Source organism: Loxodonta africana, chromosome 20 (genome assembly GCF_030014295.1).
Source record: "Loxodonta africana isolate mLoxAfr1 chromosome 20, mLoxAfr1.hap2, whole genome shotgun sequence".
Classification (NCBI taxonomy): domain Eukaryota; kingdom Metazoa; phylum Chordata; class Mammalia; order Proboscidea; family Elephantidae; genus Loxodonta; species Loxodonta africana.
Window position 1 is genome coordinate 15,291,724 of NC_087361.1, and position 144,179 is coordinate 15,435,902.

Here is a 144,179-nt window from a genome sequence, read left to right on the forward strand (position 1 = left end):
TCAAACCTTCAGAGGCTTAAAGCCCCAACATATTATGGAGTCCATTTCCAATATGTAATCCTGTATAAAAATAATAGTAGTCCATAATGTAAGAGGAAGGAAAATCAACAAGATCCTAATTTTTTCCTATGACTTCTTCTATAGTTTAAACAAAAAATAATCGCATTCAAATTCTTCAAAAGCAATTTGGAGCTTCTGTTTTTCTGTTCATCTAATAATGTACTTAATATACCTTTTGGATCATCAGTTCTAATTGAGTACCTACTATGTGCCAGACACTGTATTTTATGCTGAATTACAAAATAGAGTGATTTAACAGAGAATGAGTAGTGAACTATTTACTTAATTAGGTTGTCAGAAAAGTTTCCTAGGGTGGGGATGGGGTTTAAGTTGAGGCCTGAATGATAAGCTGGGGCTTTTAAGTTGAGGCCCCAGCTGTACAAAGATCAACCCAAAAAAAAAAAAAAATCCCATTGCCGTTGAGTTGACTCCAACTCATAGTGACCTAATTGGACAGAGTAGAACTGCCTCAGGGTTTCAAGGAGCACCTGGTGGATTTGAACTGCTGACCTTGTGGTTAGCAGCCATAGCTCTTAATCACTACACCACGAGGGTTTCCTGCAAAGAGCAAGGGAAAGAGCAATATAGAAAGAACTCCAGAAGAAACAGGATCCTGGACATCAAGAAGCGACTCCCCTGCCCCAGTCAGGGAGATAGACCTGTAGAGATCTAATTTTAACAAATGCAGTGTGGTTCCTGCTGTACTAGCTGTTAAGAACAGAGCATTCTGAGAGCCTAGCAGGGCAGGGTGATTAACCAGAGCTAAGTGAGAACTGTGGAAGGGCTGTGCCAAGCAGAGTATGGAAAGATGTAGAGTAGCACTGTGAAGGCCTAAACCCTGGCTTCACCAGAGATGTCTGTTAAGACAGATTGCTGGGCTGCACTCCATATTCACTGAATCAGGAACTCTGAGTTGGCTGCCTGGGGGGCTGTGTTTGTAACAAGCACCTTTGTCGATTCTGATGTGAGACATTTTGGAACACTCTGGTTTAGAGAGTAGATTGAAGGCAGAAAGAAGACTTGGGCACACACCTAAGTGCTTCTCAACTTCATTTTATCTGTGAAATGGAGATTATAATACCATCTCCCTCACTGGGTAACTAAGAGGATTAAACAGGGCACTGGGCCCACTGTAGGCAGAGCTGATACCAGAGAACTCGCTGAATGTCTACGAAAGAGGCAATTAAACTCCTCAAAGAAAACTGGAGATTTACTCTCAGGAAAGGCCAAACCTGAAGGAATCTTGGGCTTGGATATAAGCCTAGAACCGCTCCTAGCCCCAGAGAAACCCTAGTGCTGAGTCAGCTCTCTCCCTGAGGGTGTGTTTGTGAAGTCTTATCTCATGGGACTATTAGAAAAACATAGCTTTGATCATAATTGAGTAAAGAACTGACCAAGTTGTCCCCGAGCTCACTGAACATGTCTTCGGAGCTTGCCTTTTAAAGGAAATGACTATGGCAATGTTACAGCTGTGGGAAACAAGCAAGGGAGACTGGAAAAGCAGCATCCAAAGTTGGGGAGGAAGCCAGTTTCCACTAGGGCAAAAGGACAGCGAACAGCTGCAAAGTTGTCAAATGTTTGTAGGAAGGAAACAGCTGGCATTGCCTCACTGTTGTTTTTCTTTTCTATTTTTACTTCCTCCTTTAAAATTCAAATTGATTTAAAGGATTTTCCCTCTCTGTACCCAAGGCTAACCCTTGACCAATTCTAAGAGCTGCCTCCAGAGAGAATGTCATCTTGTTGAGAGAGGGAAGTTCTGGGGAATTTGGGGAGTTAGTTGGGCAGGCTTTGGCAGTGTGACCCTAAGAGGTGGGTCAGGACTGGGAAATGATGAATTGACTGAAACCTCTGCTACAGTCTACACAGCCTGAGAACGGCCACTTGCAGCTGACAGCTGAGCCCTTTCCACATGGTTGGCAGTCTGACAAGCCTTGAGGAAAGAAGGGAGTGATGTCCTCCCCTTAACTATAAAATGGCTTACCTTATTCTAAACTAACTACCCACAAACCAACAAGCGACCAAACAAAACCACTTACTTTAGGATTAGCACCAAAAAAGTTATTTTCAGAAAGTGGTCAAGGTTATTTGCAGATTTGTAAAAAAAAAAAAAAAAAAGGCCTGTCCGTCTAGCCTCCAATTCATTCCCAATGTAGAAGAAATGCTGAAAATTCCTTTTTGTACTGATTTCTTTTCAGCTCTACTTCTTCATAGAGATAGTTCTGGTAAAGAATTAGTTTCCCGGTATTGTAGTGAGAAGGAGAATGGGTCTCAGATTTTGTACTTTGTGATATGAGGGATGGTAGCAGGATGATGTTAAAGAAGTGTTCATTCAGTCATGCAGAGACAGTGAGCGGTGAGAGGAAGACCACGAGCTTTGGGGCCAGCCAGGCCTAGGCCCAAATTTCTTTGGGGCTCTGTACTAGCTAGGCCCTTGAGCAAGACGTCTTCCCCATTAGAATTTTCTTGTCTGTTACGTGCCAGGCACTGTGCACTGTCTGGTAGCCTCCAATAAATGGTCATTCCCTTGTCCTTGAGACTTAACCTGGGGCCAGTTATCCAGTCATCTAACTTATTGGAGGCCCAGATAGTTCTTTGTATTGTTAAAGTAACCCCAAAAAAACCCAGTTGTTAAAGTAAGTAATGTTTATTAACAACTGAAGCTTTCTAACCAAAGTCAGGAGTGTGAGGCCCTTGCAGACCTCACACTCCTGACTCCCAAGCAAATGACCACGCTGGAGAGTGTCTGATCCTATAAAAGAAGCATGAATACACTTCTCTATAAGTGCAGGAGAGAGAAAGGTGGTTTGTTGGAGAGGGGGTTGTAGAAGGTTTCTGAGGTCAAGGTACATTTGAAGTGAGTCTTATTCACCAGATAGACAAGATTGGCTGGAAGTAGGAATGGGAGAAAAACGAAGAAAAGAGCATGGTGGTGTGCCCTGCAGGGTCATAAGATGAAATGGTAAACAGCTTTATGTGGCCCATGGGAATGGAGGAAGAGTCAATGAAAGGAGAGGAAGGAAGAATATAGGATTCCGATAATATGAAGAACCGTGGGTAACATGTAGGGAATTTGGAAGTTCTTCCTTGTCAATGTGGTGTCTTTAAAGAGCTTAATAAGGGTAGAAATGGCTCACTCTGATTTATATTTTAAAAGGTACAGTTATGAGGGCCTCAACTAAGGTAGTAGAGCATAAAATGACGACATGTCTGCAGATTTGAGATATATTTAGAAAGTAAACTCTACGTGGCTTGGTGAACAGTGAGATGTGAGAAGTCAGTGGGTTAGGAAAAATTCAAGATAACTCTTGAGCTTGTAGCATCAATCCCTGGGTAGCATATGATGTTGTTTTGCTTATCTGTTGCTGCATAACAACCCACCCCAAAACTTCTTAGTAGCTTAATATAGCAACCACTTTCTTTGCCCATGATTCTAACGGTTGGCTGGGGATTAGCTGGGTGGTTCTTCCGGCAGTCACAAGACAGGCCTCGGCTGGTTTGGGGGCCCCGCCAAACCATGTGGTTATAATTAGATAGTAAATGGGGCTGGAACATTATATATAGATTCGTTTACATAATGCTGCCTTGGCAGCATCAGCTGGAAGTCTGGGACTTCTCTCTCTTTACGTGTGTCTCTCCATGTAGTTCTCTTGTGGTGGCTAGATCACAAAAGCAAGTATTCCAAAAAGACAAAGCTGTGATATGTAAGTGCTTATTAAGATTCTGCTTGCATCATGCTTGCTAAAGCCCAATTGGCTAAGCCCAGAATCAGTGTAGAAGGGGAACTTACAAGGGTGTAACTGCTGAGAAGCATGGTTCATTCAAAGTAAGAGTTTACCTCAAAGACTATAAGACAGGGGATAGAAGGAGAGAAATGGCTTTGGAAGGAAGAGATCATTACATCAGTGTCTGGTATGTTTGCATGTCCCAAATGGCTTTGGGATATTTAGATGGACTTATCTATTAGGATTCCCTGAGTGGCACATATGGTTAAGCACTTAGCTACTAACTGAAAGGCTGGCAGTTCAAATCCACCCAAAGGTGGCTCGAAAGAAAGACCCAGTGATCTATTTCCAAAAGGTCACAACCATTGAAAACTATGAAGCATTAGGTCTCTTCGAAAAGGCTTGGGGTGGCCATGAGTTGGAATTGACTCAACAGCAACTGATTTGGGCTTTTTTTGTGTGGCAGGGAGGCTCTTAGGCAGTTAGAAATTTGAGTCTAGAATTGGGATTAGAGGGCAGAGATACAAGATAACAGGACTTGATCATTACAGCCACAGGAGTAGAGGAGATGACCCAGAGACAGTGAATAGAGAAAGGAAGGATGAGGCTCAAAGGTAGGAGGAAAGAGAGAGAGAAGGCAAACGAAGTTCAGCAAGAACATTGCTGTGTAAAGGAAGTCAAAGCGAGAGAAGTGAGCTCCATGAAACAGGAAAAGGGATGGGCAGTACTCTAAAGTGCTGTGGAAAGATTGTGGGCGATACAGCCAGAGAAGAAGCCATAGATCAGTTAGTAGGACGTAAGAGTAGAGAGAAGGACCAAGTTGTTGAGAGGTTGGTAAGTGTCAGGTGGTCCACCAGACTCTATATAGGATCAGTCATGATACACGCAAGCAGCCCTGGTGGCGCATTGGGCACTTGACTGTTAACTGGAAGGTTGGTGGTTCAAACCCACCAGGTGCTGTGTGGGGGAGGGATGTGGCAGTCTGCTTTCATAAAGATCTCAGCCTTGGAAACCCTATGGGGCAGTTTTACTCTGTCAGCTAGGGTTGCTGTAAGTTGGAATCAACTTGAAAGCAATGGGTATGATACATGTACGGTTCGTTGTAGGGGTGGGGAGGAGAGAAGTTTAACTTGGTGGGTAAGCAGGGTAGCCAAGAACATTAATTCTAGACCATATCACCTGTTGGGAATAGGAGTTCTTATGACATCCTGCCAGTCTTGTCTCAGGACCCAGACCGGCGGCTACTCCGATCCCAGGACATCTGCCTAAAGTCATACTCTACAGCGATTCACAGTCATGTGTCATAGCTCAGAATCTAGCGACAGATAAGTTATTTTGCAAACACTTCTATTTAATGCCTGTTGGAGAGACATTCTCTAGAAGGAGATACAAGAAATTGATAAAAGTGGTTGCTCTAGGGAGGGGAAGTGTGTGACAAGGGGACGAGAGTGGGAGGGAGATCTATTTTCACTGTATTAATTTTTGGTACTGTATGAACTTTTTAAAAAACTGTGCACGTTTGTCAGTTTTTTTTTTCTTTCTTAGATTAAGAAAACAAAATAACTGCTTGCACAGTCACAGGCAGCCAGCCACCAGTATTCTATTCATAGGGAAGCAGAGCAGAGGCCTGCGAAGTCTTCTTTGCTTGGTCTTCCTTTTAATCCACTTCCTGCCAAAGACTTCACTGCTGGTAGAAGCCATTGTCAACACAGACCATGAGCTTGCAGGTCACAGACTTCTCTGAGAAGAAAGTTCTGTATGCCCTCTTGAGAAGAGTGTTCAAATACGTTGTTTCAGACACATTTTCTTATGTGTTGGACTCCCTGAAGCCCATCTTTGGTGTCCAGGTTATGAAATTTCCTCTGGCTGACGCCCAATTGTTAGACTGGCAAGACCAGATCATTTCAGAAACCTTGCAGCTGGTTCAGAGTAGAGGCAATGTGTTTCTCTTGGATTACAGACAAGAAGCTGCGGACCAGAATATATCAGGCTAGAAAAAAAACTTTTTGGTAAATAAAGTTTGAATTCTAGAAAGCAGCAAGGACTTTGTACGTTAGACTAAGCAGACACTGACTTGGTCTCTTGGAACCTTAAAGTCGAAATCATGGCTCAATTCCTAATGATTGTACAGGAATTTACAGCAAGTATTTCTGGACGCTAATCTGATCCTGGCTTGGATTTTAGGCTCCATGTTTTCCCTTGTCTCCAACTTCTTCATCTACTTGTTTTTAAATTTTGCATAATAAGAAATGGAATGGGAAATAATCAAGGTACATTAATATGAAAGAATAATCCTTTTTAATTATTTATTTCAAATGCGTATCTGTTTTCATTCACATTTGGTAATCTTTTGTTCCCCGTCACCTATTTTTATAATCTCTTGCATGTATTTAATAGTAGCAAGCACTGTCCCACACTCTTTATGTATATCATCTGATTTAATCCTCACAACAGACCTATATATTCCCATTTTGTAAATGGAGAAACTAGGGTTCTGAGAAATAAAGCCTCCTTTCAGAGTTTGCCAAGATTACACAGCAAGAAAGTGTTGAACCCAGGATATGAACCCAGTGTGCCCCCAACGCCCACCTGATCCTGTCTTCCTTTCTATGGGCACAGTAAATATTAGGACATGCAATTATGTCAAACACGTGTCAACTCTCTTTTGCATTTAAGGAAGCTGAGATTTAGAGAAAATGAGTTACCTGAGATCACGTAGCAGGTTAGAGTCTTTTGACTTTAAGTCGAAATGTTCTACAGTCTAAGAAATCTGAAAACCATAGCGACGTGAAAAGGAGAATATAATTTCTTTGCTCTTTATGTTAGACATTAAGTGGATGATATAAATAGGAAGACTTTTAGGTTTCCTTAAACAAAAATATAAACAAATTGCTTTTTTGTTAACTCTTTAGATCCAAAACATTTGACAAAAATTCATTCTTTTTCTTGTATTGTGTTTTAGCTTAAAGTTTGTAGTGCAAATTACTTTTTCATTCAAAAAATTTATACACAAATTGCTCTGTGACATTAGTTGTAATCCCCACAAAAATTCATTTTTTAATAAATGCGTACTTTCATACCTGAACACGCAGAAACTGGCATCTTAGCAAAATACTTCTATCCCACTCCCACGTCTTTGTTAAAGAATCAAGACATACAGAGCTTAATTAGAAGAGTTTTATAATTGTGCTACAGTTGGATTTTGTGATTTGCTTTCATTTGTAAAGTCGGCGTTTCAGTTATAATCATTTTAATAAAATCTGGGTCTGTGCTCAACATCTGAAGCCGTATCCACCTGGGTAGTGTCTGGCATTGAATTTCCGGAGTCTTTATTAAGACTATTTCACATATTCAAGCCATCTAACCTTCCTCTGATGAGCAGGGGTTAAATTCAACACCAATTTTGGCCTCAGCAATAATAACAGACAAAAACCCCCTCTCTATTAATACACACACATTAACTCATTCATTTAGTCACTTTTTACTGGTATAATTATAACGTCTGGTTCTCTAGTGAGGGTTCTTTCAAGTCCTAGCAGAGAGCCCATACCAGCGTTACATGTAACAGAGTGTTTGAATGAACAGAAATTCTGATGTGTTTAACTGCTCTTTCAAAAAGATATTTATTTACAATGATAATTATTTTAGGATTCCTGTAAATAAAAAAATAGGCTATAAAATAGATTTGCTTTATAATTTTTGCTTGGGTGTATATATCAATTTCCTTTTAACTCTTTGGGTATTTTTGCAGCAGGGTAGTTAGTGCCTTTTAGAACTGGTGGGCTTTCCTTTCAAGAGAGTTCTCAGGCTCAGATGCCACAGATGTATGGGAACAGGGCTACACTGTAAGTGTACTGTGATCTTTAGGTAAACGGAAACAGTCGGATGTATCCCTTTCATTGGTTTAGTAAGAGTTTTTTTGGTAGGATCTTTTTTGAAATTATGGAATATTTCAAATTAACAAAAATATCTAATGAATACCTATGTACCCACCACCCAGTTTAATAAAACTGTATCTCTTTGCCATATCTGCTTCAGATTCTTTTTTTTTTTTTTTTTTAAAGAAATAACAGTGATAGCTACAAATCATTCTACGACTGGCTTTGTCCATTTAACATTACGTTTGAGATTTGTCCATGATGAAATACACAGGTCTCATTCATTAATTTTAACTTGAGTATTTCATTATATAAATAACCACAATGTCCTTATTCATTTTCTAGTTAAAGGGTATGAGTTTGTTTCCAAGTTTTTACTATTACGGATCGTGAGCCATGAACATTCTGGTCCATATCACCTTGTGCTCATTTCTCTAGGCAAAGCCTAGGGTGGAACTGACGGATCTGGGGTTATGTACATCTTCAGGCCTTTTCTTTTTTGAAGAATGGGAAGTCGGCTGATATTTTCAGCTAGTTACCATTTTGAAAATCCCAAAATTTATTGAAATAGTCTAAGTATATTTGAACACCCTTGCTGTTTTATTTTTTTATGCAGTGCAACTACGAGTAAAATTAAGAATGCATTTTGAAGGCTTTCATTTTGCCAGCCATTCATAGGATGAATCAGACATAAATGGCTTCAACTCACTCTGCCTTATTGCTTTTAATTTCACTTTCATATTTAATTAGTTTAAAACAGTTCACAGATTTTAGTAAAATAAGGATATAAAAGGTGGCAAACAGTTTTATGTTCTGAAGAATATGAAATAGAAGAGGCTCCAAAGATGAAGGAAGTGTCTGAGACAAAGAAGAATAAACCCCTTCAACAAGAGAAGGTGCCAGAGCACCAAGCTCAGAAAAAAACAGGAGAGGACAGTGAAGGCAGCTTTTTGGGCATGTCCACCAGCTCCAACTGACCACTTACAAGCTCCCGATGGAGACCACTTGGGTCATAGTTGGTATCTCAGATACTTAGTGCTGCTGTAACAGAAATACCACAAGTGGGAGGCTTTAAAGAACTGAAATTTATTTTCTAATATTTCAGGAGGATAGGAGTCTAAACTCAAGGTGTGGCTCTAAGGGGAGGATGTTAGTATTCCTGGACATTTCTTGGCATGTGTTCTCTCCCTGTGTGTGTCTCTGAGTCTGTTCTGCTCTTTGTGTGTGTGTTTTAGGTGAAAGTTTACAGCACAAATTAGTTTCTTATTCAAAAATTTATACACAAATTGTTTTGTGACATTGGTTGCAATCCCTGCAATGTGTCAGCATTCTCCCCTTTCCCTTTACACCCTGGGTTCCCCCTGTCCATTGGTCCAGGTTTCCTGTCTTTTCCTGCCTTCTCGTCTTTGCTTTTGGGCAGATGTTGCCATCTGGTCTTGTATACTTGATTGAGCAGTGTAGTGGTTAAGTGCTACGACTGCTAACCAAGAGGTCGGCAGTTTGAATATGCCAGGCGCTCCTTGGGAACTCTATGGGGCAGTTCTACCCTGTCCTATAGGGTCGCTATGAGTCGGAATCAACTTGACAGCAGTGGGTTTGGCTTTTTTTTTGTTGCCATTTGGTCTTGTATACTTGATAGAACTAAGAAGCACATTCCTCACCTTTGTTATTGCTTATTTTATAGGCTTTGGACTTCAGGTGTGGCTTCACCCTGAATTAGCAGGGTGTCTGGGGGGCCATAGTCTTGGGGTTCCTCCATTCTCTGCAGACCAGTAAGTCTGGTCTTTTTTTGTGGATTTTAATTTTGTTCTACATTTTTCTCCTGCTCTGTGGGGAACCCTCTATTAAGATCCCTGTCAGAGCAGTCGTTGGTGGTAGCCGGGCATCATCTAATTGTTCTGGGCTCAGGCTGGTGGAAGCTGTGGTTCATGTTGTCCATTAGTGCTTTGGATTAATATCTTCCTTGTGTCTTTGGTTTTCTAGATTATCCTTTGCTACGAACGTGATGGGAACAATAGATGTATTTTAGATGGCCCCTTGCAAACTTTTAAGACCCTAGGTGCTACTCACCAAAGTAGGATGTAGGACGTTTTCGTCATGAAATATGTTATGCCAATTGACCTTGATGTCCCCTAAGACCACGGTCCCCAGCTCTCAGCCCCAGTAACTCAGTAACTCAGGATGTTTGGATGTGTCTGGGAAGCTTCTACGGCTTTGCCTTCGTCAAGTTTTACTGACTTACCCTCAATTGTGTGTTGTCTTTCCCTTCACCAAAGTTAACGCTTGTCTACCATCTAATTAGTGATTTCCCCTCCCACCTCTTCCCTCTCTCATAACCACCAAAGATTGTTTTTTTCTGTGTGTAAACCATCTTTTGAGCTTTTATAATAGTGGTCTCACACAATATCTGTCCTTTTGTGATCGACTTATCTCACTTAGCATAGTGCCCTCCAGATTCGTCCCTGTTGTGAGTTGTTTTGTGGATTCATCATTGTGCTTTATTGTTGCATATTCCATTGTGTGTATGTACTGCAATTTGTTTATTCATTCTTCTGTTGACTGGCACTTAGGTTGTTTCCACGTTTTTGCAATTGTGAATAATGCTGCATTGAACTGTAGGATATATTCCCAGGAGTGTGATTGCTGGATCATATGATATTTCTATTTCTAGGTTTTTAAAGAGGTGCTATATTGTTTTCCACAGTGGTTGTACCATTTTACATTTCTACCAGCAGTGCATAAGAGTTCCAATCTCCCCGCAACTTCTCCAACATTTGTTATTTTCTATTTTGTTTTTTTATTAATGCAAGTAGTATCAGGGTGAGATGGTATCTCATTGTAGTTTTAATTTGCATTTTTCTAATGGCTAATGATTCCAAGCATTTTCCCATGTAGCTGTTAGCTGCCTGTCTTAGGCTGGGTTCTCTAGAGAAGCAAAATCAGTAAAGCATATAAATATGTATATAAATAAATAAAAGAGAGATTTATATCAAGGGAATGGCTCACGCGGTTGTAGAGGCTGGGAGGCTCCAAATCCACGGGTCAGACTGGAGGCTTCTCCTGACTCAGGTAGCTGCAGGGACTGGCGAACCCAAGGATTGGCAGCTCAGACAGCAGACCTATAGCTCACAGGCTGTGGGGACTGACAAATCCCAAGATTGGCAGGCAAGATGGCAGGTAAGCTGCTAGCTCAAGTCCCAGGAACTGGAGGCCAGAAGAACAGGAACCAGTTGCAAGATTCAGAGTGAGCAAAAGCCCAGGAGCCTTGCCAGAAAATCCATCTACAATTGATGCAGGCCACACCCGATGGAAATTTACTTTCAACTGATTGGCTACTCACAGCAGACCCCTTAATGGAGGCGATCACACTATATTAAATCTTATCATGGATGTGATTACTTCATTATAGGCCTGCCAAACTACATCATAACTGCCAAGGTACTGAGAATTATGATCTTTGGTGAAGTGCCTGTTCATATCCTTTGCCCATTTTTTAATTGGGTTATTTGTCTTTTTGTTATTGGGGTCTTGAAGTATTTCATAGATTTTAGAGATTAGATCCTTACTGGCTATCTCATAGCCAATTTTTTTCCCCAGTCTGTAGGTTCTCTTGTTACTTTTTTGGTGAAGTCTTTTGAAGAGCATAAATATTTAATTTTAACGTGTTCCCAGTTATCTAGTTTATCTTCAGGTGTTTTTCTACCATTAGTTGTGGTTTGTATTGTATTTATGCCATGCATTAGGGCTCCTAACCATGTCCCTATCTTTTCTTCCATGATCTTCAGCGTTTTAGATTTTATATATAGGTCTTTGATCCATTTTGAGTTAGTTTTTGTGTGTGGTGTGAGGTATGGGTCCTGTTTCATTTTTTTAAAGATGGACATCCAGTTTTCCCAGCACCATTTGTTAAAAAGACTGTCTTTCCCCCCCATTTAATGGACTTTGGTTCTTTGTCAATAGTGAGCTGAACACAGGCGTATGGATTTATATCTGGGTTCTTGATTACATCCCATTGGTCTATGTCTCTGTCTTGTACCAGTACCAGGCTGTTTTGACTACTATATACCATATAGTAGATTTCAAGATCAGGTAGTGTGATGCCTTCTACTTTTTTTTTTCATCAATAATGCTTTGCTTATCTGGGCCTCTTTGCTTTCCATATAAACTTGGTGATTACTTTTTCCATCTTGTTATGGAATGCTGTTGGTATTTGGATCAAAATTACTTTATATCTCTATATCAGTTTGGGTGGAATTGACACTTTTGTAATGTGAGTCTTCTTATCCATGAACATGGTATGTGTTTTCCATTTAAGTAGGTCTCTCTCGGTTTCTTGCAGTAGTGTTTTGTAGTTTTTTTTGTATAGGTCTTTTATGTCCCTGGTTAGATTTATTCCTAACTATTTTGTCTTTTTCAGGAATATTATAGATGGTATTGTTTTCCTGATTTCCTTTTCGAAGTTCTCTTTGTATATAGGAATCCAACTGCTTTTTGTAACGTCTATCTTGTATCCTACTTCTTTGCTGAATCTTTCTATTAGTTTCAGTAGTCTTCCAGTGGAATCTTTGGGGTTCTGTATGTATAGGATCATATCACCTGCAAATGGGGATAGTTTTACTTCTTCCTTTCCAATTTGGATGCCCTTTATTTCTTCTTCTTGACTTACTCTAGACAGGACTTCCAGACAATGGTAAATAGGAGTGGTGATAAAGGGCATACTTGTTTTGTTCCTGTCCTCAGGGGAATGCTTTCAGTGTCTCTTCATTGCGAATGATGCTGGCTGTTGGTTTTGTATAGGTGCCCTCTATTATGTTGAGAAATTTCCCTTATATTTCTATTTTATTGACAGTTTTTTTTTTTTTAAATCAGGAATGGGTGTTGGACTTTACCACATGTCTTTTCTGCATCAATTGAGATGATCATGTGATTCATTTCTTTTGTTCTGTTTACATGGTGGATTACATTGATTGATTTTCTAATGTTGAATCATCCTTGCATATCTCTTATGAATTGCACTTGGTAGTGGTGTATTTTTTTTTTATATCATGCTGAATTATTTTGCCTAGAATTTTGCTGAGAATTTTTGCATCTATAATGGTCTGTAATTTTCCTTTCTGTAGTGTCTTTGCTTGGCTTAGGTATCAGGGTTATTCTGGCTTCATAGAATGAATTCAGGAATATTCCTTCCTTTTCTATGCTCTGAAATAGTTTGAGTAGTACTGGTGTGAGCTTTTCTCTGAATGTTTGGTAGAATTCTCCAGTGATGCCATCTGGGACAGAGCTTTTTTTTGTTTTGTTTTTTTGTACCTCTTCAATCTCTCTCTCTCTCTCTTTTTTGCCATGGGTCTGTTCAGATTTTCTACCTCAGTTTGTGTTAGTTTAGGTAGGTAGTGTTTTTCTGGAAATTTGCCCATTTCCTCTAGGTTTTCAAATTCATTGGAGTACAATTTTTCATAGTTTTCTGTTATGACCCTTTTTATTTCAGTTGGGTCTGCTATAAGATCCCCTGTCTCATTTCTTATTTGGGTTATTTGACTCCTCTCCTGTTTTCCTTTTGTCAGTTTGGCCAGTGGTTTGTGGATTTTGTTGGTCTTTTTAAAGGACCAGCTTTTGGTCTTGGTGATTCTTTCTGTTGTTTTTCTGTTCTCTAGTTCATTTATTTCTGCTCTAATTTTTATTATTTCCTTTCTTCTGATGGCTGTGGGCTTCTTTTGTTGTTCTCTTTCTAACTGTTAGAGTTGTAGCACTAACATTTTGATTTTGGCCTATTCTTTTTTGATATGTTTGTTTATGACTATAAATTGACCTCTGAGCATTACTTTCGCTCTGTCCCAAAGGTTTGGTATAATGTGTTTTAATTCTCATTTGATTATAGGAATTTTTTTTATTGCCTCTTTGCTATTTTTCTGTTACCCAGTTGTTTTTAAGAAAGGTGTTATTCAGTTTCCTTGCTCTTCCTGTTATTGGTTTCTACTTTTACAATGTGATCAGAGAGAATGCTTTGTATAATATTCATGTTTTGGATATTATTTTGGGTTGCTTTGTGGCCTAAAATGTGGTTGTTTTAGTCATCTAGTGCTGCCATAACAGAAAATAACCACACGTGGATGGCTTTAACAAAGAGAAATTTATTTTCTCACAGTCTAGTAAGTTACAAGTCCAAATTCAGGGCATTAGCTCCAGAAGAAGGCTTTTTCTAACTGTTGGCTCTGGAGAAAGGTCCTTGTCCTTGATCTTCCCTTGGTCACGGAGCTTTTTTGGGGGGCAGGCACCCTGTGTCCAAAGGATTCGCTGTGCCCCTGGTGCTGCTTTCTTGGTGGTATGAGGTCACCAACTCTCTGCTTGCTTCCCTTTCCTTTTAACTCCTGAGAGATAAAAGGTGGTGCAGGCCACACCCCAGGGAAACCCCCTTTACCTTGGATCAGGGAGGTGACGGAGTAAGGGTGGTGTTTTAGTCCCACCCTAATTGTCTCAACATAAAACTACAATCACATAATGGAGGACAATCACACAATACTGGGAATCATGGCCTAACCAGGTTGATACACACATTTTTGTGGGGACATAATTCAATCCATGAAAATGGTCTGTTCTGGAGAATGCTGCATGTGCACTGTAAAAGAATGTATACTTTTCTGCTCTTGGGTGGAGTGTTCTATGTATGTCTATAAAGTCAACTTGTTTCTTCTATATTTTTGTTGAGTTTCTTTATAAATGTTCTATCCTTTACCAAGAGTGGCATGCTGAAGTCTCCTACTCTTATTGTAGAACTATTTATTTCTCTTTTCAGTGGTGTTAGAATTTATGTATTTTGGAACCCTGTCATTGGGTGTGTAGATGTTTACCAGCGTTATGTCTTCTTGGTGGATTGTCACTTTAATCATTATATAATGTCCTTCCTAGTATTTTATGGTCAGTTTTGCCTTAAAGTCTATTTTATCTGAGATTAGTATCACCACTTCTGCCCTTTTTTGGTTACCATTTGCCTGATATATATATATATATATATATATTTTTTTTTTTCATCCTTTGGTTTTTAATATATTTATTTCTTTGTGTCTAAGGTGTGTCTCTTGAGGACAGCATATTGATTTTTTTTTTTTTTTCCATTTCACCACTCTCTGTCTCTTTATGGGTGCATTTAAGCCACTTACATTCAGTGCGATTATCAATAGGTATGAGTTTATTGCTGTCATATTATTGTGCTTTTTTTTTTTTTTTTTTTTTTTTTTGTGATGCTAACATTTTCTTTGTTCCTCTTAGTTTCCTTCCTGTGCTGAGTTCCTTTTGTTTACAGATTTCGTTTTCTTTTCTTTTGTTATTATATTTTGTGTTACTGAATGTTTATGTTTTTCTTCTGTTGAGTAGGTTTGTTAACTTACTTTGTGGTTACTTGGAAATTTACCCTTATCTCCCTGAGTTTGATTTGAACCAGTCTTTTATTACTGGATATCACCTTAACTTCCTCTCTATTTGAAAGTTCTATACTTACACTGTTTAGGCTCCCTTTTATTGTTTTGAAGTTGTCGTCATTTATAGACTAATGTCTCTATGCCCCTATTTTATGTCTTTTAGCTTTGTTTTATTATTAAGAGTTCTTTACCTAGGTTGGTATCTGGCTGATGCTGTCCTGTGTCCTGGACTCTGGTTGTTGTTTGCTGTTGTTGGTTCTCTAACCGAAGGACTCCTTTTAGTAGTACTTATAAGTTTGGTTTAGTTTGTGCAAATTCCCTTAATTTCTTTTTATTTGGAAATGTCCTACTTTTGCCATATTTGAGAGAGAATTTTGTAGGATGTATTATTCTTGGTTGGCAGTTTTTTTCTTTCAAGGTTTATATATGTCCTCCCTTTGCTTTCTTGCCTGGATGGCTTCTGCCAAGTAATCAGACCTTAACATTATTTTTTCCCCTTTGTAAGTAACTTTTCCTTTTTCTCGAGTTGCTCTCAGGATTCTTTCTTTGTCTTTGGTGTTGGTAAATGTGATTATGAATTGTCTTGGAGACTTTCATTTGGAGTCTACACTATTTGGGGTTCATTGATCTTCTTGGATGGTCAGCTCTTCTTATGATATTTGGGAAGTTTTCTGCCAGCAAATCTTGAACACTCTTCTCTGTGTTTTTGGTTTTGTTCACTGTTCTGGAACTCTGATCACAGGCAAATGTTTGCTCTTGACTGTGTCCCACATAATTCTTAGGTTTTCTTCATTATTTTCTCTGATTTTTCCTCAAACAAAGTGATGTCCATGGATTTGTCTTCAATCCCCCTGATTCTGTCTTCCATTGTTTCAAAATTGTTCCTAAGACCTTCTGTTGAGCCGTCCATTTCTGAAATTTTGTTGCTTATCTTTTGAATTTCTAGTTGCTGTTATTGTATAATTTCTAATTATTTATTTTGACATTTTTTCCTGTATTACTTTCCTCAATTTTTTTACTGCTTTATTTCCTCAATTTTTCTACTGCTTTGTCTGTGTTTTCCTTGACTGTCTCTATTTTTTTTCTTTGGCTTTGTCTGCATTTTCCTTGATCTCTTTCCTAGTCCCTTGGAAATTCCTTAATGTTAGTCTTTTGAATTCTGGGTCAGGTAGTTCCACTACTTCTTCTTTTAGCAGAAGATCATCTGATTCTTTATTTTGGCCACTTACTAGAGCATTCTTGTTCTTCATTTTTATGTTTTGATATTGTCTGCTGTCTCCAAGACATTATGGTATTATTTTCTTTAATTTTTGATTGCATGTTCATTTGTTTCATCCTGCTCTTTTGTTTTGTTTTGGTAAGTAAGGCCAGGCAGGCCAGGCGTGCTTTGTTGCTTGCTGTCTGTCTTTGGGCATGATAGCTTTCACTGCCTTGTCCAAGCAGGCAGGGCAGCAGCAGGCTGTGTGATCTGACTTTGCTATACACTGGTTTGGTGAGGTGGCTGAGGGCATACTGGGTGGGTGCTACTGGCCTCGTGATGTTGGCCCAGCAGTGTGGAAGCAATCACAGCCCTTTGCCAGACAGGCAGATGTGTTTAACAGGGAGTGGTACAGGCTCACTTCCCACCATTCAGTAGCTGGTCAAGTGGCGAGAGGGTTGGACAATGCAGGCTTGTAGCAGCAGTAGGCCTGAGCCCAGGAATGCTTTAGCTGCCATGGCATGCCATGGGTCTGAGTGAAGGGAGGGTGATGTATGAGGCTAGGTGGCAGGGTGGGGAGGGGAAGAAAAGGGAAGGAAGAGAAAAAATAAGAAAAAGGAAAAATGGCATCCAGTGTTGGTGGGCTAGTGAGGGCAGGGTGGACCCAGTTACCTGTGGGAAGGGAGGGGAGGTGACATCCTGGGCTAGGTAGGAGGGAGAAAGAAAAGAAATGAAAAATGAAAGGAAAAAATATTGCCATGTAGCAGGTTTGTGGGTGGGGACTGGGCAAACCTGGGGTAGTGGCAGGCTGCTGTGCCAGTAGATCTCTAGTTGCAGCGGTATAGTGGGGTCCAGCGGGAAGGCAGAGAGATGGTGTACAGGGCTAGGTGGAAGCAAGAAAAAAAAGAGAGAAAGAGAGAAAAAGTAATTAAAAAAAAATTTAAAAACTGGCTACAGAATGAGGGCCGGTGAATGTGGGAAGGGCAGAGCCAAAAGCTGGTTGGAGGGAGGGGAGTTGGCTTATGGGGATAGGTGAGACGGAGAAAGAAAATAAAGAGAAAAAATGGCAACTCAGTGGGAGTCGGTGAGTCGGGCAGGACAGGGTTGTCTTTGGATGGTGGCAGACTGGTGGCTCTGTAGCCATGGTGGTATGGGAAAGTGCAGAGGAAGGGGTGGCAGTGGCATATGGGGCTAAGTGGGAGGGAAAAAGAAAAGGAAGAATGTGAAAAGAAAAGAAAAAATAATGAAATAAAAAATAAACAAATAAGAACTATGAATCCATGGGGGCCACTGGGTAGGGGCATGGCGAACCCCAGCACCAGTTGAAAAGAAGAGGAGGTGACATACAGAGCTAGGTGTGAGGGAGAATGGAAAGAAATAAAAGAAAGGAAAAAGATGGTGGTGTGGTAGAAGTTGGTGGGTGGGATGGGGCAGACCCAGGGCAGCTGTGGGCTGGTGGCCCTCTAGCCAAGGTGTTACAGCATGCTGAAAGTGGTGTATGGAGCTAGATGGAAGGGAGAAAGAAAAGGAAGAAGGGGAAAAATGGCATGGTAGAAGCCAGCAGATGGGTGCAAAGTGGACCTGGGGTTGTGGCAGGCTGGTAATTCTCTAGTAGAACGACATGCCGTAGTCAGTTGTAAAGGGGTGGAGGTGGTGTATAGAGCGGAGGGATGAGGGGTGGGAAAGTGTGTTTCTTTGGTTACCAGGTGCTCTGTCTTCTGTGGGTAGCTTCTTAAATTTGCTTTCCCATACTCCCCGTCCAGGGTCAATGCTGGCTGTGTTCCAAAATGGCGACACTATACCATGTTAGTTGCCAGGGAACCTGCATTCTGTATCTCTCCTCGTTTTCTGTTATCTGTCAGTTTCTTCTTCCATTCAGTGTTTGATCCAGTTCTTTAACCCCTCATTTGATGCTTAGGGTTCCAGGATTGATGTTTGTATCTGTTTTACTCAGTTTTTCATGTCTTTGCTGCAGAGGGTTGGCATGATGCATCTGTCTAAGGTGCCAGGTTGGCTCCATTCTCTTTTTATAACTCATAAGTGATTAGGTTTAGGACCCAGTCTACACTGATATGGTCTCATTAACATAACAAAAATCCATATTTCCAAACAGGATACATCTACAGGCACAGGGGCCAATACTTCAATACGTATTTTTGTGAACACCATTTATTCCATAACAGCCATTTAAAAAAAGCCTAAGTTAAGTCCAATAAATTGACTCATGTTTTTCTCAAAGAGGGCTGAACCCTCTTTCTTTCTTCCCTCTCCCTCCCACCTGCTGCCCAAAGCCTCCACAGAAGGCAGGGCCATGCCAGCCAGGTCAACTCCATTTGCTGAGCACACAAAAAGAATGCAGCTCTGTACAGACATCATCATCCTTTTTGGCATGTGAGAGAGTAACAGTGTAATTAATCACGTATTTTATGCACTGAAAGCAGAAACACAGGAAAAGAAAGTTGGTGGAAAGGGTGAGATGACCCACAGAAGAAATCTAACTATTAATGCCAACCAATCTGGGATACGCTTTTTGTGACATTTTGTTTGTTTGACAAATACTTATCGAGTGTTCAACATGTGCCAGGCACCCAATATTTAATCTCTGCTGATAGGGTTGCTATAGGGTTGCTGTGAGGCGGAATTGACTTTATGGCAACAGGTTTGGTCTTTTTTGGAACGACAGCTCTAAAATAATGATTTAATTTTTCTTTCTGAAAAATAACACTTTAAAGAGCACTGAATTAAGTGTCCAGTACTGTAATTTGCTTGCCCTGTTTCGTTCATACCCCACAGTTATTTTAATAATATTAACTCACCAGCATTTATTCTGTAGATATGATTGCCAGGTACTGTGGTAAGTAATCCTTGGAGGCACCAAGCTCTATAAATCTGGTCCATCTCTTAGGGAGCTTACAATATAGATGGGCAAGTATATGATTTATACTGAGGAAAAGCATCCCCATAACAAAGATGTAAATGAATAGTAAGTGATTTTAGCCCTGAGTATCACCAGGACAGAAGTCCCTGGGTGGTACAAATGGCTAAGCACTAGGCTACTGACTGAAAGGTTGGTGGTTGAAATCCACCTAGAGTCATTTTGGAAGAAAGGCCTGATGATATACTTCTCTACTTCTGAAAGATCACAGTCACTGAGAACTGTGTGGAGCACAGTCATACTTGGACACATATGGACTCGCCATGAGTCAGAATCGACTCAATGGCAATTGGTTTACTACAAGGACAGAAGTATCTCTTTGGCCTGAGGGGTATATGCAGAAACTTTGAAGAAGGGTGTTTTAATAGAGAGGGAGAAATATGTAGGCTAAGACTCTGAATTGGGAGAAGATAGTGTTGGGTGTAGGGAGAATATATACCCTGTTTGACTAGAGAGAATCTTTTGTAGACATCCAGGTAGTCTTTTCCTTAACTTCTGACATGTAAATCACTTCTTCCTTTTTCTCCATGAAGTCTACCTGCTGCTAAGGTCAGCTGTTCAAAGGCCTTTTTAAAGCCCCCAGGATTTACACTTACTGCTGCCTTGGCCTAAATCGTTCTTATTTTGCCTCTCTACCTAGTGGGTTATTTACTCCTATTTGTTATTTACTACTTATCTTTCAAGGCTCATCCAATATTTTACCTATTCTGAGATACTTTCTTCAAGGTGAATGAGTCCCTGACCTGCTATGTTCCCATGGCACAATAGTCACCTTTAACAGAGAATTATATTTTTGTACCCTCGATGTGTCATCTTCATCTTTGCACCCCAGTTTCCTCAAGAGTCTTGGCATAAAGGAATATTTTGGTTGTAGAGTGAATAAATTGGCTGGTTCTAACCTTCATAAGGTGAACTTCACTTTCCTAGCTGCTGACTCAATTCCAATTGACAGTGTCTTTTACAGATTCTGAGTGAACTGGGATACTCCCCATTATCCTGACTTTAGAAAACCTTGGAGAAAGGTATTATTATTTTTTAGGTCAAGTGTTTTATTCTAGACCTAGGCAGCTGATAAAAGAATACACCATACACCACCTGTTTCCTGCTTTTCGCTTATGTTATTTTAGGATTCTATTTATATGCTACACATTACCACATTAGATGCTTGAAAAGCTGTTTTTCAGCATCGCTCTATATGGTGATTTAAGGACAGACAGGAAGGCTGCAGCCTCAGCCCCTCTCCCCCATGCACTTTTCTGATGTGTGATGGTCTATTATTAATGATGTGTGCCTTTAGGTGAGGATTTCTCAATCTTGGTATTATTGACCTTTTGGGCAGGATAATTCTTTCCTGAGGGGGTCTGTTCTGTGCACTGTAGGATGTTTAGCAGCATCCTTGGACTCCACCAACTAGAATCCATTAGCACCCCACTTTTCAGTTGTGACAACCCAAAGTATCTCCTGACCCTGCCAAATGTCCCCTGGAAGATAAAATCAAAATTATCCCCACTTGAGAACTACTGCTTTAAATCAAGAACTTCTCCTTTATAAACACACACACACACACACACACACACATACACACACACGGCCTTCAGTACTCACTTAAAAAAATCTATCCCTCATGTTCTTTGAGGTGGGAAGCTGCCAGATAGCCACTGGGCAGAGCTAAGCCACCACTTTCCCGCCATCGCGCCCCCAGAGGGCCTGCGCCCACCCCATGATGATGGCATCATTATAGGAGCTGTCCACCAATCCTGATGGACCATGCCCCTGAACATGCCCTGAAGAAGAGCCCACCTACTTTGTTTCCTCCCCACATATAAATCCCTGTGCCTGCTGATCAGGGGACCATCTTGGCAATGCAGCTACCAGGGAGCTGTTTTGCTTGGCCAACCAAATAAAGTTTTTCTTCCTTCTCTTTCAATCCACTAGTGCCTCAGTGTCATGCTGACTGAGACCTGGAGGTCCTGTAACATATCTTGGAGAGCCAGCCGGGAGCTCTGCTCAGTGTTCAGGGTGCACCAGTCCCAGCCCTAGGAGGACCTCAGCAGCTGGCAACCGAACCACTTGTTCCGTCTGGGCCCCTCTGGGCGGACGTGCTCCGAACCCAATGGCCACTCCAGAAAGCAAGGGAAGAAATTTGCAATAATCAGGTAAGCACTGTTTCTGGTGGATTTGAATCCTGGCAGGTCCATAAGGTTGTCAGTGGTAGATAGGACTAGACCCTTGCCATCTGGTGGGCATCCCTCTGGGTTGAGGGGAAGTCTTTCTGGTGGGTGCCCCTCTAGGTCGAGGGAACATCCTTCTGTCTGAGTGTATCTGGAACCGGTGGCCTTTGTCTGTCTCTTTGTCTTCCTGCAAGTGTATAGGATTAAGAAAGTGTGTAATATTAAAAGCATTACGAATGTTCACCCTTAGGGTGTATTTTAAAGAATTGGGATAAATTCGGCTATGATCGTATGAAAAAGAAGAAATTAATTTTCTTATGTAATACTGCCTGGCCCCAGTGTTGTCTAGGGGACCAAGAAAGTGGTCACTGAACAGGTCACTGGACTGCAACACCATCCTTCAGCTAGATTTATATTGCACAAGAATTGGTAAGTGGGATAAAAAACATTAAGTGGAAGCCTTCGTGTCATTGTATAACGATGAGGAAACTCAGATGGTATGCAAAATCTGTGTACAAAAGGAAAGGAAAAAGCCCACCACGGATGGTCCTTTCGACCCCCTGGAAACACCACAGCTTCCTTCACTTCATCCTTCTTTTTCTGCTCCTGCCCCAGCTGCTGTGGTGTGCCCCAGCTGCTGTGGTGTGCCCCAGCAGGACATGGCTCTCCTTCCAGACCTGTGCTGGGTCGGGGAAGGGCAGCCAGGGGAAGGGAGAGTGGGCTGGTGGGAACTGCCCCCTCTCCTCCACTGTCCTTTCCCAGAGCCTGGGGGAGGGTGGAGAACCCAACAGGAAAGTAGAGCCCTCCAATTGTCCTGGAGATTTTCCCTTGTTGCCACCCCATATGAGAGGGGGCACCCTATCAGGGGAGAAATACTGCCCAGGGTGCTGCGGAGCCAGGACAGAGCCAACAGGGAGGGCCAGCCTCTGGCCAGTATTCCCTCCACCAAACTCCAGCAGCAGATGGGGGCCTGGTTCAAGTTCATGTTCCCTTTAGTACAGCAGACCTGATTAACTGGAAGAATTCCACCCAGGGTATTCCAAGAACCCGATAAAAATGTATGAACTGTTTACTACCATCTTTAACTCTTTTGATCCCACATGGGCAGACTGTCAATCTCTCTTAAAAAACACCCCTCTCCTCGAAGGAGAGGCTAATTGTCCTAGACAGGGCCTGAGAGGAAGCCCAGAGATGACATGATGCTCAGCTGACCGGAGATGCAGTTGATGACGCCTTCCCTCTTCAAGACCCCAGCTAGGATCACAGTTGCCCAGCAGAGTATGATTCGCTCACCTGTTATCAGGGCTGTCTCTTAGTGAGCCTTAACAATGGAATACCTAAGCTTTTAGGTAGGAGTAAGGAATATGAGATTAAACAGCATAAAGATGAGGATCCTTCAGCTTTCCTCGAAAGGATTTGTAGAATCTTTAGACAATACACTGCTCAGGAACCAGAGGACCCAGCAAACGTTCGGATGGTCAATAATCTTTTTGTGCATGAGCATCAGGGTGTAACTGCAGGGTCCTCACTCAAAATCTGGGCCCCTGGAGGCAACCAGTAGCTTACTTCTCTAAGACTATGGACCCAGTCACCCGTGGGTGGCCAGCATGCCTTAAAGCAGTAGCTGCCACTGTACAGATCCTGAAGGCAGCCAAGAAGCTAAACTTGGGCCAAACTATTTGAGTTCGTGCCCCTCATTCGGTACTCACTATACTGGAACAGAGGAGGAGTCATTGGCTATCCCAGAGTCAAATAACTCAATACCAGGCTTTTTTGATAATCCCAACGTGCTGCCCCAATCTGCTGTTGCTCTAAATCTGGCCACCCTTCTCCCCCACTCTGCCCCTGGGATACCCCATCCACCATGACTGTGTCCAAATGATGGACCTGGTCTATGCCAGCTGCCCAGACCTACAAGATCAACCTCTAGCAGATGCGGACTTAGAGAGCTTCACAGACAGGAGTAGCTTCATAGAGGGTGGCCAACGGAGGGTGGGCTATGTAGTTGTCAGCCACATTGAGGTCCTTGAAGTGAACGCTCTCCCCAATGGAACCTTGGCCCAAAAGCCGACCTGGTTGCGATGATCCAGACTTTGCAGCTGGTCAAGTCCAAGTGAGTGACCATTTACACAGACTTGAAGTACATATTTTCAGTTTTACATGTGCACGGGGCTTTATGAAAGGAGAGGGACTTTTGAATTCTGCTGGTAAAGAAGTCAAACACGGCCAACAGATTTTACAACTTCTTGAAAAAAAAAAATTTTTTTTTTTTTTTTTTTTTGAGGTGGTGTCACTTCCCACCTCTGTGGCTGTGGTACAATGAAAGGGATATCAGTAGGGAGATACAGAAGTGGCCCAGGGCAACCAAAGGGCTGACTTAGAGGCCAAGCAGGAGGCAAGAACAATGACCCTAGTGGTAGTTTCTGCCCCCTTTCCACACCCTACCTTGCCACAAGCCATGGAAAACCCCTGTTAACAGTGATAAAGACCTTTCTGTGGCTGATCAGTGGCAGCTCTAGAAAAAGGATAAGTGTTTCTGCACAAGGGATACAAGGCTATTCATTCCACAACCCAGGATCCCCAACATCCTTTTAAAGCACCTACATGAAGCCATCTACTACAGGAGGGAAATGATGTATGACTGGGTAAAGAGACACTTTGTTGGCCAGAATTTGCAGGCTATTATTACCAGAGACGTTACTAGACAATGTATCACCTGTCAGAAAAACAACTCCAAGACCTTCTAGGCAGCGCCAGAGGGGACCCAGTGCCAAGGATATGTTCTGGGAGAAGATTGGCAGATAGACTTCACTGAGATACCCTGGGTTCCAGGTGATTACAGGTATCTGCTGGTGTTTGTAGACATCTTTTCCAATTGGATTGAAGCATTCCTCTGCAGAACTGAAAAGGCCACAGAAGTTGTCAAAAGACTGCTGGAAGACATCATCCCCAGGTTTGGCCTGCCAGAAAGCATCAAGAATGACGATGGAACACACTTTACTGCTCAGGTTTTACAATTCGTAGCCCAACAGCTGGGGATTAAGTGGTGTCTTCACAGTATGTGGAGACCCCAATCAGATAGAAAAGTAGAAAGAATGAACCAGACTGAAAAAACCCATCTGACCAAACTTTGCCAGCAGACTGAAGTTACTTGGGTGAAGGCCTTTTCCTTGGCTCTGTTCAGGATTAGGGTTGCACTCTGAACCAAATTTAAGGTAAGCCTCTCTGAGCTTATGTAGAGGAGTCCCAGCGGCCATAACTTTTGGGAGGACTTAAATACTTTGGATCCTGAAGACACTTTTGAGGCTGAGAACATGCATGAGCAAGGCCAGGTAGCTATTAAACAATATTTGTATTCTGTGGCGGGGGTGCTTGACTCTTTTCACAGGTACGTGACATGGCAGATTCTTCCACAACCCCAGATCCCTCTCCACGTTTCGAAGCCTGGCGGTTGGATATATGTCAAGACCTAAAATGCTACAGACCTGGCAGAAAAGTGAAAGGGACCTTTTGAGGTGTTGATGTCAACCCCCAATGCAGTCAAGATCACCAGAAAGCGAGCGTGGATCCACCACTCTTGCATCAAACCAGCCCCTACTCCCGATATCAACCAACAAACCCTGCAAAAAAGTAAGAACTGGCAAGACAGTGATAATTGGGAGAGGTTGCCTTTAGAGGGTTTAAAGTCGTTGTTTAAGAAGAAACAGGCAACATAGACAATTGTGTCAGTTGATTGTCATCGGCTGGTGGCCGTGCGAGTCGTTTTAGCCTTGTTGGTCTTTATTTCCTGGTTTTGTATGACCTGGTGCTTGTTTCTGGCTGGGCTCAATGACTGACTGTCAACAACCAAGGCCCAGCGTCATAGGATCTCTGCAATACATTAAAGGCTGCAATTGCAAGCTTAACATGGTTTCTTCCCCTTCTATGGCCCCATGATCATGGTTGTCCTGCTGCTTGTATTTGGGCCTTGTTTGCTTAACCTTTTAATAAAGTTTATGTCTTTCACACTCCAAAAGTTCCATTTGCAGATGATGTTACAACAGGGATATTGCCCCGTCTCTCCTGAACTGGTTATAGCCAGAGCCCAGTTCTATGCCAGTGCCCCTAGCTGGCATGAAATAGATACAGAAGAAAGTCCCTGTCTGGCCCAGGATTTTGGCCTTATATGGGATCCAAATCCAGAAAATAAAAGGGGGAGTGAGGCGGGAAACTGCCAGATGGCAGCTGGGCAGAGCTAAGCCACCATTTCCCCTCCATCAGGGCACCAGTGCGACTGCGCCAACCCCATGACGTCAACATCATTACAGTAGCTGTCCACCAATCCTGATGGACCACGCCCCTGAACACGCCCTGAAGAACAGCACACCCCTATTCTGTTTCCTCTCCATATATAAACCCCTGTGACTACTGATCTAGGAGCTATCTTGGCAACACAGGTCCCGGTGGGCTTCTTTGCTTGGCCAACCAAATAAAGTTTTTCTTTTTTCGCTTTCAGCGGACTCATGCCTCAGTGTTGCACCCAGCGAGACCTGGAGGTCTAGTAACATCTTGGTCCTCTAGAAGGCGGAAGAGAGACAGAAAACTGAGTTTTTTTAATTGGATTCCCCGGAGCCACTAGTGGGTATATAAAAGATATGACAGAGACCGTAAGTACTTGTATTTCAACATAGTAAAGGTAGTATCTCTATGGGATTGTTGAAGGGGAAATGCCATTGTAGCTTCTTTATTCTCAGCAACCCTTCTCAAGAAAAATGAGAGTTTACCATTATTAGTTACTAACAGCTTAGGGTAACTAACCATCTCATTTTGAGACTGAAGGAATTCCTAGGTTATGAAAATTTCATTGTTAAAATTGGGAAAGTCCTGGGCAAACTGGGATGAGTTGTTCACTCTAAACTTAGTGTATAACCCTTTTAACCCCTGATTCATGTGGTCCAGTCTCTGTACGGAGTCTCATTCAAAGAAGCCCAGATCATATATTCATTAGTAGTAAAAATCAAATAACTTTCTAATTTTTGTGCTTTTAAAAATGTATTAAAGTGGATTCCTTACCCCACCAGCAACAACTCTTTTACTTTTTCCCTTCTTCCCAGTTACCTGATACCTATCTACTCCAGTACATTTTATTTGCTGTAAATTTTCAAAATTCTCTCGTTTATTTTGAAGATTAATTTGGTATCATTCTCCTTTCTTCCCATCTTTCTGGACACCTTCTTGGCTACCTTTCAACATAAATTTCAGAAACGAATTTGGCAATGACAAAGAAGACAGTCCTTGGATGGATGGGTACTGAAAAAAGAAACCGAGTGGGCAGAGTCATCATTCTCTTCTGTGGGGAAAGGAAAATTCCAGGATCATTTACATGTAAATGATATATATATTAGTTTATAAACTCCTTTCCAAGAACAATAGCTAGCCGGAAATGAGAGCAGAGAAATAACGCTACGATTTGAGTTTTGATGGGATGTGAAGATGGAAAAGACAAAATATATCCAGACAGGGTACTACCCAGAGCAGCTCTGGGGAGGATATAAGGCTGCCTGTGTTCAGTGTTAGTTCCTGAGTACTTGGCAAGGGGCAGAGGTAAGGGGTAGGAGTAAGGGTACTAAAGGAGAATAAAATTTTCTGTTTCATAACACTGAGTAAAGCCAACGTTACGTTCTCTTGGTAACATCCTTATCTCTAGCTCCTTTCCACCCATTTGAGTCATTCTAAATCTAGCTACCTTTTGGCAAACGAATTTCCCCCTCTTTCAGTCTTGAAGTCACTACTCCACCCACCACAAAATCTTTTCTTTAGCAAAAGTGTTCAGAAACACAGGACATAGACATTCTTAAGCTCAGAAAGGGAAATAATAAACTATGAAGTCACAGCTCTGGCACCAACTAAAAGGAGATGAAAATAGTTCTCATGTCTGCAAGCAGTAGCACTTTAGAAAAAGGGAGAGAGAACACTGGACCCTAACATTCTATGAAATTAGATGACCTATTGCATTCCCTATGTTTAAAATGTTCCCTAAACAACCTTCATAATTTGCATTTTGAATGCAGTGGAATTGAAATCATTTCCTTCACTTACAAAGTTCATTCCTTCTGCTTGGTGTAAATGATCACAGTATCTTGAAGATAAGGAAGGAACCAGTTGTAGACAAGGGCATCTATTTCTGTTTATAGGATTCGGAGTTCTGCAGAAAGACTGAAATTATTTTAATGCTTCAGGCTTATAGTAACTAAGCTCTTCCTTACTCAGTCAATTTAATTGTTAATGAACTTCACCTCTCATTTCCCAGAGGCAGTTGATGCTTTTCATTTAATTAAATGTAATTCAAGTAAGAGTTTGTGGGTGCTGAACCCCTGAGTGAGTTGGTTGGGTTTGTGTGTGTTTCATCTTAATATTTATTATAGAAAGGATTTTATTATCCGTTTGTAGTTATTGTCATCGTTGTTAGTTGCTGTCTGAATTGATTCAGACTCATGGCAATCTCATTGTGCAGAGAACTGCTCCATAGAGCTTTCAAGTCTGTGACCTTTTGGAAACAGATCGCCAGGCCTGTTTCCAAGGCTGTTCTGGATATCACTGGGGAGCCTTTATTTAGCCCATGACGGTGCCAGCTTTATGAAGGGATTGGTCTTATTAGTCTCCCAGCCTTAGTGGTCCCTGAACTTTATCTTCAGTAAGGATACTTGTGCAGCCATGAAAACAGAAACTGAAAGTCCCCTGAGGCCTGGAGATGCCATCAAGCAAATGCTGGCTTTGGTACCTTTCCCTAAAGCCACTTTCACTTCAGTTTCGGCTTTTGTGGGACCTTACTTTCCTTCCCATCTCAGAGAAACATTTGTAGAGCAAACATCTCCAAAATTTATTTGCTCAAAACAATCTATGTTTCTTTGTTTGTTTTTAACTTCACAATTCTGTAGGTTGGCAGTTTGGGCTGGGATCAACTGGGTGTTCTTCAGCTGGTCTGGACTGGCTCATTCATATGTCTGTGGGCAGCTGAAAATCAGCCAGGCAGCTCTGCATCTGGGTGTTGGCTGGCTATTGGCTGGAGTGACATTAATGACTGGGCCACATATCTCTCATGATCCAGCAGGCTAGCCCCAGTGTGTTCACATGGTGGCAGTAGATGTGTTCAGAGAGAGCAAGAGCAGAAGCTCTAATGCTTTCCAAGGTCTAGGCTTGGAAAGAGTACAGCGTTACTTCTGCCACATGTTGTTGTTAGGTGCTATCAAGTCAATTCCCACTCATAGCGACTCTATGTGACAGGGTAGAACTGCCCCATTGGGTTTTCTAGGCTGTAATTTTTATGGAAGCAGACCACCAGGTCTTCCTCCTGTGGAGCTCTGGGTGGGTTTGAACTGCTGACCTTTCAGTTGGCAGCTGAGCGCTTAATGGTTGCACCACTGGTCAAATAGTTACAAGATCAGCCAAGACTCAAGGGGTGGAAAAATAGACTACATCTCTTGATGGAAGAAGCTACAAGGTATTGTAGCCATTTTTTGCAACCAACACAGTCTACCCTTTGCCCACTATAAGTACCATTGCTTCCACATGTAAGACCCCAAAAGTTTCATCTACTTATGGTACCAGACTTGAAGCCTGGGATCTTGTGATCTGAATAGGATTAGATGAAGCTCTACAAATGTGGCTTCTATTGTTCCAAGGACCTATGAACTGAAAAGATTACTTATCCGTCCCCAGCACACCCACTATACAATGATGAGGCAGGGGCAGGATTACTGCAGTCGATGCCTAAATTGATCTCCCTTCTCCGTTGTTCTCCAAGGATTTTTTTGCTCCACACTTTGAGCACATGGCTCTGTCTTCTGAAGCATTGTTCCTTTCGCACAGGAAAGGTCCATGTTCGCAGAAGAGTGGCCGTTTTTGATTGCTTTTGTGCTGATAGGAAGTAAGGATTCCAGAGGCGATTTCAGTCTCTTTTAATTCAGTGTTTGGTACTTTCCTTGATAAAACTCTCTTAAAACTGCGTTTTTCCTTCGAATCTGACTTGAGTCCACCTGACTCAACAAAAGCCACACCCACCATTCCACATCCACCATTCTTTTAAATAGGACTCTCTCTACTCTGTTGACTATGTCTGGCTGCTGTGGGATAACACCTTTAAAATTCCTAGATGCCCTCCCCCATTTTTAGATGACAGAGCCTACTAGATATTGCCTTAAATCTTAATAATGTTTTAATAGCCATGCCCTTGATATGCTCTTTGACTTCTTTCACTTTGAGAATCTTTATACGCTGAGGAGAATGGCTATGAGAAACAGTTTTATTTTCTATACTATGATTCTCTATCCTTACATATTCCTCTAAATCCTTTCTTTAGCTCATTTCTTTCTTGTTATGCAGCTACAAGAAGCCTGTTGACACTTTTAGTATTTTCCCAAGAAATCATCTTGCCAAGATATATAATAAGTTCATTATATATATATATATATGTTTAAATCTTAGAACTTACTGCAGGCAAAAACAGTTTTGCCAGTTGTTTTTAACTGCATAATACATGCTGCCATTTTTCTAGTCTGGTATGTCAGTTTGCTCACCATCTTTCCTGCCACCACTAACAGTTTGCTCACCATTTTTTGAGTTTTTGCTACCAGTGTTCTTAATGTTTTTTCAGTTTCTGCCCAATTGACAGACCCAAAGCTACAGGTTTTAGGCTTGTTAAAACAGCAACCCACTTTAAGGTACCAGTTTCTCTCTCAGTTTTTACTATGAACAAACCACTCCAAAACTTAGTAGCTTATAATAACAATCATTTATTTATCAGCTTATGACCCTGTCAGATGGCAGTTTGGTCTAGACTCTGCTGCACAGTTCTACTCTTGGTCTCAGCCTCCTGGTCAGAGGGCATTCAATAACCTCGTATAACTGGCAGTTGTCTGGCTCTCAGCTAGGTGCTCAGCCACATATCATTGTCCAGCAGGCTAACCCAGGCTTGTTAACATGGCAGTGGTTGCCAGCATTCCCAACGGCAGGAGGGAGCAAGCCCCAGTTTGCAACCAGTTTTCAAGCCTCTGTTTGCAACTACTCTTTGACTACAAGTAAGGTCCCTGGTTGACACAATGGTTAAGCATCTGGCTGCTAACCAAAAGGTCAAAAGGTCATTGGTTTGAAACCACCAGTGCTCCATGGGAGAAAAGACCTGGTGATCTGCTTCTGTAAAGATTACAGCCTAGAAAACCCTATGGGGAAGTTCTACTCTGTCATATAGGGTTGCTATGAGTTGGAATCAACTTGATAGCACATGACAACAGACTTCCTGGGTGGTACAAATGGTTAAATGCTCGAATACTAGCCGAAAGATTAGAGGTTTGAACCCACCCAGAGGCACCTCGGAAGATAGGCCTGATGACCTCCTTCTGAATGGTCACAGGTTGAAAACCTGATAGAACAATTCTATTCTGCCCACACGAGGTCACCATGAGTTGGAACTGACTTGATGGCAACTAACAATAATAACAATCCCTTTGTTCACCTGGTCAAGCTCAGTATCAAGGGGTAGAATGGACTTTGCCTCTTTGTGGGAGTATTTGCAAAGTCACATAGCAAAAGGACATGCATATAGGGATGGATAGAATGTGTGGTGGTCACTTTTGCAGTCTACCACAGTGTCTATGTCAGTACATCATTTTTAAAAAATTCAGTTTCAGGTAGATTAAAGTGTAAAGGTGATAGTCAAAACTATACAACATTTAGAAGACAAAAATAGGAAAACATGTTTATGTCCTCAAGGTAGGAAAGATTTTCTTAAATAAGACACACACAAAAATACAAACCTTAAAAAAATTGATAAATTTGGCTACCTTAAAATCAAGACTTCCTTTTCATTGAAAGACACCACAGAGTTAAAAGATCAACTAGAATATGGGAGAAGATATTCATAATACATCTAACTGACAACTAGGGAATCTTAATTTGGACTAGCCACATTCGTTGTCAATAGTAATGTGTGGCTAGTGGTTACCATGTGTTGAACAGTGCAATTCTCAACTGGCATATATAAAAAGAGATTGTTATAGAAAATATCAATAAAACAAAAGCAGAGGTAATAGTATGGTGAACTCTCAGGTTCCAATTCCAACATTTATCAAGTCGTAGTCAACGTTCTTTCGTCAGTGACCCTGTACTCAACCCTCCCCTACTCCACTGAATTATTTTCAAGCAAATCTTAGAGATCCTAGAACATCCTCTGTAAACATTTCAATATTTATCTCAAAACCATATGGCCTCTGTCTCTAAATGATGATACCTCTATGTCTTTAAAAGATAGAGAGGTCCATTAGCAGACCTAAAAAAAAATGGCAAATAAATAAATAAACCCTTAGTATTATCAGATATCCAGTCAGTGTTCAGATTTCCCCAGGTTACCTTATAAATACTTTAAACTATTCGTTTGTTTGAACCCAGATCCAGGTGAAGTCTGTGCTGTGTATCTGATTGATAACGTTTCTTAGTTCTCTTAAAATTTTTGGGTTTTCCCTCTGTATTTTTCCATATATTTTCTCAAAATTTCTCACTTTCCAAATTTTGCATATTCCTCTTCCTTACATTTCCTATAAATTGTTTATTAGCTCTAGAGGCTTGATCTGATACAGGCTTGATTTTTGTGACAAGAATATTTCATGAATGGGGTTGTGTACCTCTCCCAGAAAGCACATGACATGCAGTTGTCTAAAATTTTTTGCGCCATCAGTGGTCGCTGGTGAACATTGCTTAGATATACTATTATTTCATTAAAAAAAAAAAAAGGGACTTGAAAAATGGTGGATTTGAATTCTATCATTTCTTCATTTATTAACTAGAATGCTTCATAGTTTGGACTTCCCCAGAAGCAAACCTTAAGGTAAGGGTTCCAATGCAGATAGATTATTTGGTAGGTGAAAGAAACTTAGAAGGGAAGTAAGGAAATGAGATAAGGACGAGGAGACCACCAATAAACAGAATGTATTTTATCAAGCCAGATACCACTGTGGGCCACTAGAGCTTAAACCTGCTGGGGAAACTCTGGGTATCAGGGTAGAAACATACACCTTAGAGCTATCGTAACTGAGGGGTGAGAGGACTGAGGTATTTATGCCCCAATTCCCACCTATCATTTGTTGAATACCACTGGGGTTGGCATTAACTCCCAGGCAGCAAAGCGGGCTCTGACGGAGAGAGAGGGGAAAGCTCCATGTCCAGATCACAGACTGCTGGCTTTACTTCAGAGATGCACAGCAGCAAGCCTGCAGCATTCTACCAGAAGACTAGTGAGGACTCTCGGTACTTGTGTTCTTCCTTCATGGTTTTCTTTGAGGGGCTTTTCATTAGGAATTCTAACTTGATAATTTGTAAGTCAGACGAGATCCCAAAGAAACACTTTCATACCAGAACTTTTTCCTTCTTCATCTTCTTTTCTTTCTTTCTTTTTTTAAAGATAAATTTCTAGAGCGAGTTCTTGCTGCCACAGAAGACTGGGGAGCCCTGGCGGACCGGGCCAGCCCAGGAGAAGGCAACATCTCAACAAGAATTCCCACAGCCTGCCTGCCAGAGCCCAAATCTATTTGCTTAATTTTGTTTTTGCTTTTTAGAAATTCATTCTTTTTAATATTTTATTTAAGTATTTCTCTGGTTCCAAAGTCAAAGCTGTAAAACCAAATACGTTCAGGCCTACAGACACCTCCCTCTCTCCGTAGGTAAACCAAAACCAAACCCATTGCCGTCGAGTCGACTCCGACTCATAGAGACCCTATAGAACAGAGTAGAACTGCCCCATAGAGTTTCCAAGGAGCGCCTGGTGGATTTGAACTGCTGACCCTTTGATTAGCAGCCATAGCACTTAACCACTATGCCACCAGAGTTTCCCCAGTTCTCTGTATGCACCCATTTTAAATATTTTTAAAGTTTATATTTCCATTGCGCTTTTTAAAAATATAGGCAGGTATGATGCACTTCACAATAAAAAAAATTAAAAAGTTTAAAAATCTATAGAGCTCTCCTCTAAGGTAGGACGAAGAAGTTGACAGACTGGATTCAAAAGCACAAAGGAAGAAAGAGTAGTTTTCTGTTTACCTCCTACCACATTTAGCACTTTCAGTAGACTATTTACACGTCTCATCATGTTGATGCACACAGAGTTTAAGTGTCCAATTCATGTTTCCATAAGGACTAAAGCCTTAACACAAAGGGATACAGCATCAGTGGGTAGACTAGGATCTTGGCAACATAACTCCTGGTGCTTACTTTGCTTAAGATCCTTTATAAGAAATTCTTTGAAACAGGACCACCTGGGGACATAGTCTTTAAAATAAGGCATACATGGGATGAGCTTACAAGGGAGAGTTCCTTGTCAAGGAGAGAAAACCTATCGTGGGAATGTAATACGTGTATTGGATTTATCCAGGACTCAGTGGAGCATAAACATGTCAAACAAGCTTTTAGAGGGATGTGGGGCCATAAACATGGCTTTATAGATTAGTCCATACAACAACATCCTCCTATAAAAGTAGAGAGCAAAAATGATAGTAGCCACATATTTCAACTGAAAATATTGCTTGGTATGTTATATTGTTCTTAGGTGCCATTGAGCCAGTCCTCACCCAACACAATGAAATGCTGCCCTGTTCTTCGACATCCTCACAGTCATTGCTATGTGTGAGCCCATCGTTGCAGCCACTGTGTCAATCCATCTCGTTAAGGGTCTTCTTTTTTGTTGACTCTGCTTTCATTAAGCCTGGTGTCCTTCTCCAGGGACTGTTCCCTCCTGATAGCATGTCCAAAGTACGTAAGACGAAGTCTCGTCATCCTCCCTTCTAAGGAGTATTCTGGCTATACTTCTTCCAAGACAGACTTGTTTGGTCTTCTGACAGTCCGTAGTGTGTTCAGTATTCTTCACCAACACCATAATTCAAAGGCATCAATTCGTCTTTGGTCTTTCTTATTCATTGTCTGGCTTTTGCATGAGACAATTGAAAATATCATGGCTGGGGTGAGGCGCATCTTAGTCCTCAGTGTGACATCTTTGCTTTTTACACTTGAGAGAGGTCTTTTGCAGCTGATTTGCCCAATCCAGTGCTTCGTTTGATTTCTTGACTGCAGCTTCCATGGGTGTTGATTGTGGATCCAAGTAAAATGAAATCCTTGGCAACTTCAGTCTTTTCTCCGTTTATCGTGATGTTGCTTACTGGTCTAATTATGAGGATTTTTGTTTTCTCTCTGTGAAGGTGCAATCCATAGCAAAGACGGTGGTCTTCGATCTTCATCAGGAAGTGCTTCAAGTCCTCTTTTCTTTCAGCAAACAGGTTCTGTCATCTGCGTATCACAGGTTGTTAGTCTTCCTCCAGTCCTGATACCACATTCTTCTTCATATAATCCAGTTTCTTGGTTTATTTTCTCTGCCTACAGATCAAATAAGTGGTGAAAGGATACAACCCTGAAGCACATCTTTTCTGACTTTAAATCATGCAGTATCCCCTTATACTGTTTGAATGACTACATCTTGGTCTGTGTGTAGGTTCCATATGAGCACAGTTAAGTGTTCTGGAATTCCCTTTCTTCGTAATGTTGTCCATAATTTGTTATAATCCACACAGTCAACTGTGCAGTTGTTTTTGTGCAGTCCATAAAACACCAGCAAACATCTTTTCTGGTATTTTCTGCTTTCAGCGAAGGTCCATCTGACATCAGCAATAATAGCCCTCATTCCACATCCTCTTCTGAATCTGGCTTGAGTTCCTGGCAGTTGCCTGTCACCGTAGTGCTGTAACCATTTTTGAATTCAGCAAAATTTTATTTGCGTGTGATATTAATGATATTGTTCGATATTCCACATTCTGTTGGACCTTCTTTCTTTGGGATGGGTACAAATATGGATCTCTTCCAGTCAGTCGGCCAGGTAGCTGTCTTTCAAATTTCTTCGCATGGACTAGTGAGCACTTCCAGCATCGTATTCATTTGTTGAAACATCTCAGTTGGTATTCTGTCAATTCCTGGAGCCTCGTTTTTCACCAGTGCCTTCAGTGCAACTTGGACTTCCTCCTTCAGTACCGTTGGTTTTTGGTCATCTACTACCTCTTGAGGTGGTTGAATGTTGACCAGTTCTTTTTGGTGTAGTGACTCCGTGTGTTCCTTCTATCTTCTTTTGATGGTTGGTATAATTTTTTTTTCTTTCTTTTATGGGAGGCAGGCTTTGGAAACATTACTGCTGCTGTTATTCAGCAAATACCTATGTTGTTGCCTACAGAGAGATCCTGGAAAAGGGCATGGCCATGATATCTGGACAAAAGAACACAGGAGGTGCTGGGAGATGGTTTATCCTTCCAAAGTGGAGTGGGTACAGATGGGGATGCAGGAAACAGATATTTTTCTCAGAATCATCAGGTAAGTGGTGGCAGTTGGAGAAAGCCAGTGAGCCAGTCCCCATGCCTTTGTTTTTGTTCAGGGAGAAGACAGCAGTGCCACTTACGCAGGTAGATAGTTGCAGACGGAAGGTTCAGCAGCGACATAAGCCCCCTTTTCTCTTGGCATCCTTCAGAGAAGCGTGCTTTGGCTAGAGCTCAGCTGGGTGCACCATGGGGCTGTGATTCAACTCCTGCCTTAGTTTTACACTCCTTTTTTATAGGGCATTTTTATGTGAAGGGGCCTCGCATGGAGGGAATACGCAATTTGGGCTCCAGTGCCAACCAGACTGAGCTTTAATTCCATCAGAAGTGCCGGGAACTGCCAGCTGTCTAGTGCCTGGGAACTCTGGAGGCTTTCGGTCCATGAGAAATTGAGCTCCTCCTGCTGGGTGGATGGCGACATCCCTGGCCCAGCTAGCTCATTGCCAGACAACCTAGGGTCATTCACAGGACAATCCTGTTTGGCTCCAACGACATGAGTGAGAGAAGAAAGGAGATCTTTTGTATAATGTCAGTGGTCTCCAGACTTTCTTCATCTTTCACCTCATCGATAAAATAATTTGACTACAGATCCCCAATGTACTTGCTTTTATTTAGTTTTATAATGGGGATACTGACCAGCCTTGTGAAGTATAATCACCAATGCGTCCTTTGCTTTGTCTCCCGCTGTCTCTTTAGTGGGATTTGTTCTTGTTCCTGGATGAAAATATGGGCAGTTTCCATGATATTTTTCTCATTTCTGGTTAACAGAAAGGCCTGTGGTCATCTTAAGCCACAGAGTCAAAAGTCAGTAACAAAAGTGTCCAGTCACAGAAAATTATCAACAATTGCTAACTTGAGTCAAACTTAAAATTTCTTCCTCCAGATGAAGCCTGCTGCAGGTAAGAACCTGGGCCCAGCAAAGAGGACTTTACGGAGTTCATCTTTCTCACTAGCTCACCACACCCCCAGTGACTTCTCACTTGTTGACTTTGAAGAAATTCTGATTCTGGAGAAGTTGAAGGGGAGTTAGGGATTGGGAGAGAGCTAAATGGGGCCAGAAGTTCTTGCTTGGCTGGTCCCTGCACTCTCTGGGCCTGGCTGATGTTTAAAGCTAGCTTTCTACTCTGAGATCCTCTGAAGGCTCTCCTGCTCGGCCCTTCTCCCTACAGCTCCCTGTTGTCAGCAAGCCTGGCCACTGCCCATCTCGCCTCACTTCTATTCCCAGGGATATGCCCACAGCATTTATTACTTGGGTACCCTCACCTTGGCAGGCTACCTTCTTGGATTTTTGACCCATCACAGAAGGGGAGAGTGGTAACACCCCATATGTAGCCTTCTGCTCTGCTGCTACCAGCTACTTTAGCATCTCAGGGGTGACTTGGGCTCTGGCTCACTTTGTGTCCACTTGTAGGAACTCAGGCTTTTTAAGGTCTCTGAGTAATCCTGTTGACAGCCATTTTATTAGGTTGGGATTAGTAGGAGGTGCTTTGGAAGGGGTGAGAGGGGAAGAAAGGAGAGTATGAGGAGATTGCGCAGAGCACATCTCTTTGTGAAAACTTTCTCCTCCAAAATTTTCTCCTAATCTCCAACTTCTCAATCCTTTATTCCTTTATCTAATGTGTTCTGGGTCATGACGGTTTGTTTCATATCTCACTTGCAGTGTATCATCTATTCTTGCCTTAGTCACAAATGAGATTCTGTATTAGTTTTGTGTTGCTACTGTAAGAAATTACCAGAAACTTAGTTCCTTAAACACAAATTTATTATCTTACAGTCTTTATAGGTCAGAAGGCTGGTGTGGCATGGCTGGATTCTTGGCTCAGATTGCCACTGGGCTAAAATCAAGATGGCTGAAGCTATGTTCATATCTAGGACTCAGGATTCTCTTCCAAGCTCACTGGTTGTTGGCACAATTCATTTCCTTCTCCTGTTTTCCATGTGGTCCTCTTCGTCTCCAAGCAAGAAACTGCATGCTGTGCTTCTGACTTCTACTTCCACCTCGTATCTCTGCTTTTAAGGACTGTGATGGTTAAAGTTACGTGTGTCAGCTTGGCCAAGCTATGATTCTCAGTGGTTTGGCAGACATTTGACTGATTGCTCTTCCATAACGTAATATAATGTAACCACCTCCGTGATGTGATCTGCTATGAGCAGCCAATCAGTTGAAAAGGGAGTTTTCATGGGGTTGAGACCTGGTTCCAATACATAAATGGATGTTCCAGCAAGACTCACCCTTGCCCTGGATCCTGCGGCTGACTCATGATTCTCTGACTCTGGGTCTTGGAACGAAAGACGGCAGCCTGCCACCTGACTTGCAGATCTTGGGATTCACCAGCTCCTGCAACCCTGTGAGCCAGCAGCCTTTTCTCTGACCTGACAATTTTGAGTTCATCATCCCCTGCAACCACATGAGTTGGGAGAAGCCTCCAGCCTGACGCTTGACCCACAGATTTGGGACTTGCCAGCCTCCACAACTGCATGAGCCATTTTCTTGAGAGAAATTGCTCTATATATGCTTACATGTACACCTAGTCCTCACTTATTGACTGTCTAATTACCCGATATTTCTCATTTACCATAATAGTAAAAAATTTACCACCCTACTATTTTGCACATTAATGACATATGTCTGGCAGTAACAAATACCCAGGTAAGGCAACAGTAATGTTGGCTGTGATGGTTAAGTTTATGTGTCAACTTGGCTGGGCCATGATTCTGAGTGGTTTGGCAGTTATATAATGGTGTAATTTGGTAGTTATGTAATGATGTAGTCATCCTCCATTTTGTGATCTGATGTGGTCATCCTCCACTTTTATATGATGCCAATTTTCTCATAAAGACCTATTCTTTAGAACCCAACCATGTTGATAAGTAAGGATTGGGTGTATACGCTTCGCTGGTTTTGTTCCTCTAGAGAACCCAGCCTAAGACAAGGACTCATGTGATTACATTGGGTCCACATGGAAAATTCAGACTGATCTCCTTATCTTAAAATCAACCGATTAATTCCTTAATTACATCTGTAAAACCCCTTGTGTTATGTAACAACAAACCTGGGCATGAACCAGGGGGTGTAAGTCATGGGGGCAACATTCTCCCCTCCACCCAACTCCAGAGTTCTATTTTAAAATCCTGTTATAAATTCCATATATATGTTATTGTTAGTTGATTTCTGGTCAGTTCCAACTCATGATGACCCCATGTGTTCAGAGTAGAACTGCTCCATAGGGTTTTCAAGGCTGTGACCTTTTGGGAGCAGATTACCAGGCCTGTCTTCTGAGGTGCCTCTGGGTAAGTTGAATCACCAACCGTTTGGCTAATAGTTGAGAGCTTAACTGTTTGGGCCACCCAGGGACCCCATTTACACACATACATGTGTATGTGTCACTGTGCCAATTATATATATCATAAAAATTCAGAAAAATAGAAATGTAAAAGATGAAATAAAAATAAAATACTTTAAAAATAGTTCCATTTTATTTTGTTTATTAATCATACATCACAATGATAATGCATATAAATTGGTATCTAAAATAACATTCTGATAATTTGTCCTGAATAGATAAATATTTATACACAACATGTATTCATTTTACATGAAAATCTTGATTGACCTGATTTTTCTTTTGTTTGCCTTCAGACAGTAGGAATGAATCATAACAGAGATGAATTATAAGAAATGCTCTCAGTCAGTATTTATTTATGATATCAAATTCCCAGTCATGTTCAGTGATCAGAACCCAATTTGGCCCAATACTTTCTACGTCTTTAGTTCTTGAATGGCGGTTTCAAATGTTTCTATTCATGATCCCCAAGGTGGGACAAGAGTATCTTCCCCCCTTAATGAAAAAATTAAATATATATACACATATTTATAGACATATATAGGTGAAAAAAACTTATACGAAAAGGAAATAGACTTATTTTAAAGTGAGATTTTCAGTATTACTGCAAATGTCTTGCTGTTACTGTATTGACATTTAAGGGAATTTCTGGATTAGCAGAATACTCCATTCTTTAATCACGTTAGGTGAAGATTTTACTATCCTTGCTCAAAATTCACCAGGGCTTATGAGCCTCTGTTTTGGGACTCTCATTTTGTTTTGAGTCTCACTGCTTGTTTGAGTCTTGACCATCATTTAGTAGCTCTGTGACCTTGGACAAGTGATTTCACTGCACTACAATTTTCTCATCTATGAAGTGGGGATATTTATTTATTTATTTTACCTCATAAGATTGTTGTGAAGATGAAATTTGTTAATTATAAAATATCTTGGACAGTATCTGGCACATAGAAAAGATAGTAAATGTAAGTTCTTTTGTTCTCTACTTTTGACTGACCTTATTTGGATTTTGTCCACATAATAAGTATTGCTTTCCTGCCACGTTTATTACTTTGATTCTTGAGATGAAATACATCTTAATTCCTTAGGATGTGGCGCAAGAGTTGGCCAGATGAATATGGAAGAATAGTTTCTATGGAGATGATAAATAACATCCTGAATTTGTATTAGACGGCTGAGAAGGAACATGACCGTGAGTCATATGAAAATACTTTTAAAAATGTGAATGTTTTCTATCATCTTCAAAATTAAGACAAAAAGATGAGAAGTCTGATTAGAGTCTTATTTTTTTCCCTTATAGAGGTCAATCTCATGAAGTATGAGGACTTCCAAAGGGGGATTTGCATATTTGTATTATTTTTGGTATTTAGTAAGATATCTCCTTCTCTACTGAGTGGGAGTTGGAAAGAGCTTGAGATTCTTCACACATTTTTGATGGATTCTTTTACTGAATGTGAATAAGGATGAGAAAATTTGTCTATATAAAATACTTTCATAACTGCCATGATAGACACAAGGTGGAGCAAACTACTGTTGATGTATAAAGGTTGGAAGGAGAGGTGAATTCTAACATGGAATCTTAAGAGCATTTTTTTTTGTTTTAGAAGTAGAGTTTGGACTAGTCCTCAGGGGATTTGTAGAACTTTGTCCAGAGCACACCTAAAAGAAATGTCATCAAATATACCTGTTAGTCTATTTTTATGTGAAAAAATATATGAATTAATATTTTTATATAATTAACTCCAGCCATGTCTTATTTTTTACTCCATAGGATACCTAGAAGACCCTAGAAGGGGGAAGAGTTCCATGGCACAAAATCCCAGCCCACGTTTAGTTCTCTTTTTTCATAGCAATTATATTTAAATAAGCTGAAGCACACATACAGTTTATTACTTAACTAAATATTCTTATATTGTTCTCTTACTGCTCCATGTGATTTATCATTATGTCCTCAACTAGATTATAAGCTCTTCGAGAGTAGTGATAATGTTTCAATACTTTAATGCATTGGTTGATCAATTGAAATTTTTGAAAAGTCTACATCCTCTTGGGCTACTAGGTGAAAGAGAAGGAAAAGGGAACTAGTATTTCTACGCAATCACTTTATGCCTTACGTGTGATGGACATTCTCATTTACCTTAACAACACTTTGATGAAGACATTACCACCTTCATTTCAGCAATGAAGAAATCAAGTGATGCTTAAGGAAGTTGACCAGCTTGTCCAGTGTCACTCTGCTAGGACATTGGGAGCCAGAATGAAAACCAGATCTGTATTTCTCAAAGTCTACTCTATTTCTATTTATACATTTATAAAATATACTTGTTTTATAAGATTTATTATCATATAAGCACATTATAATAAGATTTATTTATCACATCTTCACTCATCATCTTTCTCCTGCCTTAAGTAAATCCCAAACTTGTTGTTAGGTGCGGTTGAGCCAGTACCGGCTCACGGTGACCCTGTGTACAACGGAATGAAACACTGCCCAGTCCTGCCCCATCTTTGTAATCGTTGCTGCGTTTGAGCCCATTTTTGTGTCAATTCATCTTATTGAGGGTCTTCCTCTTTTTCGGTGACCCTCTACCAAGCGTGATGTCCTTCTCCAGGGAATGGTCCCTCCTGATAATATGCCCAAATTATGTGAGAAGAAGTCTTGTCATCCTTGCTTCTAAGAAGTACTCTGGCTGTACTTCTTCCAAGACAGGTTTGTTCCTTCTTCTGGCAGTCCATGGTATATTCAGCATTCTTTGCCAACTCCATATTACAAATTCATCAATTCTTTTTCTATCATTCTTATTCATAATAAGGTGCTATGTGAGAATATTCCTACAGGGTAGCTACAAGTTAGAATCTACTTGATGGCAATGGGTTTGGTTTTTTTGTTTGGTGGCACAGTGGTTAAGCAGTCAGCTGTTAACCAAACAGTTGGTGGTTCAAATCCTCCAGCTGCTTTGTGGGAGAGAAATGTGGCAGTCTGCTTCTGTAAAGATTACAGCATGGAAACCTATGGGACAATTCTACTTTGTCCTATAGGGTTCCTATGAGTCAGAATTGATTCAACAACAACGGGTGTGTTTTTATTTTGGTGGAGGGGTTCATCGCCGTTGTTGTTTGTGTATGTGTGTGAGAGAGAGAATACTCAGTTCCTGAGTGATGTAAACAGTTAACGCTAACTGAAAGGGTGGTTCAAGCCCACTCAGAGGCACCTTGGAAGAAAGGTCTGGCAATCTACTTTCAAAAACTCAGCCATTGAAAACCCTGTGGAACACAGTTCTGTTTGACATACATGAGGTCACTATTGAATCCACAGCATCTGGAAGTAATAATATTAGTAGTCTAGAATAGAGAAAGGTAAAACCAACACTTCTTTCTTGTTATTCACAAAGATCAGACTAAGGCAAATATTTACATTCCCCTCTCCCTTCCAGAGGCCCTTGTCAGGATTTGGCAAAGCAACACTCCTAAGAACCAACACAAAGCCTAGCCCTATGCGTTAGCCTAGGCTGGTCAGACAGATTGAGAGGGCTCTCTTGTTCACTGACTTAGTGTGACCCTTGCTAACTGTGACAGAGGGCAAAGAAGGGAGGCTGGGAGGCTCTGTGAACATGGCCTACTCCATAGGGAACTCTCATTTTCCATCTGCCAGGCCATCAGCGCTTTTCACTAAGTGTTCTGACTTTACAAGGAACGTTGCCAGCAGCGCTTCCACTTTAGCTCTGCAGTGTCTAGTCCAAAGGGAAGCTGTTTATGTCACCTTTCTCCAAGAACCACCCACGCCACAGGCAGGGAGGATGTGGGGCAAGAGGGGAAGTCAGAGGCAAGGACTGAACAATGAAGGGAGGTGGCATACTGGAAAAGCTCATTGGAGCATATCCTGGAAGGGGAGTAGGAAAATAATTTAGACTAGGCCTAGCTTGCCTGAAAGTGAACAGGGAGTTGTAATAGAGCCCAAGTCCTTGGGTAGGGAGGGAAGGAGGAGAAGGCAAATTGTAGTGATACAACCAGTGACAGCAGTTGAGTTTGGCTTAGTCTCTGCTTGTCCTGCTTACTGGCCAGAAATATTTGCCCATGCTGTTTTCCAGTCTGCTCTAGAATTTATTCTGTCACAGCAGAACTGACAATAATCACAGCACTTTCCATTCTTCCCTTCGTTTGCCCTGTATGTGCATTTTTCTTCCTGCCCCTGAATCCTTTTTATTTTTCCTCTTTTACTCATGTATTGCATTTAACTGCTGATGCCAATAGACACTGTATGGTCTTCTTAATGTCTTTAAGAACAAAAAGACTGTTTTCACCTGTTAGAGGATATGGATCAAGCCTACTTGAGAAAGAATGAAGTTTATATATATATATATATATGTACACATATATATATATATATAATGGGGCCCTAGTGGTGCAGTGGTTAAGTGATATAGCTGTTAACCAAAAGGTCAGCAGTTCAAATCCACCAGCTGCTCCTTGGAATCCTATGGAGCAGTTCTACTCTGACCTCTAGGGTCGCGATGGGTCAGAATCAACTTGATGGCAATGGGTTTATACATATATAATGGAGCCCTGGTGACGCGGTGGTTAAGAGATTCGCTGCTAATCAAAAGGTCAGCAGTTCAAATCTACCAGCTGCTCCTTGGAAACCCTATGGGGCAGTTCTGCTCTATCCTGTAGGGTCACTGTGAGTTGGAATCAACCTGATGGCAATGGGTTTGGTTTTTTCGTTTGGTATATACACATATAAATTTTTTGGCTAACAAAATTTATTTTGCTAAAAAAGAATCAAATTGGGAAGCTTTTGGTGTTTTGGTGCTGTGGAAACTGAACTTAAATCTAAGCTTACTGAGGAATGTTGAAGAATGTGACTAACCATATGTGCTAGACAGATATGCTGTTGGGGCAACTGTAGGAAGTACTGATAAAGAATTATGATGAACAAAAAGCCGTAATAAGCCTGATCAGGAACTATGAGAAACAAGATGTCAAAGTAAGCTCAATATAACTACTGATGCAAACTGAATAACTACAGTCTGTTTACCAAACGTTAGATGATCAGCTATGGCTTTAATCCTGTGTATATGGAATTGAATATCTGCAGTACCTTTGTAGCCACTTGCTGCCTGTCTGCATGAATTTGCTTTTGTTTGTCTTTGCTCAATGGAGCCCTGGTGGCATAGTGGTTAAGAGCTCGGCTGCTGAGCAAAATGTCAGCAGTTGAAATCCACCAGGTCTTCCTTGGAAACCCTATGGGGCCGTTCTACCCTGTCCTGTAGGGTTGCTATGAGTTGGAATTGACTCAACGGCAACAGCTTTGGGTTTTTTTGGTTTTGCTCAATAATAAACTAATTCTATAATTCCAAATTGGCCTGTTCCTTTGGATTTCAATTTCTTTGCTTTCCCAACAGTGTTGGATAACTATCATTATGTATGCTGGTTTTGGAAGCAGATCAACCTGGGCTCAAGTTCCCTGTTCTGCCATTTTCCAGCAGGAATATCGGGTAAGTGTTAACCTCTGTGAGTTTCAGTTTTCTCATTTATGGAACAGGAATAATAATAGGGACCTTGCAGGATTGTTCTAAAGATTAGAAGTCCTTATATAAAGCCTCTGGGATATACCTCGTGGGTATTTCCTAAATGAAAGGAATGTTGCTTATTACAAGATAAGTAAATTATGGTGTGTTTCTTGCATGGAATATTGTGTAGCTGTTTAAAATAAAATTTCCAAAGACTAATATTATGAAACATGCTTATGGTGAAATGTTGCTTATGGTAAAAAGTTAAATTATCAATGCAGGTTACAAATCTGATGTACAGTATGATTTGAATAATGTAGAAAAAAAAAAACCTCACCAAGAAAAAAGTTTTGAAGGACACATGTTGTTGTTAGCTGCTGTCAAGTCAGCTCCTGACTAATGTCATTAGTCCTCTACTTCACAAACACGATGTCTTCCTCTAGTTCTCGAGTCCTTTTGATGATGTGTTCAGAGGAAGCAGGTTGGACAATGTTCTGTTGCATTTCATAAGGCTTTCATTGGCCAATTTTTAGAAGTAGCTCACCAGGCCTTTCATCTTAGTCTGAAGCTCTACTGAAACCTATCCTCCATGGGTGACCCTGCTGATATTGGAAATACTAGTGGCATAGCTTTTACATTATAGCAATGTATATCCAGAAAACCTGGCCCATTGCCATCGAGTTGATTCTGACTCATAGCGACCCTGCGGGACAGAGTAGAACTGCCCCACAGTGTTTCCAAGGCTGTAATCTTTATGGAAGTAGACTGCCCCATCTTTCTCACACGGAGCAGCTGGTGGGTTCAAACTGCCAACCTTTTGGTCGGCAGCCAAGCACTTAACCACAGTACCACCAGGGCTCCTTATAGCAACATACACCAACATGTAAGCAGTGACTGTGTTGGCTGTATACCCCATTTTTCTTGCTGGCTGAGCGTGGCTCCTTTAACACAGACTGGATGGGGCAGGAGTTGTGTGGCGAGGCCTCTTGTAGCTGAGGCACAGGCATGAGATTGCATTCTCACCAGTGGAACATAAGAAGAAGTCTGGGAAGGATTTCTTCCCTAAAAATAGTAACACATGGGAAAAAGCACTCAGTTAGGGCCCCAAATGTTGTCATATTTCCATGTGGTGCCTAGAACAAGGAGAGCTATCTTACAAGTATGAAGGTACCAAGCCAATGTACCAAGGATGGTGGATGGAAAGCACTGTCCCCTGATGAAATTGTGGATTTACTCTAACAAACCTGGAACCGTTGTCCTCCAGACTTTGTGGTTGTAAAGTAACCCAGAAAACCCAAACCCATTGCTATTAGGTCGATTTCAACTCATGGCAACCCCATGTATTACAGAGTAGAGGTGAGAGTCACAGGGTTTTCTTGGCTGTAATCTTGACGGAAGCAGATCACTGGACCTTTCTTTCACTGTGTCCCTGGGTGGGTTAGAATCACCAACCTTTCAGTTAGTAGATGAGTGCAAACCATTCACACCACCCAGGGACCTTGTAAAGTGATACCCAAAAAACCCAGTGCCGTCGAGTCAATTCTGACTCATAGCTACCCTATATTAAACCACTGTTAATAGTATATTCTGCTTCTCGAAACTAAACACACACTGAGGCATATGGCAAACACACACTAACTGGTTTGAAAAATATAGCTATTTAAAATTTTTCTTCCTTTTTTCAATTTCAAAATTTCTAAACCTTTAAAATTGGAAAATGTATCTTAAACAGTAAGTTATTGAATCTTAGTATGGTAAGTTATTCATGTAATTTGATGTTAATTGCAAGATGGTTTCCAAAAGCAATTGAGTAATTATTTCCTCTCTTGCCTCCACACCTTTCTGATTGACACCAGCTATTCAACTTTTAAAACTCCCTCTGAGAGGCCTACACTTGGAAAATATGTTAACCGTGTTTTAGCCAGAATGATTGCTACCATGCAGTCAGCAAAATACACACAACTAACTTTTGATAATCTCAATTTTGACTGAACTGTTGCTGTGGTATATTTTACACAAATGTATTACAAAATAATGAAAGACGAAGAACAGCCACTAACTTGACATTTATGGACAGTTTTCTTTTGCTTGGTGTGAGCACCCACCATTAATAGGTCTTCTGTGAGTTATGGAGTCCCTAGTTCGGTGCAGGAAACCCTGGTGGCATAGTGGTTAAGTGCTATGGCTATGTTTTAGTCACCTAGTGCTGCTGTAACAGAAATACCACAAGTGGATGGCTTTAACAAAGAGAAATTTATTTTCTCATGGTCTAGTAGGCTACGAGTCCAAATTCAGGGTGTCAGCTCCAGGGAGTGGCTTTCTCTCTGTCAGCCCTGGAGGAAAATTCCTTGTCATCAGTCTTCCCCTGGTCGAGGAGCTTCTCAGGAACAGGAACCCCAGGTCCAAAGAACACTCTCTGCTCCTGGTGCTGCTTTCTTGGTGGTATGAGGCCCCTAACTCTCTGCTTGCTTCCTTTTCATCTCTTGAGAGAGAAAAGGTGGTACAGGCCACACCCCAGGGAAACTCCCTTTACATTGGATAAGGGAGGAGACCTGAGTAAGGGTAGTGTTACAATCCCATCCTAATCCTCTTAACATAAAATTACAGTCACAAAATGGAGGACAACCATGCAATACTGGGAATCATGGCCCAGCCAAATTGATACACATTTTCGGGGGGACATAATTCAATCCGTGACAGACTGCTAACCAAAAGGTTGGCAGTTGGAAACCACCAGGTGCTTCTTGGAAGCTCTATGGGGCAGTTGTACTCAGTCCTATAGGGTCACTATGAGTTGAAATGGGCTCGACGACAATGGGCTTGGTTTTGGTTTTGGTTGGTGCAAATGGTTAACACACTTAGCAGCTAACCAAAAGGTTGGAGGCTTGAGTCCATTTAGAGGCACCTCGAAGAAAGGTCTGGTGATCTACTTCCAAAAAACCAGTCATTGAAGACCCTGTGGAGCACAGTTCCACCCTGATACATATGGGGTCACCATGAATTGGAATCGATTTGATGTTAACTGGTTTGGTGTGATTGATCACACCAAGTAGAAATCCGAAACCATGACTGACATGTGATTTTTTTTTTTTTTTTAGCAAAGGTTTGTTTGTTTTAGCAAAGGTATCAGAAATCCTAAAATATTAACTTTAAAGTTCTTTGTGACCTATTTTTAGCACAAAAGAGCTCCCTGACTTATTTTTTATAATCTCTACCGTCATAGAACCTTTGCAATTATATTACCCAAATCTTCATTTTATAGGTCTGGAGACTAAGATCTAGAGAAGTTAGGGGTCGAGGTTAAGGTATAATCTAGACTGCCAATCTGAAATTCTTTTAGCCAAATACGAGGAAAGTATAAAATTTTACAATAGCCACTTCTCCTGTTTAGCATTCTTTTCTGAAATTTTTTTCTTATTAAATAAGGGTAACACAGATATCAGGTATTTATGGGGACAATATTAAAATTCTAAAATTCCCAAAAGATTTTATTATTAAATAAAACCAAAAAACAAACAAAAAAACCAGTTATAGTCAAGTTAATTTTGACTCATAGCAACTCTATAGGACAGAGTGGAACTGCCCCATAGGATTTCCAAGGAGCGGCTGGTGGATTCGAACTGCCAACCTTTTGGTTAGCAGCTGAGCTCCTTTTATTAAATAAATACTATTTAAATATATATGCTTTTCAAAAAAAAGTTTTGTTTAATATATTGCAGTGTGATTTTCTTTTTAATGCTTTAGCAAAGTTTTATGTATAAAATTTGCAAATATGTTGAAATGAATGATTGAATTTTTACTTTGGAAAATGGTGGCATGGTATTAATTTTATTGTTGTCGTCGTTAGTTGCTGTCAAGTCAGTTTTGACTGATGAGGACCTCATGTGTGCAGAGTGGAACGGTTCCATAGGGTTTTCAAGACTGTGACCTTTTGGAAGCAGGTTGCCAGGCCTTACTTCCAAGGTGCCCCTGGGTGGGTTTAAACCACAAACCTTTCGTTTAGTAGTCCAGCGATTAACCATTTGTACCAACCAGGGACTCTGGCATTAAATATAAAAAAAAATAGATGTCTTAAATTTGCAGTTGGTGAAAAGAATGAATTTAATTTCCTCTGTAGTAACCATAATGGCTAACATCCATTGAGCACTTATTACAATGTGTCAGGCCCTGTTCTAAACATTTCTTGTTTATTAATTCATTTAATATATAAATATCTAGAAGAATATAACATCTAATACCTAGAACACAACAGCTGTATGAACACCCAATAAAATAGTATTTTTTTTTAAGTTTTTAAATTAAAAAATGATATGCCTAGTAAGTAAAATGAGGAAAATACAAATACTGTCGGTTTCTAGCAGGGACCCACAACCACTCATATTCCTTTTATTGAAGAAAGGTCTTCCTACTGTTGGAAAGGTCACCATTTTCTACTGACCACACATCTTCAGATTGGAGTGACAGGGATGACCAGTATTGGTGACACGTGGAAAATCTAGTTTGGGAAGTTCTAAAATCTCTTTGTGCTGAATTTATTGTTAATTCAGAGGGAAACAATGTAAAATATCTCTGGATTTCTGTGAGCTGTGTCATTAAGCATGCATCTATCAACGTTCTCCAAAGGGTGATACTTATATTAAGAGAGGCACCTGAATCCAGAGTTGCCAAATCTATTCTGGGGTGCTATGAGAAGGTAGCAAATGCAAGAGAATACCTTTATTTAGGACTTCTAACTGAGCTCCTGACATTGATACCTACTGTTCCATATTACATAAACATAGAACAGATATAATGGTAAAATTCTAATAAAGAGGGTTTTTTTTTTTTTTTTTAATTATTAAGAAGTAATATCTTTGGTTTAGCCCAGAAGAGGCTAAAACTGCAGGATTAATATTGGTTTGGGAACAACAGGAGAAAGATTCTGAAATTCTCAGAGCATGTCACAAGGACATGAGTCACAGACGAGAAATCCATAGAACTCATATGCCAGAGGTATTTATAGCTGGAAAATGGAAGAGGAAATAACCATCAGTCTGAATTGAGTTTTCTCAACAATCAGGATTAAATACATAGTAACTGTATAACAAACCAGTTGTGAATTCTCTTCCTTAGAAATTATCTACCTACTAAATTTTGTGTCCTTCTTTAATGGCCCCACCCATGATTAGTGCTTTAGTCATGGTGGAATTTCTATGAGTAATAGAGTCAGTGACTAATCTGAGGAAATTATGTGCAAATGAGACATTGAAAACATCTAATGAGGTCATCCGAGAAGTAGATATAATGGTGAGTGGTTATTTATAGCTACAGGTGAGAACTAATTTTACTGTGAGGCTGATGTCAACTATTTATGTTTGGGTGTGGGTGGTACATGGAATTAATATTTTATAATAGTGTAATTAGATCTTTTAAAGATTGCAGTGTTTTGTCTTTTCCAGTAATTTGGAGCAGTTTGTTGCAGATCAAACCTTCCTTTGAGAATTAGAAATACTGGACAAGGTATAAAACCATCTGTTAGAAGTTACTATGGAACTATCTAGGGACCAAGAGCTTTGAGAAGTCAAAATCTCTGAAAGAAGGTGCATTGGACACAGTTTTGGAACTTCTTCAGATCATCTAGGCCCTATCTGTGTCATAGGTTCTCAGACTCTTGCCACGGGCATGAGGTCTTTACTACTCCATTAACAAGCTCTGTACTGCCTCAGCTTTCTAACATGCTGAGTTATAGTCCCAGCATGGAGACTCCATTGTGCCTGATGTAGGCTGAGCTGCTGCAGCTATGGCTCCAGGACCCACCATACCCATAAGTACGAAATCAAATAGTGCCAGTTATGGGATCTGGTTTCCCTTGTGGGTCTAAAAAGTCCAAATGACATAATCTGCAAATGCATGAAAGTTAATGCCTTGTGGGGCAAAATTTTGACCCATGAAAGTCAGGAGGGAGCCATTGGATAATTTCCTCTCATTTTCTTCCTCTGACAGACTATTCTAAGGCATGGTGTTTCTGTACAGCCTGTGTGACTGAGCAGTAAACTGTGTCTCTTCTTGAAGCTGTGGTCAGCTGTAGTAATCCACCAACCTGTTTACTTCTTCTATTTTTCTGCCTCGCTTTCCTTTTCCCTTACTCTTTCTGTCCTGGGGTTACAGCTCCCAGTAACCAATTAACACTTAAACTTTGCCTCAGATATTCTTTTCTAGGAACTTAGGCCAAGACAGAATGAAAGTATAAAGACACGAGACCAATATCTGGCATGATTTTCTTCCTTGATATATTTGCCTATTTGTAAGCAGGAGCCAAGCAGCTGAGAGGCTGAGCAGAGTTTCCAACAGTCTTATACGAGTGGTGGGCAAAAACTGGAATTCAGGCTCATCAAAGAGGAGGGGGACTGGGAAACACCAAGTTTTCAGTTGTAACTACACAAATAATGAAGCCTGGCATCAAATCAACTAATCCATGATTGAACTAAAATGAATTTCCCCTTACCTAACTGGCAAACAAAAGTAAATCCTTATTGGAAGAAGATAATGTTATCTAGATTCTTAAAATATCTCTACACTTTATTATACACACTGTCTGAAAGGCAGTCAATGAAAAATTACTATGGATGCCAGGAGATGAGACCACAGGACTGAAAACCAAGAGTAAAAATATATTATAGAAACGTATTCACAGGAGTTTCAGATATCATAATTATTAAACATGGGCTTTACATAACCAATATTTATACATTCTGGAAATCAGATGACAAAATGAAAAATCTCAGCAGAAATTTGGAAAACATAAAAACTCCTCAAACGGAAATTCTAGAAATGAAGAAGTACAGTACCTAAAATTATAAACTTAATAGAAACATATTAGAAGTAAATGAAGACAGCATTAGTAAATTGGACCATAGATTGGAAGAAAATAGCCAGTACAAATCACAGAAAGAAAAGAAAATGAAAAATACAAAAAAAAAAAGGAAGCATAAGAGATATTTAGTAAAAATATCTAACATGTAAATGAAAACCTCCAAAAAATGAGAGATAGTATGAAGCAGAGGCAAAATTTGAAGATAAAAATGACAGAATTTTTAAAAGGTAATGAAAGACATCAAGCCTCAAATTCAGGAAGCACAATAAACTCTATGCAAATTAAATACAAAGAGAAGAATATATAGATGTATTAAATTGAAAATGCTAAAAATTAAAGACAGAGAGAAAATATTAAGACCAGATAGAGGAAAAGGGCATATGACTTTCAAATTGTAGTTAAACTGACGCTTGAATTCTCAACAAAAGGAAAGGAAGCCACAAACATCAAAATGTTATCTAATGTCAAAGCTAAAAGAAAATAACTGCCTTAGAATATTATACCCAGTAAAAATATCTTTCTAAAGTAAAAGAGAAATAAAGATGTTTTTAGGTGAACAGAAACCGAAAGAATTATTCATCAGGAGACTCACAGTACATAAATACTAATGGGAGTACTTTAGTCAAAAAGTAAATGGTCCCTGATAGGAAGCACAAAGAAACAGGATGAAATTAAGAATAACCCGCCTATTGCCGTCGAGTTGATTCCAACTCATAGCGACCCTACAGGACAGAGTAGAACTGCCCCATAGAGTTTCTAAGGAGCGCCTGGCAAATTTGAACTGCCGATCTCTTGGGTAGCAGCCGTAGCACTTAACCACTAAGCCACCAGGGTTTCCGTCTATAAAGGGTAACAGAAAAAGTAAATATATGGGTAAATATGAAATGTATAAAACAATAATCATATCTGAGAAGATGTAAAACGTATACCAGAGTAAAATCCATGACAACACTAGCACAAAAGGTAAAAGAGTAAATGGTGTTAAAGTGTTCCGTGATTCTTGCATAGTGTGGGAAGTGTTAGAAGTAATCATTTATATCAGATTTGAACAAATCAAGTATATATGTAATAATCTACAAAGTAAAAACAGAAAGAATAGTAAAAATCCATGATTAACCAGCTAATAGAGGTAAAAATAAAATAATCATAAAGTCTAATTAAGCTAAAAAAATGAGAGAGACAAATGCCAAATCTAAACTCCTATCAGTAAGTACATTAAATGTAAACAGGCTGAATATTCCAGTTAAAAGGCAATGATTGTCAGAATGGGTAATAAAAAAAATTATATGCTGTCACAAGAGACAAATCTTAAATATAAGAATTTAGATTTATTTGATTAATTTACAAAGATTAAAAGGAATATTCCATATCTGTTTATATGAAAACATATAAACCACACACACGTTAAACAAAACGGAGCTGATATATTAAAATCAGACATTGTAGGTAAAGATATTTACTTAGAAATAGATTTCAAATGATAAAAGTTTTAGTCTACTAGGGAGATACAACATTCTAAATTCAATTAAACTTAAAACAAAATCTTCAAAATATTTAAAACAAAACTAGACAGAACTGAAAAGACAAGTAGGTATAGGTATATCCACATTCAGAATTGAAAATTTTAATACAAATTTCTCAAAAATTGATGGAGCAAGCAGACAAAATATCAGTAGACATACAGATTTGAACAGTCCAATTAACAAGATTTACTTAATTGACAAAATATGATTTTCACATGCTCATAAAACACTTAAAAACTGACATTATGACGGGCCACAAAGCAAGTCTCAACAAATTTGAAAATATTGAAATTATGCAGAATGTGTTCTCTAACCACAATGGAATTAAGCAAGAAACCAGTAATCAAACAACAATTAAGGTTTTTTTTTTTTTTTTTTTTTAATAAAAAAAGGAGACTCAACTGTTACCTCACACCACAGAGAAAAATTAACTTAGAAAGGATTTTAGGCCTAAATGTAAAGGGTAAAAAAAAAACTGTAAGTCTTCCAGAAGAAAATACAGGACTGGAGGCAAAGCCAACATGGTGTCCTAGACAGATGCACTATGCTATCTCTCTGCAGCAAAGACCTAAAAAACTAGGTAAAAACAGATACAAACATTAATCCTGGAATCCTAAGCATCAAATGAAGGGATAAAGACAGCATGGCTACAGAACCACATGGGCCCACCACTGGCCTGGGTCCACCCTACTGCCACCTGCCAGCTCCTGCTGTGCCACCATTGTTTTTCTGTCTTTTTTTCCTTTCTCTTCTGTCTTTTCTTTCTCCCTCCCACCTAGCCATGTACATCACCTCCCCTTCTTCACACTGGTACTGTGGTCCACCCTGCCCCCAATTGTTGGTTTCCACGAAGCTGCCATTTTTTTAAATTATTTCTTTTTTTCTGCCTCCCACCTAGCCCTATATACTACCTCCCTCCTTCCCACAAGCCCCGTCACACTGCCACACTGGCATAGCTAGAGAGCCACTGGCCTGTCACCTCCCTGGGTCTACCTTGCCCCCACCTGCCAACTCTGGCCACGTTGCCATTTTTTTCTTTCTCCTAACTAGCCTTGTAAGTCACCTATGATCCCTACCCACTGCAGTGCCATTTTTTCTCTTTTATATCTTTCCTCCTTTTCTTTCTCCCTTCTACCTATCCCAATACACTACTGCCCTCCCCCATCATACTGAGCCCCACTGTGCTGCCGCGGCTAGACTGTTGCTGGCACTCATACCCACTGCCACACCGGGAGCCCACTGCTTATCCCTTCTTGCCTCTCGACCAGCTGCTGAACAGTGGGACGTGAGACCATACCACTCCCCTTCTGAAACCCCTACTCATCTGTGAGGGACTGTGAACACCCCCACATCCCTGGACCAACACCAGGAGGCAAACAACACCTGCCCAGTTCACCCTCAGCTACTTTGCCAAACAAGTGTATAGCAAAGCGGTCTTACCATGCCTGCTGCTGCCCTGCCCACCCAGACAAGGTGATGAGAACTATCATGCCCATAGATGAGCAAGCAGCAAAGCATGCCAGCCTGCCCACCCTGACATATCTAAACAAAACAAAAAAGGGGGATAAAACAAATGAACAAACGATCAATACGTAAAGAAAATAATACCTAAATGTCTCAGAGACAGCAGAAGATATTGAAACATATAAAAAAAAGCAGGACAAGGTGGCTCCAGCAAGTGACCAAAATAAAGAATCAGATAACCTTCTGGTAGAAGAAAAGGCAGTGGAACTACTTGATATGGAATTCAAAGGACTAATATTTAGGGCTGTCCAAGAGATTTAAATAGGAGATCAAGGAAAACATAGCCAAAACCAGGGAAAACACAAAAAAATAGAAGAATTCAGAAAAATATATAAGAACAAAACAACAAAATAAATAAACAATTATAAATTGTACAAAAACAGCAACAGGAAATAAAAAATATTAAAAAAAAAAACAAAGTTTTGGAAAAGGATAAGTCAATAGAGGGTTTTAGGAAAAAAATTGAAACAACAGAAGACAGAATTAGTGAGATTGAAAACAAATCCATGGATACTACCTTATTTCAGGAAAAATCAGAGAAAAGAATGATGAAAATCTAAGAATTATGTAGGACACAATCAAGTGCAAAAATTTGCACGTGACTGGAGCTCCAGAACAGGGGTAGAAAATGGAAAACACAGAGAAGATTGTTGAAGATTTGCTGGCAGAAAACTTTCCAAATACCATGGAAGACAAAAAGCTGACTGTCCAAGATGCTCAATGAACCCTATATAGGATAGACCCCAAAAGAAAGACCCCAAGACATATCATAATCACACTTGCCAAAACCAAAGACAAAGAAAGAATCCTGAGAACAGCTTGAGAAAAATGAAAAGCCACTTACAAAGTGGAAACAATAAGACTAAACTGATTACTTGGCAGAAACTATGCAGGCAGGAAGGCAATGGAATGACATACATAAATCCTTGAAAGAAACAAAAATGTCATCCAAGAATAATATGGCCTGCAAAACTTTGTCCCAAATACAATGGCTAAATTAGGACATTCCCAGATAAACAGAAATTAAGGGAATTCATAAGAACCAAACCAAAATTACAAGAAATAGTGAAGGGAGTCCTTTGATTAGAGAACCAACAACATCAGACAACAAGCTGAGTTGAAGCCACAGGACAGCATCAGCCAGATACCAATCTAGGAAAAGAACTCTCATAATAAACAAAGCTAGAAGACTTAAAATGGGGAAACAGAGACATCAATCTGTAAATGACAACAACATCAAAACAATAAAAGGGGGAATAAATAGTTTAGAAATAGAACTTTCAAATGAAGAGGAAGTCAGGATAATATCAAGTAATAAAACACAAATTCAAACTGAGGGAGATAAGCGTAAATTTCAAGGTAACCACAAAGAAAGGTAATAAACCTACTCAACAAAATAAAAAAGAAAAATGTAAAGACTCAGTACATACAAAATCTGTAATTATGAAAGAAAACAAAATCCACAAAGGAAAGGAACTGAGCATAGGAAAGTAAGAGGAACAAAGAAAATGCCAGCACCACGAAAAAAAAAATCACAGCAATATGACAGCAATAAACTCAGACCTATCGATAATCACACTAAATGTAAAAGGCTTAACTGCACCTGAAAAGAGACAGAGAGTGGTGAAATGGATAAAAAACATGACCCATCAATATGCTGTCTACAAGAGACACACCTAAGACACAAAGACATAAATATATTAAAAATCAAACATGGAAAAAATATATATCAAGCAAACAGTAACCAAAAAAGAGCAAGAGTGGCAATACTAATCTCAGAGAAAACAGACTTTAAAGCAAAATCCAGCATAAAAGACAAGGAAGGACATTATATAATGATTAAAGGGACAATCCACCAAGAAGACATAACTTTAATAAATATCTACACACCCAACAAAAAAGCTCCAAAATATGTAAAACAAATTCTAACATCACTGAAAAGAGAAATAGTTCCACAATAATAGTAGGAGATTTCAACACACCACACTTGGTAAAGAACAGAACATCTGGAAAGAAACTCAACAAAGATACAGAAGATTTAAAGGCCACAACTGACCACCTTGACATTATAGAAAAATCCACCAAATGACAACAAAGTACACAGTCTTTTCCAACACACATGGAAATACTCCAGAATAGACCAAATTTTAGACCACAAAGAAACCCTCAATAAAATACAAAACATCGAAATAATGCAAAGCATCCTCTTTGATCACGACATCATAGAAATAGAAATCAATAAAAGGAAGAGCAAGGGGAAAAAAATCAAATATGTAGAAACTGAATAACACCTTGCTTGAAGACAACTGAGTAATAGAAGACCTAAGAGGGGCAATAAAAAAATGCATAAAATCAAATTAGAATGAAAACACGTACCAAAACCTTTGGGATACAGCAAAGGCAGTGCTCAGATGTCAGTTTATAGCAATAAACACACACATCAAAAAAGAAGAACAGACCAAAATAAAAACATTAGTACTACAACTTGAACAAATAGAAGGAGAACAGCAAAAGGAACTCAAAGGTACCGGAAGAAGAGTAGAGCAGAAATAAATGAAATAGAGAACAGAAAAAAAAAAAAAAAATAGAATCAACAAGACAAAAAGTTGATTCTTTGAAAAGATCAACAAAATTGACAAACCATTGGCCAAACTGACAAAAGAAAAACAGAAGAGGAAGCAAATAACCTGAATAAGAAATGAGATGGCGATCATTCTGACAGACCCAACTGAATTTAAAGAATAATAGAATACTACGAAAAACTGTACTCCAACAAAATATGAGAACTTAGAGAAAACGGTCAAATTTCTAGAAACACACACTTACCTAAACTGAGGTAAAAAATAAAATAAACAGACCTATAACAAAAGAAGAAATAAAAGAGTTAAAAAAAAAAAAAATGCCTTGGCCTGGATTGTTTCACTGGAAAATTCTACCAAACCCTTAGACAAGAGCTCACACCAGTACTACACAAACTATTTCAGAGAAAGGAAAAGGAAGGCTTAACACCTAAATTCATTCTATGAAGCCAGCATAACCCTGATACCAAACCAGGCAAAGACACCACAAAAAAAAAAAAAAAAATTACAAATGAATACCTCATGAATATAGATGCAAAAATTTTCAACACAATCCTAGCCTATTAAATTCAGGATCATATCAAAAAAATAACATATCACGACCAAGTAGGATTCATACCAGGTATGCAAGGATGGTTCAGCATTAGAAAATCAATGTAATCCACTACCTAAAAAAAAAAAAAATCACACGATCATCTCAATTGACACAGAAAAAACATATGATAAAGTCTAACACCCATTCCTGATTTAAAAGAAAAAAAAACCTCTCAATAAAATAGGAACATAAGGGAAATTCCTCAACATAATAAAGGGCATCTATATAAAACCAAGAGCCAACATCATTCTCAATGGAGAGAGGCTGAAAACATTCCCCCTGAGGACAGGAACAAGGCAAAGATGCCCATTATCACCACTCCTATTTAATGTTTGCTGGAAGTCCTAGTTAGAACAATAAGGCAAGACAAAGAAATAAAAGACATTCAAATTGGAGAGGAAAAAGTAAAACTATCTCTATATGCAGGTGATACACTACACACAAAGATTCCCAAAAACTCCACTATAAAACCACTGGAACTAAATAGAAAGATTCAGCAGAGTAGCAAGATACAAGATCGACATACAAAAATCAGTTGGATTCCTATACACCAACAAAGAGAACTTCAAAAAGGAAATCAGGAAAATAATAACCTAAAAAGATTAAATACTTTTTTTAACCAGGCATGTAAAAGACCTGTACAAAGAAAACTACAAAACACTATTGCAAGAAACCAAAAGAGACCTACATAAATGGAAAAGCATACAATTCTCGTGGATAGAAAGACCCAACCTTGTGCAAATGACAATTCTACCCAAAGCGATACATAGATACAATGCATCCCTGATCCAAATACCAATAGCAGTCTTTAAGCAGATGGAAAAAAATAATCAGCAAATTTGTATGGAAAGGAAAGAGGCCCCAGATATGCAAAGCATTATTGAAGAAAAAGAACTAAGTAGGAGGCCTCACACTACCTGACCTCAGAACCTACTATACAGCCACAGTAGACAAAACAGCCTGGTACTGGCCCAACTACAGACACATAGACCAGTGGAACAAAATCAAGACCCCAGATGTAATTTCATCCACCTATAGTGAGCTAATCTTCAAAAAAAAAAAAATCTTTGATAGAGGACCAAAATCCATTAAATGGGGAAAAGACATTGTTTTTAACAAATGATGCTGGCAAAACTGGATGTCCATTTGTAAAAAAAATGAAACAGGACCCATACCTCACACCATACACAGAAACTAACTCAAAATGGATCATAGACCTAAAAGTAAAACATAAACGATAAAGATCATGGAAGAAAAAATAGGAACAATGTTAGGGACCCTTACATAGCATAAAAACAATACAAACCATAACCAGTAATGCACAAATACCAGGTACAAGGTAACTGGGAGCTACTAAAAGTTAAACACTTATGCTCATCAAAAGACTTCACCAGAAGAGTAAAAAGAGAACCTACAGACTGGAAAAAATTTTGGCCACGACATATCCAACAAGGGTCTAATCACTAAAACCTATAGAACACTTCAACACCTCAGCAACGAAAAGACAAATAATCCAATTAAAAAAGTGGCAAAGATATGAACAGACGTTTCACCAGAGAACATATTCTGGTAGCTAACAGACACGTAAGGAAATGCTCACTGTCATTAACCATAAAACCCACTGCCGTCAAGTCGATTCCAAGTCATAGCGACCCTATAGGACAGAATAGAACTGCCCCATAGAGTCTCCAAGGAGCGCCTGGTGGATTATCATGGATTGCAGGAAAAAAAAAAAAAAAAAACTTGGAGAACTTACAGTACCCATTATTAATACTTACCATAATGTAAGTATTACTTTAGACAGCCTATTATTGGCTTACAAATAAACAATTGACCATTAGGACAGAACAGAGAATCAAAACAGACTCACTCATGTATGATGACTTAATGAGACAGGTGGCTCTGCAGAGGTGTGAGGAAAGAATGTTCTTTACAAATCAGTGGTGTTAACTGGATATACACAAGGAGGAAAAAAGTGAGTTCTGACTACTTTTCAATATCATATTTGGAGCCCTGGTGGCACATTGGTTAAGAGCTCAACTACTAACCAAAGGTCAACAGTTCAAATCCGCCAGCCGCTCCCTGGAAACCCTATGGGGCAGTTTTACTGTGTTCTAGAGGGTCTCTGTGAGTCAGAATCAACTCAATGGTAATGGTTTTTTTTTTGTTGTTGTTTTATTAAAAAATAAGTTCCAGGTGGATTTTAGACTTTTTACCAAAGTGTAAAAAAAATAGCTTCAAAAAGAAAATATAGAAGAATATCATCATGATCTTGGCGCAGGCAGTTATTTCTTAATATGATGAAAACGGAAACCCTGGTGGCATAGTGGTAAGTACTACGGCTGCCAACCAAGAGGTCAGCAGTTCGAATCTGCCAGGCGCTCCTTGGAAACACTGTGGAGCAGTTCTACTCTGTCCTGGAATCGATTTGATGGCAGTGGGTTTGCTTTTTTTTTTTTTATGATGAAAACACTAACCATAAAGAACAAAACTGACAAATAGTGCTACTATATATATATATATATATATAAAAACACAATATGAGAACAGCCAAATAAAAAATAGGCAAAAGGATGTTTACATAAGCACTCCACAAAAAGACGTTAACCAAATGGCCAACAAATGTGTGAAAATGTGTTCAACCTCACTAGTATCAGGGAAATGGAAATTAAACCATAATGATATAACAGTACATGCCCCTCAAAGTGGCTAACGTTTGAAAAAAAAAGACAAAGCTAATACCAAGTGTGGAGACACGGAGCCACAGGAAATTTTACATTCTTTGTGGGAGAGAAAATTGGCACAGCCACTTTAGAAAACTTTCTGGCAGTATTTACTAAAGTTGTACATATCATATATTTGATTCCTAGGCATACTCTCAACAGAAACACATACCCATGAGTACAGATCATCACATTAGTCGTAATAGCCTCGATCTGCAAACAACACAAATGTTCACCGACATAAGGATGAATATAACGTGGTACATTTAAACAATGGAAAACTATTCAACAGTGAACACAAGCAAGCTCCTGTTTCATGCAAAATATGAATGAATTTTATCAACATAATGACCAGTGAAAGCAGATACAAAATGATACATAATGAGTAATTCAATTTGTATTAAGTTAAAAAAAAAAAAAAACAGGCAAAAGTAAATGATAGTGTTAGAAGTCAGGATAGTGATTACACATAGGGAGGAAGTAATGACCGGGAGATGCCAGTGCAGGAGGGGCTTCCCTGACATTGGTTGTATTCTACTTCTTGATCTCACGATGATTATAAGGTGTGTTCATTCTGTGATAATCCGTCTAAACTCTGCACTTATGATGTGCTTTTCTGTATGTTATAGATCAATAAAATTTCTTAAAAAAAATAAAGGAGATCCAAAGAAGCTAATTGTGGCTATAACAGAGGATAAGATGAGAATTTCTTGAAGGTCACGTGTCTTTAAGCATGTATTTCTTTTTTTTAATTTTATTTTATTGTGCTTTAGGTGCAAGTTCAGAGCTAATTAGTTTCTCATTTAAAAATTTATACACAGATTGTTTCATGACATTGGTTGCAATCCCCACAATATATCAGCACTCTCCCCCTTTCCACCCCTAGTTCCCTGTTTCCATTCGTCCAGTTTTCCTGTCCCTTCTTATTGTCTTGTCTTTGCTTTTGGGCAGGTGTAGCCCATTTGGTCTGGTATACTTGATTGGTCTAAGAAGCACATTCCTCATGTGTGTTATTGTTTGTTTTCTAGGCCTGTCTAATTTTTGGCTGAAAGGTGGCGAACTTTGGGAGTAGCGTCAGTTCTGAGTCAAAATGATGTCTGGGGGCCGTAGTCTTGGCAGTTCCTCCAGTCTCTGTCAGACCAGTAAGTCTGCTCTTTTTTTTTTTTTTTGTAAATTTGAATTTTGTTCTACATTTTTCTCCCCCTCTGTCTGGGAAGCCTGCATTTATTTTCTTCTTCACCATAACCTGATGAAAATATGCTTAATATCCTTATTTTACAGATGAAAATATTGAGCCTGTGAGGAGGTAAGCAACTTGTCCCAGGACTTACAACTCATTTTTCTGTCTCCAAAGGTTTTGTTTTCTGCACTGCACTATGTTGCTCCTGTAGTTTGCTTCAGAGTTCACAAATTGTCTTGTTGGGCAATATCTCATTTAAATAATCTACTTGGTTGAATCTAATCACGTAAACTGCTGCCCATCAGTTTGCTGTTGTATGGTGGCTTGCATGTTGCTGTGATTCTGGAAGCTATGCCACTAGTATTTCAAATACCAACAGGATTACCTAGGGTAGACAGGCTTCATCAGAGCTTCCAGACTCAGACAGACTAGGAAGACAGGCCTGGTGATCTACTTCTAAAAATTAGCCAGTGAAAACCCTATGGATGACAACAGAATATTATTCCACATAGTGCTGGATGATGAGCCCCTCAGGTGGAAGGTACTCCAAATACACAGTGGTCACCACAATGGACTTGAGCATGCCAACCACCATGAAGATGGTGAAGGAACAACAGTGCTTCATTCTGTTGTATGTGGGGTCACCACGAGATGGAACTGACTTGGCAGCAGCTAACAACAACAATCTTGTAAACTCCAAAGAAAGATAATCCAGTTAATATAAATCTATCTCTGTTTTCCAGATGGTCCTTTGAGTATGGAACTTAATACCCATATCCTGAAGTCTGACTCATAGTGATCATATAGGACAGAACGGAGCTGCCCCATAAGGTTTCCAAGGCTGTAATCTTTGTAGATGCAGACTGCCATATCCTTCTTCCACCGAGCAGCTGGTGAATTCCAACTCCTGACCTTTAGATTAGCAGCTGATCTCTTAACCACTACTCTACCAGGGCTCTTTAACCAAAAAAAAAAAAAAAAAAAATTTGTTGCTGTCAAATTGATTCTGACTCATAGCAACCCTATAGGACAGAGTAAAACTTCCCCATAGGGTTTCCAAAGAGCAGCTGGTGAATTCAAACTGCTGACCTTTTGGTTAGCAGCCGTAGCTCTTAACCACTGTGCCAGCAGGGCTCCTTATTCAACCTAATAGAACTTCTCAGTAATGAGCCTGAGAATCCCTGCTATAGCCCTGTGAATTTAATGTAGCTGAAATGGGAGTAATCAGCATGAATTGCTCCATTCACGCCAAGTAAAAGAAATGTAACACTCTTTGGTTTGATTTAGAAAAATAAAATCAAAGAATGTTACATTTGAGTGTTATATTGCTCCAACTACCCATCAAGGTTAGAAGAAAATACAGTTTTTGTCTGGCAGAAAATCCAATTTTAGTTATTACGTGGGTGGGTGGGGTTTCTTTTCTATATATCAGGATTCTACAGAAATCCTGGTGCTTTATCAGTATTTTGAGGGTAGACCTCTGATATTTACTCTCTCATGGTCACCGTCAAGATGTTCATTGTCCAGAATAGCATACTCCGTGCCAGCACAATCAGGAACTCTGGTGTGGTGATGCAGGCATCCCCTATGTAAGGTCTGAGCATCTGTACAGTTTGTAGACCCTTTTCTACCACCCCTTTGCCCAAATCCAGGCCACTCCATGCCCCTTTAATCCTGGGAACCCTGACCTTTTCAGACAACCCAAATCCTAGACTCCATACTAGGTTTTCGAAAACAAACCCTTTAACTTCTTTATTGGTGAAAGTGAAGCTCAAGTTCTCAATACTCAAAACCTTGCCAAGCCTCTTTAAAAAAAAGTTCCTAAGCCCACATCTGAAGAAAATACATGCACACACATAGGAGCTCTGTTGGAAGAACCTGAGGGATTTGTAACCAAAACACTTTGGGGAAATTGCAAACATGTTTGGGGCACTGATTAAGCACTTGTGTATGTGTGTGGGTGTGGAAATTTCCAGCAATTAGGTCATAGGTCTTCTGCCAAAGCAGCAGAATTGTACCTTAATGTATAGTCACAGATTGGTGTGGTTAAATTATCCCTCTAAAGAACAAGGCCACCCTTTGGGGTTTCCCAAAAGCCGTGGTTGGGGAGAAGCAGAATTACATACTTGGGGTGGTGATGGCACTTTGGTGAGGCAGGCCATCAGTGTTAGAGGAAGAGCAGAAGTGGAGGTACTGCTTGTGCCAGGGCAGCTCAGTCTGCACCAGAAATGATCCTTGAGTCCATCCATGGACATGCATGGTCACACACTCACACACACACACACACACACAGAAGAAGGAGGTGATGGAGTATCCCCTTAGTTCCAGAATGGCACACAGGCTTAGTGGCAGTGCAATAGGAGTTCCAGGAAAATGGGCTGGGCACTGAAACAATTATTCAATTGTAATTCATAGCCTTAATTGGTTTTCTTATGGTTGGTGTAACCTGGGAAACAAGGCTTGTGTGTATTTGGGTCTATATTAATATAATAGGATTAATAATTGTAGTAATTATACCAGTGAATGAGCCTCAACAACATTCCAACTACTGGGCTAAGTGCTTTATATTCATCATATCAATTATCATCCTGAAAGTAAGTGGCATTAGTCCCATTTTACAGATGAGGTAACTGGGATAAGTGTCAAAGCAGTTCATAAATAACAGAGCTAAAATTTAAATCCAAGTTTAAATTCAAAGCCAGTGTGTTTACCATTACTCCACCTTTATTCTTAACAATACAGGCAATACACATGATGTTATTCCCTCCTTACCACGTGGAATGCACTAGAGACTAGACCGTGGAACTGACATTAGATACGGTGGATTTAAACTTGCTAGGATCAGCTGGCTGTAGAGAATACAAACCCTATGTGAACTGGGAAATATAGAAGTAATTTACTGCCAGCAATGGATCCAGATTTTTAAAAACCTTTTTGGACTTCTTGGACATCTATTTGGATAACAGGCAGAAATTATGATCACTGGGTGAGTATAGTAGCAACAGTTTGCCAATATTTCTCAAACAAATTAAATTTTCTCTCTTTTCTCTTTGTATCAGTCAATTATATATGAGGTTTTGCCTCATCTCTTAAAAAAAGGGAAATGTTTAAACACAAGCACTCTGTAAATGTATCGAAAAGCATTGAATTGTTTATTTTAAATGGTTTAATGTCACGAAATGTAAATTATATCTTAACACTGTAAAAACAAACCAAAAAAAGTCCTTCCATATTGAAGAATTATTTATTTTTATCTCTGTGTAGCTTCTTCAGTTACATATGCACATTCATAACATAGTCTACGTTTATTTGTATGGTTCTGCATTCACTTTTCTATGGCTCTGTATAGCCTTATAGACTTATCGTTGGTGCACCTTAGAAGTGAGGATGGTGAGATTGTACCTCAGTTACTTTGGACATGGCAACAGGAAAGACCGATCGCTAGAAAAGGACGTCGTGATTGGTAAAGAAGAGAGTTATTGAAAGCAAGGAAGGCCCTTGGTGAGATGATTTGATACAGTAGCTGAGACAATGTTCTCAAAAACAGCCGCAATCATGAAGATGGTAGAAGATCAGGCAACGTTTGTTCTGTTACACATAAGGCTGCTATGAGCTGGAGTTGACTTGATGGCAACTAACAACAACAATGCAGTCTTCTATCTGTATTGTTAATCATTGTATAGATTCCCTCACATCACTTGTGGTTTTTTAATCAGTCTTTATATAACTGCTGTACAATTGCATTGTTTCCAGGGTTTTGCTGATACAAACACTACTGTCTTAAAAAGGTATGTATGATTAGCTTTTATTCCTTAAAATGAATTTACAGTGGTGAGATTACTAGAGTAAAAGCTAATACTCTTTTAGGGCTCTTGTTATATATTGCGAGAAATAGCACAATAATTTGAATGCCAGTGAAAATGAGTCAACATGGTGGCTTAGTCAGACACACCACGCTGTCCCTCTCCAGCAAAGACCTGAGAAACCAAGTGCAATAGTTACATATGACAGTCCCAGAACCCTGAGCATCAAATGAAAGGATAAGGAATTAGATCAAACACTGACTGGAAGAAGAAGCTGAATGAAAACAATGAAAGAGTAGAGAAATGGAGTGGAGGTGCCCTGCCAGCTGACCCAGCACAGCATGGCCATCTCGAGATAAAGCCAGCAGCAATCCCAGGTGAGGAACATAGGAAGGCAACTTCATGGAACTCCCAATAGGACACAAAGAAACTGTGTAGACATACCTGGAGTAAAGCAAGCCCCATCTACCACCCCCTCCCTGTTCACCCAGTGAGTGGTGGAGAGAAAACACTCCCTGGCTGCCTGCCACACCCTGCCTTCACCCGCCACCCCACTGAGCAGGCAGAGCGAGTGCTGCCATGCTCTCCAACCACCACCGCACCCCGCACCTCACCTGCCCCCCCGCTAAGCAGGCGGAGAGCACCTCTGCAACTGTGAGCATTCCTGCACCACTGGACCAATGACAGACTGTGGCCAGCACCTGCCCAGCATGCCCTCAGCTGTCTCACATGGCCAGTGAACAGTAACGTGCTCACCCTACCTGCTGCAGCTATGCTTAGCTGGAGATAGGTGATGCATGCTCCCGTGACACCAGACAAGCTATTATCAAAGCATGCCTGACCCACCTGCACCAATATATCAAAACAAAATAGCATAAATAAATAAAATAACACCTTAATGTCTTGGAGACAGCAGAAAATATCAAATCATATAAGGAAATAGGACAGGATGGTTCAAGCAAGTGACCAAAATAAAGAGGCAGAAAACTTTCCTGAGGAAGAAATGGTAATGGAACTACCTGACAAGGAATTCAAACGACTTATATAGAAAGTCCTCAAACCGATAAGGAAAACATAGAAAAAACCCTAGAAGAATTCGGGAAAACAATACAAGAACAAAAGGCTTAAAATATATAAACAACTATAAACCATACAAAACAACTAGAAATCCAGAAGAGAAAACAAATTCAGAAATAGATAACTCTATGGAAGGATGTAAGAGTAGAATTGAAACCCTGGGAGAGAGAATCAATGAAATAGAGGACAAATTCCTTGATACTAACTTGTTTGAGAAACATTCAGAAAAAAAGAACAAAGAAAACCTAAGAATTAAGTGGGATGTTACCAAGAGAAATACCTTACGTGTGATAGGAGTCCCAGAACAGGAGGAGACACAAAAAAGTACAGAGAAAATTTTTGAAGATTTAGTGGCAGAAAACTTCCTTAGTATCATGAAAGATGAGAAGGTATCCATTCAAGAAGCTCAATGAGCCATGCACAGGACAGATCCCAAAAGAAAGTCACCAAGACATATCATAGTGAAACTTTCCAAAACCAAAGACAGTGAAAGAATCCCGAGAGTAGCTCAGGAAAAATGAACTGTCACCTACAAAGGGGCACCAATAAGACTAAGCTTGGATTTCTCAGCAGAAACCATGTTGGCAAGAAGGCAATGGGATACCATATATAAAACCCTGAGAGAAAAAAGTCACCAACAGGAATTATATACCCAGAAGAATTATCAAATACAGTGGCAGAAGTAGGACATATCCAGATAAACAGAAACTAAGGGGATTTGTAAAAACCAGACCGACCTTCCAAGAAATATTAAAGGGACACCTTCAGATAAACAGCAACAGCAGACAGCAACCTGCGATTATGACACATGACAGCATCACCCAGATACCAACCAAGATAAAGAATTCTATAAAAAATAAAAGCTATAAAAAATAAAATCTACAAGACTGAAAAAAGGGAACTAGGGATGTCAATCTGTAAACAACTTCAAAATAAAAAAAGGGAATAAATGGTGTAGTTATAGAACTTTTATATGGAGAGGAAGTCAAGGTAATATCAAGATACAACAGACTGTTTTAAAGTTAGGAAGGTAAAAGTATATTTCAAGGTAACCACAAAGAAAATTAATAAACCTACTTTACCAAAATAGAAAAGAAAACCATAAAGACTCAGTAAATGCAAAATCGACGATGAAGGAAATGAAAAGAAACTCTGTGAACAAAAAGAACTCAGTACAGAAAAGTAAGCCAAAGAAACCATCGAATACCACACACACACACAAAAGCACAACAAATTGACAGCACATTGGAGGGGGTGGGGCCAAGATGGTGGGGTAGTCAAATGCTTCCGGTGACCCCTCTTATAAGAAAGACCCCCAAAAAACAAGTGAAACTATTATATATGACAAGTTAGGAGCCCTGAACATCAAAGGCAAAGTTAAGAAATCAGACTGAGTGGTAGGGGGTGGGAGAGACTGTTCAGAAGCGGTGAGGAGTTGCTGGACCTGACTCAGTGGGAACCAGCATGCCTCAGACCTGATCCCCTGACGCGACTGTGGCAGTGCTGGTGGTAGTGTTCGAGACACGGTTTCCTTAGCCAGAGAGACTGAGCAAGCAGCACAGAGACTACTCACACCTCCAGAATCAGCAAAGAACCACGTTCTTGACAAGAGATGAGTGCTTGCGGATCAAAGGCACCCCTGCGTAAGAACTCTCTCCCATTTATCTGATCCCTCCTCCCACTGTCCTAGCCTCCAGACAGGCTTCAATGGCTGTGGATTTCCCTGGGCCTGAGATAGGTCCTGCCACATGCCCCGAGCCATTCTCCCAGCCTTGGAAAAGGAACAAATTAACAAATGGGGAAAAAATAATCTGCTAGCTCCCCTAAGCTGGGAACTCAGTGCAGAAGCAGCTGCTGTCCAGGCACAGTCTACAGACTTTGAAGGCCTCTCACCCCGGCTTGGACCTGTGTGGGCCCATTTCAGCAGCTTGGGCCCATGCTGGCGGGGTGCAATGGGTGTGTGTGCCTGAGGTCTGGCTTCAACTGTTTCAGCTGCACAGTGGAGAGGTGGGTTTTTGATATATGACACCACTCTGCCTATTAAGCAGGGTCCTCACTTATCCACATCGGGGCCTGAGGACTGGTGGCTCCACATATACCACCTATCCACCCATGACAGGAGTTCAAGGATAATTGGTGCCTCCCAGTCCTTACAGACAAAAGCATTGGGTACCCATGGTCCAGCTGCAGAACCCGCGCACCTGTGTGCTCTAGGGAACGGAGATATGCTTTCCTCACAGACAACTGGGGGGTGTTTTTCAGCCCCCTGCCTTGCTTAGAGTGTGACCCCCTGCTGCAACTAAATACCAGTGCCTACACCAATCACCCTGCTCCTCTAAGACTGTAGGTGAGAGCCTGTACCACACGCTTGGTGACTGACTACCTGGACACCTGAGCTCAGTCCATATAAGAAAAGTGAATGCAGACAAGAAGGCAACGGGATGACATGTATAAAGCCTTGAAGGAAAAAAAAATTGCCAGCCGAGAATCGTATATTCAGCAAAACTATCTCTCAAATATGAAGGAGAAATTAGGACATTTCCAGATAAACACAAGTTTAGGGAATTTGCAAAAAAACAAACCAAAACTATAATACTAAAGAGAGTCCTCTGGTTAGAAAATCAATGACATCAGATAACAACCTAAGACTAGAACACAGGACAGAGCAAGCAGATATCAACCCAGATAGCGAAATCACAAAAATCAAGATTAAAAAAATACTCAAAACAGGGAAACAGTGATATCATTATGTAAAAGATGACAACATTAAATTAATAAAGAGGGACTAAGAAATGTAGTCATAGATCTTTCATATGGAGAGGAAAGTCAAGGCGAAATAGAGAGATAAAAGTTTGGTTTAAACTTAGAAAAATAGGGGTAACCACGAAATGACAGCACACTGAATGTAAATGGATTAAATGCACCAGTCAAGAGGCAGAGAGTAATAGAATGAGTAAAAAAGCATGACCCATTGATACATTGTCTACAAGAGACACACTTGAGACACGAAGATATAAATAAGCTAAAAATCAAAGGATGGAAGAAATATATCAAGCAAACAGTAACCAAAAAAGAACAGGAGTGGCAATGTTAATTTCTGACCAAATAGATTTTAAGGCAAAATCTACCACAAAAGACAAGGAAGGGTAGTATCTTTAACACACCACTTTTAATAAAGGACAGAACAACTAGAAAAACTCCACAAAGACACAGAAGATCTAAACATCACAATCAACCAACTTGACCTCACAGACATATACAGAACATTCAACCCAACAGCAACACAGTACACATTCTTCTCCAAGGCACATGAATCATTTTCCAGAATAGACCATATTTTAGGCCATAAAGCAAGTCTCAATAAATCAAAAAACATTGGAATAGCACAAAGTATCTTCCCTGACCACAATGCAATAAAATTAGAAATCAATAATAGAACAAGAAAAAAAATCAAAAACATGGAAACTGAATAACACTTTGCTAAAAACCACTGGGAAATAGTTGAAATTTGAATACCACTAACAACTATGCCGCCTTTGAGCTATGGTGTTGGTAAAGAATGTTGAATGGACTGCCAGAAGATTGAACAAATCTGTCTTGGAAGAAGTACAGCAAGAATGCTCTTTAGAAGCGAGGATGGTAAGATTTTGTCTCACATACTTTGAAAATATTATCAGGAGGGGCTGGTCCATGGAGAAGGACATCATGCTTGGTAGAGGGTCATTGAAAAAGAGGAAGATGTTAAATTAGATGGATTGACACAGTGGCTGCAACAATGGGCTCAAGCATAACAGCAATCGTGAGGATAGCACAAGACCGGGCAGTGTTTCGTTCTGGTGCACATAGGGTCGCTGGGAGTTGGAACCGACTACGTGGCACCTAACAACCACAACTATGAGTTCACACACATCTTGCTACTCTTTCCAATCACTTCATTGATTTGACTAAGTATTTGAGGGACTAAGATCCAGGATGTGGTCTATACTTTTCGAAACGTTCAGTTAGTAGTCCTTGTTTCTCCCCTGAATACTAAGAAGAAGGTTTCTGGAAGTAAATGTTTTAAACAGGAAGTATTGCTAACTCTCAGCTAAACTAAAACAAAACACAATTTTATAGCCCTTTTAGCTCTTAAAAAATAATATAAATAATAACGAGCTGCTTTTCTTACCTTTTCTCTTACTTTTTCCCTGGTGTGTAGCACAATTCTCTCTTTCTTTGTCTTCATAAAGTTGTTTATAGCTTCTCCAGGCAGTTAAAACAATACAGAAGACTTTACAGCCTTTTAAAAGCCTTTAGAGGTAAAAGTTTATCCCATTTCCCAAATAAGGGCGTAAATGGTGTAGAATGTTGGTACGAATGCTCACCCATGTTTGTTAATCAGCTGCTACCTTCATTTTATATATTTAAATAAGAATTAACTGAAAAATAGGGAGAAAATGAATGTGACTTTTGCCTTAAGCACAAAGGTAAATTGTGGCAATCAGATTATAAGAAACTTGAAAGCCAAAGCTATGCCTTATTCTTATCTTTGCATTTTTCATAGTTGCAACACTCTGTATGGCACACAGTAGGTGATTAATTACTTTTCAGTTCTAGATAAATTCCCAGGTTCCTGATCAGAGGAAAAAAATTCAGGCATGGAATTTTTTTTTTTTTTTATATACATAGTAAAAATAAGCATCTGCCACCAAGGTGTAAATTGGAAGGAAAAGGAAAATGATAGCATTTATCACCCAACAACAATAATCCATTAAGCAATTACTAGCTTCTTCGATATTCATTATAATTGTAGGGGGCAGTGGTGGTTCCGTGGTAGAATTCTCATCTTCATGTGGGAGACCCTGGTCTGATTCCCAGTCAGTTCATCTCAAGTGCAGCCACCCTTCCGTCAGTGGAGGCTTACATGGTTCTATGATGCTGAGCAGGTTTCAGCAAAGCTTCAAGACTGACAGACTAGGAAGAAAGGCCTGGCAATAAGCTTCTTAAAAACCAGCCTTTGAAAATGTTGATCACAAAAGTCTGATCTTGTTGTACATAGAGTCACCATGAGTCAGGGACTGATTCAATGGCAGCTAGCAACAGTAGTTCTTAGAGGTCCTACATGATTACCAAAGTTTTACATATGTTGACGCTGAAACATCAGCAAGTGGCAGAACTGGGATGAAGGCCCAGGTCTCCAGCTCTGAACATCAGGTTATCACCACACGAGCGTTTCCAAAACCGTTGTCCCGGGAACACTGCCGCAGGAAGTACATGCTGTTTATTCTGGTACGCTTTGGAGAGTCACACTCCACATGAGAATAATAAAAATGCTGAGGCATGAAGAATCTGTTCAATTTAGTTTATCTTAGAGGAGTTAAAAAAATAAAAAATCATTAAAAAAAAGAAAAATGAAGACTTTAGAATTTCCTTGTGAAATAAGTGGCAATTTTTTTTCATGATTCATGTGCTTGTACAATATTTTTAAGAACACCAGATAGAAACCAACAGTCCTGCAGTCCTAGTAGTAAAAAAAGAAATAAAATGCATTTCTTATTTGGCTCTCTGTAGACTTTTATATAGCCCTTCATGTTATGTTAAAACCAACAGCAAGCAAACAAAAAACGATCTACTTGCTTTTTGCTTTCTATCTCTGGAAATGTTTTGGGGCTTTCTCAGTGGATGTTTACTGTCCATGAGATGATCATCTGTAATGTGTGTCACTGCAGAAAAGGGGTTCAGAATTGAGGAGCCAGCCCCCCTCAACCCAGCCATCATTTTACGGGTTAGAACTCTGATCCTAAAAAGGCAGCCTTCTTACCACTTCTTTTGTTCCCATGTGATCATTTTTAGAACCTTATAAGGAGGCTTTCATCTGGTCCAGGCAAGAGTTGAAATTAAGAACAAATTCAGATTCTCAGAGGAAGTGAAAACATGAACGCCTCTTAAGAAAACAGGCTGCTGAGAGGCACAGAAAGATAAATGTTGGGAAGGCCAGCCCTGAACTGCATATTGCTACATTTCCTTCTCCTCTGTCCAGCCAAAGCTGCAGGCCATCCCTCCTCACTGGCAAGGGCCTGAAAACAAGCAAGGGTAGGTGGACAGGCTGCTAATGTAAAACGGTGGGAGCAAATTCTTTCCTGTCTCTTCAGAGCTACTTTGAAAGAACACAGTTATATAAGATCATTAAACCTTGTTGTACTTTGTTTCTGCTGGGTTTTTAATTCCATTAAGTACTGTTCTTTTAAGGAATCTTGGTGACGCAAAAAGTTAAACACTCTGCTGCTAACTGAAAGGTTGGCGGTTTGAACGCACCCAGTGGCTCCGTGCAAGAAAGCGCCAGCCAACTGCTTCTGCAACGTTACAGCGTTGGAAACTATGGGGCAGTTCTACTCTGTCCTATAGGGTTGGTATAAGTTGGAATTGACTCGAGGGCAACTAACAATAATAACAACTGTTGTTGTTAGGTACTGTCCTGTCGGTTCCGATTCATGGAGATCGCCTGTGTGCAGAGTAGACCTGCTCCATAGGGTTTTCAAAGCTGTGATCTTTCAGAAGGAGACCACCAGGCCTGTCTTGCAACGTGCCTCTGGGTGGATATAAACTGCCAACTTTTCGGCTAGTGGTGGGGAACACTTAACCATTTACACCACCCAGGGACTCCATTAAGTACTGTTAAAAAAAAAAACAAAAAAACCTCTTGCTCCCGAGTCAACCTCAACTCATAGCGACCCTATAGGACAGAGCAGAACTGCCCCGTAGGGTTTCCAAAGGGGGGCTGGCGGATTCAAACTGCCGACCTTTTTGTTAGCAGCCATAACTCTTAACCACCAGGGTTTCCTTAAGTAGTGTAGAGGTGTGTTAAGATTTGGCCTTTCTCCTGAAACTAGTTTGTTAAATTTTCAATTTTAATTCTCTAAAGTTAGAGAATTAGAAATTGGAAGTCCACAAGCAAAATTTACTACAAAAACTATCAGGTTTAGATCTCCTTCATTCAGTGTTTCAGCTTGAGAGGTTAGGAGAGGAGATGGTTGGTTCACTGCAGCATGGACTACACGGTGGCCTACACTAAGTAAAGTGGAAGTACCAGACCTGCCCTGGTATACTGTAGAAGCAGGTATCCAAAGGCTTACGGGAATTGGCACGTTAGAGTGGGTTTATCAGGTTAGACCCACAAACCTACACATGGAGTGCCCAGAGGACAGATACCCTTTACCACAACAGTGAGGAACAAATTTGTGAAGTAAGGCCTAGCATCCTTGAAGACTGCTGTGATTGCCGTTTTATGTAAATCGGGTTTGATAATGGGAACTGCCCTAACTGAATTAAGACACCCAACTACTACAGAGACAAGGTGGGCACAGTTACTGTAATGGACAGCTGGAGTCAAGCAGGAATCAGAATAGTCTGACTTGTATTGATTTATGGTGTTGGCTACTTAGTCATGGTGTAACTAAGTGAAATAGATAGGAAATCTAAATATTTACTCAACCTGTACAAGTGGAAGAATTCTAGATCAAGTGAACAGCACTCTAACTTGAATTGCCAGAATAGTGTGTCACGGCCCCACCATCAACTCCCAGACTTGTGCAAGTTTAAACACCCACAACCCTTTGAATGAAAGGGAGGCTGGGTCCTCTTGAAGAAGGACCCCACTACACTATCAAAAATTTATACCGTTACTCTTTCTCCCAGACTTTCCTAAAGGGATCTACAACCTTTTACGAGAGTGATGGTTCATTGGGGAAAAGGAAATAATTAGATTTTGGGGGGATTACTGGATACTGGCCCAGTCTTAGTTATCTAGGGCTGCTATAACAGAAATACCACAAGTGGATGGCTTCAACAAATGGGAGTTTATTCTCTCTCATGGTCTAGTGTGCTAGAAGTCCGAATTCAGGGTGTTAGCTCTGAGGGAAGGCTTTCTCTTTCTGTTGGCTCTGGAGGAAGGTCCTTGTCATCAATCTTCCCCTGGCCTAGGAGCTTCTCTGCACAGGGACCTCAGGTCCTCAGGATGCGCTCTCCGCCCAGTGCTGCTTTCTTGGTGGTATGAGATCCCCCTGTCTCTCTGATCTGTTTTCTCTTTTATCTCTCAAAAGAGATTGGCTTAAGACACAGTCTTATCTTGTAGATCTCATCAACATAACTACCGCTAATCTATCTCGTTAACGTCATTGTGATAGGATTTACAGCACACAGGAAAATCACACCAGATGCCAGAATGGTGGAAAATCACACAATACTGGGAATCATGGCCTTGCCAAATTGATACACATATTTTTAGGGGACACAATTCAATCCATGACAGACCCTGAACTGACAATTCTAGGAGACCCAAAACACTGTGGCCCACTAGTCAGAGTGGGGGCATATGGAAGTCAGGTTATTAGTGGAATCTTAGTTCGTGTCCATTTCACAGTAGGTCCAGTGGGTCCCTGAACCCATCCTGTAGTGATTTCCCCAGTTCCAGAATGCATAATTGGAATAGATATACTTAGCAACTGGCAGAACCACCACATTGGATCCTTGGCAAGTAGAGTAAGGGCTATAACGGTAGGAAAATCCAACTGGAAGTCGTTAGAACTGCCCCAACCTAGGAAAATAGTAAACCAAAAGCAATACTGCATTCCTAGAGGGATTGCAGAGATTACTGACACCATCAAGAAACTGGTGGTGTAGTGGTTAAGAGATACTTCTGCTAGACAAAAGGTCGGCAGTTCAAATCCACCAGGCACTCCTTGAAAACTCTATGGGGCAGTTTTGCTCTGTGCTATAGGTTCACTATGAGTAGGAACTGATTCGACAGCAAAGGGTTGCAGCCTGTGAGCCAGAATCCTGTTGTCTGACCCATCAATCTCACGTTTGCCAGCCCTGCAGCTATATGAGTCAGGAGAAGCCTCCAGCCTAACCCACAGACTTTAGACTTTCCAGTGTTAACAACCATGTGAGTCATTTCCTTGAGATACAGATATAGACTTAAGTTCCAGCGTTTATTATGGATCAGTCAGATTGATCAATTTTTATGTTCCCTGCACCATACTACAAAAAAAAAAAAAAAAAACTACCACGCCTTTAATAGCCATTCCGACACATATCCTCCAGGTTTCTGTTTGTACATATTAGAAAAGTTGCAGTTCTTTTGAAGTGTAGTGTACCTCCTCCTGGGTCACTTTGTACTTCACCTTTTGGGGCTCACTGGAACTCAAGTCTGGTTATAGATTTAGAAGAGTCAGTATTGTCTTGTAAGGCGTCTGCCTCAGGCAGGTAGCTGCGAGCTCAAGTCCCAAGACCTGGATGTCGGTGGAACAGGAGCCAGCTGCAGGGTCCAGAGCAAGCAAAAGCCTGAGAGCCTTGTCAGAAAGTCCACCTATACTGAATGCAGGCCACACCCCCAAGGAAACGTCGTTTTAACTGATTGGCTAATCACTGCAGATCTCATCATAGAGGTGATCACATTATATCAGATCTCTTCTGGAGGTGATTATTATACGACTGTTCAGGGAACATCCCTGAACTCCCTGAACTCCGCATGGCAGGGCACAGCCAGCTTCTGCTTCCCGCTATGGCTGCTTGTCAGTCTTGGCTGTTGCCCCTTTTTTTCTTCCCTCAAGGAGCTTTCCTTCTGCCCATTTTCCCAGAAGATATTGGCACCAGGAGTCTTAAATCTCACCTGTAATTTTCTGGAACCTCTTCCTCTAGCTTTCTGGTAGGTGACATTTCACTTTTTAAGTTAGAGACCACATGGACTTTATCAGGTCAAGGGGCAGCCTACATCAGGGTCATCACGCCCGGAACAGCGGACCAGCTGCCGGGGGAAAGAACTGTCAGCCGTTCACACGTGTGAGAATGATCCAGAAGAAAAACAACACCATTTTACAACCATTAGGTAAAATAATTGTGAAGTGCTTAGAACAGTGCCTGTCACATAGTCAGCATTTGATAAAAACAAATCTATTTAGAGGAGCCAAGATTTTAGGGGTTAAGGCTGCAAAAGACACTCTCTTGATTCTACACAAATTCTGTATTTGTCAGGCCACTGAAGAACAAAAGAGTTTTGTTCTGGAAGGGTAGGCTGAAAGAGTGTGTCTGTCTACTTTTGCGACTGTAATTCAGACTCAAAACCAAACCAAACCTCTTGCCATTGAGTCAATTCTGACTCATAGTGACCCTATTGGACAGACTAGAACTGCCCTACAGGGTTACCAAGGCTGTATCTTTATGAAAGCAGACTGCACCTTCTTTCTGAAGAAAAGCTCATGGTGGGTTTGAACTGCTGGCTTTTCAGTTAGCAGCCAAACGCTTAATCACGGAGCCACCAGCGCTCTTTGTAATTCAAACAGGTTTATTATACAAAAGATTTCAAATGCAATGAAGACATAGTCTAATAATAGGTACATACTGGGTTTTCTGTCAGTCCGTATACTCCTCTGCAGACTATCCTCCGTGAACTCCAGCAGCCATATCTGTAATATGTAACCTTGCCTTCTTCCCCTGGCCACAGGTGTTCTCTCTGAGGATGGACACCTTGGCTTCTTAGGCTAACTGAAATCTTTCTCACAGTACTTTGGAACTGGGGTTCAAAGCCACTGATCAGTTTTTGCTGATTGACATACTAAGTCAAGAGGACTCAACTGACTGCACTAACAAGGTAAAGAACCTACAAAGAAAAAAAGAAGGATAGAAACAGGACAAAAGACTATATAGAACAAGGGACCAAGACATTACCTTCCTTAATTTCTGATTGAAATCACTGAAGATCCTTGAGGACCCACTCCTTACCACTTAGAGGTATTTTAAGTCAATTTTAAGCATCCTAAGCACAAAGTAAAACAAAGTAACTGTAAAGAGCTACTTAGTTTCTGCTTATATTGATTGTGAATATGTTTGCTCAGATCTGGCTGCTCTCTTCCTATGCACATAGCTTGACCTCATTTTATTACGTAAATGTGTACCACAGATTGTGGTGTCTACGGCAGCTGAGACAGAATTATTGTGTAAGGAAAAAAAAAAAAGTTATTTAAAAAACTTGTTATTCTTGGAGGGAAGCAACAATTTGAGCTTGTTGGCCTAGGAGGAAGGTGGAATTCCTGTTTGGAAGACAGTTACACCTCTGTTTAGGGAAGCATGTGAATCGATTTTGGCCCATTCTTTGTCCGGTTCAGACAAAGAAGAGTTTAATGCTTTGCATATTAAAAAAAAAAAACAAGGATTTTTTGTTTTCTTCTGAATCAGTAATGGAGATCCAGATACTGAGATGTCGGAGAAATCTTGGAACAGCGAAGGCATGAAACCAAGCCCTGAGGAGAAATTGTCAGGGCTGGCAGGATAGCCAAGGGGCTTCGAGGCACAGAGACTGCTATTATTCTATTTAAAGTTGTTGCCTTTTTTGTGCTTTACTGTAATTCTTGTCCATTACCCTGAATCTTTAGTACAATCTGTTATGCATCATGAGGGACACAGTGGAGCTGGTTAGAGACAAGAAATTATGGCTGCTGAGGGACCAAACTTGGACAGATGTTTTATGGGAGCCTTTTTATTTGATGCTAAAAGCTGGAGACTTCTGTGCTATGGGTGTTTTTCAGGCCTCTTTGGGGAACCTGTCTGTTCAAGGCAGAAACAGGCAAGAAAAAAAAAAAAAAAGTTTTAAACAGCCCACTAGGCCATTAACTGCAGGCAGCCTGCACTGTGCTTTACTTAAGCGGAATAAGAAACCAGACATCCTGGGGACTAGTGAGAACTGTAGCACCTCAGAGATGGCTGGTGAACAACAAACTCTGCCATCTCTGTAAGTACAATGGGGGGAACATTATTGGGATGACTCTTACAATGAACTCTGTGAAGGAGAAGTGGAGAGACCTGAGTAAGAAATGTACGGTACCCATATCAATGTCTGAAGCTATAGTAAATTGACCTCTCCCTGCTCTGAGCCTGAAGTTATGGGAATAAAATTGTTATTTAAGATCAACTTTAAAAATAAATAACATTATTGAAAAGTATATAGAACAGTAAAATAAACCCCAAGGACACTCATCCAGCTTCAACAATGACTTATCTTGCTTCAACTATATTGCATCTATGGCTTCCTCCCTTCTAACTTTTATCATTTCATCCATAAGTATATTAGTATATTTAGTATCACTAAGTGTTAAAGGTTTTTATTTTATATGTAACTGTAATACAATTTTCACATCTAAAATAATCATTCGTTAATATCATAGAATATTCTGTCAAAGTTCAAATGTCCCAGATTGCCTCATGATGTATTTTTACACACTATTTTAGTTTATTTGTTTAAATTAAAATCCAAACAAAGGCCACAGCCCCCTTCTTTTTCTTTTTTCTGTACAATATATTTATTGAAAACCTGGGATATTTGTCCTATAAAGTTCCCCACATTTCGGGTTTTCTGTATTTCCTCTTCAGATCTGTTTAGAAATGAGACTAGTTGAGATGTGAAAGTACAGGGCCAGATTCTGTCTTTTACAAAATATGTGTTAATACTTCATTCATCATGGATTTTGTTGCGTTAATTTTGATTTTTAAAAACATTGCACTAAAATATGATTTATCTTGATTGCTGAGGTTTTGGGTGCCCTCTTAAGTATTTTTTGCACTAAGGCGAGTGCCTCACTTGCCTCACCCTAGCACTTCTCTGCTCTTCCCCAGGGTGACTACCTCGTACAGACTGCATCATCCAGGCTCCCTTGTCTTCTGGCTTCTGGTTGGGTAACTAGTGGATGGCACTGGTAGGAGATTAGAATGTGGAACGAGAGAGATGTTGTGGTGCTTAGCCCCCATCTCTCTCCCTGCTGGGCTGTGGCTTATCAGTGGCTGTGTTCTTCTTCCTAAGAGTCCCACGCAGATAGTTTGTGTTTCTCATTCCTCTGGAGTAACAGGCAAAGAAGGGAGTTACTGTATTGGCTGCTGTGATTGATCCTGGTTATCAAAGGGAAATAGGATTGGTATTACATAATGGAGATAAAGAAGCGTATACCTGGAATACAGGAGATCCCTTAGGATGTCTCTTAGTACTACCATGCCCTGTGATTAAAGTCAGTGGAAAACTACATGTTGGAACCCAATTCCAACATGACTGCTAATCACCCAGACCCTTCAGGAATAAAAGTTTGGGTCACCCCACCAGGCAAAGAACCATGACCCGCTGAGCTGCTTACTGAGGGCAAAGGGAATACAGAATGGGTGGTGAAAGAAGGTAGTCCTAAATACCAGTTATGACTACATGACCAGTTGTAGAAATGAGGACTATAATTGTTATGAGTATATCTTCCTTGAATGTGTGCATCAAATATTTCTTGTTTTCTTTACTTACAACATATAAGATGTAAACGGAGCTAGGATATTTTCAGTTGTATGCGTGTTAATTGTATCGTGTTAACCTCAAGTATGACTCTGTAATTGTCTTTATTTAGAGGTTGTGTATGATTTAAGGAGGTGTGTACAGGTGCCAAATTGACAAGGGATGAGCTGTGATGGTTAAGATTGTGTGAACTTGGCTGTGCCATGATTCTCAGTGGTTGGGCAGTTATGGTAATGATGTAACTTGGCAGTTACATAATGATGTAGTTATCCTCCATTTTGTGATATAATGTAATCACCTCCATGATGTGATCAGCCAATCAGTTGTAAGGGACATTTCCTCAGGGTTATGGCCTGCATCCAATATATGTGGGTGTTCTGGAAAACACACATTGGCTTTTGCCTGATCTGGATTCTGCATCCAGCTCATCATCATCTGACCTCTGGCTCTTGGGACATGAGCTAGTGGCTTGCCAGCTCAACTGCCAATCAAGTTTGTCAGCCCCTTCAGCTACATAAATCTGGAGACGACTCCAGCCCGCCACCTGACCCGTGCACTTGAGACTTACCAGCCCCTACAACCAGCTAAGCCATTTCCTTGAGATAAACCTTTCTATCTCTCTGTGTGTGTGTAGACAGACAGACAGATAGACAGAGAGACAGACAGATGCTTTACTGGTTTTGCTTCTCTAGAGAACCCAGCCTAAGATAGCCAGTATTTACCACATTAGATTTTATTGTTGCTCAGAATGGTATTTTAGTCATCTAGTGCGGTTTAGTGCTGCTATAACGGAAATACCAAAAGTGGGTGGCTTTAACAAACAGAAGTTTATTTTCTCAGTTTAGGAGGCTAGCAGTCCAAAATCAGGGTGGCCGCTTTAGGGGAAGGCTTTTGCTGTCTGCTCTGGGGGAAGATAATTGTCTCTTTTCAGCTTCTCTTCCTTGGCTCCTAGATGATCTTCATGTGGCATGGCATCTATCTCCCCCTTCCCCCCCGCTTGTTTAATTTGCTCCTTTTATATCTCAAAAGAGATTGGCTCGAGACATACCCTACAGTAATACTGTTTCATTAACATAACAAAGAAAATCCATTCCCAAATGGGATTATAACCCTAGGTATAGGGGTTAGGATTTACAACACATATTTTGGCAGGACACAATTCAAACTGTAACAGATAACAATGTCCGTATTGTCAGAGGAGAGTCTGTGTAACACAGGAAATACTGTATATATACAGGGGGAGCCTATTTAAATAACATACAAATAATACAGTGCATCTGAACTTTATAAGCTCTTCCTGAAGATGATCATTTGAAACACTAACTATGAATTGTCAGTTTGTTGTACTGTGGGGGCTTGCGTGTTGCTGTGATGCTGGAAGCTACGCCACCGGTATTCAGATACCAGCAGGGTCACCCATGGAGGACGGGTTTCAGTTGAGCTTCCAGACTAAGACAGACTAGGAAGAAGGACCTGGAAGGCTACTTCTGAAAAGCATTAGCCAGTGAAAACCTTATGTATGAATAGCAGCGGAACATTGTCTCACATAGTGCTGGAAGATGAGCCCCCCAGGATGGAAGGCACTCAAAAGATGACTGGTGAAGAGCTGCCTCCTCAAAGTAGTGTCGGCCTTAATGATGTAGATGGAGTAAAGCTTTCGGGACCTTCATTTGCTGATGTGGCACGACTCAAAATGAGAAGAAACAGCTGCAAACATCCGTTAATAATTGGAACCTGGAATGTACAAAGTATGAATCTGGGAAAATTGGAAATCATCAGAAATGAAAGGGAACACATAAACATTGATATCCTAGGCATTAGTGAGCTGAGATGGACTGGTAAGGCCATTTTGAATCGGATAATCATATAGTCTACTATGCTGGGAATGACAACTTGACGAGGAATGGTGTTGCATTCATTGTCCAAAAGAACATTTCAAGATCTATCCTGAAGTACAACACTGTCAGTGATAGGATAATATCCATACGCCTACAGGGAAGACCAGTTAATACTACTCTTCAAATTTATGCACCAACCACTAAGGCCAAAGATGAAGAAACAGAAGATTTTTATCAGCTGCTACACTCTGAAATTGATCGAACATGCAATCAAGATGCATTGATAATTACTGGGGATTGCAATGCAAAGTTGGAAACAAAGAAGAAGGATCAGTAGTTGGAAAATATGGCCTTGGTGATAGAAACAATGCCAGAGATCAAATGATAGAATTTTGCAAGACCAGCGACTTCTTCATTGCAAATACCTTCTTTCACCAACATAAACAGTAACTATACACATGGACCTCACCAGCGGGAACACACAGAAATCAAATTGACTACATCTGTGGAAAGAGACGATGGAAAAGCTCAATATCATCAGTCAGAACAAGGCCAGGGGGCAACTGTGAAACAGACCATCAGTTGCTCATATGCAAAGTTCAAGCTGAAACTGAAGAAAATCAGAGCAAGTCCACGAGAGCCAAAATATGACCTTGAGTATATCCCACCTGAATTTAGAGACCATCTCAAGAACAGATTTGACACATTGAACACTGGTGACCGAAGGCCAGACGAGTTGTAGAATGACATCAAGGGCATCATACATGAAGAAAGAGAGAGGCCATTGAAAAGACAGGAAAGAAAGAAAAGACCAAGATGGATGTCAGAAGAGACTCTGGAACTTAATCACGAACGTCAAACAGCTAAAGCAAAAGGAAGAAATGATGAAGTAAAAGAACTGAACAGAAGATTTCAAAGGGCGGCTTGAGAAGACAAAGTAAAGTATTATAATGACGTGCAAAGAGCTGGAGATACAAAAACAAAAGGGAAGAACACAATTGGCATTTCTCAAGCTGAAAGAACTGAAGAAGAAATTCAAGCCTTGAGTTGCAATAGGGAAGGATTCTATAGGGAAAATATTAAGCGATGCAGGAAGCATCAAAAGAAGGTGGAAGGAATACACAGAGTCATTACACTAAAAAGAATTAGTCAATGTTCAGCCATTTCAAGAGGTAGCATATGATCAGGAATCAATGGTACTAAAGGAAGAAGTCCAAGCTGCTTTGAAGGCATTGGCGAAAAACAAGGTTCCAGGAATTAACAGAATATCAACTGAGATGTTTCCACAAACAGATGCAGCACTGGAAGTGCTCACTCGTCTATGCCAAGAAATACGGGAGACAGCTTCCTGGCCAACTGACTGGAAGAGATCCATATTTATGCCTATTCCCAAGAAAGGTGATCCAACTGAATGTGGAAATTATAGACCAATATCATTTATATCACACACAAGCAAAATTTTGCTGAAGATCATTTAAAAAATGGCTGCAGCAATATATCAACAGGCAACTGCCCAAAAATCAGGCTGGTTTTGGAAAAGGAGGTGGAACCAGAGATTTTATTGCTGATGTCAGATAGATCCTGGCTGAAAGAAGAGAATACCAGAAGGATGTTTTATTGACCATGTGTTTTATTGACCATGCAAAGGCATTTGATTGTGTGGATCATAATAAATTATGGATAACATTGCGAGAGGTGGAAATTCCAGAACGCTTAATTGTGCTCATGAGGAACCTCTACATAGACCAAAAGGCAGCTGTTCTGACAGAACAAGGGGATACTGATTAGTTTAAAGTCAGGGAAGGTGTGCGCCAGGGTTGTATGCTTTCACCATACCTATTCAATCTATATGCTGAGCAAATAATCCAAGAAGCTGGAGTATATGAAAAAGAATGGGGCATCAGGATTGGAGGAAGACTCATTAACAACCTGTGTTATGCACATGACACAACCTTGCTTGCTGAAAGTGAAGAGGACTTGAAGCACTTACTAATGAAGATCAGAGATCACAGCCTTCAGTATGAATTGCACTTCAACATAAAGAAAACAAAAATCCTCACAGCTGGACCAATAAGCGACATTATGATAAATGGAGAAAAGGTTGAATTTGTGAAGTGTTTCATTGTATTTGGATCCACAATTAACATCCATGGAACCAGCAGTCAAGAAATCAAACGATGAATTGCATTGGGTAAATCTTCCTCAAAGGACCTCTTTAAAGTGTTGAAAAGCAAAGATGTCACCTTGAAGACTAAGGTGCACCTTAGTCTTGGTATTTTCAATCACGTCATATGCATGCAAAAGCTGGACAATGAATAAATAAGACCAAAGAAGAATTGATGCCTTCGAATTATGGTGTTGGCGAAGAATATTGAATATACCGTGGACTGCCAGAAGAGCGAACAAATCTACTTTAGAAGAAGTACAGCCAGAATGCCTCTTAGAAGCGAGGATGACAAGACTTCGTCTCACATACTTTCTGGACATGCTATCAGATGGGACCAGTCCCTGGAGAGACATCATTCTTGGTAAAGTAGAGGGTCAGGGAAAAAGAGGAAGACCCTCAATGGGATGGATTGACACAGTGGCTGCAACAAGGGGCTCAGACATAGCAACGATTGTGAGGATGGTGCAGGACCAGGCAGTGTTTCCTTCTGTTGTACATAGAGTTGCTATGAGTCAGAACTGACTCATCAACAACTAATAACAACAGCAACAGCCCTGTACCTGCATTGGCTTTAGCAGACCAAGTTTGCCCTCAAAATGTATTTCTTGCATTTAGGAAGTGTACATTTTAGTGTGTGTGCTTTATGATTATCTATCACTACTGGGCTCGCTCTCCCCTACCTCACTTCCTTTGTGTATCTTGAGTGATGACTGATTTTGGTAACTGAGTCAGCTGTTTTGGTGAGGAAGCCACAACAGTGCATCCGGAATGACTGAGAAGAATAGGAAGTGCAGATGGGTTTTTAAAGGGGCAGATGTAGGAAACCAACGGTAAACATTTACTCCCAGGGGGATTGGGCCCCACCATCAGTGTGAACTGCTATGCCTGGTGCCATGGGAGGTTAAGAGACAGAAAGTATAGAATATGTTTGGGTGGGGAGGAATGCAGAGGTAGCAGATTCAAGAAATTGGAAACTGGTGGTAGGAGCTTTTGTGAACCAAGTTAAGATCTGAAATTCAGGAAAAGCCTAGTAGCAGAAGTGATATATATTGCAGCAACAGAAGAGAACTCTTGATTGGAGACTTTGGGAAAGGCTCATTCAAATCTAACTCATTCGAAATAAGTAACAAAGTAATTGTGTAACTAGAAAATCCAAACAAAGATACTCTAATAAAAAGGCAAAAAAGGAACTGAAAAAGAGCCACGAATCTTCTTTGCAGAGTAAAAACACTAACTAGACAAACAGTGCCCCAAAGCAGAGGAAAACTGCAGCACAACATTCCAACATGAATGACGGGGAAAAAAGAAATGATATAGTTGTTTCTAGGAAGGAAGACCATTAAAAAATATGAACACAGAAATTCAGGGAAAACATGGTCAGAAAAAGGAAGATAATCAACAGTCAACAGGAGGTGATAGTGTTAGTTAATAGAATATGAAATGGCAACTAGTAAAATTTAGGGAAAAAAAGATGCAGAACCATTTTATTAGTGAAGGCTAAATTACAAGGACTAGAAGGGAAAACTGGCAACACAGAAAGCACAGCAAGGCAGAGTATAAAGGAAAGTGAAGAAAGCAAAAGAGAAACAAAAAATGTTGGAATGATAGTCTCATGGCCCCTGCACCTCTCACCCATGACACCTAAAATCAGAAGCCTTGGGCCTGGAGCATTCCCTGATAATGGAGGCTGGGAACCGAGCCAGTCCCTGTCTCCCAGTTCATTCTCCTTATCAGGGAAACTTCTTCCATATTCTGGGTACACAGAAAACTCTCTCTATGTTCTGTTTATGCATGAGTGTCACATGGCACCTGGCCAACCCCATTTCTGCCTGTCTTTTCCCAGTAGGAAGGGAACGGGGTCTTTCAACTGCAACAGGAGAGAGAGGTGAGTGTGCAGACCACCAACCCTACATCGGCAGCGGGGAGTGACTTGCTGGTCATGGTGGACCAGTGCCCACCATTAAAGCTGCCTTTGCTTTGTTTCTTTTCTCTGTGAGTAAAGCATTGTCCTGGTCAATGCCTGTGCATATGCTGTGCTTTGTTGGTGACCCCAGAACTTTGCTGGACAAAAGGATTTAAAAAAAAAAAATTTAAGTTACAAAAGACAGGTAAAAGTGATCCAAAATATTAGAGTTCTTCAAAATAAGGTAAAAGAATGGAGCAGAACAAACATTAGGAAATATTCCTGACATAAGACTTGGTCTGTGTATTAAAAGGCATATCCAAGATCTGAGAAAATTGTCCCAGAATGTTTACCTATATGTTCTGTGATCTTGAAATTCATACTGTGCACACACATGCAAACACAAAAAACAATATAGAGTAATATCACAAAATCAAGGCCTGTGTATCTGTCATACCGATAATACCAAGACGTATCCTACTAACACGGCAAGCTTTGAGTATCCAGGCAAAAATATCATGTCATTTCTAAGGGAAAGAAAACCAAGTCTGTAGAGTGACAGTCAGTGTAAACAGAAATGGAGTAAGGCCTATCAGCTATTTAAAGAAAGAAAACATGAACCAAGGTTTTTAAATCCATCCAAGTTGCCCTTTAGTTGTCAAGTGTACAGGCAAACATGTCTGAAAATTCAAGGATTTGGGAACTGTTGTCCACTGGAGCCCCTACTGAAGGATCTCTCAGGGAAATAGATTCCCTAACTAAAAGATGATCACGGAAGCTTCCCTACAAAAGAGATGAACATTGAGTATGTTTAACAGTAGAACAACGGCAAGTGTAAGGGTTACAAAATAAAACGATATGAGCATGGTATCTATATAGACTGTCACTATGGAGTCATTATTTTAAAAATTGAGGTTCTTAATGATATTTTTTATTATAGTGCCTGCCTTTAAATTAGAAGTTTATATAATACCCTTAGAACCCTCTTTCTTCATATAGTATCTATTGATTCCTACTATGGTCATCGACTCAACTGGGTTGGGATGGTCAGCAAAAAAGAGGAGGACCCTCAACGAGACAGATTGACAGAGTGGCTGCAACAGTGGGCTCAAGCATAACAACAATTGTGAGGATGGCACAGGACCCGGCAGTGTATCGTTCTGTTGTACACGGGGTCACTATGAGTCAGAACTGACTAGACAGCATCTAACAACGACAACATCAGCGTTGAATGAATTAGCTTGTAACTTCTTCCTCTTCTATTTCTTCCCTTGCTTTCTGTACCCAGTTTTATTTAATATCATCTTTTTTTAGTTTTTTCTTAATGTTTACCTATGTGCTCTGTATTCTTGAAATTCATACTGTGCACACACATATACACAAATTCATAATAAAAACAATATAGAGTAATATGACAAAAACTAAGGCCTAATAAATATGCTAATAAATATAAATGTGTTTTACTTACCAATTATAAATGGCACATTATATCGACAAGTATGATGAAACTCTCTTATGTATAAAAGAGACATAACTAAAAGAAAAGGATAAAAATGTGAATGAAAGATAGAGGTTCTAATAACTTGGATTTCTATACCAAAGAAAGTACTTACCTAAAGAAGGCTCAGCGTTATAGTGGTAAAGGCTGCAAGTCACAGCGAAGGTATGTGATAGCCCCAGGTAGCTGTGAGCAGTGCCAACATTGGACATCTGCCACTTTTGGATACATTACCTTCCTGTTCTTCACCACACCCACCCTGCTTTTGTGGCTTCCTGTCCCAGTTCTGCTGATAGCAGCAACTTTTTTGTGCACATGTAATTTCTGTTTGCAGGTTTTTTTTCTGTGTTCCATTTTCATGGAAGATATGTGTGTTGTCATTATTGTTTTTTCTTACTAGTGTAATTTTGGTGAGTAAAGTAGGAATATTCAGAACCAAGCAGCTTCCACAAACTCATCAAAGTTTTTTTTTTTTTAATTGTATTGCATTGGCAAGACTTCCAAGATAAAGTTGAACAAAGTAGCAATAGCAAGTATTTGGCCTTGCACCTGATTTTAATGAGAATGCTTCTAAAATGTCACCATATGTGCTGTAGATTTTTGATAGATGTCTGTTATTGGGTTAGAATTCCCAACTATTTCTAAATCATGAATGAGTGTTGATCATCAAATGTGTTTTCTGCATGACATAGATGAATACATATATGTTTTCTCTCCCTTAATCTCCCAGCGTCATGTATTAACACTATTGCTGCAACATATTGTCCATTCATGAGATAAAGCTTTTTTTTAACATAATGGACTGATTTTTATACACTGTTACATTTCTTTCAGTACTTAGTTTGATTTTGTATATATGAGACATTGGTATGTATACACAGATAGCTTCCCCCCCCATAAGCCATTAAATTAATTTGTATAACGTTTCATAAAACTGGTCTGTAAATCCACCTAATTCTTGTGTTTTCTTTTGTGAATATTTCCTATTCTTCCTTCTCTGCCTTCCTCCTTCCATTCTCTCTCTCTCTTTCTTTTTATAGGAGAGGTAAACAAAAGGAAAAGATTTTTATGACTACCAGTTCAGTCTTTCTAATGTTTACGGGTATGTCTAGGTTTCTATTTTTCCTTGAGTTCATTTTGGTAATTGTTTATTGTTATCGTTATTATTACACAAGCTGTTTATTTCACTCAAAAATTAAAGTTGTAATGGCATTAAAATTTTTCATAATTAAAATTCCTTGCTATATCTGTAGTTATGCTTCTTTTTTTTTATCTTAATATTGTTCATATCTAACTTCACTCTCTTTCTCTTAGGATTAGTTTTACTAAAGATTTGTTTATTCAACTCATTTTTTAAGAACCAGCTTTTTTTTAACCTTTGTAGATGTATTCTATTTTTTTTTCTTTGCATTCTACTCCATTAGTATCTGCTGTCAATGCCCTCCAGCCAAAGATGACCAGTAACACACCTGTAATTGAATAAGTTGGGTTTATTACTTGTAGCAAGGGAGACTACTCACCACGCTCAGTAAGAGGGTATTAGAAAAGATTTATTAAAGATTCAGCTTGTTTGGGTGATTTGGGAGAGGGTTTAAGGATGTGGGGATTTGCTCTAGATTGGATGCTCTCAGGAAGGAGAGGCAATTCTATGATTGGGTAGTTCAATAAATCATATCCATAGGGAGGGCAGACTACTGTGATGATAAAGCTGTCATTGGTAAAGAAGCAACAAGGACTCCTGTTAGCCAAGATGTTTGGTATTTTGTGAGTTGCACAGTGACCTTGTTTTGGACTGTGCTTAAACAAAATTATGAAGTGGTCTTGCTTTTTCTCACTTTATGGTGGTCTCAGAGTGACTTTCACTGATGTTGGTGTTGTCTGAGATTGTTTATGTCCAATAGGACAATAACATGGCCTAGCCAGGCCAGCTCCTAGCAACACTGAGTGGAGATTGGTTCCAGGATGGCAGAGCTCCTATTTCTTTCTCACTGCTATTGTCTTTATTATTCTTCACTTATTTTTTTCCTAAATTTAATGGTGAATGTGTAATTTCTTAAAAAAAAATTCTGGTTATAAATTTGCCTCTGATTACTATGTTAGCTGCTTCTTACAAGTTTTTATATATAGCTTTTTCATTCTCATTCAGTTTTAAATATTTTGTAACATCTTCTGATGGTCTCTTTAAGCCACGAATTTTTTAAGAATAAAGTTTTTAAGGTCCCAAAATGCTATATCAGTATACTGTAGTGGCTAAAAATATTGATTCTGGTTCCTACTACCTGGTTTTCTTTTTTTACTTTATTTTTGTTGTTATTGAGAATATATACAGCAGAACCTATAGCAGATCAACAATTTTTACCTGTACAATTCAGTGACATTGATTATGTTTTTTGAGTTGTATAACCATTCTCACCCTCCTTTTCTGAGTTGTTCCTCCTCCATTAATATAAACTCAGTGCCCTTTAATGTTCCTATCTAATCTTTTGAGTTACTATTGTCAGTTTGATCCCATATAGATAGATATTAAAAGAGCACAGTGCTGGAGGCAGACTTTTTTACTAGTTAAGCTAAACTGTTGTTTGGTTTTAAGAAGACTTCAGGAGATATTTTTGGTTTAAAGTTTAAAGATTATCTCAGGGCAATAGTTTCAGGTATTCATCCAGCCTGCATGGCTCCAGAAAGTCTGGAGTCCATGAGAATGTGAAATTCCATTCTGGATTTTCCCCCTTTTCATCAGGATTCTTCTGTAGAATCATTGCTCAAGTGTTCAGTAATAGTAACTGGGCACCATCCAGTTCTTCTGGTCTCATGGCAAGGAAGGTAGTTGTTCACAGAGGCAATTAGCTACACATCCCATTTCCTCCTCCTATTCCTGACTCTCCTTCTGTTTCTCCAGGTGAATAGAGACCAATTTTTGTACCTTGGATTACTGCTTGCAAGGTTTTAAGACCCCAGGCACTACTCAAAGAACTAGTAGATAGAACAGAAGCACTAAACACATTATTAGGCTAATTAACTGGGATGTCCCAGAAACCATGACTCTAAACCTCCAAACAAAGGACCAAATCCCATGAGGTGTTTGGTTGTACATAAGCAGCTCAGCAGCAGCTGTTTTTTTTTTTTTTTTTTTTGCCATTGGTATAAATATATCTACCACACAACTTTTATCTATTATCTTTTTACAGGTGTACAACTTTGTGACAGCAATTACATTCATCAGCTGTGTAGCCGTAGCCTTAACCAATGTGACTTTCCCATAACTGCAAACTGAAACTCAGTGATATATAAGCAATAATCTTCCCTTTCCCATTCCCCGCCACCCCTGGTAACCACTGATAAACTTCTGTCTCTATACATTTGCCTGTTCTTGTCTTACAGTATTTGTCCTTTTGTGATTGACTTACATCACTCAGCATAATGTCTTCAATCTCCATCTACATTGTAGCATGTACCAAGACTTCATTTCTCTTACTGGCTGACCCAATGCTTGGGTTTTAATTTGGCTCTACCATTTACTAACTGTATGATTCTGGTTCTTCATTTATAAATGTAGATAATAATATACTATCTCATGGGGTTGTTACAACTATTAAGTGAATCAATGCATGTAGATCACTTTGAACACAGCCTGGTGCTTTTTTGTTTTTGTAAATTTTTATTATGCTTTAAGTGATGGCACTGGGTTAAGTGAAAGTTTACAAATCAAGTCAGTCTCTCACACAAAAATTTATATCCCAAAACCCATAGAGTCGATTCTGACTCATAGCGACCTTATACACCTTGCTATATAATCCTAGTTTCTCTCCCTGTAATGAGACAGCACACTCCTTCCTTCCACTCTATTTTCGTGTCCATTCAGCCAGCTTCTGATCTCCCCTGCTCTCTCATCTCCTCTCCAGACAGGAGCTGTGTCTTCTTGATCCGAGAAGCTCACCTCTCACCAGTATCATTTTCTATCCCACAGTCCAGTCGAATCCCTGTCTGAAAAGTTGGCTTTGGGAACGGTTCCTGTCTTGGGCTAACAGAAGATCAGGGGACCATTACCTACAGCGTCCTTCTAGTCTCAGTCAGACCATTAAGTCCAGTTTTTTTACAAGAATTTGAGGTCTGCATCCCACTGCTCTCCTGCTCCCTCGGGGGTTCTCCATTGTGTTCCCTGAGCCTACTACATTTTAAGAATTCAATAGAATTTATTGTTTTTATGTTCTATGTGTACATACATCCATGTTGCCTGCGTTCTTGGTAGTTTTGTCTGCTGAACTCAGCTAGCTCTCTGTCATATTCTTTAAGTAAGTAAAAAAAATGGATTTAAACTAGTACTGAATATGAAAATAGGACACTTATCCAAGGGTGTTTTATAAACTAGTAATTCTCCAATGGTGAAAGCAGCTCACCATGGCAGTGATTTCCAAGAAGAGTGAGTTGTAGAACAGGTGAAAAGGCAGGTGAAGAAGTCCACCACGTGCTTCTGATTACTGTTTGGGGCATGCCTATTCCCACTAGAATTACCAGAGCTTAAAAAACAGTTACCATTGAGCAGTGATGAACATAGGTGTGCATGTCTGTTAGTGTCATTTTTAGGTATCTAGGTTTTTTTTTTTTTTTTTTTTTAGGGTATATACCTGGAGCCCTGGTGGTGTAGTAGTTGAGATCTCAGGCTGCTAACTTGAGACAGGCAGTTCAAATTCACCAGCTGCTCCTTGGAAACGCTATGGGGCAGTTCTACTCTGTCCTATAGGGTCACTGTGAGTTGGAATTGACTCAAAGGCAACAGGTTTGATTTTTTCAGGTTTTAGGGTATTTACTTAGGAGAGCGATTGCTATATCATGGGGTAGTTCTATTTTTACTTTTTTGAGAAAGCACCATACTGTTTTCCATAGTGGTTGTACCATTTTACAGTCCCACCAGTAATGGATAAGAGTTTTAACCTCCTTACGTCCTTGCCAACATTTGTGGTTATCTGTTTTTATTTAATTTTTTTAATTCAGTGCCATTTTAGTTGGCATATATGAAGAATAATGCAGCATTAGGATTGGAGGAAGACTCATTAACAACCTGCAGTATGCAGATGACATAACCTTGCTTGCTGAGAGCAAAGAGGACTTGAAGTACTTACTGATGAAGATCAAAGGCTACAGCCTTCAGTATGGATTACACCTCAACATAAAGAAAAAAATCCTCACAACTAGACCAATAAACAACGTCATGATAAACAGAAAATATTGAACTTGTCAAGGATTTCATTTTACTTGGATCCAAAAGCAACACCCATGGAGGCAGCAGTCAAGAAACCAAACAACTCATTGTGTTGGGCAAATCTGCTGCAAAAGACCTCCTTAAAGTATTAAAAAGCAAAGATGTCACTTTGAGAACTAAGTTGTACCTGACCCTAGCCATGGTGTTTTCAATCACCTCATGCATGTGAAAGGTGGGCAGTGAATAAGGAAGAACAAAGAAGAGCTGATGCATTTGAATTATGATATTCGTGAAGTATATTAAATATACTATGGACTTCCAGAAGAACAAATAAACCTGTCTTGGAAGAAGTACAGCCAGAATGCTCCTTGGAAGCGAGGATGGCAAGACTTTGTCTCACACACTTTGAACATGTTATCAGGAGGGACTAGTCTCTGCAGAAGGACACCATCCTTTAAAGTAGAGGATCATTGAAGAAGAAGACCCTCAACAAGATGGATTGACACAGTGGCTGCAACAATGGGCTCAGACATAGCAATGACTGTGAGGATGGTGCAGGACCAGGCAGTGTTTCATTCTGTTATACATAAGGTTGCTATGAGTTGGAACCAACTCGATGGCACCTAACAACAACAAGATGGCATCTCATTGGACTTTTGATTTGCATCTCTTTAATGGCTAATGATTGTGAATGTATTTTCATATGTTTCCTGGCTGCTTGGATATCCTCTTTGGTGAAGGTTCTTTTCATATCCTTTGTCCATTTTTTGATTGAGTTGTCTTCTTGTTGAGTTGTTGCAGTTTCCTATAAATTTTAGAGGTTAGACCCTTTTCAGGCAAGTCATTTCTGGAAGATTTTTTCCCAATCTATAGGTTTTCTATTCACTCTTTTAATAAGGTCTTTTGATGAGCATAAATTTTGAATTTTTATGAGGCCCCATCTATCTATTTTGTCTTCTTGCATTTTTGCATTTGTTGTTATGTTTGTTATCCAAGATTAATTCCCATAGTTTTCTCCCTATGGTTTCTTTCAGGAATTTTATGGCTTTAGTTTTAACATTTAGGTCTTTGATCCATTTTGAGTGTGGTGTAAGGTACGGGTGCGTCCTGTTTTATTTTTCTGCAGGTGGATATCCAGTTTGCCAGCACCATTTATTAAAGAGACTGTGTCTGCACCACTGAATGGACTTGACCCCTTGTCAAAAATCAGTTGTCCATAGACCACTGGGTTTAATTCTGAGTTCTCAATTCTGTTCCTTTAGTCTGTGTCTATCGTTGAACCAATGCGAGGCTGTTTTGATTACAGTGGCTATAGAGTATGTTTTGATATTGGGGAGTGTGAGGCCTCCTGCTCAGTTCTTTTTCTTCAGTATTGCTTTGGCTGTTTCCTTTTCATATGAAGTTGGTCATTAGTTTTTCCATCTTGGTAAAGAATGTTGTTGGGATTTGTATCGGGATTGTGTTTTATCTATAGATCGCTTTAGGTAGAATTGATGTTTTTACTATATTAAGTCTTCCAATCCATGAGGACGGAATGTCTTTCTATTTTTGTAGGTCTCTTTTAATCTCTCGTAATGGTGTTTTTTTTTTTTTTTAAATGGTGTTTTATAATTTCATTGTATTAGTCTTTTATGTCCCTGGTTAATTCCTAGGTATTTTATTGATTTAGAGGCTATTGTAAATGGTATTGCTGTCTTGATTTCTTTATCAGAGTACTCTTTGCTAGTGTAGAGGAACCCAACTGATTTCTGTGTGTTGATCCTGTACCCTGCAGTATTGCTAAATTCTTCTATTAGTTCCAGTGGTTTTCTTGTGGAATCGTTAGGATCTTCTACATATTGAATCATGTCATCTGTAAATAGAGGTAGTTTTACTTCTTCCTTTCTGATTTGGATACCTTTTATTTCTCATTCTTGTCTTATTGCTTCAGCTAGGACTTCCAGTACAGTGTTGAATAAGAGTGATGATAATGGACACCCTTGTCTCATTTCTGTTCTCAAAGGAAAGGCTCTCAGCCTTTCTCTATTGAGTATAATGTTGGCTGTTGGTTTTGCATATATGCCCTTAATTATGTTGAGAAATTTCCCTTCTATATCTATTTTGCTGAGGGTTTTTATCAGGAAAGGATGTTGAATTTTATTGAATGCCATTTCTGCATCAATTGATATGATCATATGGTTCTTCGGTTTTATTTATGTGGTAGATTACACTGGCTGAGTTTCTAATGTTGAACCACCTTATAATCCTGGTATGAATCCTACTTGATCATGGCATATGACTTTTTTTTTTGATATATTGCTGAAGTCTGTTGGCTAGAATTTTGTTGAAAATATTTGCATCTATGTACACAAGGGATATTGGTCTGTAATTTTTTTTGTGATATCTTCGCCTGGCTTAGGTATCTGGGTTATGCTGGCTTCATACAAAGAGTTCATTAGTGCTCCTTCCTTTTCTAAGTTTCTGAGGAGATTGAGTAGGATTTGTGTCAACCCTTCTCTGAATGTTTGGTAGAATTCTCCAGTACAGCCATCTGGTCCTAGTTAGCTTACTTTTAGGTCACTTGTTTGATTCGCTGTATTTATTTGAATATTCACTTCCTTTATTAACTTGAATTGTTTCTGAGATATCTCATTGGTTTTTTTCTGATGACCACTTGTCCTTGTTTCAAACAAGTTACTCCTTTCTGTCTAAGGATGTTAAATGTTTGAAGTTTTTGTCCCAATTTCAGTCACCTGCTTTCTTGTTGTAAGTACTTCTATTTAAGTATGCTCTTTTCAATGCCACTGAATTTCCTCAAGTTTAGGAGGTGGCACTATTATACAAACTAACAGAATACATAATCTGAGCAGTTGCTGTTCTAAGTATTTTACATGCCTTAATTTACTTAATCCTATTAATTCTATGACGTAAGCTTTATTAGCCCCACTTTACAGAGGAGTAAACTGAGGCAATAAAGAGGCAAACACCCGAGGCTATGGAGCTAGTAGTTTTTGGAGGTAGGACATAATCCTAGAGAACCCCCATGTTCTTCACAGGTAATACTAGCCACATGCCACCACCGTTCTATCAGTTTGGTGTATTATGGTGGCTTGCATGTTGCTGTGATGCTGGAAGCTATACCACTAGTACTTCAAGTACTAGCAGGGTCACACATGGTGGACAGGTTTCAGTGGAGCTTTCAGACTAAGACAGACTAGGAAGAAAGGCCTGGTGATCTACTTCTGAAAATTACCAATTAAAACCTTATGGATCACAGCAGAGCATTGTCTGATTTGCTTGCTTTGGACAAGTCACGGGGGGTTCGATTGCTAGAGAAGAACATAATGTTTGGTGAGGAAGGGCCAGTAAGGGTGTGGGGGACCCTTGGTTAGATGGGTTGGCACAATAGCCACAACGATGAACTCTAACATGATGGTGATTATGAGGATGATGCAGGACCAGGCAATGTTTTGTCCTTTTTTAACATAAGTTGTATTGGAGTTGACTTGATGGCAGCTAACAACAACTAGTCACGTGAGGCCTTGAGGGGTCTGACCTAAACTTGCATGCTCATTTTTTACTCTTAAAAGCAATTGCTTCAGTAACTGCTAGTTGGCCTGTAGCAGATGGGACAGAAACACCCACACACTTGGCTGCAGTACCTCAATTACCTCTGTGTACTCTCCTGCTCCCTGTGCCTACCTCTGGCTATAAAGGCACACCTGCATGCATCTGTCCATCCACTGTACACCTTTCAGGTAAGAGTCACCAAGGGTTCTTGTCTTCAAGCTTAGCTTTGAAGAAACCCCCTATTGCTTCATCGATTGTATATGCATGTGTGGGGCATCAGTGAGACCTGAGGTTCTACCACTTAATTTCCAGTAGATCTACTTGTACTGATAGGATTGACCAAATCCTGATTCTGCCTTCTGGATGTTGTTGAGGAAAAGCCTTTTCAAGGTCTAAGGCACCCACTGTCACGCAGGAAGCTTTCACTGATTTCACACTGGTGAAACTAACTCTTCTTGTATCATTCTCTTTACACAATTATAATGCAAAGCAGTTTTATTTGCATGCAAAGCAGTGAGGAGTAAGGTAGTAGATAAAAAGAAAAAGCAGTCTTCTGGCAATTGGAGAAGATCTGGGCATTTAAGTAGCAGACTTCCTGCCATGTTGGGAAGTGCAGAGTTTTTCATCTGACTGTTCCGAAGGCTTCATAAACAGGCCTTCCTGCTGGACCAGCTCTTCTAATTCCTTCTGATAGACAAGATGGTATTCCAGGTACTCTATGTTCTTCACCTGTTTATCCAAAACCTCTTCCACGAAGCCTGAGAGCTACAGAAATAAGACAGAGAAGTGTCCATATTAAGGAACAATGAGAGGCTATCCAAGATCTTGCTTCTCAAATTGTAACCCATGGACCAGCAGTCTTGGGAGCTTGTCAGAAATGCAGAATCTCAGGTCCCACCCCAGATCTCCTAAATCAAAGCTTGAATTTTAAAGGAACTAGGTGATTCATGGAGCCCTGGTAGTGCAGTGGTTACGAGCTCCAGCTGATTACCAAAATGTCAGCAATTCGAATCCACCAGCCACTCCTTGGAAACCCGATGAGGCAATTCCACTCTGTCCTATAGGATCTCTACAAGCCAGAATTGACTCCATGGAAACAAGTTTTTAGGTGATTCATACACATATTGAAGTTCAGAAGTACTGATCTAAGACATTCAAGACCTCCAGGTGAAAACAAGTATCCAGATGATTCTAATGCCCTGTAGAGTTTCAGTGTATAGGACTGTTAGGGCATCTCATCAAAACTAGAGATTAATTAACAAGCTACTTACTACTGCAATGGTTTTCAACCCTTCTTATTTGAATCATGTGGAGCTTTTGAGCAGACGCCCAGATCACACTTCCAAAGATTTACATTTAAGTGGTCTGGTGAAAGGCTCAGGCATTAGTACCCCTTCAGAGTTTCCAATATGTATCTAGGATTGGGAACTTTTGTAGTGGGGCATTTTCTTCTCTTTGAATTCCTGAGAAGCTAGGGCATTGGTGAGAAAGGAGTTACCACTGCAATGTAGGGTGTTCAGGAAGACTGCAGAGAAGACTACAGGGTAATAGGTCACCATTAACGTCCATCTTTGCAGAGACAATTGAGGACAGCGGTTCTCAATCTGTGGTCCCAGCCAGCAGCATCAGCATCACCTGAGGACTTGTTAGAACTGTAGATTCTGAGACCCCAGCCCAAATCTACAGAATCAGACTCACTGGGGGTGAGGCCTGGCAGTTTAACAAATTCTCCAAGTGATTCTGATGCCCACTCAAGTTTAAGCACTACTGACCTAGGAGATTCACAAGCCAGCAACAGAATGGTTATTTTAATTGTCCAGAGTACGTTGCCCCCTGGAAAGACATCATCTTGTGTTCAGTTGCATTCCTTACCAGCATCTCTGCCCCACACCCACCCCCAGGAATAAATTCCTATACTTCCTTGTGGGAAAAATAAGCAAATGTTGGGTGATCTACTGCCTTTGGCCCATTTCCCAGGAGCCAGTTATAATGAGAAGTAAAAGACGGCATTGCTTGTGAGACCCAGTTACCCACTTACATGAGTTTCACTTTTCTCACAAACCAGGATCTTCAAGTTTTGCAGGGCCTTGCTTAACATGTTCTCCAACTGTACAGCTGCCTCTAGGGCTTGTATGCTGCTCCCCCAGTTATCTATGTCAGGCCTCTGTTGGAGATGAATAGACACTTGGTTTCAGACATCAGGCACAGCTTTGTTATTCACCTCCTGTTTTCTGTGTAGGGTTATATGACTGGTTTTGCATAGGCCAGTGGCTTTCAAGCTTCGTAGCCCAAAGGGATCACCTGAGGATCTTAAATACTGATGCCTGGCTCTCAGCCCCAGCCACTCTGATTTAGTTGGTATGGGCTACAACATGGACATTAACATCCAGCAATATCTAGCCTATGGGAGCTAGAGCAGAAGAGGAAACAATAACTTTCTAGATAGTTAGCTGGTTTTGCTCTTAGCATGTGTGAAAAATTATCTGGAATTCCCAGGTGATTTTAACGTGCTGCAAAGAATGGGAACCATTAACACAATTACTCCATTGGCTTTGGAATTCCATGATGATGGTTCACTTCTAGCTGTCAGACATTTAGTTCTCTTTATAGGTAGGAATGTACCTGGATGTAATACTCCCAACTAAGGTTCAGCTTGTTTCTTTGGAGTGTTTGTCCCAGTGAACAAGTTTGTTCTACTACATTGAAGAGACAGCCATGTTAAACGCCTGAATTAGACTAAAGATTTGAAAAATATGCCAACAGCTCTAGGAAGAAGCCTTTAGAGCAGTGCTTCTTGAACTTCACAGGGCATTAGAACAATCTGTAGAGTTTATTTAGGCACAGATCCTTGGACCCCATCCCCGAGAATGTGATTCAGTAGGTTTGGGGTGGGCTCCCTAAATCTGCATTTCTAATGAACTCCCAGGTGATGCAGATACTGCTGGTCCAGAGACAGTACTTTGGGTAGCACTAATTGAGAAAAGCCAAATAAGCATGTAGTGGCTAAAACTCGACAAAATAATGCATTAAGGAGCTACAAAGAAGACACATGCTTGCCCTCAGAGGCTATTGAGAAACACGGTGGTTTCTCAGTATGTGATATGTCATAGAAACAATAGTTAGGTCTCAGCTAGTAATTTAGTTCTCTAGACCCGGAAAAGACCCCAAGGGGTCATCATAACAAAGTTACGTAGTCACCTTAATAACTGGAAGGCAGACGATACCTTCATATTTTCTTAGATATCTTAGGAACTGCTTTGCATGTTCCCTCTTCATATCAGCCTGCTCCCTGAAGAATCTGGCAAAAGGAGGTATTCCCATCTCTTCATTGTAATAACAGGCCTGGGACAGAGGTGAGAGTAGGCAGAGGCTGGAGGTGAGAAGCAGATATTTAAGGCCGGAAATCTCACACAAACATATTTGTTGACTCAGTAGTTGTCCAGAAAGAGGCCTACTCCTCTTTGGTCAGTCTTAGATGCTTTGTCCTTCAGCTTCCAGAAGGCCCAGCTTCTTCCTGGACCTAAGTCACCTCAAAGAGTAGCTACCCAGATTCCAAAATGCTAGTGTCTTAGTCTAGTGTCACAGCCTCTTAAAAGGTCAGATTTGTGAGCCCCATATGATAGCACTTATATCCAGTAATTACATAGACATATCACAAAAGTCTAGCATAAACTGACATTTTAATAGAATCTGTTTTGCCACTTCTAACACATGGACATTAATTGTAAGAAGCATATGTGTGTAAACTTTTTAATTAAGTCACCATCAGTATTTGATGTCCTTACAGTTCTGGGAACCCAGTGGAGACAACGGATTCTCGCTATTGTAGCCCATAGATCACAATTACAACTCAAAATCATTGCACCACAGAGCAGCAATATCCTAGCCACCGAGTTGCCATTTCATCAAGCATCAGACCACAACCACCATTACTAAGAAAATTGAAGGTATATCATCACCTAGACCAGAGCTCAGACCTTCCTCACAGTTGCCTAAGAGCCCATACTCACCATGGATAAATAAGCATCGCTGACATGGAGCTCATAAGATGCCACTTGGTTAAGAGTAGTCTGACAGTCTTCAGGGAGGGGTCTCTGGACGTGGGGTTCCATCTCACATCAGGGAAGTCCAGGCATAAAGGGTGCTACCCATTAGGGGCTTCTTCTTAAATGCTAATGGGCAGATAGCCAGCCTCGCTCCCACAGAAAGAGGACTAAATTTCATCCAGCTGAGATGAGAAGAAAGAACCAATCTGACTAGAGAAAACGATGTAAATAAAATAAGGGGTAACTCTGCTAACTCTCCCAGTCAGTGTTTTCTCTGTCTCTCTGCTCTCCCTGTCATCTAACTGTGATTTGTGAAGGCTGACCTAAATTTGCTGATGGGGAAATATTAACATAATGGGTTCATTAGCTTCAAAAACATTGATGGCACATCATGCTAGTTTCTGTGGGGAATCTAAAAAGACTGACTAAAATACTTTCTCTGCCTGTAAAGGATTTACTACGCTGCCCCCAACCATAAGTCCTCAACATGCATATCAGATCCTAAGGCAGAATATGATGAGCATGCTAAAGAGTCAAAAATCATATTTAGCTAAGGAAATTAGGGCAGAGTTTGTTGATATATTAGCCATGGAAGGTGGGTAAGAATGTAGAGAAATAGAAATGGTAGAGGATTCTATAGCAGATACACACAGGCTGTAGGTACAAGATTTAGTAGTGGTTTTCCCAAACTACAGTAACACTGCACCATTTGGAATCTTTTATTTCCTTCCTCAAATTATATCCCAAATGTCCCTATCTGCCCCAACACACACCTTCTTCATTTGCCTCCTTTTGAGATAGTGTTTTATTTATTTTGGTGTTCCTGCAGCTTATCATGAAGTATCTCTAAATAACATATGCTGAATCAATAGTTATTAAATAAAAATATGTATTATATGTGCAGCACTGTAAGATTTCCCATGAGTCTGGTGGAGTCCTAGTTTGAGCCTCAGCCATATTGGTTGAAATGAAGTAGAAGTGGTGGGTCCCAAAAGTCTGTTTCTATGAGGCAGTGAGGAGGGAGGGAGCCTCCTGAGGGACAGCTCGTCCTAAGAGAAGGAGTCAAGCACTCCAAGTTTGGCCCAGCCACAAAGATAAGGTCATCATAGGGAAGGGATGATGGTAAAAACAGCTACAATGTTCCTTAGAAGTGAGGATGGCAAGACTTTGTCTCAGTTACCTTGGACATGCCATCAGGAAAGACCCATTGCTAGAAAAGGACATCCTGTTTGGTAAAGTACTGGGTCAGCAAAAACAAGAAAAAACGCTCCATGGGATGGATCGACAAAACAGCTACAGCAGTGCGCTCCAACACACCAACCGTTGTGAAGGGGTCACGGAGCTGTGCGGTATTTCACTCCATTACACTTAAAGGTCTCCATGAGTCAGAGCAGGTTCAATGGCAATGTCAACAACAATCAAAATTACAGATGCTGCAAGTATGGAGGGGATATTTAGTAGGCTCAATGACAGCACCAAAGATCTATAGAATTAAACGGGTTAAATCAATTTGGCTAAAACTAATACAGTGAATTATAATTAAAAATGAATATAAAATCCTATAATTTCAGTCCACTAAATAGCTCATAAACAGAAAAAGGGAGAACTTTTAAAATAATAGTTCATGTGAAAAAGACCTGGATTTTTAATTGGGCGAATACTCAATATAATCAAAGAATTGACAGAAACACAAATGTAATTTAGTTTTGAATAAGCAACTTTAGTAAGCAGATCACAGGACATAGCAGTTCTACTGTACCTCTGCAGTGACCACCCACTGGTTTCTCAGAGTCCAACCATCCAACACACACTTGCCAAGTACCCACCAGAGGTAGGTGATGAGTGTTATGTGGTAATAGACAAGCATTGAGGAGCTTTTTGACTAATGTTTTATCATTATTTGTATTTAATTCTGGTTCCACATTTTTGAGATATTAACGAAATGGCGCATAACTGGACACAGGGGAGTTTATTTCCTATCTATTGCTAGGAACCCTGGTAGCGCAGTGGTTAAGCGCTCAGCTGCTAACTGAAAGTTGGGTGGTTTGAACCCGCCAGCCACACCGCAGGAGAAAGATGTCGCCATCTGCTTCCGTAAATGTTACAGCCTTGGAAACCCTATAGGGTTGCTGTGAGTCAGAACCAACTTGATGGCTGTGGGTTTGGTTTTTTGGTATTTGTTTCAATTGTTTCAATATTTGCACTATAAAGTTGTAGGATTTATAAATGCTTAAATATGGAAGAAACTGATAGATAAAAATCCTTCACAACAAACCTGCCAGGCAAGAGTTATTATTGCTTTTTTTGAAAGTGGAAAACAAAGTCTAAGAGAGGTTAAGTGACGCACTTCCATCACACTGGTAGTGGCAGAGTCAGAGAACCACTCACCTCTGTTTGACTCCAGCATCTCACACTCTTTCTAATCAGCCCTTCACCCCATTGCATTCAAGTGAATGCTTCCTTTTTCTGATTTATTGATGTAAGAATATAAAAAGTCATAGGATACAAACACTTAAAACACACTTAGCTATACTTATGAACTCTTTTATATTGAAAAAAAAATTAAATCATAGTAAACAAAATACGTAAAATGTGACAAATAGCAAAAAGATCCTGTGTATAATATTAGGTATTTGAATTTTTTCTTTAGCCTTTCAGATATTCCTCCTCCCCCACCAAGTTGTTCCCTACAGCCTGAAACCTTATTACATATAATTCTAGAAGGAGTATACATAATTATAGCTTTCAAAATAAATACAGTAGTTATGGCTGAATAAAAGATCACTGAATATAAACTTAATGGATTCTAAGAAAAACATAAATCATCCACTTTCATTGGGCTCAAGGAAATAGCAATAAGAAGTCACTTTGACTTCTTATAATAATGAACGCATGTGTGTCTATAAAACTTTCATAGAAGAGAAGATGCACAGAGAATATATTAGTATTTTAGACTGTATAGTTTCCGTGCAGATATAGGCACTAGTGCCAAAAACTTGTACCCAAAGTCACTGTAAGAGCCACTTCTACAGCTTCAGTTGGCAAATGTTTCGATTAAAAAATATGAACAATACTTTTGAATATCTTACTTCCAATCCCAAAACACCCAGCCGTCACCCAACTGAAGGGAAATTGTGATCCTCTCACAGCATATTTTAGAGTCTGTGTTATATGAAATTATATTGGTAATCATTTCTCTTAAGGTGAGAGCAGAATGTTGCATGCATTTTCTACTATTTCAAACACACACACCCACACACCACCACCAACAAACAACTTCTAAACAATGAAGTATCCCTGACCTGCTGGACTACTGGGAAACAAACATGCTCAGTGTTTAGTGTGAAAGCCCCAGCCCTCTGCTTCTTAGAAAAACATGTGCTTGGTTTTGGTTTCAGCATGATATGACCCCATGACTATAAACACAACTGCTGTGCTAGCGGCCAGTGCTAACTGGCCTTCAGCGGGTAGAGAGAGGGTTGCACAGGGATTTGGCTCGGGCGTTGGGAAGAAGGGTGGTGACTGTGTGTTCCTGTAGTCTGTGACAATCATTCACGAGGGCTAAAATGCTGGCTGGAAGTGGCAAGAATATGATCTTAAACAAACCTAGTGAGGAGGACAAGTATTTTGAAACATTCTTCAGGCCTTCGGTTTCTCCCACCCCCTTTCCTCTGAGAAATCTAGATTAATGGGTGAAACATTGTAATTACTTTTCATTTTCTTAGACTTTTATTATCTTCTGTTTTACAGCCTGGACCTGAATAGGAGATTTTAAATGAATGAGTGAGATCATGAGTTGTATAGTGCCATGGATAAGAATGCAGGTTTTTCCAAGGACTTCCTGGGTTTGAATCTTGTTTTGACACTTTATTCAATCAAGAAGCATTTTTCTGGGCACTGGGGATGTAGCAGTTAACAAAACAGACAAAAAAATTTTTCTGCTTCAGCAACTCTACTTCCTAAGTTTTTGCTCATTAACCATTCTGAAACTCAGTTTCCTCCTTAGTGGAAATTATAATGATATCAATTTCTTGGGCGTGCTTTGAGTGTTAACTGAGTTGACACATGTAAAACACTTCGATCAGAAAAAGACTTAACATATAGAAAGCATTTAATAAATGTTAGCTATTACATTTAGGACCATGTTCATTTTTTTTTTTTTTAGTTGTTGCTATTTTATTGTGAAGTATAACAGCACATCAGAGCCCTTGTACCCAACGCCTTTTCTCAAGCTCTGCTTTTGGGAGAATCCACACTTAGGCACAGCGCTTTGTTGATGATATGTGTGCTACTTGTTTGCGTTTCATACATTTAATTTATCTTTGGATAAAAAGAAGTTCTTAATTTTAATGTAGGCCAATTTTGCAATCTTGATGTTAAGAGTTTTGTGTCCTGATTATGAAATCCTTCACCACTCCAATGCCTTGAAGATGTTCTTTTATATTTTCTTATGACTTTTATTTTTTTACTCTCATATTTAGAGTTACAGTCTATCTGGAATTGATTTTTGTGTATGGTGAGAAGCAGAGGAAAGTTTCTTATTTTTTACATTAAAAAAAGAAAATTGTTGCCGTTGAGTTGATTCTGATTCATGGCGACCCTAGGTACGCACAGTAAAACTGCTTAGCTGCTCCACAGGGTTTTCTGTTAAACTTGAGGGAGAATCAATTCTAATAATTTTCACATAGTCAATGGAAAATTCACTTTTTTTTTTCTTTTTGAATATGATATGGAAACTGAAGGACTGAAAAACAACTTCCACTGATGAAATGCTCAAAGTTCAGGAAATATTTCACATATGAAAATGTTATTTTTTCCAAAGTGTTTATTTGAAAACCACAACTCTGGCAGCCTTGATGAGAGCTGTAGTAAAATGAAGTGAGATCATGTACTCTTGGTCCAGTTAGCAAGCTTCATCTCACCATTTGCAGACTGATTATGGGAACAATAAGAACTGATGAGCCTTTGAGGAAGGGTGATTTTAGGAACTTCCATGCTAATTCAAGTGAATAATATTATCCTAAGTATGGCAATCATATTCTCTGAACTCCCAATATGGACACATTATCTAATAACTAAGAATATATTTATAGGAATTGTATTTGTAGGAATTTACAGGAATTGTGGTCATAGTAAACATTAGCATTATGATATTCTGAGTTGGGTCAGTCTATTTTTTGGGTTGGGATCATACGTGTATGCTCCTATTTCTCCCTAGTGTACCCATAGTTGACATTAAGGCACTTGTGACACCCTCAATTACTGAGTGTGATGTGGTCTCACAACCAGTCAGTTGGAACTGGCACTCATCAACAGGAAAGCTTTTTGTTAATCCGGTTTAGGTGTAATTGTTGGCGACCACTGTGTAGAAATGGTCAGGCCAATGGGCAGTGGGGCAAAGAGTTCATCTGAAACATGACAAGAACATGTACAGTCTGTTCAAACCTACACCCTTTGTTACTCACTTTTGTTAATTTAAATGGAAGCAAACAAGACATCCCGAAGAAATCTAGACTGAATCTGTAGTGCATTTGAAAGTCTGCCTGGTTTCTACTCTTTTTCCATTTGAGCACGGCCTTCATCCTCAAGCAAGTTTTATCTAGTATAAGAAAAAATATAGGAACAAATAATTATTAAGCAAGGCAGAATATGAAAAAGTTTTGTGAGAATGGTTAGAGTGTTCAGAAAAAGGAGCAGTTCCCTTCTGAGTTTATCAGGAAAAGCCAGCATCCTATTTGGTTTGTATTTTTCCTCTCTGTTTTTGTTCCTCAGTTGCTCTTTCCCCCACTTCTTTCAAGTATTTTTTAGCATTTAATCTTAACTTCTCTACCATATTTTTAGCTGTACCTCTTTTTGTTTTTAAGTGGTGGTTCTGGAGATTACAATATGCGTCCTTAAATGATTACAAAAAAAACCACTAGCATCCTTAATTTAGAGATCCACTCTAGAGAAGAAACTGATAGTTTTTGAATAACTGCTATGTGCTAGGCACTGTGTTAAATACCTAACATATCTCATGTATCTTATTTCTTTATACTCATGTAAAGACACCAAAAAATTTTCTTATAATTCATACTTTGCATGTGAGGATCAGAAGTTGAATGAAGCAGATTAAAAATAGAACTTGCTGAGCACAATGACGAATAGAGTCAGGTGGGTAGACGTTTCCTGGACCAGGTGTGTTTTGAATTAGATTTTGGAGGCAGAAAGGAAAGTAGGAAAGGTTTGGAACTGGGTAATATTTTTCCCATGAATCATCAGAAAATTGCTATGTGGTTGTCTGTCTAAAATATTCATCTGCAAAAATTGTGTCCAGTGGGAAAAGTGCCTCCGTGTTTAACTTGTAAAGACCCTTCCTTAATGGATGTTTGCTAAGGTCAAAGATGATGAGGATAACTGATGGCTGGTAGAGCTGAACTTCTCCACCTCAGTGCTTGACTGTAATTAAAAGCTGGCTAGCTTCAAGTCTTTCTAGACTGATGAGCAGCTTTGCCACAACAGACTCTAGGGCAAAAACTTCAAAGTTCTATTTTCATCCATTTCTATTGGAAATTCTTCTCTGGATCTATGTTAAACCTTCCCCTCACCCATCACACAGCTCAGTTCATCTTCTTCTTGATTCATTTATCCAACCCCAAATAAATCACTAAAAAATTCTTTCCAATCTCTACTCTCTACCATGAATTTGAACGGTAACCTTCAATTTTATTACTGTGTACCCCGCAACCACTCTTGTTACGCTCTTCTCAAATAATTTTTAACTCTTGGGAGCTCACTTTTGTCCTCTGTAAATTGAAGGAATTGGTTTATTCATGACTTTCAGATTGTGTTCTTCTTTGTCCTAGGGATTCAAAGAAGTGCTTCATAGGACAGGGTGTTGGAGGCGTGGCAAATAGGACAGCATTGCCAGCCAGAACTCCCTTCAACAGAAGCAGCTCTGTGTTGTTTACATATTAATTTAATTCTTTGCAGGGTTTTGTTTGAAGGGATCTGCTACTAAAACAAGTTGGAAAACCATTGGATTAAGGTTTCGTCTACCTCTAAACAGTTTAAGATAATATGCTATGATTCTGCAATCTTGCCACCTCTAACAGATGGCACAACTATTCTATTAACATTTTGCACATTTCAGCTTAGAGGCTAGGTATGTAGGTTATACTTAAGGCTTTGCTGAATGCAGATGTAGGAATTGGTCCTGGCAGAGGCCCCCATGGAGGAATTCCTTTCTTATGAAACCATTCAGTCATTCCTCCCATCTTAGAGAAAAGATTTGTTTAGCTATTTTCCCAGGCACCATTGACCCTGCCAATTTGCAGGTGACAGAAGAGTGTTTGTTGGCGAATTCTAGGTGGAGCCAAGGAGAGTGATTTCAGCTCGGCTCTTGGTTGTACTTCCCATTATGCCCGGGGCCTGATAAAGCAGAACTGAAGCTTATTCCAGCATCTCTTAGGTCAGACACTTCAAAGCAGCCACAGTTCCTGGAAATGCACCCCCACATCTACCAGATCCCCAGGTGAGATGTAGAATACTCTACAGCTTCTGGGGCTGTGGGGAGCAGTCAGTTTTCCCTTGGTGACCGCAGAGCTCACGGGAGTCCTCTTTGCAGGACTGTCACCCCCTGTCCCCAAACTTAGGGAGCTGCCTGTTGGACACTGAATTCTATATGGTGTGTGTGAACCACGGGGGTGGGGTGGGGGCAAAGCGGTTTATTACAAATAGGACACGTCTCTGAGCTCCTGAAAGGAAAGGACTTATAAGTCTCAAATTTGTATTCTTAATATCACTGATGTGAATAATCTAATGGTTTCTAGAGGCCCTTCATTAGGGTGAGAAAGGAGTGGTATTGCTCTACCTGAGTCCCCCAGTCTGACTGCCTCTAGCCTCATCCCTCACTTTTAACCCCCATTCTGCTCGCAGAGTGATCTACCCAAAAGCAAAGCTGATCATGCCTTCTTCGGCCTCAGCACCTTTGATGGACTACCACTGACCTCTGAATAAATTCTTTGGCAGAGCATACAAGGACCAGATGCATCTTGCTCCATTCCCATCCCACTCTTTGGTTCCTGCCATTCCATTAAAACTCTAGCTGAAGGGCAGAACCCGAGGTCTTCGCTTAGTTGATAGAACAAACAAAAACAAACCCGTTGCCATCGAGTCAATTCTGACTCATAGTGACCATGTATATATATATATATATACATATATATAAGCTAAAATGATAGCTGATAGAGTATCCTCCTATTTGTTTTTCTTTTTAAAGTAGTCCCGTGTTTCTCAAGGGCGGTCCTTGGGTCTTCCTGCAACAAAAATCAATGAAAGCGTTTATTAAAAATGTTGCTGTTGTTAGGTGCCGTAGGTTCCAACTTACAGCGACCCTATGTGCAACAAAGGAAACACCGCCCAGTCCTGCACCATCCTCACAATCATTATTACGTGTGAGCCCACTGAAGTAGAGAAAATACATTTTCTGTAGTGTTTTAGTAGTAAAATAAAAGAGAATATATTTTCTAGTTTAGCTGTATAAGCTGTGATTAAAATCTTTAGTCTTTAAAAGCGTTGATTATTTGCTCTAGAATCTGTCTGACGATTGTTCCATTGTAGAAAAACAAATCCCATTGTAGAAATACAAGATAATCAAGATTTTTGTTGTTGATTAAACCATGTTTCTCTCTGAGGTGACAAAAACAATGGGCGATACCATCAGCACCCCGGACCCTCACCCCGGACCCATCCAGTGACCGAAGCCAGGATGGTGTAAAGAGGCCTGCAAGATGTCAAAAATAAGTCACTTCGTCATTACGTCCCCCTCAAAGAAGAATCAACATTCCTGGGAATTTCTAAACCCTGACCCTCTCCCTATAAAACCCTTTTGTAGCTCTCTTGGGGCAGACAGAATCTGGGGGAAACTTTGCCCCCTCTGTCTCTTGAACACGGTGTTCAATAAAGCCCTCTTGCCGCTTACCTCCTCCTGTCTCACATTGGCTTGCGGCAGGCGGCTGGAATCCACAATTTGGGGTAACACCACTCACTGTTGCAGCCCCTGTGTCAGTCTGTCTCATTGAGGGTCTTCCTCTTTTTCAGTGACCCTCCACTTTACCAAACATGATGTCCTTCCTATTAAAAATAATACTTATAGTAATAGAGCTAATACTCATTATCAGGCACTAGGTTCCGTTCTAAGTTAACTCATTAATCATCACAACAACCCTAAGAGGCAAGTACATTTCTAATTTCATCTGATAGATGAGGAAACTGAGACACAGAGAAATAACTGTCCAAGATCACAAGTGGCAAAGCCAGGATTCAAACTCTGGCAGTCAGGCTCTACAAGGTATACTCTAAACCACGATCTTATATTTCCTCCCATTAAAAATGCGGATTCACAAGCAGCGGCACAGCTTTAACAAGATCCCAAGGTCATTCTTCCCAGTGCGGTTTGAGAACCATTGCTGTTCGTTTGTTCAAATACGAACGAGTGGAAGGTGAGCGCCCTCTAGTGTACATGCTTGAGTGTCACATTCTTTGATGATGTATTGATCTTTTTTTATCTGCGTCTTACAAGAGAGACAAATTTCGTGATATACAATGTTTAATGGCTCTAGCAGGATAAGTTACTTCGATATCAATGATTTCACAAGTTAATACTACCATAAATTTATTTTTGTCACTAAAAGAATTATATGAATGTTGTCTGAATTTGTCAGATAATTGTCTCTCTTATCAGACCTCAGCAGCTTCTGAAAATTCAATATTGGAAGCCTCTGTGCCAAGGCAAATGACCCATCCTTTCAGTTAGCCCATGACGCTCTTAAGCCTCCCAGAGGGGTGAGAGCACGGTACACTGACGGGTACAGCATCTCTTGTACCTGGGGAAGTGGAACAGATAGGGAGTGTCCACTAAATTGGTAGAAACGACCCTTTTGTTAACTGTCTGTATCAAATTGATTACCTCCTGTCTCCTCTGTAAACTCCCACTCCATATCTGCTGGTTCTTCTTCTTTTTTTTTTTAATAACTTTTATTAAGCTTCAAGTGAACGTTTACAAATCCAATCAGTCTGTCACATGTAAGTTTACATACATCTCACTCCCTACTCCCACTTGCTCTCCCCCTCTTGAGTCAGCCCTTTCAGTCTCTCCTTTCTTGACACTTTTGCCGGCTTCCCTCTCTCTCTATCCTCACATCCCCCTTCCAGACAAGAGTTGCCAACACAATCTCAATTGTCCACCTGATATAATTAGCTCACTCTTCATCAGCGTCTCTCTCCCACCCGCTGACCAGTCCCTTTCATTTCTGATGAGTTGTCTTCGGGGATGGTTCCTGTCCTGTGTCAACTAAAAGTCTGGGGAGCATGGCCACCGGGGTTCCTCCAGCCTCAGTCAGACCATTAAGTTTGGTCTTTTTATGAGAATTTGGGGTCTGCATCCCACTGATCTCCTGCTCCCTCAGGGGTCCTCTGCTGTGCTCCCTGTCAGGGCAGTCATCGATTGTGGCCGGGCACCAACTAGTTCTTCTGGTCTCAGGATGATGTAGGTCTCTGGTTCATGTGGCCCTTTCTGTCTCTTGGGCTCTTAGTTGTCGTGTGGCCTTGGTGTTCTTCATTTTCCTTTGCTCCAGGTGGGTTGAGACCAATTGCTGCATCTTAGATGGCCGCTTGTTAGCATTTAAGTCCCCAGACGCCACATTTCAAAGTGAGATGCAGAATGATTTCATAATAGAATTATTTTGCCAATTGACTTAGAAGTCCCCGCAAACCATGTTCCCCAGACCCCCGCCCTTGCTCCGCTGACCTTTGAAGCATTCATTTTATCCCAGAAACTTCCTTGCTTTTGGTCCAGTCCAATTGAGCTGACCTTCCATGTATTGAGTGTTGTCTTTCCCTTCACCTAAAGCAGTTCTTATCTACTGATTAATCAATAAAAAACCCTCTCCCATCCTCCCTCCCTCCCCCCCTCTTAACCACAAAAGTATGTGTTCTTCTCAGGTTTACTATTTCTCAAGATCTTATAATAGTGGTCTTATACAATATTTGTCCTTTTGCCTCTGACTCATTTCGCTCAGCATAATGCCTTCCAGGTTCCTCCATGTTATGAAATGTTTCAGAGATTCGTCACTGTTCTTTATCGATGCGTAGTATTCCATTGTGTGAATATACCACAATTTATTTACCCATTCATCCGTTGATGGACACCTTGGTTGCTTCCAACTTTTTGCTATTGTAAACAGAGCTGCAATAAACATGGGTGTGCATGTATCTGTTTGTATGAAGGCTCTTGTATCTCTAGGGTATATTCCTAGGAGTGGGATTTCTGGGTTGTATGGTAGTTCTATTTCTAACTGTTTAAGATAACGCCAGATAGATTTCCAAAGTGGTTGTACCATTTTACATTCCCACCAGCAGTGTATGAGAGTTCCAATCTCTCCGCAGCCTCTCCAACATTTATTATTTTGTGTTTTTTGGATTAATGCCAGCCTTGCTGGTGTGAGATGGAATCTCATTGTAGTTTTAATTTGCATTTCTCTAATGGCTAATGATCGAGAGCATTTTCTCATGTATCTGTTGGCTGCCTGAATATCTTCTTTAGTGAAATGTGTGTTCATATCCTTTGCCCACTTCTTGATTGGGTTGTTTGTCTTTTTGTGGTTGAGTTTTGACAGAATCATGTAGATTTTAGAGATCAGGCGCTGGTCGGAGATGTCATAGCTGAATATTCTTTCCCAGTCTGTAGGTGGTCTTTTTACTCTTTTGGTGAAGTCTTTAGATGAGCATAGGTGTTTGATTTTTAGGAGCTCCCAGTTATCGGGTTTCTCTTCATCATTTTTGGTAATGTTTTGTATTCTGTTTATACCTTGTATTAGGGCTTCTAGGGTTGTCCCAATTTTTTCTTCCATGATCTTTATCGTTTTAGTCTTTATGTTTAGGTCTTTGATCCACTTGGAGTTAGTTTTTGTACATGGTGTGGGGTATGGGTCCTGTTTCATTTTTTTGCAAATGGATATCCAGTTATGCCAGCACCATTTGTTAAAAAGGCTATCTTTTCCCCAGTTAATTGACACTGGTCCTTTGTCAAATATCAGCTGCTCATACGTGGATGGATCTATGTCTGGGTTCTCAATTCTGTTCCATTGGTCTATGTGTCTGTTGTTGTACCAATACCAGGCTGTTTTGACTACTGTGGCTGTATAATAGGTTCTGAAGTCAGGTAAGGCGAGGCCTCCCACTTTCTTCTTCTTTTTCAGTAGTGCTTTGCTTATCCGGGGCTTCTTTCCCTTCCATATGAAATGGCTGATTTGTTTCTCTATCCCCTTAAAATATGACATTGGAATTTGGATCGGAAGTGCGTTAAATGTATAGATGGCTTTTGGTAGAATAGACATTTTTACTATGTTAAGTCTTCCTATCCATGAGCAGGGTATGTTTTTCCACTTAAGCATGTCCTTTTGAATTTCTTGTAGTAGAGCTTTGTAGTTTTCTTTGTATAGGTCTTTTACATCCTTGGTAAGATTTATTCCTAAGTATCTTATCTTCTTGGGGGCTACTGTGAATAGTATTGATTTGGTTATTTCCTCTTCGGTGTTCTTTTTGTTGATGTAGAGGAATCCAAGTGATTTTTGTATGTTTATTTTATAACCTGAGACTCTGCCAAACTCTTCTATTAGTTTCAGTAGTTTTCTGGAGGATTCCTTAGGGTTTTCTGTGTATATAATCATGTCATCTGCAAATAGTGATAACTTTACTTCTTCCTTGCCAATCCGGATACCTTTTATTTCTTTGTCTAGCCTAATTGCCCTGGCTAAGACTTCCAACACGATGTTGAATAAGAGCGGTGATAAAGGGCATCCTTGTCTGGTTCCCGTTCTCAAGGGAAATGCTTTCAGGTTCTCTCCATTTAGAGTGATATTGGCTGTTGGCTTTGCATAGATGCCCTTTATTATGTTGAGGAATTTTCCTTCAATTCCTATTTTGGTAAGAGTTTTTATCATAAATGGGTGTTGGACTTTGTCAAATGCCTTTTCTGCATCAATTGATAAGATCATGTGGTTTTTGTCTTTTGTTTTATTTATGTGATGGATTACATTAATGGTTTTTCTGATATTAAACCAGCCTTGCATACCTGGTATAAATCCCACTTGATCAGGGTGAATTATTTTTTTGATGTGTTGTTGGATTCTATTGGCTAGAATTTTGTTGAGGATTTTTGCATCAATGTTCATGAGGGATATAGGTCTATAATTTTCTTTTTTTGTAATGTCTTTACCTGGTTTTGGTATCAGGGAGATGGTGGCTTCATAGAATGAGTTGGGTAGTATTCCGTCATTTTCTATGCTTTGGAATACCTTTAGTAGTAGTGGTGTTAACTCTTCTCTGAAAGTTTGGTAGAACTCTGCAGTGAAGCCGTCCGGGCCAGGGCTTTTTTTTTGTTGGGAGTTTTTTGATTACCGTTTCAATCTCTTTTTTTGTTATGGGTCTATTTAGTTGTTCTACTTCTGAATGTGTTAGTTTAGGTAGGTAGTGTTTTTCCAGGAATTCATCCATTTCTTCTAGGTTTTCAAATTTGTTAGAGTACAATTTTTCATAATAATCTGAAATGATTCTTTTAATTTCATTTGGTTCTGTTGTGATGTGGTCCTTCTCATTTCTTATTCGGGTTATTTGTTTCCTTTCCTGTATTTCTTTAGTCAGTCTAGCCAATGGTTTATCAATTTTGTTAATTTTTTCAAAGAACCAGCTTTTGGCTTTGTTAATTCTTTCAATTGTTTTTCTGTTCTCTAATTCATTTAGTTCAGCTCTAATTTTTATTATTTGTTTTCTTCTGGTGCCTGATGGATTCTTTTGTTGCTCAGTTTCTATTTGTTCAAGTTGTAGGGACAGTTCTCTGATTTTGGCTCTTTCTTCTTTTTGTATGTGTGCATTTATTGATATAAATTGGCCTCTGAGCACTGCTTTTGCTGTGTCCCAGAGGTTTCGATAGGAAGTATTTTCATTCTCGTTGCTTTCTATGAATTTCCTTATTCCCTCCTTAATGTCTTCTATAACCCAGTCTTTTTTCAGAAGGGTGTTGTTCATTTTCCAAGTATTTGATTTCTTTTCCCTAGTTTTTCTGTTATTGATCTCTAGTTTTATTGCCTTGTGGTCTGAGAAGATGCTTTGTAATATTTCAATGTTTTGGACTCTGCAAAGGTTTGTTTTATGACCTAATATGTGGTCTATTCTAGAGAATGTTCCATGTGCGCTAGAAAAAAAAGTATACTTTGCAGCAGTTGGGTGGAGAGTTCTGTATAAGTCAATGAGGTCAAGTTGGTTGATTGTTGTAATTAGATCTTCCGTGTCTCTGTTGAGCTTCTTACTGGATGTCCTGTCCTTCTCCGAAAGTGGTGTGTTGAAGTCTCCTACTATAATTGTGGAGGTATCTATCTCGCTTTTCAATTCTGTTAAAATTTGATTTATGTATCTTGCAGCCCTGTCATTGGGTGCATAAATATTTAATATGGTTATGTCTTCCTGATCAATTGTCCCTTTTATCATTATATAGTGTCCTTCTTTATCCTTTGTGGTGGATTTAAGTCTAAAGTCTATTTTGTCAGAAATTAATATTGCTACTCCTCTTCTTTTTTGCTTATTGTTTGCTTGATATCCTTTTTTCCATCCTTTGAGTTTTAGTTTGTTTGTGTCTCTAAGTCTAAGGTGTGTCTCTTGTAGGCAGCATATAGATGGATCGTGTTTCTTTATCCAGTCTGTGGCTCTCTGTCTCTTTATTGGTGCATTTAGTCCATTTACATTCAGGGTAATTATAGATAAATAAGTTTTTAGTGCTGTCATTTTGATGCCTTTTTATGTGTGTTGTTGACAATTTCATTCTTCCACATACTTTTTTGTGCTGAGGCGTTTTTCTTAGTAAATTGTGAGATCCTCATTTTCATAGTGCTTGACTTTATGTTAGTTGAGTCGTTACGTTTTTCTTGGTTTTTATCTTGAGTTATAGAGTTGTTATACCTTTTTGTGGTTACCTTATTATTTGCCCCTATTTTTCTAAGTAAAAACCTAACTTGTATTGTTCTATCTCGCCTTGTATCACTCTCCATATGGCAGTTCAATGCCTCCTGTATTTAGTCCCTCTTTTTGATTATTGTGATCTTTTACCTATTGACTTCCATGATTCCCTGTTATGTGTATTTTTTTTTTTAATTAATCTTAATTTGTTTTTGTGATTTCCCTATTTGAGTTGATATCAGGACGTTCTGTTTTGTGACCTTGTGTTGTGCTGATATCTGATATTATTGGTTCTCTGACCAAACAATATCCTTTAGTATTTCTTGTAGCTTTGGTTTGGTTTTTGCAAATTCTCTAAACTTGTGTGTGTCTGTAAATATCTTAATTTCGCCTTAATATTTCAGAGAGAGTTTTGCTGGATATATGATCCTTGGTTGGCAGTTTTTCTCCTTCAGTGTTCTGTATATGTCGTCCCATTCCCTTCTTGCCTGCATGGTTTCTGCTGAGTAGTCAGAACATATTCTTACTGATTCTCCCTTGAAGGAAACCTTTCTTTTCTCCCTCGCTGCTTTTAAAATTTTTGGTTTATCTTTGGTTTTGGTGAGTTTGATGATAATATGTCTTGGTGTTTTTCTTTTTGGATCAATCTTAAATGGGGTTCGATGAGCATCTTGGATAGATATCCTTTCGTCTTTCATAATGTCAGGGAAGTTTTCTGTCAGGAGTTCTTCAACTATTTTCTCTGTGTTTTCTGTCCCCCCTCCCTGTTCTGGGACTCCAATCACCCGCAGGTTATCCTTCTTGATAGAGTCCCACATAATTCTTAGGGTTTCTTCATTTTTTTTAATTCTTTTATCTGATTTTTTTTCAGCTATGTTGGTGTCGATTCCCTGGTCCTCCAGATGTCCCAGTCTGCATTCTAATTGCTCGAGTCTGCTCCTCTGAGTTCCTAGTGCGTTGTCTAATTCTGTTATTTTATTGTTAATCTTTTGGATTTCTACATGCTGTCTCTCTATGGATTCTTGCAACTTATTAATTTTTCCAGTATGTTCTTGAATAATCTTTTTGAGTTCTTCAACAGTTTTATCAGTGTGTTCCTTGGCTTTTTCTGCAGTTATCCTAATTTCATTTGTGATATCATTAAGCATTCTGTAAATTAGTTTTTTATATTCTGTATCTGATAATTCCAAGATTGTATCTTCATTTGGGAAAGATTTTGATTCTTTTGTTTGGGGGGTTGGAGAAGCTGTCATGGTCTGCTTCTTTAAGTGGTTTGATACGGATTGTTGTCTCCGAGCCATCACTGGGAAACTAGTTTTTCCAGAAAATCCGCTGCGTCCAGTCCAAATCCCTGCGGGACGGTTCCCCGGCTCGGACGCTGCTCTTTCTGCTCCAAGACCAGTCACTGCCTCCCGGGGACTTCTCCTACCGGCTGCGTCCCACGCCGCCCGTGGAACCGGCTGTTCCCCCTCCAGGGGTAAGTTCAGGGGGGTGGAGCCGCTCTCTGTGCTTGTGCCGTACCTGACTGGTACGCTGGCTCCAGGCTCTGGAAACAATCGCTGCTTCCCCGTATTAGTTCGTTCTCCGTCTCTAAATCTGTGTTTGTTGTTCAGGGTTCGTAGATTGTTATATATGTGATCGATTCACTTGTTTTTCCGTGTCTTTGTTGTAAGAGGGATCTGAGGTAGCGTCTGCCTAGTCCGCCATCTTGGCTCCGCCTCTGCTGGTTCTTTTTTGAAGTCTATTTTTGTTAATCTTAGCCAGAGGTGTAGCTAAGGCATGGCAGGTATGACAGTGCCCTGGGCGCCACCTGAATGGGGTGAGGGAGGGACGTGCAGTTTCTATTAACCATCTCTGTTTCCATCACCAGCTGTGAAAGATTATCCAGCAAGCTAAGACTAATATTTTCATATTTAAGAGCCTCCGTGGGTCAAGGTAGACTGTGTGAGCTTGCTCTGCTGAGGGCAGAAAGAGAAGATACTGGGGAAAAAAAAAATTACTTTGAGCACATCATAGACCAATTTTCATCAAGAAAGCAAGGAAGGGGCAGTTGTAATTTTCATGTAGTGCCATAACATGTTTAAAAAAAAAAAAAAGATTAAACGAGCCTGACTTGTATTTTTGGGTTGGTATTATGGTTTATTATGGTAAAGTTATCTAAGAGATGGGTGTCAGATGTTTGAATGGGGTGCAGAGTCACAGCAAGGGGGAGGCAGAGGGGGGCACTTGGCCCTGGGTGCAACTACAAGGAGGTGCCAGATGAGGCCCGTAGAACGACATCCCAAAGCACCACAAATACGAAAGGAACCTGACTGAGGCAGCTGGGCAAGAGGGGTAAGGTGTTTCTGCTGAAGCAACCTGTTATCCACATCTATTCATCTTGAAATCGGGGGTGGGTGGGGTGCAACTCCTGTAGGCGCTCATCACCCTGGCCACGCCTCAGCAGGGATGCGATTTCGTGGCTTGCCATCTGCGCTATTTTCTACCGATACACCTCTGTACACCCCAGAGGAGACATCTATGGTACTTTCTACTCATCACATTTTCTAGAAATGTCCCACACCCTCACCACCACCCCATTAAACAATTACAGTGGGAGCTCCCTGTGGTCTTACATGATCCCAATCCTGGCTCCTGGTCACCGTTCCAGGGCAGGTACCTGACTCAAGGCGGAATAATTAGAGTCTGTAACAGAAAACCTGACAAACAATACCTTAAATTATTTTTTCTGACATAACAGGAAATTCCAAGGTAGGCAGCCCAGGGCTGCTCCATCTGCTTTAGGATATCACCAGGACCCACACTCTTCTATCTTCCTACTTTGCAAAATTTTCATGTCAAGTTCGTAATCTTGGTCACAAAATGGCTGCTGCAACTCCAGGCATCACATGCATATTACAGGAGGGAAGAATTGAGGAGATGCTAAAGGGAATATGTAAAAGGTTGAAGAGATAGGTCAGGTGAGTCTAATCCGCTTTTATAAAACTTTCTAGAATATCTGGGTGGTAGTATCTATTTTTTAGTATCTATATCTCTGTGAGAAACTAATTTAAAAATTACTTCACTTAACCCAAACTATCCCCTGGGGTCAACTTTTAGACAAAATAACAGATTGGCACAGAAAATAAAGGATATTAAATGTGAGTATGGTGCTCTATTAAAAAACCATCTATATAGATATGAGACCAAAAAGTCAACAATTACTCTAAAGCAAAGATGAGACGGTAAGGGGGCATGGGAACTAGAGTGCTGGAAACAGAACAACCAGAACACAATTAAAGAGAATGTCGGCACATTGTGAAAAATGTAACTAATGTCACCAAACAATTTGTGTAGATATCGTCAAATGGGAACCTAATTTGCTGTGCAAACATTCACTGAAAACACAAAAAAATTGTTATTAAAAAAAAGAACAAAAAATTACTTCTGTTAAAGTGAGAAGTGAGTCAGCAACACCAAATTGCATGGGCTAGTTAGTCTACACTTAGTTTCAAGAACCACTCGACTCGACGGCACTGGGTCTGGGTTTTATATTAACGTTATTTTTTTACCCGATTAGTGTCCGTGCCCTGGAGCAGTCGAGCCAATGAAACATACTCCAAGTCAGAAGGAGTGAGAAAGTTTATTAAGGAGAAGTATACATCATCGGGGACCCAGCAGCAACACAGCCTGTCTCTATGAAGCCCCAAAGAGCAATTTTACATTAAAGCTTACATAGAATCTCACAAGGGTTACAGGTGTCTTTGTAGTCCCCTGCCAGACATTTCTTTATTAGGCTAAAGATATACATATCTGGTACCTGGGCTCCAACTTTCCTTTTGGGGTTGTATGCCACAGGTAGTCTGGACAGAACAAAAGGTTATTTGCCTCAGTTTAAAACAAAGAACAAAGTCATTAACATTTGGTCAAAACAAAGTCATTAATGCAGGTATGTGAAGGAGCCAGGCAGAAGAAGAATAACTTATAGGTTTATCATGGCCTTAGTTATGTTAAGCTCTCAGTTGCCCATTTGGAAAAAGGAGAAAACATGCTGGGGGGTATTGGGGTCACATTAATGATTTGTGAAAGCTAGTGCCTAAAAATTTTAAATATAAATTCTAGGACTAAAATGGGTAAAATTTTCAAAGATTTCACTTCTTTGCCAATCATGCCATCACCTTCATTAGAATTTCTGGTAAGTTAGATGGCAGTGTGACAAGGCAAACACATCCGCTTAGCAATACTTTTTAATAATTAGCCTGCATCTCTGGCCCTATCTTAAAGTAACAGAAGTGAATCACTTCGATAGTACATTTCTTAAGTTTGGCTTTCAAAATTTGGGAATTGGCGACAACAGTATAATTTGGTAAAACCAGAAGGAATTAGGAAACCCTGCAAGTGTAGTGGAAACCCTGGTGGCATAGTGGTTAAGAGCTATGGCTGCTAACCAAAAGATCAGCAGTTCGAATTCACCAGGTGCTCCTTGGAAACTCTATGGGACAGTTCTACTCTGTCCTATAGGGCTGCTATGAATTGGAATTGACTTGGCGGCAATGGGTTTGGTTTTATTTTTATTTTTTGGTTGATGGCGCAGTGGTTAAGAGCTACAGCTGCTAACCAAAAGGTCTGCAGTTCGAATCCATCAGGCACTCCTTGGAAATCCAATGGGGCGGTTCTACTCTGTCCTATAGGGTCGCTATGAGTCAGAATTGACTCGACGGCAATGGGTTTTGTTTATTTTTGGAAGGAATTATATGATATTGTGTGTGTGTGTGGTTAGAAGGCAGTAAAGCTACTAGAGGGATGAAGTCAGAGACCCGTCTACTTCTCTCCAGAAAAGGACAGACTAATATACCACCAGCAGGCCTAAAAGCTGTGATGTTCAACAGGGCTTTGGGGGACGGAGGAGGGGTGAAGCTTATAAGGATTGGGAGAAGCATGTAGAGTTTAAAAAATGATATTTAATATACCTATGCCTACTGAGTTTGTATAAGGCTAGACAGAATCTTTTTTGGCTGGTAGGGCTGTATAGAAGATAAAGTTATAAAGCAGTGCAGGACCCTGGGTTAAAAAAAAAAAAAAAGACAACGTCTACTGTATATCTCATGCTTTACAACTTATTTTATCCCCACTAGCATTTTGATGCTGGAGATTGCTTGAATAGAGAATGTCTTTTTTTTTTTTTCTATGCTAACAAATAAGACAAGTGTAAGTACCCACTTGGAGATAATCTGAACTCCGTGAAGGTGATTCAAATTCACACTAACCAGACTGTTAAGGCCTTTCCTAAGGGATGAAAATAGGAAGTGGGCTGGAGCCAGAGGAGGAAAGGAGGGAGGCCCATTGCATGGAGCAGGTAATGTTGATGGAAGGGACGGAAACCCAGGAGCTAGTACCCAATTTGCTCAGGACCAGCTTACGTGACTGGGAAAATGTTCAAATGGCCTGTTCCTGCTTATTTTTTTTTACTAACTTTATGGGTATTCTCAGAATTAGGGCAATACTGAAGAGGGTTCTTACAGAAAAATGAGCCAAAGAGGTTCCCTTTCATTAACTAGGTTCATTTATCACCACCACCAGTCCTGCCAAGCCCTATCACAGGTACCCAGAAGAGACAAACAACCCTTATTAGAGTGATAAGTCTTATCTTTCCTCCTCTTCCAACTCAGCCTCCTCACAAGTTACACTATGGATAAAAGCCAGTAGTTTTTCTTCTTGCCTCAAAGTAGGTTACTCCCTTCTCAGTCCAGGCCTTTCCCTCCCATTGAATCTTAGCTGCTAGGCTTGGGCAGGCAGGTTCATCTACTTAACATTAATCGTGTCCCCACTGTAAGAGCCACCAGATGCAGTTGGTCTGACCTATAGCTACCAAAGTTCCATCACTGCTTAGGTTACTTACTACTGTCACTATGAGTCAGAACTGACTCAATGGCAAGGGGTTTGGTTTGGTTTTATCGGTACTGTTGTTAGGTGCCATCACAATCCCAGGCATAACAGAACGAAACCAGACGGGTCCTGTGCCATCCTCACAATTGTTGCTATGTTTAAGCCCAGTATTGCAGCCACTGTGTCAATCCATCTCACTGAGGGTCTTCCTCTTTTTTGCTGACCCTCTACTTGACCAAGGGATTGGTCCCTCCAGTACCTGTCAAAGTAAGCAAGAAAAAGTCTTCCCATCCTCGTTTCTAAGTAGCATTCTGGCTGTACTTCTAAGACATTCTTACGACTAGAAAATAAAATATTCTGGAGGCTCAAGGACAAATTAACCCATGACAATTGTTCATACACTTTTACGTGCTAATGCCACGAGGCTGTGCGATGATTATTGTTATTTGCCATGAATTGATTCTGACTCATGGCAGCCCCATGGATACAGAAGGTTTATGGAATTTTCAAGGCTGTGACCTTTTGGAAGCAGAGTGCCAGGCCTGTCTCCTGGGCCCATCTGGGTGGGTTTGCACGGCCAACCTTTTGGTTAGTAGTGGAGCATTCAACCACTTGCGCCACCTAGGGACTCCCACTGAGATGATTAAGTAATAAAAAACGTGAGTATCTTGCTAACTTCTTTCCCCTTTGTTTAAAGTGTGTGCTGGAGGGGGAGAAGGTGGGTGGAGAGCTGCACCGGGGTGGGGGGCCAGGAGGGGAGTGTAGGTATTTCCCTGCCTCAGTTTACAGGAGTCGTCAGGATTATAAAACGTGAGAAACGTGGCAGAGCTCTACAATTGTAGGATAATAAGTATTTTCAAACCTCTGGTTTCTGAATCACCCAAACATCCAATTAGGAGTTTTATGCTGGTTAAGTGAAACAGTTACTTTGCTTTTCCTATTTCTAAAATAATCAAGGCCTGGAAAGATTTTAGTTTCAGAACTGAGATGTGGAATTGATTCCACAAAGCCTGTTCCCAGGATTCTCTTAAAAGCCCTTTACTAATTTTTCCTACTCCCTTTGAAAGTTTAGCCTTTAGGTAAGGAGTTTCCCAGGCTCTGCCCCCTGCAAGCTCCAGAAGGTCTAGGAGACTCCATGAGCGCAGGCCAAGGGGCATTTCATAGCTACAGACCAAGGATCTGTATTCTGCAAACTGACTTTGAAAATTTAAGTCAGGGAGGGAGTCTGTCTCTGGCTATATTTCTGCTCGCGCCCATCCTCAACCCCCCGGTCCTACTTTGTCTTCTCCCTGCGGCTGATAAAAACAGCAGGCCCAAAAAACCCCTTTTATCTCCACCTTGGCTTGCACAGCCCGCCTGCACCCTCCGCGCCCAGCTCTCCCGTCGGACCAGCCCTCCTGCCGCGGTGGATCCTTTATCGCGGGCAGCCGGCGGGCGCGGCGCCGGCAGGCGGCGACAGGGCGGGAACTACAGCTCCCAGCATCCCTCGCCCCCTGCCAGCCCCCGGACCCGGTAGTAGCTCCTCTCCGCTCCGGGTTCCTTCTCGCTTCGCAGCTCGCCGCCTGGCACCCCGGGGGGGCTCGGGGTCCCGACTCGGCGGCGCGGGCACTGCCCGGGGTGACAGCGCCGGGAGCATGGCCTTGCACGTGAGCAGGCTGCGCGCGGGCCCCTGCTGGCGTGCGGCGCGGGGCGGCTGCGGAGCTCTGCGCGCTGGGCCCCCGCGCTGCGCCGCCGGGCGCATCTGCCGACTGCCTGGCACGGCTGGCGCGGTGCAGAGCCGCGGGCTGGGACACGGCCCCGCAGCGGGCGGCGGCCCCAGGCTGGGTGCCGGCCTGACCGCGGCGCTAGCTGGGCTGGCGGGGCTGGCCGCCGCCGCCTTCGGACATGTGAAGCGGGCGGAGATGGTGCCCAAGAGCACGGGGGCGCGGAGCCCCCAGCCGGGGAGGCCGGAGGAGCAGGACGACCTGGCCCACCGCTGCAGCTGCTTCATGGCCTCGCCTGTGACCGACCTGCGCGAGCTGCGGAGGAGGCCAGACGACATGAAGACCAAGATGGAGCTGTTGATCATGGAGACCCAGGCTCAGGTGTGCCAGGCGCTGGCACAGGTAGACGGAGGCGCCAGCTTCTCTGTGGACCGGTGGGAGAGGAAGGAAGGTGAGGAGCTCGGCCTCTAGCGGGAGGTGGAGTTGGGGGAAAGCAGCCGGGAGCTCGGTTGCAGGCAGAAAGGGGCCCAGAATAGAGATGGGAGTTGGAGGGGGGAATCCGACGGAGGGGCTGCTTGGGGGGAACACCATGAAAAAGATTGGCACCGTAAGGGTCATCAACCCTCTGCTTATAAGTGTGGACCCAAATCTGCTGTCACTTTAGTACTGGGCATTTGAAAAATTTTACAGTTATATAACGGCATTATTAAAGATATTTTAGGAATACTTGTAGCCATATCCACGGTTTGTATAGAAGGAAAATTTTCCCCACATTTCATCTGCTTCTCTGCATTCTTTACCTTTTTCACTCCTTTGGAGGTAGACGGGGGAATTCCTCCATGCTAAGTGACAGCCTTTTTTTTTTTTTTTAAGTGACAGCCAGACTTCCCTAGCTGAGGGTGTCATTGCCTCAGAATCTTCCCACTTCTTTTTCCCCTTGCACAAGAAATAATTTCATTGGCTTGTCATTACTTCCAAATGCTCTCTTGAGATTTCCTGCTAGGGAAATACTTTTCTTCCAGTGCCAAAATATTTTAGTATTAAAAACCAGTTCTTGCGGAGTCGTGTATTCTTGACCGTATTGTCTTTATAGTGAAACTCCACATCTTGGTTGTACTCTTTGAAGGATTCCTGGCTTTTTGTAGCCTGGAATTCTACAGCAGTTTGTCACTAGCAGATTCTGAGCTGTGATATTGTCACATCTATATTAAATGACGTTAAATCTGGCTTTCATCATGTTTTTCAATCTTGAGATGTTTTCAAATGAAGACCACTGAAGCAGGACACAACCTCAGGTCCTAGACTAACAGTATGACCCTGGGAAGTTATCCTTTTTCGTTTTGCCATTGTTCCCCCATCTTAGAATGAGGTAATAATATATAGGGGTGTAACGATGATTAAATGGGATGGATACGTGTAAAGCTATTGTAATATTGTCTGATATACAGAAAGCACTGAGACAAATTGTTCCAGTCACTTACCAGCTGTGTGACCTTGGATAAGATGTTTTGCCTCTCTGGGCCTCAGTTTTCTCATTTGGAATATTCAAGAGTTGTACTGGATCGTCTCATATTCCATCCAGTTCCAAAAGTCCTTAGAAATAAAACAAACCGAGCGTGGATCCTCATGAAACAACTGCCCCTGTGGTAACCCAAGTGCTTTTAACAAACAACTACTAACAGCTACTAACGGCATGGCTAAGTACTAACGGGTGTCCTACTCACTGTAGGAGTCCCTGGGTGATGCAGGTGGTTAATGTGCTCAGCTGGTAACCGAAAGGTTGGAGGTTTGAGTCTACCCAGAGGAACCTCGGAAGAAAGGCCTTGTGATCTACTTCCAAAAAATCAGCCGCTGGAAACACAGTTTTACTCTGACACACGTGGGGTCTCCATGAGTCAGAATTGGCTTGGAAGCAGTTGGTTGGTTCACTCATTGTAAGGTTCTGAGTCCTTAAGAGTTCCATACTTACTGTTTTGTAGTTGCCTTTAAAGAAAATTAAAAGGCAGACAGCACACTGAGAAAAAAATTGAAACCCATTGGGGCCCTAATATGTGGCATAAGTACATTACAAACCATAACTAACAATGCACAAACACCAAGAGATAAACTAGGCAACTGGGAGCTCCTAAAAATTAAACACTTACGCTCATCAAAAGACTTCACCAAGAGAGTAAAAAGACAGCCTACACGCTGGGAAAAAATTTTTGGCTACCACATATCCGACAAGGGTTTAATCTCTAAAATCTATAAGATACTTCGGTACCTCAATAACAACAACAACAAAAAAAAACTGTCCAATTAAAAAATGGGCAAAGAATATGAGCAGACACTTCACCAACACAGGAGAAAATGCTCGTGATTTTTAGCCATTACCCCCAAAAAAAAAAACCTAACCCAGTGCTGTGGAGTTGATTCCGACTCATAGCGACCCTATAGGACAGAGTAGAACTGCCCCATAGAGTTTCCAAGGAGTGCCTGGCGGATTCGAACTGCCGAACCTTTGGTTCACAGCTGTAGCACTTAACCACTACACCACCAGGGTTTCCATTAGCCATTAGAGAAATCCAAATCAAAACTACAATGAGATACCATCTCACCCCCACATTACTGGCACTAAAAAAATAAGAAAAAATAAAGCAGAGACAAAATAACTTATGTTGGAGAAGTTGCGGGGAGATTGGAACCCTTATGCATTGCGGGTGGGAATGTAAAATGGTACAACCACTATGGAAAATGATATGTTACCTCCTTAAAAAGCTAGAAATAGAAATATCATACGATCTGGTAATCCTACTCCTGGGAATATATCCTAGAAACATATACATATCCATGTTCATTGCAGCATTATTCACAATAGCAGAAAGATGGAAACAACCTAAATGCCTGTCAACAGATGAATAGATAAATTATGATACATACACACAATGGAATACTGTGCAACAATAAAGAACAATGATGAATCTGTGAACCCTCTCACAACATGGATGAATCTGGAGGGCATTATGCTGAGTGAAATAAGTCAATCACAAAAGGACAAATGTATGGAACAACTATCATAAAAGCTCAAGAAAATGGTTACACGCAGAAAAAATAATCTTTGATGGTTACAAGAAAAGGGAGGAGTGGAAAGGGGAAATCACTATATTAAACAAGTATTAACTTTGGTGAAGGAAGAAACTACACAGAATATAGAGGAAGTCAGCATAACTTGACCAAGGCAAAAACCAAAAAACCAAACTCGTTGCCATCAAGTCAATTCTGACTCATAGTGACCCTACAGGACAGAGTTGAACTGCCCCATAGAGTTTCCAAGGAGCACCTGGTAGATTCGAACTGCTGACCTTTTGGTTAGCAGCTGTAGCACTTAACCCTGCCACCAGGGTTCCCAAGGCAAAGTCACAGAAATTTCCTAGACAATTCAGAACACTGTGAGGGACTAGGGCTGAGGGCTGGGGACCTTGGTCTTGGGGAACATCTAGGTCAATTGGCATAACAGTTTATCAAGAAAATGTTCTACATTCTACTTTGGTGAGTAGTGTCAGGGGTCTTAAAAGGTGGTGAGTGGCCATCTAAGATACATGTTTTGGTCCCAGGCCATGCAGAGCAAAGGAGAATGAAAAAAAAAAAAAAAAAAAACCAAAGACACAAGGAAAATATTAGTCCAGAGAACTGATGGACCACATGAACCAGAGCCTCCACCAGCCTGAGAAGAACTAGGTGGTGCCTGGCTACCACCACCGACCACTCTGACAGGGATCACAATAGAGGGTCCAGGACAGAGCAGGAGAAAAATGTAGAACAAAATTCAGATTCACAATAAAAGGATCTGGCATATAGGTCTGACAGATACTGGATGAACCCCTGAGACTGTAGCCTCTGGACACCATGAAGCTGCTCTCAAAGTCCACCTTTCAGCCAAAGATTAGACAAGCCTATAAAACAAACAACACATGTGAGGAATGTGCTGCTTAGTTCAATCAAGTATAGGAGACCACGTGGGCAACACCTGCCCAAAAGAAAAGACATGAAAGCAGGAAGGGACAGGAAAACTGGACAAATGGACATGGGGAACCCCGGGGTGGAAAGGGGGAGTGCTGACACATTGCAGGGATTACAACCAATGTCATGAAACAATTTGTGTATACATTTTTGAATGAGAAACTAATTTGTGCTGTAAACTTCAACCGAAAGCACATTTTTAAAATTTAATTAAAAAAAAAAAATTGAAACAGTATGGAGTTCTTAAATTCAGTAATAATAGTGGAATTCCCTTCAAATATACCCATTCTTGTTTTTCACCTTAGCTTTCTCTCATTATATCGTAATTGGTGGTTGCCATTCTGAGCAGTGGCATTTGAAGGAAAATATTCTAGGACCTTATTGTAGGTGACAGCGTAAGAGTGTAGAAGACATCTTCACTTGAGAGCGGTGAGGAGGCGTAAGCTTTGCCCAATATCAGTAGCTAATACCATAAAGTTAAATTAGTTATCTAATTGCATTGTATTTAAAAATCATAAATGTAATGATACTTTAGAAGATTTGGAAATTAGAAGAAAATAACTGCTGTATCCTACCATCTTCATGCAAGCGCTGTTTCCAATTTTGTGTATACCCTTACATTTTCTCATTTTACCTTTATATAAACAGGAGGTGGTGGCATAAGCTGCGTGCTTCAAGATGGTCATGTCTTTGAGAAGGCTGGAGTGAGCATTTCTGTTGTTCATGGAAATCTTTCTGAGGAAGCATCAAAACAAATGAGAAGCAGAGGGAAAATCCTGAAGACTAAAGATGGTAAATCAATTTTAACAGCCTTTAACAGTCCATGCAAAGCTTTTCCCCCCACAAGTCTTACTATAAAATAAACATCTCTTCTGAAAAATGCCGTTTGAGTACCTATGCCAGGTAACGTATTAGTGATTACTTTTGAGGAGTAGTGGATGGTTCAGTGGTAGAATTCTCGTGCTCCATGTGGAAGACCCAGGTTCCGTTCCTGGCCGGTGCAGCTCACCCACGGTTGTATCACCCTTCAGTCACAGGAGGCTTGCGTGCTGCCGTGACGCTGAACAGGTTTCAGTGGAGCTTCCAGACTGGTGTAGACCAGGAAGAAAGGCCTGGTAATCTGAACAGTGAGCCAGTGAACACTCTGTGGGTCACAGTGGTCTGGTACATAACCAGTCATGCAGATGGTTGTGGGACTGGGCAGCGTTTTGTTCAGTTGTGCATGGAGTTATCATGAGTCAGGGACAGATTTGATGGTAGCTAACAACAACAACAATTACTTTTAAAAGATTATATTTTAAGAGCCAATTTAAAATCTTCTTTTGAAAATTGATCCAGAAACCACATTGGAGTTAATTTATATGAGTCCAGGTGTTTGCCTGCAACTCACTGTGTGTTTTACTTGCCAGGTAAATTGCCATTTTCTGCTATGGGCGTGAGCTCCGTTATCCATCCCAAGAACCCTCATGCACCTACTATCCATTTCAACTACAGATACTTTGAAGTTGAAGAAGCAGATGGTAAGGGCCGCTGGTGCTGTGGAAACTTACCGTGTGAAATGTGTATTTTAAAATAGATAAGAGGGCATAGGATCTGAAGTGAGAAAGAATAGAGTCTTCCCAGGTTTTTCAGATAGCACAAGAAGGTTTATTCCTTGGCAGATGTGATGAATTACGCAGGCGACATGAGAAGTGAGAAGGGTAGTGGCCGGATTCCGACCTCCCCATATTTTCTGCAATATAATATAATAATATTGTAGGACACACTGAGTTCTTTGCAAATATAAGTTCATTACATTAAGTTGAAATTGAGAACCTGCTTTTGGAAAGTATCCTCTAGATGCATAGCATTGCCAGGCACCAGTGCACTGTCAGTGGTTTAAAGGGAGTGCAGTCGATCATGCCTCATGCCCCTGTGGTTCCAGCCTGGGTTTCCTATCAGCAGGGCCAGCTGTCACCACACGCCAGAGCATCTGTGCAACGCCACACCTATGCCTCTTGATGTCTCTGCAGATGGTGGCATTTAAAGCCATTGTTGTAATTTTTCATTTTGAAGTCATTCAGTTTGTTCAACCTTTACATGTTTGGAAGTTGGTAACTGGCCCTGACGGGAGTGCCTGGGTAACAGACAGTTTAAGTGCTCAGCTCAGCTACTAACCGAAAGGTTGGTGGTTCAAATCCATCCAGAGATGCCTCGGAAGAAAGGCCTAGCGATCTACTTCCAAAAGGTCACAGCCATTGAAAACCCTATGGGGCGGTTCTGTTCTGACACACGGGCTTGTCTTGAGTCACAGTTGACATCAAGGCAACTCCTTTTTAAACTGGTACTGACAACTTGTAGACCTAAGTAGTGCATCAAATAGTTCTCAAATAGTTAAGTCGCCTCCCTCCATAAACGCTGTAGTGGGAAGGGGGCAGTGGTAGCAGAGGTTCTTCCTCCAGGGAGTGTCAGAATCTCCTGGGGAGTTTTTGTAAACTATAGATGCCTGGGTCTTACACCCAGAGATGTGATTTTAATCTTGTCTAGCAGAGGTAGAAGCAGCCAGAATTGAGATCCACTGTCAGGTCCAGCGTGTGGTGTTTATCCTTCGCAGTCATGGGCATGTCATTCCCCTACCATGCATATCATTCCTGCTCTCTCCACTTTTTAATTTCTTCTCTTTTTCTTTTTGCCTCTACCTCTTTCTTTCCTGCCTAGGCCTTACTAGCCATCCAGGGCTAAAGAAATTGTTCTGGTTTTTGTTTTTTTTCACTCATTCCATGCTTCATAAATTAAGCTGATAAGTTATGTTTGCTGATACGATTACTAATGTGTTGAATTTCAAAGTACATGTTAGAATCATGTGTCTTGACTTGGTAGGTAACAAGCAGTGGTGGTTTGGTGGTGGATGTGACCTTACTCCAACATATTTGAACCAAGATGATGCTGTCCATTTTCACAGAACTCTAAAGGAGGCTTGTGACAAGCATGGTCCAGACCTATACCCCAAATTTAAAAAATGGTAGGTAAAGGTATTGAACTTACTGTGATTCTAAAAGTATATTCCATTTTTCTCTGTGGGTCCCAAAGGTAACTATTTTGTCACTAAATACCTTCTTTAGCTTGTGAAGATGGAGCTTTGCTCACCAGAGTTGGAATACCAGTCTTAACATGAGAGGTTTTAATAAATTACTTATTTAGAAATACGTGTATGTCTATAACTTAAATTGGAAATCCTGGTTGCATAGTGGTTAAGAGTTCGGCTGCTAACCAAAGGGTCGGCAGTTCGAATCTACCAGGCGCTCCTTGGAAACTCTATGGGCCAGTTCTACTCTGTCCTATAGGGTCGCTATGAGGCGGAATCGACTCGATGGCACTGGGTTTTTGTTTTTTAGGCTAGTTAAAAAGTTTTTAGTAAGTGTTTAGTAAATCTCTTAATTTTATAATCTCGTGAAGAGATATTTTGAAGTAATATGATTTGGTTTAAAAGCTGACTTTACCGGCTTGCTCAGGATATACTTTCTTAACTAAATTAATAAAATGTGTATGTAAACGAAAGCCAACAAGTCAAAATTGAGTTGAATTTTACCAACGCATCAATTCTAGGAATTTGCATGTGCTTGCTGCCTTTTGTTTTATTTAAGCAATCAAGGCTGTTTTTAAGGTGACCTTTGAAACTGCTTTTAGTTTTTGTTTGTACAGGTTTTTATATTTAGGAGCCCTTTGTCGCTGAGTCAGAATTGACTCGAGGGCACTGGTTTTTTTTTTTTTTTATTGTATAGAGATCATTGAAAGAACTATTTCCAAGATGTAAATTATTCTACAAATTTAGCACTTAGGGAATAGCTTCATAGGAAACCCACTGTAGTAGGCAAAGACTCAAAGAGAGATGGATCATTTCATGTGCTGACTCACATGGGCACACTGGATATGACTGAAGACTCTTATTCTCTGAATGTTTCCTTCCACCAGCTCTTCCCATAGTCATGAGTCAGAATCGATGCTATAGCAGTGGCCGTGGGTTTGGCTTTGGTTGGCTAGACTTATGTTAAATTGCCTTGTTGCTTTGCAGATAAGAATATAAGCATTTTCTGCATTGAGGATGTCTGCAAGAAGTCTGTTTAAAGTCCTAGTTTCTTTATCATAGTTAAAAGTAAGGGAGCCAAGGATACTGCTCAAGGATATTAGTCAAGGACAGTGCTCTAAATGGATGTGTTCACATTGATTTTTCATGTCTTCCTTTTTTTCCCTTTGACCCCTGATTTGCCTTGTTGCATTTCCAGGTGCGATGATTACTTTTTTATAGCCCATCGTGGAGAGCGGAGGGGCGTTGGTGGGATCTTTTTTGACGATCTTGACTCTCCATCCAAGGAAGAGGTGTTTCGCTTTGTGCAGAGCTGTGCCCAGGCTGTGGTTCCTTCTTACATTCCTCTTGTGAAAAAGCACTGTAATGACTCATTCACTCCCCAGGAGAAGCTGTGGCAGCAGCTCAGGAGAGGCCGGTGAGTGACACGAGAATAAACGGTTTCCTTGCATAATTGGGAGAAATGGAGCAGCAGTAATAATTTTGGGTGCCGTGCTGTCTTAGGTACTTTGTAATGGTCTCCTTAATACTCACCCTAATTGTTTTTCATAAGTAGATGAATCTTGAATATATTAAATGAATATTAAAAGACATTATATACAATAGTATTATAAGAATTAAAAACCCATTGCCGTTGAGTCGATTCTGACTCATAGTGACCCTATAGTAGAGAGTAGAACTGCCCCATAGAGTTTCTAAAGAGCGCCTGGTAGATTCTAACTGCTGACCTTTTGGTTAGCAGCTAAGCTCTTAACCACTGTGCCACCAGGAATAGCAAAGTTTATTTAATTCATCTATCCAGTACATTAGAGACTCCGTGTAGTAAATACTTAGACTGCATCGAATTCAGCTGATTTCTTTTAATCAGTCTTCTAGCAACACCCTACAGCCTTAGGCCAAGATGTAGTCATCATTTAATGTTTTTGCTGCTTGTTAAATTTGGAATCACACCTCTTTTCGTTCATCTTAAAGGTTTCATGAATGTTTTAATTGAAGTAATAATTTCAAAATTTATTTATTCTTAAAAATAATGTTTATTATGGAGCCCTAACTATGTGCCAGATACTATTTTAGACATTTTGAATCTAATTTTCTCAACAAACTTATGAGATAGGTGTAATTATCACCATTTTACAGATGATAGAAGTTACTCTCAGGTATAGCCCTTGCCCAGGATTACACAGCTAGTGGATCTAAGATATCACGACTAACTTAGGAACTAGGATATCATGACTCCAAACTTAAAACCTTTCCCGCACACGAAGGAAGTTAAGTAGTTCAGTCAGTTTGTGTGTCTCACCATCATGCCCGTTTTAGCCAGCCTGCTCTGTGCGCTGAGCTTGGCAGGCTCAGCTGGGTGACCAACCTTAGGTCATCTTCAGCCATACGTACTTGTGAATCAGCCCCAAGTTTTCCACACAGCAGGACTACATCCATTTCCTACTGCCTCCTTCACTGCATCTATATTACTAGTCAATGGTCTATAAAATAGATGTCCTCATTTAATGTTAATTCTGTCTCAGGCATAAGAAATTTTGGGTACTTAAGAAGGTAAAACTATTGCCCTGAAAAGGCCAACTTAAATAATGCTCCAAAACTAAAGATAAATGATTTTTGTGTTTGCCTATACTACCTGGTCCCCATTATAAACTTGGATTAATGAGAGTTGATTAAGTTTTCTTTTTAGAAATTTCTTAAACAATGCATCTCTTTTGGGACACTTTGGTTTTTATTTGTTTCCATGATTCCGAGATATTTTTTATCACTCCTTCCACTCACTTCCCTCCCCCTGCAGTTATGGTGTACCTCCGTGGTCAGGCAGTCTGCTGGCTGCAGAGGTGAGCAGGAGATGGATCTTGCCAAAAAGAAGTTTACAGTTGAGTGGGGAAGACAGAAATTAACCTAAATGAATATTGTTAAGTGAAATGTAAGGTTCCTCCATGTGTGTTCGTGTCTTGGTAGTTTGTTTCTTTTTGTTGCTGAGTAACATTCCATTGTATGAAAGTACCACAGTTTGTTTATCCATTCAACCTGCTGAGAGTATCTTGGTTGCTTCCAGTTTGGGGCAATTATGAACAAAGGTGCTATAAACATTTGTGTGTAGGTTTTGGTGTGGACATAAGTTTTCAATTTATTTGGATACGAGGCATTCTGAAAGTTTCATTTGTGGGTGTATCACTGCATGTCTGGTGTCTTTTGAGTGAGGCAGAAATGTGGGCTGTCAGGTTAATTTTCTGTGGTGTGGTGTGTGACTGGTCTTCAAAGTAAGCCTTCTGTCTCCCTTATCTCTGAGCTTTAGGATGGTAGTACTTTCTATGGTTTAAGATGACCCCCAGCTATTTACTGGGGCTGTCAGCACTGTCTTCACTTTCTTAAATTACATTCATAACCCCTTATCTGTATCCTTTACAGGTTACTCTTTGCTACTTCCCCCACCATAAAATACGAGTTACCCTTGCAGGGACTAGCCTGGTTCCCTTTTGACTTCTCAGTCTCTTATCTGGCAGTCTTAGCTAGTCTCGGGCCCTCAACTACTCTCCCTAAGCCGTTGAACTTCTCTTTCATAGTCACTTTTTTCATAGGAGAATAGAAGTTAAAGATGTTGACTCATTTTTGGTTTTTTTTGGCAGGGGGAGAAAAACAGGATAATATTTGGAGCATTAGTTACATTGAAGGGGATGGTTAAAGTCCATAACTGACAGGCAGCTCAGAGAATAAATGTGTGGGAAGGATCAGAAAGATCATATCTAAATGGAACCTGGTGGGAGTCAGAGAGGTTAATGTAGGGAATGGGGCATATTTCACTCAAGGAGCGAAAGGAGCCAGGGATGCTATAGGTAGATCACAGTATAGAACTTAAGTGGGCCAGAGGAAGTTAATTTAGGGAACTCCTTACAAGGGTCTCTGAGGAAGGTCTTTGTATATATCAGTACAAACTACAGAGTCCTGATCCTCCCTTAGAGATCATGTTTCAGAAGGGTAAGATCAGGGGTGACAGAAAGGTGACCAAGAGACTGAAATGCCCTTCCAGAGTCTGAGGATGAAGTTTCAAAGCTCCTCTTAAATTATGCTTTGAAACAGGCATGAGGAAGGTGTTAAATAGTAGTACACAAAATTCAGTCAATAGTAAGTAAATGATGAAGACTAAGAAGGTATCCGTGGATGCATTTTATTTAAATTTTTGTAGGTCCTTTTGCAAGTTTCCACACAAAAGCGTACTTTAAAAAAATTGAAGTGCTGTGGGGTTCTAGAGAATATTTTGATTTTGTGAACCTAAAGAAAGGAGCCGTGGTGCTTGCGTGGCCGCAAACCCAAAGGTTGGGGGTTCAAACCCACCGGCTGCTCCACAGAAGATAGTGGCAGTCTGCTTCCATAAAGATTTACAGCCTTGAAAACCCTATGGGGCAGTTCTACTTTGTCCTGTACAGTTGATATGAGTTGGAATCGACTCGACGACAGTGGGTTAGACTTAAAGGCAGGAGCTGATGGAGTAAATGTTAACCTCTAAGAAAAGCTTAGACCAAGAGAGTAGCTTCTGAATGAACTCTGAAAGAGGAAGTATTTAGTGAAAATTTTAGATTCGTGGATCGTGCTGAATTCTAGGTAGTACAAGAGATTACCCTTTTGAAATTGGATAGGACAGACCATTCACATAGTATACCCTGATGTCAAAGGCAGACACAGCCTTTAGGCTAGATTGAGTCTCTGTAGATCAAACTCTATGGTAGTTAATAGGAAACTAATGTGTTGGACCAAGTTTTCACTGATGTTGAGGATATTTTTCTAAAAAACCAAAAACTGAGCACTGTAATGCAAACACTGCCTTTTGAGCATGGCTGTTATGAATATGCAGGAAGATTGGCTTATGTGACAACTTACTGATGCATTTAGCTACTTTAAGAAAAGGGGAGTCTCAGAATATATTAGTAATTATTAATATGTTACTGTTAGCTATACGTGGTTTTTCAATTATAAACATTTTATACTGTCTTAGTGCAAGTACTTGTGAGTTGTAGACAGAGAAATGAAATATTGACCCTGAAACATCTCAGACTATGGGGAGGACCAGCAGGACGTGTGTAATGCTGAGAAAGGATGACAGCTCTTTTTCTGAATTGTCCTTGTGCCTTCAAGTCGGCAGCTTTGTGTCCATTCGGTTTGTTTACTGGAAAACATAACCTTCTTATAACTGTTCCGTGCTGGGGCAGACTCTATATCCTATTGTTTGGTGAGGAGAATACCCTTTTGTTCATGCTCATCCAGATGGAGAAAACTCAACTGGCCAAAGACTGGTGTTCTCTGAGCCAGTTCCAGCTGATTGGGGAGGGGGCAGAAGGTAAAAACCCTCTCTACTTTATGTACTTGTTATCAACTAATCTTTAAGATTTTATTTAGCTGACCCTTAATGTTATTTGATGTCTTCATGGCAGGTATGTGGAATTTAACTTGCTGTATGATCGGGGCACAAAGTTTGGCCTCTTTACTCCGGGATCCAGGATCGAAAGCATCTTGATGTCTTTACCTCTAACTGCCAGGTAAGGAGGTAACTTACAGTAGTTATTCCTCCTCTCCTTGATTCCCTAACGCCAACAGAATATGAAAGTTAACACCACAAGTGTCTTACCTCAGACTTAGTTGGACTTGATTTTTCTGATTTTATAGGAAAATCAGGGTCAAATACTTATGGAAAATCAAATTGGCTCTTTAAGGGTGAAGGATGAATGGCATAGCACTGTGTGTAAGACTGGGGTGAACAGGAGTGAGAAGGTAGCGTGGTGTGTCCAAGGAGGCCAAGTTAACCTTCCTTACCTGATAATTTTCTGGGAAGAGCTAGGGGCAAAGCAAATTTATTTAGTACATCAGCTTTTAAACTTTATTAGAAATTAACATTCTTGGTAGAAACATCTTACTTTCCAGGATGAGGTGTTAAACCTATTTGAAAGTATGAGGGATATTTCAGGCACGCAGCTTTCTGCCTGTGCTTTACGAGCTGCTCTAGCAGCCGTCCGTACAAGCTTGTTGCATTTGTTTGGGGAGTTTTAAAGCCACATGTATATTTAGGTTGGTGCTCTTAGGTTGATGGTGTTAAGATCTGCAGTTGTCGTCTTGGCTATAACAAAGTCAGAATGATGTGTGTCCAGACTGAAAGATCAGAAAAAAATTACATAGCTTCTTTATTAAGAAACTTAATTTCTTTTGTTGTTGTTGTGTGTCATTGAGTTGATTCTGACTCATAGCAACCCTATAGGACAGGGGAGAACTGCCCCATAGCGTTTTCAAGGCTTTAGTGTTTACAGGAGTAGGTCACTGGGTCTTCTCCCATGGAATGGATGGTGGGTTCGAATTGCCAACCTTTCGATTAGCAGCCAAGCACTTAACCACTGCTCCACCAGGACTCTCATAGTTTTTAAAAGCCTAGTGCGTGCAAGGCACATTAGGCATATTAGAAACAAAGACGTGTAAGGCATTTTTTACTCTTTTAGAATTTCTCATGTATTTAGAAACTTTTGATTTATTTTGATATAAAAAGTAAAGAGGTGTGTGTGTCAGTTACTACTTCTATTATTATTACATTTCTTCCCTTCTGTTTGGGCCCTGCACAGATGGGAGTACATGCATTCACCCTCAGAGAATTCCAAAGAAGCTGAAATTCTGGAAGTTCTACGCCACCCGAGAGATTGGGTGCATTGATGCAGGCGGAGCCACCATGCTGGGGTTTGGGGGACACAGAGTGTGCACCCTCCCCCTGGCCAGCATGTGGCCACTACTTAGCAGTTTGTTTCCTGTGCCTACGTGTTTCCCGGTCTTCTCCGCTCTGGGCCCCGCTCCTCTCTGGGGGTAAAGTGTGTTTTACACACCACAACTTCTGGGTGAATGTTGTCAGTGTCGGCCTGTAAGATGGCGGAGTGTTTGTTCTTTAGAGCCGTTTAATTGGTACAAAAATTGGTTTATACTTTTAGAATCATTTTATACGACTAGTTTATAAAATATGTCATTGAATTTATAAGTGCTGAATAAAGGGAATCTAAATGTAATAATTTTATATCATGAAGCTTCTCATGTTATTTTTGTTTTATGTATTTTTAAAAGTTTTTGTTTTGGCCACAAAAATCTCCATCCTGGGATAACTTTCATTTTCATTAATTCAGTGACATTGAGACTTATTAGTAATTTTAGAAAGTAGCTTGAAACTAATGTAAAAGTTTTACTTTGTCTATACTGAAGTTTCTTGGATCATCCGTGTTTATATTTTGTATCCCCCAGAGGCCATAATATTGTAAAATATTCATTTTTTTAAACTATACATCCTTAGGAAAACTTAATATTTTCCTTATCTATGCATGTGCTACAGTTCCGTGATTACCTGTAGCTGTTAACTTCCAAAGTGACATCATTGGTATTTAAGTAAGGATGTTTGAGTTGTAATTTTGATTTTTGTAGAACTACACCGTGTTTTTACGCAAATGACGTGCACCTCCTATTTTGTTTGCCAACGACACCCTCCCCCAATGAGGTGTTTTTGTAAGCATGCTATGTTAACATTTAAAAAAAATTGGCATGGCAGCACTTACGAAAATACCTCGCAGGGGGAGGGCACGGTTGGCAGACAAACATAGGAGACACGTGTTATTTGAGTAAAAATATGGCAGTGTGTTAATGTTGGCATTCTCTGTTCTGTTGAATGTGAAAACTTATATCCCTGGATTCTGATACTTAAAATTTTCTATTGTAGACATTTCTATATGGAAGTTTAGACTAATAATGCTGGCGAAGTTGTGAAATTTAGAAAAGTTTCTCATTTTGGAATGAATTGGAATTGAAATTACCATCCGTTATCAAAATAGTTTCTGCAAAATGGGATTCTTATCTTTACTCTTAAGAGAATCACAACAGAATTTCTAATGTGTGGCTTCTTTGTTCATACAATAATGTGAGTATATTGTTATGATTCATAAACATTGAAGTTTTTAAGGAATAGTATCTTATTGTTAAGAATGTCTTGGAATATGTCGAATATATGTTATTGTGTGTGACTCTTCACGGCTAGAAAATGTATGAAGCTCAATGTACTTTAATTCTTCAACTGTTTTAGAACAGATCCACTAATAAATCTTATTACAAATAAGAGTAAAAAATGTTTGCACCCTTTCTTTTTGTCAAAATAATCAATAAAAAGAAGACACAAGTATTTGTTAGTACTAAAACAGTATTTCCTCACTCTTCAGTATAAAAAGAGTTATTGGAAGGCCTATGGAGCACAGTTCCACTCTGACACACATGGGGCCACCATTTGTTGGAATCTGCTGAACAGCAGCTGGTTTGGTTTTTTAGGTATTTACCCAAGAAAAATGAAAACAAATTTTATACTTAATTTTTCATAGTATCTTTATTCATGTTAGCCAAGATTTGAAATAACCCAGACGTCCATCTGCCCGTGAGTGGATAGAGGCATTGTGGTATATCCATGCATGAGAATACTGCTCAATAAAAGGGAACAAACTTGTTAAATGTAAGAAAATGGATGAATATCAAAAACATTATACCTAGTGAAAGAAGCTAGACACAAAAGAATACTTACCGTATGACTCCATTATATGGAAACTTAGAAAAGGCAAAACTTTAGCTATAGAAAGCAGTTGTGTGGTTGCCGAGGGTGGGGAAGGAAGGAAAGGAATGTACCATGAAAGGGCAAAGAGAACCTTTTGAGTTGACAGAAATGTTTTGTGTATTGATTGAGGTGGGATTACAGGACTGTGCATTTATCAAAACTCATCAAACAATGAGGCTGATGAAAAAAAGTTTAATATAAAAATACACCCACTCCTCACTTATCGACATGGTTAGGCTTCAAAGCCAGGTCGTTACGTGAAAATTGGTGTTATATGAAAATGGAGGATGACTACATCATTACATAACCACCATATTACATCATTACGTAACTGTTAAACCTCTGAGAGTCATGGCCCAACCAAGTTGACACATAACCTTAACCATCACAGCCAGTGTTAGTCACCTTCGATTCAACATTAGTTATTGCCAGATGTACATTGTTAATGTGCAAAATAGTAGATTTTTTACTATTGTCATAAATGCAAAATGTTGGATAATGCAATAGTCAATAAGCGAGAAGTGTATAGGAACAATTCTCTCCTTTTAAAATAAAAAGTAGTCTCTTATTGTAGATCTGATAGCCTACATGGTTTGTTTAAGGTTGTTAGGTGCTGGGAAATACACTAAGGCAAAATTTGAAATTTTTTTGTGTGCAACTTTTTTTGCTCTTTAATAATCATATAATTTTACTAAGAAAGAGGCCGTATCTGGAAAAAAATAACAACTGCGTAACTACTTAAAAATAGATCCTTCTGCTGCTTATTCAAAGTGAATTTTTCTTTCAAATTCTTGGTGACATCTACTCTGCGTTTACTGGGGGCTCAGGCTGTACCTCCAAATGGCCTGGCCTGCATTTCTTTGTTCCATGGGCACATTACTGAACACCTGACTCCTGCTGCCTCACACAGGCACACTAGTGATCGTAAAGAGTAGGAAGCAGGAGTTGTAATGTTTGGGAGCAAATTTCTAACCAGTACTTTCTATCTACCGTACTAGTGTTTCTAATCCTATTGCCATTTAAAAGGAGGGGGAAAAAAAAATGCAAGTAATAGAAAAATTAAAAAAAAAGAGAGATAAGTAGAAAGAAAATAGAATTAAAAATCAGATAAAATCATACCACCTAGTGACATTTTTTTTTTTTTTAGTGACAGTCCTTATTAACACATTTAATTATGTACTTCTTGCTGATACTTTTATCATGCACAGCCTCATACTAAACATACTATAAACAACTGTTTTAAACTAACATGCAGAATTTTTTTAATGTCAATAAAATGCATCCAAGTCATTTTGATGGTTTTATAGCATTTCATTTTACCCAATCTAGTCAGCCTGTGCACTGTTCCTGACATCTGGTTTGTTTCTGATTTTTTCACTATCATAAATAACATTTTGTTATTAAAGTCAGGTTTATTAAGGAATAGTTTACATACAGTAAATCCACCCTCTTTAGGTGATCAGTTCTATGAATATTGGCAGATGCACACAGTCATGCAATCACCACCGTAAGGAAAATAGAGAATATTCTCATCAGCCCCCAAAATTCCTTCGTGCCCCTTTGTAGCCAATCCCCTACCCTCACGCTCAGACTCTGCAAACTACTGATCTGTTTTCTATCCCTGTAGTTTTGCCTTTTCCAGAATGTCATGTAGATGAAATCATACAGTATGTAACTTCTTGAGTCTGGCTTCTTTCGTTTAGCGTAACGCATTTGAAAATTATCCATTTTATATGTATTGGTAGTCCATTTCTCTGTATTGCTCAGTAGTATTACATCGTGCGATGTACTACAGTTTGTTTATCACTCACCAGTTGATGAGTATTTGAGTCTATTCCAGATGCTATCATAAGTAACACTTTAATGAACATCCTTTTATGTGTATAATCACTTTTATGAGTGTTATACTCTGATCAATCAGGTGTAGGAGAGGTAGTCAGAAGGTATTTTGTAGCTATAATTTATATTTGATTACAAAACTCATCTTTAAAATCTACTTACACAAGACCTCTACCAACAATAGGCCAGAGTTATTTTAGATCTCAGAAAATTATACATTGTTATTAGTTTTCAGGATGAATACACACTTAGTTGACCCAATCTTGAGCTTTGTTCATGCTGTTAAGTAAGAATTGATAGTGAGTATACTTGAATTCAAAATAATAGTCTTTCTTGATCCATGGAAGGGGTGTGTCGGCCAGTCATCTAACTCAGAGAAACTGTGGCAAATTGTTTGGCTTAGCCCAGCCTGCATGGCTTAGAGCCTTTGCATCTACAAGTCCTTTGCTTTTTAGGTCTAGAGGGAGCATGAGTCTGAGTGGAGAGCACAAGGCTTGAGTTAGGGACCGGGGGAAGGGGCAGAGGGAGCCGGAGTTGAGGAAAAAGGATCATCCTACCTCTAGGATGGAGTTGCCTTACCTTATTTGAAGTAAATTGGCAGTAAGTAGTTGCCAAGAGCATGGTCTTTGGGATCAGGTAAACCAGGGTTCCGGTCCCAGTTCTACCATTCATTAGTTGAGTGATGATGAACAAGTTATTAAACCTCTCTAGTTTATCAGTTTCTGTATCTGTAAAATGGAGATGGTATTATTTACCTTGTAGGGTGGTTTTAAAAACAAAAAAAAACCCTGTGCCTAAAATTAGAACATATTAATATGTTTAATATTCTATTGTAACATTAGTTCTTTCCAACTAACAGGCATACCAAATGATGAATGTTCTCTTTCCAAAGCCAAGACATTAGCAGGGACAGAGTAATCTGTAATAGATTTATAGCTTCTGTTTTGGGACCAGGCATGTTTAGAAATACTGTAATCTTTGGCTTCACGCATATCACAAAAGCCCTAAAGCATCTCACCTTCTAAGCTAACTAACTGCTTACAGCAATTTCATGTGCCTTAGGTTACTGAACGGGCCGTGACTCTGCCTGTAATGAGAGAAAGACTGTGTATATCAGAAATTTGCAGGATTTTAAATAGCTTTTTTTTTTTTTGGCAGGTTTATGATATGCTAAACACTGTGCAAAGTGCTCACAATCATTTTCTTATTTAATTCTCACAAATAAACATCTGATAGGCTCTATATTATGCCTATTTTACAGATGGAAACTATTGCAACTTGAAGAAGTGAGCTAACTTGCATCGAGTTATATAGCTAGTAACTTGTAGAAATAAGATTTGAACCCAGACCTACTGCAGTTTAACTACTATGCTCCTCTTACCCCCTACTCAACTGAGTGTTTAAGTGAGATAATCACTTCTGCATGCTCCAGAGTACCAGATTAGAAAGAAGCCAAATATGTTAAAAAAAAAAAAATAGCATCACACGCTTGTGATAATACCTCATGGCAGGGAGGGTGTGTTTGGCAAACAAATGGAGAAGGCATGTGTTATTTGTGTAAAAATATGGTAATCCGTTTCTTTATGATTTATCCTCCCATGAGTCTTTCGGTTAGAAGTGTGATACCATATCTCTCTCACATTACCAACACAGGGTGGGGGGTGTTAAAAGATGAAAAGTAGGTCCTTATTCTTTGTTTCCTGGAAATATTCACATTATTTTTAAGTACCACCCTAATGTTAAATTACATATAAGATCAAATACACATTAAAGAGTAAAAACAACTTTGAGCAGAAGTTAATGAAATTATTTGTATTAATATAGATAATTTTTAATTTAAATGTTCCTTGAGAATATCTACTCGATTAGTTATTTTTAATAGTTAAAACTACAGCTTGAATTATAAGAGATTGATAAAATGGAATTGAATTTGCATGTTATACTCATGGCTAGAAGGATGTCCAGCAATAGATGTGGAGCGGATTCCAAAAGCCTCATGCTGGAACCAAGGACTCGCCGTGCAGGCTCTGGATGGTTGCCTCAACAAACTGGAAAATGGAAGCAGTCGTGACTAGACCTGATCCTAGATGAATTACTATGAAGACTTCTATTTACAAATGTATTATTCACTTGCTGTTAAGTAATAGAGGCACTCAGCTGGTTCAGCTGTATTTGTGAATGTAGTTTAATAACTCCCCAAACATTTTATAAACGCATCCATGGCAGAGTCAACGTTGCGACTCTTACTACAAAGCCAATTTGCTTTCCTAAATGGTTGTATTTATGCCAACTTGTCGAAACCATGGTGAGTTAAATTATGTGAAGTGTTATGTTCAAACAGGTTTTCAAAGTGAAAGGGGATTGCCAGGTGAAGAATTATTAAAAATATTGTTTGAATGAGCTTAACTTCTAGGTAGAACCCAGTACATGGATTGGAAGATGGAATGCGCTTTAATTACGTTACTGTGCTGGCGTATGTTAGTGCATATGCAACATAAAGCCACCTGTAGAAACAAGTTTTGGAGGTTCTATATTGCATAACCGATGACTTGGTTTCAAGCAGCAATACAAGGGAATTTAGTCAAGCCATTTGTTTGTACATGTTTAAGCTTCACTAACTTAAATGTGTTAATTTGGGTTTACTATGAAATTATAATTTTATATGTGTATTTCTTTGGGAAGAAGGGCCAAATTTAAAAACGTGAGATTTTACATACATAATTGATACTCGTGCCAGAGATGATACAAGACAGCCTTGAAAACAATTTCTAAAAGGGCTTTTAAGAGATATAAACTGGGAACTTCTGTCTTTGCAACCTAGAGATAACACAGTTATACACACAGCCAAACAATATTAGGCTTGAAACCACAATATATTGCAAGATAGAGTGTGCATTGAATACAGATAGGAGCAATTGCTGTTGTTGTAATTGTTGTTGGGTGCTGTGGAATTGGCTCTGACGCATAGCAACCTTATGTATAACAGAAGGAAACATTGTCAGGTCCTGTGCCTTCCTCATGATCATTGCTATGTTTGAGCCCATTGTTGCAGCCAGTGTGTCAGTCCATCTCACTGAGAGTCTTCCTCTTTATCGCTGACCCTCTACGTTGATTCCAAACAAAATTTCTTGGAGGAGATCTGAAAACTGGGCATGAAAGGATAGACAGGAGTATAGAGATCCCAAGGAGAGCTAGCAGCTGCGTTGGCAAAACACCAGATTGGACAGAGAATGGTCAGCAAAAGGGTGAGTGGTGGGAGTATGATGGAAGATGAGGTGCATGGAAGGAATGTAGAAGAAGACAGTCTAAAAAGAAAGGTAGGAGTCAAATGGTGGACTGCTTTGAATGTAAGGCTGAGTTTATAATCTTGTCTGTAGGAGAAGGGGAGGTTAGAATATTTGATCAGGGTAGTGATAATAGGACTTGGGGAAATGATTCTAAAGGGAGGGAGAAAGACCAGAGGAAAGCAGAGTATTGGAAAAGTTCAGATGAGAGAGAATGAGGGATCAAAGTAGGGTTGTGTCAATGGGCAGAGGAAGGAAGCCAAGAGACAGTTCAAAGGTAAATGCTACAGGGTTTGAAAAGAGCAATGAGGGAAAGAATCAAGTCTACTTTGTGGTTTGGAGTGTGGCAGTTTTAAAGATGGCCACAAATTTCTTGACACTTCTCCCATTGAGAGTAGGGATCTAAGTTCCTCTTCTTGAATCTGGGGCTGGCCTTAGTGACTCGCTTGTACCAATGGACTGTGGGTGAAGTGACACCACAGAACCTCTGAGGCAAGGTCAGAAAAAAGCATGTTGCTTCTACATCGTGATGGAAAATTTTATGTGTCAACTTGGCTAGGCTCTAATCCCCAGTGTTTGGTCAAACACTAGCCTAGGTGCTGTTGTGAAGTAGCTACACGTGATGAAATCAGTTGGCCTTAAGTAAAACAGTTACCTTCCATAACGTGGGCAGGTCTCACCAATCAGTTGAAGGCCTTAGGAGCAAAGAGGGAGTTTTCCCTAGGGTGTATTCTGCCTCTGGACTATAAATAGACAGCGGGGAGGCTTCACTCTTCCACTCACCTGACCTACAAATTTTGGGAGGCAAGACTATAGGAATCTCCAGCCTGTTGCCTGACCTACAGATCCTGGCAGCCCTCAACAATCGC

The 144,179-nt window shown here is 40.2% G+C and overlaps 1 protein-coding gene and 2 long non-coding RNA genes across 5 annotated transcripts; 2 read left to right on the top strand and 1 right to left on the bottom strand.

The window, feature by feature from the left end:
• Positions 1-373: 373 nt before the first annotated feature.
• On the top strand, positions 374-73,803 carry LOC111753069 (uncharacterized). Of its 3 annotated transcripts, none has more exons than XR_002787925.2 (10): positions 374-3,969; positions 21,141-21,361; positions 24,765-25,006; positions 25,872-26,022; positions 26,618-26,740; positions 35,613-35,749; positions 37,526-44,590; positions 61,431-61,544; positions 64,325-64,568; positions 72,295-73,803. It is a non-coding gene; the product is annotated as an uncharacterized LOC111753069 (long non-coding RNA). The 3 variants fall into 3 exon arrangements; XR_002787924.2 differs by lacking the exon at positions 26,618-26,740 and having other exon boundaries at positions 37,526-40,287; positions 40,867-44,590; XR_010318694.1 differs by lacking the exon at positions 26,618-26,740.
• Positions 73,804-75,515: 1,712 nt separating this feature from the next.
• On the bottom strand, positions 75,516-87,402 carry LOC111753068 (uncharacterized). Its single transcript, XR_002787923.2, has 3 exons — positions 87,281-87,402; positions 87,136-87,201; positions 75,516-81,493 (listed from the first exon to the last, which is right to left on the bottom strand). It is a non-coding gene; the product is annotated as an uncharacterized LOC111753068 (long non-coding RNA).
• A 35,030-nt stretch (positions 87,403-122,432) lies between these two features.
• Positions 122,433-137,714, top strand: CPOX (coproporphyrinogen oxidase). Its single transcript, XM_003418938.4, has 7 exons — positions 122,433-122,967; positions 127,164-127,307; positions 127,925-128,035; positions 129,375-129,516; positions 130,778-130,996; positions 135,009-135,113; positions 136,182-137,714. The coding sequence occupies exons 1-7, from the start codon at positions 122,448-122,450 to the stop codon at positions 136,267-136,269; spliced, it is 1,329 nt and encodes a 442-aa protein (XP_003418986.1). The 5' UTR covers positions 122,433-122,447; the 3' UTR covers positions 136,270-137,714.
• The last annotated feature ends 6,465 nt before the right edge of the window (positions 137,715-144,179 follow it).

Excerpts from the sequence above, each read along its gene's own strand:
- CPOX (XM_003418938.4), top strand. The coding sequence starts at position 122,448 with ATGGCCTTGCACGTGAGCAGGCTGCGCGCGGGCCCCTGCTGGCGTGCG. Across the intron at positions 129,517-130,777 it reads TACCCCAAATTTAAAAAATG|GTGCGATGATTACTTTTTTA; the intron begins GTAGGTAAAGGT and ends TTGCATTTCCAG. Across the intron at positions 135,114-136,181 it reads TCTTTACCTCTAACTGCCAG|ATGGGAGTACATGCATTCAC; the intron begins GTAAGGAGGTAA and ends GGCCCTGCACAG.